The 144179-nt window shown below is 36.4% G+C and overlaps 1 protein-coding gene and 1 long non-coding RNA gene across 3 annotated transcripts; both read right to left on the bottom strand.

Annotated features, from left to right (window-relative positions):
• Positions 1 to 19881: 19881 nt before the first annotated feature.
• On the bottom strand, positions 19882 to 21609 carry LOC120219641. Its single transcript, XR_005525344.1, has 2 exons — positions 21545 to 21609; positions 19882 to 20093 (listed from the first exon to the last, which is right to left on the bottom strand). It is a non-coding gene; the product is annotated as an uncharacterized LOC120219641 (long non-coding RNA).
• Positions 21610 to 28839: 7230 nt separating this feature from the next.
• Positions 28840 to 126249, bottom strand: PLOD2 (procollagen-lysine,2-oxoglutarate 5-dioxygenase 2). Of its 2 annotated transcripts, XM_039216490.1 has the most exons (20): positions 125907 to 126133; positions 83126 to 83217; positions 79184 to 79320; positions 67234 to 67397; positions 64126 to 64238; positions 62033 to 62096; positions 60656 to 60753; positions 54045 to 54146; positions 50616 to 50741; positions 48375 to 48496; positions 44926 to 45030; positions 39795 to 39920; positions 37400 to 37541; positions 36182 to 36244; positions 35075 to 35188; positions 32217 to 32282; positions 31068 to 31172; positions 29768 to 29914; positions 29533 to 29658; positions 28840 to 29366 (listed from the first exon to the last, which is right to left on the bottom strand). In XM_039216490.1, the coding sequence occupies exons 1-20, from the start codon at positions 126016 to 126018 to the stop codon at positions 29211 to 29213; spliced, it is 2280 nt and encodes a 759-aa protein (XP_039072421.1). In that variant the 5' UTR covers positions 126019 to 126133; the 3' UTR covers positions 28840 to 29210. The 2 variants fall into 2 exon arrangements, with proteins under 2 accessions (XP_039072421.1, XP_039072422.1); XM_039216491.1 differs by lacking the exon at positions 36182 to 36244 and having other exon boundaries at positions 125907 to 126249.
• Between the last annotated feature and the right edge of the window lie 17930 nt (positions 126250 to 144179).

The raw sequence follows: 144179 nt of genomic DNA, 5'->3' as shown, positions 1-144179 counted from the left end.
TTCAGCTCAGGTCATGATCTCACGGTTCATGGGTTCGAGCCCCACATCAGGCTCTGTGCTGACAGCTAGCTCAGAGCCTGGAGCCTGCTTCAGATTCTGTATCTCCCTCTGTCTCTGACCCTTTCCTGCTCACGCTTCCCCTCTCTCTCTCTCTCTCTCTCTCAGAAATAAATAAAACATTAAAAAAATAAATAAAAATTAAAAAAAAAAACTTGAACAGAAGGAACAAGATTTCCCCTATAGTCCCACATGTGTATAGCTTCAAACAATGTTCGTCTGATTCTGAATGCTGTGTTATTTCCAATGTGCCACATGGCTTCTCAATTCCAAATGCCCACCAACATTTTTTTAAATGTTTATTTATTTTTGAGAGAGAGAGAGAGAGAGAACAAGGGAGGGACAGAGAAAGAGGGAGACAGGATCCTAAGTGGGGTCTGCACTGACAGCAGAGAGCCTGGTGGAGGGCTTGACCTCACAAACCACAAGATCATGATCTGAGTCAAAATCAGATGCTTAACCAACTGAGCCACCCAGGTGCCCTGCTCACCAACAAATTTTTTAATTACCAAGGTTTATTTTTTGGGGCAATCTTAGATAAATGGAAGCTAAGCAGCAACGGAGTGGAAAGTACAGCGTTGCTGTGTATTTTCTTCCCCCAGACATGCCTAGCCTTCCCCACTACCATCCTCGCCCACCGAGTGCTACATTTGTTACAATTGACAAACCTTCATTAACTCATCATTATCCTCCAGCATGGATAGTTTACACAAAAGTTAACTCTTGGTGTTGTGCATTCTATGGGTCTGGACAAATGTATAATGACATATTGTTCCCTCCCTCTAATCCTGATAACCGCCGATCCTTTTATTGTCTTCTAGAGTTGTACCTTTTCCAGAAAGCCATTGGGGTCCATAACCACACAGTAGGTAGCCTTTTCAGATTAGCTTCTTTCATTTAGTAATATGTGTTTAAGATTCCTCCATATCTTTTCATGGCTTCATAGCTCATTTTCTCTTTAGCACAGAATAATATTTTGTTGTCTAGATGTACAGCAGTCTGTTTATCCATTCACCCACTGAAGGACATCTTGGTTGCTTCCAAATTTGAGCAATCGTAAATAAAGCTGCTGAAACATTTGTGTGCAGGTTTTTGTGTGGACATAAGTCCTCACTCTTTTGAGTAAATACCAAGGAATCCAATTGGTGGGTGGTATGGTATGAGTATATTAGGTTTTGTAAGAAACCACCAAACTGTCCTCCAAATTGGCTGTACAATTTTGCATTCCTACAGGCAAGGAATGACAGTTCCTGCTACTCCACATGCTCACCAGCATTTGTTGTTTTCAGTGTTCTGGAGTTTGGCTCTTCTTGCAGGTGAGTAGAGCTATCTCCTTGCTGTTAAGAGGAGTTTTTAAATGCTCAAGAATCTTTGATTAAAAGCAAGAGGAAAGAGTGGGAGGGAGGGAGAGAGGAAGAAGACTGTGTGAATCAAATAAATCACATCTCTGGCCTACCAGGATTCTGATCTGATGCAATATTTCAGAGACAAGGAGATAAAGAGCTTCACCCATGAGAAGGAAAGGGCTCAGTCAAGGTCACACAGCTAGTTGTCAGAAGAGCAGAGATCATTTTAGGATACTGGTTTCCTTTTTCCCAACTCAGGGCTTGCCTGGTTTGTGCAGATTCAGATATTTTCACAAATTCACACTGAAATTTTTATGTTTCTTCAGAGCTTGGCAGTGGCCTTGCTTGTATGCTTCCCTCGACTTAACAGCTTGGTTGACAAGTTTCCAGATAAACTCCATCTCCACAGCCAATGTTGCTCTGGTCCATCAAGTAAGTCTTCTTTCAATCTGGGAGGCAAATTGGAAAAGAAGGTTAAACACTGATGTTTTATGGAGGATCTAAAAGTCAGAGTCAGTGCAGTCGAAACCTTCACTTCATGCTGGGCCTAATGTTTTGGAATCTATGTCTTTTCTTTCTACTAAGCATTTCCAATGTGTTGGTGCTGAGGTGAATATAAAAGCTGTTCCAGGAATAAGGATTTAATAAAGCTTTTAGTTTAGTTTTTTATTTTTTTAAAGTATTCTGCCTTAACTTATGCAAGTAAACCTTGGAGCCAAAGATTCCGTGAAAGAAACTAAGTTCTTAGTAGTCAGAAGCATACAGATGGTGCATAAAATGATGACAATAAAAGGCCAAAGGGGCAGAAAGGTGACAAAAGATGAGAGGGAGAAGTTGTGTGCTCAGAATGAAAAGGAAGTTAACACTACAAAGAAGTGATATTAGTTTATTAATTTATAAAGATGGCTCAAATGGTATTTTTTAGGAAAGGGACTCTTCAATACACCTTTAATGATAAACAGGAAAATGAAGCTTTATGGCAGTATTTGAAAAGTAATTATGAAGGGCTTATAGCCCCTTCAATGTCAAAACTCACTCTTACAATCACTAAGCACCGCATATGGTTGATTTTTTTATTCTAAAATTGGCTCCTGCACAGAAACCTAGTAGATTTCTAGAGATTCTCACATAATCATGATTATTTTAGGAATCACGAGTACAGCAAGTTATAAATATTTATTTCATGTCTTCTTTTATACCAAAGATGTTTACTATTTTAATGTGTGAGAGATTTGGGGAGGGCAATATTTTATAATACTGGAAAAGACTTAGTGATCCCTGGAACCCAGAGCACTATTTTCCTCTGGTGAATTGATGTGATTATTGTCATTAGAAGTCATCTTCAAAGACCTGGAGATTTTGATGAAAGCAATATAAAGCTATGCGTAAAAGAGAAATTCCTTCATGTGCTTCCAACCAACAGAATTTAATAAGACATGGTTCATATGTTTTGTATCCAAGTCTCCAGAATTGTCTGCTATTGTTGATAGCTTCGGTCAACAAAACAAACATTTTGGGTGGAAGGAGATGTATACCATTAATATTTACCACTAAAATTGCGAGAGGAAAATAAAGGTCAAGGTAATTTGGGTTTCAATTATTTTTCTCTACCAGTGTTAATAAAGACACAACTTTCCAATAATCAGATTCATTTCCAGAAATGTCATTACAAAATTCAGGATACCTTTATCACACCTCTATAGCAAAGTCTTTTCCTTCTGTCTTGCTTTCCTATTGAGGGGGCCGGTGGTCAGCCTGTGTGGGAGGGATGGAACATCCTAGGATAACTATAAACATCGGGTCCTCTCCTCAGTTGGTACATCATCAAGAAACTTGACGCCCCCATCCTACAATTCCTCAAGTTGTGTCATTAGCCCTGAACCCATGGAAACCGCTTTATCTTACAGTCTTAACAATCTTCTTGGGGTCAGGAGGGGGTGGTTCTCATCTAACACAGTGTTGAGAAATACTACCTTTACATTGAAGATTCCCACATTCATCTCCTTTTAGGCCTCTCTCCTGAACTTAAGCTCTTATGTCTAACTGCCTTAAAGTTACCTCAAATACAGCATATCCAAATGAGCTCATTATCTTCCTCTGAATACGAACATGCCTTTGTCCCAGTGGACAGAACCATCCACCCAATTGCCCAAGACATAAATCTGTTGCAAGTATTGGCCCTTCTCTCTCATTCTTTTCCCTGTATCCAATTAATTACTCATTTCTGTTTATTCAGCAGTCTCATTTGCCTATAATTTGCCAAATTTTCTACTACTCACAATGAAGGATTCCATGATATGTTTCCTGGATTATTGCCATATCTTCTTAAATGGGATATGCTCCTTCATTTTTTGAAACCCCCTACAACTAATTCATTTCTATAGGCAGACTGACCTTTAAAAAAGTAATTCCGACCATACTCATCTGCTAAAACACCTCAGTAGTTCCTCATTGCTCTTAAGGTAAAGTTTAAGACACACGTGGCTTACATGGTCTCTGTGACTACCCCTAGAGAGTCTTTAGTATCCCTAGTTTTCCCCATTTCCACTTTATTCGGTTTCTTCTCCTGACCTAAATCATCTAATTTGTCACTCTTCAGAATTCTGCTTAGATATTATTTCTCTTGAAAGCTTCCCCTGAGATTTCCTACACACTTTACTCACATACTGGACTTCCCTTATCTCCAACCTATAACACTGTAATGCAATTATATATTTCTTTATTCAAATGAAGTTTATTGAGTGTCCACTATATGCCATATGCCAAGGGCTACTCTAGTTATGCTCAGTATAGTAGAGAACAAAACAAACACATTCCCATTCTCATGGGTTATACTTCAATGGGAGCTGTTAAGTTCACTAAATAAATAGATGTCAGAGAATAGCAAGTGCCATGAAAAAGAACAAGGCAAGGTGACGAGATATAGTGTAACTGGAGCAAGAAGAAATTTATAGTTCATGGTAATTAGGGAAGGCTTCTCTGATAAGCCAGCAGAGTAGCAGAGTCATGAGAATGAGGGAGCAAGGCATGTGGATTTCCGAGGAAGAGGATCCCAGGTAACAGAAACGTATGCACAGACACTAAGACAGGAATGAGTGGAGCATAATCTAGGACAAGGAAAGGTCCAGGGAGGTTAGGGCCGACAAGGACAACAATTAGGGTGAGACCAGAGCAGGGGGAGTGAGGGACAGATGACATAATCATTCGGCCATTGATAGCCTTCTTGTACACTTTGGGTTTTATTTTGTGTGGACTGAAAACCACAGAGTTTTTAATGTCACCTGACTGAGAAGGATTACTGACTGCTGTTTGGATAAATGGCTAAGAGACAAGTGTGGGGAAAAGACAGTATTTGGAAGATTATTGCAGCCAGTAGTCTTGGCAACAGCTGATAGTAGCTTAGACGGCTATGGAGTGTTGGAGAGAGTAGGATGTGATGCTCTTGGAACATGTTTTGAAGGTAAAGTCAAAAGTATTTGCAGATGTTTTGGACACAAGAGGTGAGAGAAAGAGAGGAACCAAGGATTATATCACAGTTTTTACCTAGACAAGGAAGACTATAGTTACCATTACATGGAGATGAAGAAGTCTATAGTAGGACCAAAGTTAGTCAGTGGAAATCAAGAACTTAGTGTTGAGTGTGGTAGGTTTGAGATGCCCATGAGAGATCTAAGTGGAGATGTAGAGAACAAGTTGGATATATCAGTCAGAATAGATATAGTTGCCCTGGCTTAATCACAGCCCTGAAATTAAATATCGTGAGGAGGGAGGCCTGGTTTTTGTTTTTTGTTTTCTATTTGTTAGATTTCTTTCCTTAAGATGTGCTTGGTATAGGTAGGCACTCCATAAGGAACTGATATTAGATTTAAAAATGTACAAATGCATTTCTAGGTTCATGATTTGAAAAGGGCCTCAGGTATTTTTAGTGATTTCTGACCCATGACCAATGATTCTATGATTTCGCTTGTTAAGAAACTATATGAATAGGGAATGAGGAATTGCTCACTCCAGCAAAGTGTACTCTGAAACAATATCAACAAGACAAAACAATTCTTTTTCACTGGACAAACCAATCAGAGGATTGTTTACTTGACAAATTTCACCTGTTCAAGTCTTAAGTGTCTGTGACGTTGTAGTCAAGAGATACTTAATGGGCTTTGTTGGCACAGTCCACCATATGAGTGCCTAATCACTTCCTCTTTGTACCAATAATGAAGTAGGGACAATTGCCTTCAGTCAGCAGTCACTGCAAAGTCCAGACTGGAGCTTGCAAACTGCCCTCACAGTCTCAATCTGAGTTCAGTGTTGGCCTATAGATGGATAAAAGAAAATTAATTGCCAACAAATAAGAAATGAGAGAATTTTACTTATATTTGGATTTCTGATTTTTTATTCTTATTTTATTATATATTTTTTAAAATATTTTTACTTATTTCTAGGAGAGAGAGAGAGAGACAGCTTGAGCAGGGGAGGGTCAGAAAGAGAGGGAGTCACAGCCTGAAACAGGCTCCAGGCTCCGAGCTGGCAGTCAGCACATAGCCCGATGTGGGGCTCGAACCCACGAACCACGAGATCATGACCTGAGCGAAAGTCGGATGCTTAACCGACTAAACCACCCAGGCGCCTCTCTGATTTTTTAAAAGTAACAGAAATGATAACATTGAGCCACACTGGGCCAGCTTTCTGGCAATGCATTAACTGGCTGACACTGAGTGGCTTCTTGAGGACGGCTGTGTGCACATCTGCGACCCCGTTTCAGCAAGTGATATAATTAGCATTATATTAGGCAAAGGCTGTAGACGACCCAGAAATTCTCTTTCTCAAAAATTAGTAGTTAATGGGCCACCTGGGTGGCTCAGTTGGTTAAGCATCTGACTTCAACTCAGGTCATGATCTCGTAATTTGTGTGTTCGAGCCCTGCATCGGGCTCTGGGCTGACAGCTCAGAACCTGGAGCCTGCTTCAGATTCTGTGTCTCCCTTTCTCTCTGCCCCTCCCCTGCTCATGCTCTGTCTCTGTTTCTCAATAATAAACAAATGTTTAAAAATTTATAAAAATTAGTAGTTAAAAAAAAGAATGAATATTGTCTGGGGGAGGAAATGCACCTCAACCCATCTCTCACACCATACAGAAAAATTACTTTGAGATGGATCACAGACCTAAATGTAAAAACTAAAAGTGCAGTTTCTAGAATATTTATTAGAGTATAAGAATATTTTCATAAATTAGGGGTAGGCAAGAATATTCTAGACAGACTCTAAAATTTACTATTCTAAGCTATTTAAATTAGACTATTTTTAACTATCAACTATTAAAGTATTAAAAATGCAACAGACTTTATCAAAATTTTGAATTTCTGTTCTTTAAAAGATATTATTAAGAAATTGAATAGGAAGATCACAGACTGAGAGAAAATATTTACTATACATATAAACAACTCTAACTCAATAAGAAGAAAAAAATAACGTAATTTAAAAATGGGCAAAAGGCTTACACAGGCAGGTCACAAAGGAAGAAATACAAATGGCCAACGAACACATGAAAGATGTTCAACATCCTTGGTCATTGGAGAAATGCAAATTAAAGTCAGATTACATGGCCACCAGAATGGCTAAAATAAAAAAAAAACACCTAATATCGCCAAGTGTGAGTAAGGATACAGAACAACTGGAACTCTCATACATTGCTGGAGTATAAATTGGTAAATTAGTTTGAAAGTTAGTCTGGCAAGTTCTTACACTCTTGAACATGAACCTATTGTGTGAAAATTCCATTCCTAGGTATTTACCCAAGAAAAATGAAAAATATATTTCCACAAAACAATGTACACAAGGATGTGTACAGCAGTTTTATTCTTAGTTGCTAAAAACTGAAAGTAATCAAATGTCCATCAGCTATGAATAAAGAAATGGCAGTGTATTCGTTCTAGTAGTATCACTGCTACAAAGCTAGTAGTACTCTGCAATTGACTGGGAAGAATTTCTAGGGTGATGAAAATGTTTTACATCTTGATTGTTTGGTATATGCCAATATCCAACCTCTACACATTTTATATTTAAATCTATGTATTTCACCTTATATTGATTTTACCTCAATTAAATGTTTTTCTTTTTTATTATCAAAAAAGCATTCTATTCAATTAACTAAATGCAATTATCTCTACCAAGAACCAAATTAAACACAAATGCCCACTGAGCAAATGTTTAAAGAAAACAATATAGTTGCTTTTTTTCATTTAGTATCACTTCCTCAGATATCAGTTTAACAAATATACCTCTGAGTGAATTTTGAATAATCTATTATGTTGTTTTAATAAGCTTATAGAGGCACCTGGGTGGCTCAGTTGGTTAAGCGTCTGACTCTTGATTTTGGCTCAGGTCGTGATCTCACCGGGTTCATAGGATGGAGGCCTCTGTTGAGCTCTGTGCTGACAGCATGGAGCATCCTTGGGATTCTCCCTCTCCCTGCCTCTGCCCCTTTCTCGCTTGTCCTCTCTAAATAAATAAATAAACAAACTTTTTTTGAAAAAAGTAAGCTTATACTTTGTACATGAGAAAACCAATTTCTGTGTAAGAAAACCAAATTCTGACAGGTCTGGGGGTTACTGCAGCTGAACACGGCTTCCATAAAGCTCCAGCAGAATTCCTCCTTTTGGCGACAGAGACCCAGAGGAATAAGTGGAAGCACATACTTTTGCTAAACATAAGTTCTGCCTCCATCAGGATATGTAATCCACAACTTCCCACCCTTCCCTTCCCAACTGACAGAAAATAATTAGAATTACTTAGTTACTCTCTGTGTAAAAAAAACCCCAAAATAAACGTGCCGCCCCAAACCAGCATCTGAGTCCATTTGAGCTAATCTAATAAAATACTAATGTGGTTTATACACAACAAAATCTCTTTCTCCCAGTTCTGGAACCCGGGAACCCGAGATCAGGGTGCCGTTAGAGCCCACTTCCTGGTTCCTCACTGGCTATAGCTGTCATTTGTCCTCCCCGGGCGGTAGGGGAGAAAGGTTGTCTCCTCAGCCCCTTACTGACCCAATCACTTTCCAAAGTCCCCACCTCTTAGTACCATTACATTGGGGGTTCGATTTTAACATTTGAATTTGGGGGACATACAAATATTTATTCCTAGGACCCAGTTAAAGATCCCCTTGAGATTGTCCTACTGTTTTTTAGAAAAAAGTCCTAATCTACTCCAGCCTTGCATTTCTGATTCCTCAGGAAGCCTCTGAAATAAATGAAACTTGAAGTGCAATCACACTTTTCATCTGCTGTCCTGAGGAGTGGATTTAACAACCTGCAACTCTTAACAGCTTGCTTTCTGATACAGGTGCTTTCTGAGAGTTTGTATCTCTTATCATAGATGATTACCTTTGGAACAACGGTCTCAAACTGAAAGTAAATGAGATTTTAAAAACAGATATGAAATGATTTTGTTGTAAAAAATTGCTATATTGACTACCCAAAGAAAATACAACCTTTTTCTTGCTAACTTTAATCCTCAGAGACTAAAACCCCATACATTTTGCTCTATAATAAATGGAGGTACAATTTCACTGAAATCCAGGGTATCTCCACAATCTTTTAAAATTCCATTTTTCCAAAATATAAGTTTTGATCCAGAGGCCACTAGCCCTGGGTCGATGTGATGTCCCATGCAGGGAGGGTTGAGAAATTGAATATTTCCACTTTCCAGCTTTGATAGCAGAAGGAGATGAGAAATTTGAATTGCTCATAGGCAGCCAAAGTTTATATCTGCCCATCAACTGACATTCTGGGTGACTTGATGAAACAAATGAGGCACCAAAATTTACAGTCTGGAAATGAAATTCTTCCATACAAGGATGAAGTACATTCGCCTTTTGTAATGCAGACTTTCACAAAAGTCTTGACTCTTCCAAGAAAAAGGTAAGCTATATAAATTGCTTAAATAAACATACACTGGAGTGTTTGGAAAGTGCCTTAAGATAGTGCCCATCAAATGTTTTTCTTTAGAGAGTACAGTTGATCTCTCAATAACACACGTCAGATGTTGGTTAGATGCTAGATATAGCTAGACTTGACCCTAAATGTGACTTTGCTATTACTGTGGGTAAGTTTGAATTACTGCTTTCTATGCTTTATTTATCCTAGGCTTGTAAATTAGCAAGTAATGGTAGTTTGTGCTCTCAAAACGTATGCATGGAAAACTCCAGCATCATCTGCGTGGCATGGCCTACAAGCATATGGGACTGATAAATTTCTCTAGGGAGAAGTAGTGGTGAACTAGGGCCATAATTAGAACTGGATTATCATGTGATAAAATGCATAATGATTACTTTTTATAAGAGATAATTCCTTTTTTTAAAGTTTATTTATTTTGAGAGAAAGAGAGAGAGCAGGGGAGGGGCAGAGAGAGAGGGAGAGAGAGAATCCCAAGCAGGCTCCACACAGTCAGTGCAGAGCCCAACACAGGGCTAGATCCCCATGAAGCATGAGATCATGACCTGGGCTGAAATCAAGTGTCTTACACTTAACCTAACTGAGCCATCCAGGCACCCCTTAAAAAGATGATTCTTGATCAAAGTTCAGATCTTTAGTAAATATAAGTTCTTCTACTTATTACCTTTTAATGTAAAAATACAGATCAATCGATTGGCATTTTAATGACCCTTTTCTAGAATTAGGTCTCTTTGTAGTGAATTTGAGATACTAAACATTCATAAATGAACATCCATGCTTTACCTTCAAAATATCAAATTCCTTTGTCTAAAGTTATACTGTCTTCATTTTCTTTCTTTTTTTTTTTAAATATTTTATTTATTTCTAGCAGAGAGAGAGAGAGACAGCGTGAGCAGGGGAGGGTCAGAGAGAGAGGGAGTCACAGACTGAAACAGGCTCCAGGCTCTGAGCTGGCAGTCAGCACAGAGCCCGACGCGGGGCTCGAACCCACGAACCGTGAGATCATGACCTAAGCGAAAGTCGGACGCTTAACCGACTAAGCCACCCAGGCGCCCCTTCATTTTCTTTCTTAATAAATATCTATTCTGCTTGCATATTTTGCTTACATAAACTTATTTATACAAAAATCAAAAGTGGAAGAGAGATATGATTTTGAATTATGTCCGGTTTGACCATTAAGGATAGGAAACAAGTAGAAGTCCAACAAGAAAAATAATACATAATATGTATTATTGTGTTACATTCCTAAGTCCTTAAAATATTTTTTTAACTGAAAGAAGCAGGAGTTGTAAATAAGGATTCAGATAACACTTTCCTAAACACCTGGGCTGTATCTCTAGTACAAAAAAAAATTGTGTAAGTACACAGCCTGGATTTTCACCATAGTACCAACCAAGTTCTAAGAAGGCCATCTGATTACTCTCACGTAATAGAACATGGCTTGAAAAATAAAGCCTTGAATGAAACTTCAGAAAGATATCCAAGTATTCATTATTTTGTTTTGTGACTGTGTTTCTTTAAAGCCTCATGTTCCCCCAAAATCACACACGTCGATCGCTGAGCAAGGCTTTCAGTTTGTCAGGTAATTTTAAGGTTTTGCCAAAGCACACAACACTCTTATTCGTGTTAAAGATACCACAGAGAAAAGTTTTCTAGAATGGGCTTATAATATATAATTCCTCATCTTTTTCTGTTGAAAAGACCTGCAGCAAAATAACTGACAGATAAGTCCCTAGGTCTATTCAATTATTTCTCAGGAGTTCAAAATATACAGTAACCTCTCAGAGACTCTAAGAAGCCCTGCTGTAGGGAGACTTGTTTAGCTTTGTTTAATGTGGGTGCCCAGCTTTTCAGGCGCTGTAATATTAATTAACCTGACAGTGTATGTTTAGTGAATTGCCAAAAGCAATAAAGTTGAAATGTGATAAAATGTTTTCAAAGTACATCTAAGTATTCAAAGGTCGATATATCACTATCATCACAATCATAAGGTACTTTACTGTTTACAAAACACCTTCCAATATGCCATTTCATTTTATTTCTATAAATATCTAAGGAGTTAGAAAGAGCGAGTATCCACTTTGAAGATGAAATAACTGAAGTTTAACACAAGTGAAGTTTCCAGTTCTGGTAACAATGAAGCGAGCCACTCCACCCTCTCTCTCCAACTGAATACAACCAGAACTCTTCACAGACTGCGTGGAGGGAATGCTCTATGAGAACTCTAAGTAAATGGTAGCAGGTGACTTGGGGAAGAAAACCAGAACTCAAGGTACAAGAAATCAGTGGAAAGTTTCCTTGTTTTCTTCTTTTTCCACCCATATCTTTTAGTTTTTGAGTCAGCACAAATCCCAGAGTAGTGTGGCAGGCATGGACAAAAAGAGCTCCAAGAGAAATTGTTTTCTGTTGTTTTTGTTTTTTTCTTTTTTGGTCTTAAGTACTGGGAAGTGGAGCTTTAAAAGGAGGAGAGAGTGTGGGGAAATCCATGCTCTTTGTTTATTTCTCTCTCAGCTTGATCTCTAGCAAGCCTCACTCCTGAACCTGCACCCAGGTGGTGGGCGGCAGTGGCAATGAGGTGGATATTGATGGAGTTGGGGGAGGGAGCGGGAAAGGGAATCCTTTTCTCTAATCAAAGAAACTGTGTGATCCAAGGACCATGGAGGAAAATCTTCAGTTTTACTTTCCATCCTCCTGCCACTAGCATCTGGAAGCAAAAGCAGCCTGGGGACATGTATGCTGTGTAAGGAGACTAGCAGGGGGACCAGAAAGGAGGGACCTTGGAGGCAGACAGTCTAGGGGAGACAGTGGAGAAAGTAAAGGATGCCAAAACATTTTAAATTTTCTTTAATGTTTATTTATTTTTGAAAGAGAGACAGAGAGCAAGTGGGGGAGGGGCAGAGAGAGAGAGGGAGACACAGAATCCGAAGTAAGATCCAGGCTCTGAGCTGTCAGCACAGAGCCCGACATGGGGCTCAAACTCAGGAACCATGAGATCATGACCTGGGCTGAAGTCGGGCACTTAACTGACAGAGCTACCCAGGCACCCCAACCACAAAACATTTTTAAATGAACCCTTTGGCCCAACCCTGAACTGAGTATCTGTTCTGACCCTAGACAGTATACCAAAAGCCTTGAGCACTAAAGTATGAGGTAGACAACAAATACCCAAGGCCACAGCCTGGTCCCCAGGACAGACACATGCAGAACACTGAACAACATAGCAGAAGCTTAAAAAGTATATGGACATTTGAAGCACAGTCCTTGTAGTCATTTCAGGCATTGCAGCCAGTACCTAACCATCTCAACTGGCTACTAAAATAAAACAAAAAGACAACAACAAAACATTCTCCATAGGATTTAATCAAGATCCAGACCCTCATAACTTCATATTTAAAATGCCTACCGTCCAATCCAAATTATTCAACATATTAAAAAAAAACAGGAAAATCTGACAAATTACCAATGGAAAAGAAATCAACAAACATCCGTTAATATGAGCCAGGTGGTAAATTATTAAAGACTTTAAAGAAGCTATCACAAAATGCTCAAAAACATAAGGACATTCTAAAACCAATGGAAAGATAGAAAGTTTCATCAGAGAGATAGAAGTTTTAAAGGAGAACCAAACAGAAATTTTAGAGCTGACAAATGCAATCACTAAAATTAAAAAAAAAAAAAAAATCACTGAATGAGGTACAAAGCAAAACAGGGACAATAGAGCAAAAAGATGATATACCCACAGAGAGATCAATAGAAATTATCCAATTTGAACAGGGAAGAAAACGTTTAAGGAAAAAGACCTGAGGTCAATGTCAAAAAGTCTAACATTTGTGTCATTGGAGTTCCTGAAAAAGAAGAGAAAGGTAATTGTTCAGAAAAAAATATATCTGGAGAAATCATGCCTGAAAACATTCCAAATTTATGTAAAGACATAAACTTAACAGACTTAAGAAGTTTAGCAAACCCCAAACAGGAAAACGCAAAAAAAATCCATGCCCATACATATCATACTCAAACTAATAAAAATTAAAGATAAAGATCTTGAAAACAAAGAGAAAAATAATGTGTTACATATAAAAGAATGACTATTTAAATGATTATAGATTTGTCATTAGGAAAAAAGGAGTGGAACAAAAATGATATTGTACTAAAAGAAAAGAACTGTCAACCTAGACTTCTCTAGCCAGTAAAAATAACTTTCATTCAGAAAATAACGTGAAATAAAGACATTACCAAATGAATGAAAACTAAGGGGATTCATCTCCAACAAACCTGTTATAAAAGAATTGCAAAGGGGGTTTCTTTAGGTGTAAGGGAAAAGATTTGAGGGAAACAGAACTTTGGGAATAAGGGAAGAGCTACAAAAATGCTAAAAATCAGCATAAAGAGACAACTACTTTTCTTTGAAGTTCTTTAAAACGGTAAGTTCTTTAATTAGTTGAAAGCAAAGATTATAACATTGTCTGGGGAGTTGTTCAATAAACATAAGGTTAATATTGCAATTGAAACATAAAGGAAGATATGGTGGTAAGGTTTCTACACTCAGCTGAAAAGAGTTAAATATTAATTCTAAGTAGATCTGAAAACTTATGTATGTTTATTGTAACACTTGGAAAATATTCAAAGGGATATATTCAAAACTTAATTGATAAATTAAAATGGGATAACTAAAATATTTAATTAACCCAAAAGAAGGCACAAACAGTAGAATGAAAACCAAAGGGAACAAACATAAAACAAAAAATAAAACGGCATAAATGTATTGATAACTACTTTAAAGATAAATGGTTTAAACATACCAATTAAAAGACAGTGTTGTCAGATGATGAGAAGAGGGAAACAAATATATGTGGTCTATAAGAAACCCACTTTAGGGGCACCTGGGTGGCTCAGTCAGTTAAGTGTTCGACTTCGGCTCAGGTCATGATCTCACAGTTTGTGGGTTCGAGCCCTGCGTCCGGCTCTGTGCTGACTGCCAGCTCAGAGCCTGGAACCTACTTCGGATTCTGTGTCTCCCTCTCTCTCTGACCCTCCCCTGCTCACGCTGCCTCTCTCTCCCTCTTTCTCCCTCTCTCTCTCTCTCATTCTCAGAAATAAATAAAACATTAAAAAAATTAAAAAAGAAACCCACTTTAATAATGATCTAATTAGGTAAAAAAGGAAAAGCATGGTTAAAGTTATAATATACTAATATACTAATCAGAGAAACACTGGAATGGTGATAGTATTATCAAAGTAAACTTCAAAGCCAGCCAAATTACCAGAAATGAGAGACATTGCATCATGATAAAAGAGTCAGTCCTTTAGGAAAATATAACAATGCTAAATGTCTGCAACTAACAACAGAGCTTCAAAATATATGAAGCAAAAATGGATATAACTGACAAAAGAAACATTTACATCCACAGTTGTATGTGGAGATTTTAACACTCCTTTCTCAACAATAAATAGAACTAGTAGATAAAACACCGTTAGGTATAGAAATGAAGGACATCATCAAATAATTAGGCCAATAGACTACTTGAGCCACCAGCAGGAGAATTCACATTCTTTTCATGTATCCATGGAACATTCACTTTGAGAGACCACACCATGGGTCATGGCACAAACATTAACAGATTTAAAAGAATGATAAGCACACAAATCATGTACTGACCATAAACTTATTGTATACTTACCACATAATATAGACATCTCACACTTAGCTATTACTCTAGAGAAATGGAACCTTGTGGTTATAAACAAGTACGTAAATATTTAGAAGTTGTATTCACAGTCACCTAAAGCAGGAAAAAACCCAAATGACCTTCAATAAGTAAATGAATTTAACAAATGTAATTCATCTACACAGATTACTACTCAGCAATACAAAGGAACTATTTATATATACAACACTATTGATGAATTCCAAAGCATTACACTGAGGAAAAGAAGGCAATATCCAAAGATTACATGCTGTGTGACGCCACTTACCTAACAATCTAGAAAAAGCAAAACCGATGTGGAAGGAGAAGACAGTCATTAGAAGACGTTCTAATGTCAGCCATTAGAAGCAGGCAGAGGTATGGGGCGCCTGGGTGGCTTAGTCGGTTAAGCGTCCGACTTTCGCTTAGGTCATGATCTCGCAGTTCGTGGGTTCGAGCCCCGCGTCGGGCTCTGTGCTGACTGCCAGCTCAGAGCCTGGAGCCTGTTTCAGTCTGTGACTCCCTCTCTCTCTGACCCTCCCCTGCTCACATTAAAAAAAAATTAAAAGAAGCAGGCAGAGGTTTTAAGTACAAAAGGGCAGCTGAAAGGAATTGTTTGGTGTCACGCCGCTATTCTAGATTCTGATTGTGGTAGTGGTTACAGGAATTCAGACACATGTTAAAACTTACAGAAGTATACATCAAAAACATAAAAGGTTAAAAAAAAAACTTGAGTGAGTTGCTCAAGATTTTGTGACTTTGATATGATGAGTCAGAAGAAAGAGTATTTGTACTGGGCCCTCAAATATTTGTTGAAATAAATGAATTGATGATTGGAACAGTCTCTACTGTCAAAATAGTAACTTGGCAATAAATTAATTAATTGTAAAAATTCAAATCACAATTTTTTAAATGTATTTAAATAACACCAATACCTTTCAACAAGTCTTCCTGCTTCAATAGTCTCTGCCATGTGACACTGCAGTCTTTCCTTCTAAAGGTTCCACGTGTACTTCTCCAGCCCTCAGTTTGGTTTCAGCTACGTGACTTGCTTTGGCAAAAGTATACGGTAGAAGCGATGATGTGCCAGTTCCAAACCTAGACCCTGAAAGGCCTTCTATGTTTTCATTTGTGCCGTTAAACCTCTATCAATGCCATGAGGAACACCTGCTGGGATTAGTCCACCAGGCCTGAAGGAAAAGAAGATATTTGTGGAGAAAATCCCATGAAACTGAGCCCGGGAGACTCACAGATCCATGAGTCTTTCATGTGGCAAAGGCTAATGGGTATCTTTCCAAAGAACAAAATGACCTCTAGTCTCTGACAGGATCCCAGTCTTAGGGTGATAGCAAAGAGAATCAAGGTATCTAGGAAAGTATTCAAACAAAAGGAACAAGACAAATCTAGTTCTAGCAAATGGAGTGTATGATTTCTCCACAGGCTCAAAATAAAACCTGGTTAACAGATCTGAACGGAAAAAATCAAAGCAAAATAAGCATCAGTGTTAACTTGTTACTTGATCTAAGCGCAGACAGGATTAGAACTCAGTTAAAAGTAAGCAAGACTGAATCTCTAGGTGAAGGTCTAATAAATACAGAAATAGGAATAAAAGATGAGTAGTTGCGGGGGGGGGAGGAATGCCTTTATGGAAATATAAAGAGGCCACTATATAGATAAGCATTGTGTTTCTTCTTTCCACTTGGCTATCAAGGGAGCTTAATGATAAGTTTTATGTGCAGTTACAGCAAACTTCTCTTCCTCCAAATGTTTCTGACCTTTCTTATCTTCATTTTAATAGTATTAACACTATTCCTTCAAAGGAAAAAAAAACATTATTCCTTAGGACTGTCTGTAATTCATTTTAGAGATGGGTATGACAGATATTATAAATATCAATGTGTGATTTCTTAGCTTATGAACTAATACTTTCAAAATTGTGCACTATGGGGGTGCCTAGGTGCCTCAGTCAGTTGACCTTCCAACTTTTGATTTCAGTTCAGGTCATGATCTGAGTCATGAGATCAAACCCCTCGTCAGGCTCTGTTCTGGGTGTGGACCCTGCTTACGATTCTCTCTTTCCCTCTGCCTGTCCCCTGCTCACATGGGTGTGCTCCCCCCCTTAAAAAAAAAAAGTACATTATGATCATCGTACAATGTACTCAATATACCAAGAATAATGGGGGACACTACATGAGGGCTGCTCCTTGTCTTTTAAATAAAGGGCCCAAAACACTGACTTTTGTAAAATTCTCATTCGGTACTCTGCAATATTCAGGCAGTCTTAAGAACTTGAAAAAAATGTCTTGCCAAATGCCTCAGAGATGCAAAGTTAAGTTAATACAGTTGTTTCTCTTAACTCTTATTACTCAATACTGTGATTAACTTCAGATGTCCAGGCTGAAAGTTTTCTGTTGCCAAACTTTCTAAGAGAACACTCCTTTTAACAGCTGAAAGATATCAAAAGTCAAAAGAATAAAAAGTAGCTTAGTTTGGATATGCCTTAAAACCCAGTGTTTTAAATAAAAAGAGCCAAGTACTATAGCATTAATGCTTGTTTTATTTGGGAAGACCTTGAATTTGGAAAAGCATCCTTTTATCCCATGCTTACTGGGCCATGTCATTTGCTATCGGTGATCATCCAAGTTTATTCATAGTATGATCGTAAGATGCTTTTATATAGAGTACAAATTATGTTGTGCATAAATTTAGTAAGATAAGAAATATTAAATTGAAATGAATTAATATTTATACTTTTTCAAAATCCTTCCTAAAATTTTCTAAATATTTTATGGATATCAATAGCAATTTTAATATTCTAATTTACTTGAAAATTGACCTTATAACATTGCATTTGGAAATCCTGGCAATCCCATTATTAGAGATAATTACACTGGAACAGAATAAAATCTGATATTTACATTCAAATAAAAAATTTCATTTACATACAGGTTGAGAGAAACCTCATTTAAGAGCAAAACTCATTGTGTTACATATTAGAACAATTGCAACTCCTTACAAAAATACCTGCACCTGGGCTTTACCTCCAGAGATTCTGGTTTGTTTCATTAGGGCCAGAACATTGGGCATCAGTACTTTTTAACAGCTCCACCAGGTGATTTTAATGTGCAGCCTGGGTTGAAAACCACTGATTTAGTATTTTAGGTCATTGTGGTATGATCCCTATAAAAACTGATAAAATCTTAGGCATTCTTTTAGAAGCACTGTGACCAGACCGAGGGAGGCGATCAGAACCACTGCAATAGTCTATGTCCCACTCGGAGGACACACTGGGAAGTGTGATGTTGACAAAGGGGAAAGAAGCAGGGAGTTACAGAGGACAGGATGATGACATGGTTGTTAAAACCTAAAATGTTTACTTTGGAGAGTGCACTTAAGAAGATTATAGTCCATCTGCATTGCTAACTCATGAAAAAGGCATTCAACTTGGTCTATGTTCCTCCAGAAAGCAGAGCCAACAAGAAGTTAAGAGGGCAACTGGTATCAGCTCCATATAAGGAGAATTCTGATAACTAAAGTGTTTCATCCACAGAAGAGCAACCTGCAAAACTCTCAAGAGGCCAAGTGGTCTGTCATCTACATGGGAAAGAGGTTGAACTGAATGATCTTCTTTCTCTCTCAGCCTGAGAGAACGTCTTGAGACTTCATGAAATTTCTCAAACTGCATTCTAGTGTTTTGGGACCTAAAGCAGCAGAAGAAACAATTGACTGTGGGAACTTGGCTGGACCAAGGCTGTCTCTAATCATGAACTGTTTCTTTGTGTGACCACATTAGGTCCAACGTGGCTGCCTTAGCACTGGCCAAGTCTCTGGATGTACTAACCTAGGGAAAAGTTGGTTATTTTTGTCTCCCAATATAGAACTTTTTAGGTTTCGTTTAAATTGTCATGTAATGATTGATTAGACATCTGTTATTCACCATGGTTCCACTAATTAGCTGGAAATCCTCATTCAGTAAGCTAACCACAGGTTATAAATATTGTGTGGTGATAGAAATAACATCTTTGGTAAAGAAAAATTATTTAATGATACCTATTAAAGCACAGTAAGGCAAACTTTATTCAGGACCCTTGCAATAGGTATAGGGACCAATGAAGTAGGATGTTGCATTAAGGGGGAGAAATTGAGCTCATCTTAGACTATAGCACGGCATGGGCAGTGGGAATTTATGGCTCAGGAGCAGGGTGGAAGTCAGCTGATGGAAAATTCCCAAAAGGGAACATCAGGGAAAGGGGGGATTCTGGCTAAACCAACTTAACAGGATTCTTGCTGAAGGCTGGCCAGTGATCAAATATCACCTGAGGGATGGTGGAAAATGAGGATTTCAGTCAGAAATCAAGGGTGATCAGATATCAGGTGTCGGGAGGAGAGGAAAGGGGGGCTTCCTCTTAAACTGCATTTTATTTTTCTTAAGTTTATTTTTTATTTTGGGGGTGTAGAGAGAGAGGGAGAGAAAATCCCAATCCCAAGCAGGCTCTGCACCGGCAGCACAGAGCCTGATACAGGGTTCGTGAGGCCATGACCTGAGCTGAAATCAAGAGACGAAAGCTTAACTGACTGAGCCACCTAGGAACCCCTAAACTGCATTTTACATGGAAGGGCACAGAGTGGCCTAGGAGAAGTTTCAGGAGCCTGATTAAAGTTTCGCCAAGCAAAGAATCTTTGTCACTTTCAAGGGTTAAGCTAGATTGTGTCTTCCCAATCTTTGATGCATATTAGATGTATTTAGGTAGCTCACTCCCTACCAAAGGTAATTTGATATTAAATTATATTAACAAAAATCTAACATGAGTAGTCTTCACTTTGCTTCTATAACACTAATACTTTACCTATTAAATTGAGATCTGGGCACCACCATGGGTATATGGACACATCTCCATGGACATATTGACAAATCATTCCAAGAGGAAAGGAGAGTACATGCAGTGATATTAATACTTTGTAAGATCAGGAAGCCACACTGAGCAGGAAGGAGATCCAAAAGTGGTCATTTATACAAGGACTGTGAAGAATCTGACACTCTAAATGCGGAAAAGATAATCTGGTGAGGCAAAAGGGGTGGCGGGGAGAGAGGGAATGTTTGTGATTCTTATTTTAAATATTTGAAAGATAAGCCTGTATTAAAAGACATTAATTTTTTTCACATAATCCCCAATGTACAGATATAAACTTTAAGTAGAAATTACAAAAGACAGACTTTCACACAGTTAAGATAAAGCTTTGCTGTCTCTGTCTCAGGATTCAGTGGCGAGCCCATCACTGGATTGTAATGGAAGGATATCATCTAAGTTCTTTCAGGTACAAAAACGGGAATGTAACAGACACCCAACAAACATTCATTAAATGAAATTGCCAAGTGTAGTCTGGACAATCATCAACCAAGGAAGGTTGGAAGGGATTTGTTTTGGGTGGGAACAATGCAGAGATTGGATTACCTAGCTTATAAGGCCACTTCCAATCCTGAGAGGTGAACAAATTAAATTACAAAACCCTACAATGACTCTAGTTTTTAAATTATTTTAAAATCAATACATACCTAAGTCTACCATCTCCAAACAAATATGTATCATTTTCTCAAATATATGATTGATTTTATTAGTCAGGTAAAAATAAGTTATCTTGCAAGGCTTGAGCCTTTAACATATAAAGCTTCATTTCTTTTTCACACACATCTATGGTGGGCCTGGCACCTGTTAAGGCAAACCCCCTTCCAAATAGTGACACAGGACCCAGACATCTCAATATGTATGCTTCAAGGGTCACTACTCTGGACTTTTAAATGGGAGTGCTCTTAAATGGGCCCTTAAATTGGCCTTGGGAGTGATCCACATTACTTCTGCTCATAAGCCACTGGCCAAAAGCAGTCACATGACTCCACCTAACTATGAGTGAGAAATCTGGGAAGCATATGGATGTTTCATGAAAAGCACATGAAACTGTCACAAAAGTAAATTGTCACTGAAGATTTATGCTCTGAGCTACAAGCATCTGAGAGTGGATACCAATTAATCACGTCACATAGACAATTACATATTCTGTACTTCTTGTTCTGTCCTCAATTTAGACGTTAAAAAAAAATAGTGCAACATTGGACTGAATATTTGCAAGAAAGCCTGTTGAGGATGAAACTGAAAAACAGTTCAGGGCACACAACATACTTTCCAAAAATAACAGAACAATCTGAAATCTTAACGTCAAAACAAATGTCCTAAATTAGTAGATATAACCCCTCTAACCAACAGCAAATTAGATGTGGGTTCATGCCCACTTGTCACATTCTTATTTTGAAATATAATTAGATTGATTATAACTCCTGAATCTCATTGATCTCTCTCAAGTTTTTACATACTTGAATTTACTGTTTGTTACCTTTCAGATGTCTCAGATCTGCCAAATCCTTTACCAATTTTAAGCAGTTAAAAATATCTCCTCCATATTTGTATAAAAATACTGGTTGTTACTGAAGTCTGTTTTATTCAAACTATTACTTACATACAGTCAGGAAGTTTCTAAGTTCTGGACTTTTCTTACATAAACCCCATTACAGCTCTCCTAAATCATTCATTTTTTTTTTCAGATTTATACAGGTCCATACTTCTGAAATTATAGTTTTAATTCCATTATCCATTACATTTCTAGGATCACAGTGAATAGATGTTAAAATCGTGCTTGGTTAAAATCAACAAGCCACACCCAACAGCAGTGTAATCTGTAACCATGGTAATAGCAGTAGTTCCAATGAAAATACACATCAAGGCCACACTCTCCTTGGAGTTTAAAAATCCACTGTTTTCACAGTTTCCTATTTTATAACTATTGTTTAGTTTAAAAGAGGATGATAAAATATAGAGATTTTGGTCACTATATAAGCACAATGCTTTTAAAAGCATTTTATCAAAACTGTTTTAAGATAGGTAAAACCAAATTCATGCAATTCAAAATACTTTTTGAAAGTCTAATACACATGTGACCTCTAAGCAGGTTACTCCAAAATTGATCACTCCCTGTCTCAGTCCTTCAGCACAGAACACTGCAGATAATGGTGATATCAGTTTATTATTACAACACAGTAGTAGATCATTCTATCCAACTCAAAGCCACCTACATATCCATTTATTCAAGAACCAACTGTACAATCTTTCTCAAGTCTTTACTTCACATATCATAACCAAAGTACGCATTATTAAAAGGACAGATTTATTTTTATTTTTGGTCTATCTTTTAACTTTAAACTCCTATTACCTTCAGCGATCATTTTGATTCAACTACAATAAAATCTCAGACATAAAACCAAGTCTCCATTACTCACTCACACATAAGTACATACTGTATGCTAGGCCATATGCTAGGGTCTAAAATGGAAAAGATTAAATAAGGGCCAATCCCTTTCCTCAAAGAGCTTATGGGCTTATTGAGGAAAATGAAAGGTAAATAAACAATCCAGTGTGTTAAGTGCTCAGAAAAGCAGGTCAACTTAGATAGTATAGACAATTTTCCCTGGTTCAGTTATCTACACTGCTGTGTAACAAACGACATAGAACTTAGTGACTTAAAACAATGTTAACTTTGTTTCTCGTGGCTCTGTGGGTTGACTGGGCTCAGCAGGTGGATTTTGCTTGGGGACTCACATGTGGTAGCAATAGGAAGTCAACCATGGAGACAGTAGCAACTGAAGGTTCGACTGGGTTCCTTATATCCAAATAACTACCCACATGGTGCCAACTGATACTGGAGCTCCTCTTCAGCTCTTGGCCAGAATACTTGTACATGTCCTCTCCTGGTGGCATAGGCTTCCCACAGCATGGCACCTGGATTCTAGAGGGGGTGTCCAAAGAATGAATGCATCAGGAGAACAAAGCCACAAGGTCTCCCATGCCTTAGCTTGGAATATCCAGAGCTGCTTCCCAGGAGACCCGCCCAGGTTCAACGTGGGAGGGAACAGGACAAAAGTATGAATCCTGGGAGTCATGGCTCATTGAGGACCATCTTTAGTGACTTGCTATCACAGGTGCCAAATCATTTAGGTTTCAGTAATCTATATTTACTTTAATTTCCTCTACTTTTAGCTCACAGAAGATCAATAGGGAAGCCATTTTGCGACAATGTGAAAAGCAATGAAGTCACTCTAGAGTCAGTTAGTTCCTGAGCACCTGAATTCAGCCAAGCAGGCAGAGCACAAAGTGATCCACTAGGAGGAAAGGCCATCAAGAAGGTTATGTGATCAACATTTGAATACACGAGAGCTGGAGTAAATTAGCACTATGGCAGTACACCTCTCTTCAACAACTTAAGCAAGAACAAATTGAGCTAATCCTCAAAGAATCAAAAAAGAGATTACTAACTTTCACAGTTTGTCTGAATCAGCCAGTTTTTGTACCACAGGAATCTTGTCCTCATTGCTGCACTTACTGGCCCTTTGCTGATTATGAAGAAAAATATTATTACTTCTCTTTCCCTCCCACAAACACATTTTTAAGAATATACTTATTTTTACAATTAAACTCTCTGGAACTGTTTGAATGTAAGTTATTTTGTCTACTCAAAACCAACTACTATATCACTTGTTATGGGGTCTGACCACTTCTATACTGATTTTATTATTAGTTCAGGCCCATGTCCCCTAGAGAACATGGATGACCAGTTTACAAAGTAGGTAAAGAATAGAAAACAAATTATTTCCTCAGTACTAACTGGAAATTATGCTAGCTATCCTTTATTTCAGAAATGAGGTATCCAAGTCCTTCTTTTAAAATATTACACCATGTTATCAAAATAAAAAAAGAAATTCCTGAAAAAACATTCAACGTTATTATTATTAATCATATGAGCCTTTAAGAAAAAATTTGAAAGCACGGATTTTTTAAAAGAATTAAAATTCCTGCTTTTTGCTTAAAATTTACACCCTATTAGTTATCTACATTGACCACAAGATGGGGCTGTGATGTCACAATTTGGTGAGATTTATAAACTATATAAACTGTGTAAATACAGATGAAAATAATTTAATGAAGCAAAGTTTAATAGGATCATCCCATTTTAAATATGCATATATTTTAAATTAATCAATTATCTAATCATTAATGTTCAGCAAAAGAAAATCATGCATTAATTTGTCCATTTCTCACTTGAAATCGTTGAGCTTTTTTCAAACACAAAATTCTGTGTAGGTGCAAAATTACAGATCACAATGTGATTTCTTTAAGGACTCTTTCTACCATTTCACATTGGGTTTTTAAAAGAAAAGTTACTGAACTTAAATCAGTGTTAAGAAAAATGTCTTTTAAAAGTATGTTTAAAATTGTTTTATAATTAAGCACAAAGAAATTCATTCCTCATCACAAATCTTCATGAAATTTGTTTCTTCTTTTCCATCTCTTAATTTTTTTTAACAATCTAATATAGTTGACCCTTGAACAACACAGGTTTGAACTGCACATGTTCACTTATATGTGATGTTTCTTATTTACAGTACAGTATGGAAAATGCATTTTCTTTTCCTTATGAATCTCTTAATAACATCTTTTATTTTCTCTAGTTTACTTTATTATAAGAATACAGTATATAATACATAGAACATTTTTTAAAAAGTGTTAAATTTTATATTGTCAGTAAGGCTTCCAATCCACAGTATGTTATTAGTAAATTTTGAGTGGAGTCAAAAGTTATACAGGGATTTTCAACTGGGTGGGGGATGAGAGTCGGAGGGTGGTCTTGGCATCCCTAACCCCTGCATTGTTCAGGGATCAACTGTATTTACTTTGAGATGAGGATAATTTGAAAGAAACAGTATATTCTTTGTTATTTATGGCATTTGTGATCTTTCCATTTCATGTGTTGAAATTTCTTTAAGTTGATTATTTCTGTATTTTGTTTTATTAGATGAGCAAAAATTCCTTTCTAATTTTCAAAAGATTATAAAGATTCAGATTTCTTAGTCAACCATTTCTCAGTAGAGACACAACAGTATGCCAAAATAATCACTGTTAGCTGATTTATTAAAACAAACACCACCACTTCAAAAATCAGCAAAGAAGCTACTTTTCATATGAGTATATTCTAATGTATTTTAATATGTTAACAATGAAACATAAGTGTAATTTAATCCTTAAAATTAAATTTTTTTTTAATATTTATTTATTTTTGAGAGGGACAGAGACAGAGTGTGAGCAGTGGAGGGGCAGAGAGAGAGAGGGAGACACAGAATACAAAGCAGGCTCTAGGCTAAGCTGTCAGCACAGAGTCCAAGCCAGGGCTCAAACTCACAAACCATGAGATCATGACCTGAGCTGAAGTCGGAGGCCCAACGGACTGAGCCACCTAGGTGCTCCTATTTTATCCTTAAAACAACAACAACAACAAAAACTGTCTTGAAGAGTTAAGATTTATAAAGTGTACACATCTCTCATGTCTCCTCTTTCCAGTTGTTCTAATTCCTTTTATTAGAATAGTTTAGCTATGTTGCATTTTTAAAGCATGTCTACATGCAGTTTTCTGTTCTTTTCATTACTTATTTCTTAATGTATGTCTTCAAATTTAATGCAAAATTTGTTGCTTTCATTAGAGTTTTAAACATTTTTCCTCTTCTTTTCCCCAAGCGCGTTTTCTTAATAAAGAGTTATTCTAAAATAAATCTGTAGCTTGCTATTCTGAAAGACCACAGATACACAGTGCTGTTTGACAAAGGCTGCTTTCATGAAGGCTTAAAGACTTTAATTTTCTAAAATAGTCAACATCTAGTCAAAGAGAGCTATTTGCAGAGACTGACTCTCAACTGTGACTAAAAATTGTATTTGGCTTTCCTGCAACTTGAAGAGATCTGTTGAATAGGCCACTCCATCTTCCAAGTGAATGACAGACCCCAAAATGTCATACAAGATAGACTTAGCAAGCAGGTAAATTAATAAGTGCAGATGACAGACAGGAAAATAGGAGTGAAGGAATATATAGATTCTGTCATTAGGATGGACAGAATGGACTCAATTCATATGTTAATTGTTTTCCATACTTTTATCCTGTAAAGGGGTATTTGATCTTTTAGTTGACTTAACAACACAAGTACACTATTAGTGTTTTCCAAAAATGAAGCAAAATAAAGAAAACTAATATGCTGGACAACTATTAAAGTATCTGTATTAAAGGGCGCCTGGGTGACTCAGTCGGTTAAGTGTCCTACTTCAGGTCAGGTCATGATCTTACGGTTCATGGGTTCGAGACCCACATTAGGCTCTGTGCTGACAGCTCAGAGCCTGGTGCCTGCTTCAGATTCTGTGTGTCTCTCTCTCTCTCTGACCCTCCTCTGCTCCTGCTGTCTCTCTCTCTCTCTCTCAGAAATAAACATTAAAATTTTTTTTAAAAAAATAAATAAAGTATCTGTAGTAAGCGAAAACATTCACATGGATTCCTATGCACATTAAGAATTATAAAGAAAGCCACCATGATGAGCATTTAAAGCTCTTTGGGAATATATGTCTCTCTCTCTCACACACACACTCATACACACACACACAACTGTAAACACAAATAGTTACTATTGACATCAATATACTTCCATTTATTCAAATTAAATTAGTTAGGAGAATTCTCCCCTTTTCTTCCTTCTGTTTTTTTCTTTATATTAAACAATTAATACACAAATATATATCTACAGTATAAGATTTCAGTTCCACAAAACAGTAAAAATAGAAGTGATATGATCTAGCAATTCCACTTCTGGGAGTATATTTGAAAGAAAATCATTATCTCAAAAAGCAATCTGTACCCGCATGTTCACTGCAGCAGCAGGATTTATAAATGCCAAGACATGAAAACAACCTAACTGTTCACTGGTGGATGAATGGATTAAAAAATGCAGTATATATGCGATGGAATATTATTCAATCTTAAAAAAGAAGGAAATATTACCATTGTGATATGAGACTTGAGGGTATTACGGTGAGTGAAATAAGTTAGAGAAATACAAACACTGTATGATATCACTTACATGTGCAATTTAAAAATATGAACTCACAGAAACAGAGAACAGATCGGTAGTTGCCAGAGGTGAGTGTGTGTCAAGTGAGTTTTCTCGATCCATCCAATCCTGCCTATTTTCTGTATCTTTTCAAAGTTTCTGATCTGCTTATGAGAATTTTTCACACCTTTCCTGATTACGAATTGTTCATTTAAAAAGTACATTTCATATCATTTCATGAAACCTGAGATAAGAGGGAAGTTAGAAAATGCTCAGTTGACTGCCTTGATCCAATTTCTGAAAACATGGCATGAAATTAAAAGTTACTATAGGTTGCCACTTGTGTATACCACAACTAAAAAGAAACAGGATCTCCTAGATGTCTTTCTTCTGAAGTGTATCATAAGGGATATTAAGCTGGTTTGCACTGGTAGACTCTGTTTTTTTTAACCAGAATCTGCTCTGATTGGCTGGCACCCGTGATGGACTGTAGTACTTAAGAGTATTAAGTGCCACTAAAGAAAAGAGGTAGAACCCAACTTCCTTATTTCCTAAGTCTATCTTCTGTATTTATATTTATATTATCTTGATCGTCACTATTTCCTCAGTGCCTGGAACAGAGCGTGGCCCATAGTAGAGATTTAAAGACACCACAACACAGATAAATATATGTTGAAAAGATATTTTGTCTCTATTTCCTCTCTTGAAATATCACTAGATCAATCCCTAGGCATTTTCAGATTGATAATTCATAATTATACATTTCAATTCATAATTCAATAAGGAGAGTTTTCACTAAGTTATAATATCAGTAAATGTACCAAGCAAAACTTAAAAAGATCATAGTCTATTATATCCAGATATCTGGATACCCCATCATACCCTATTCTCTTCTAAAGATAAATCACCAATAATAAAGAGACCAACAGAAAGTTAGTTTAAATTACTTTATTTTTCATAAGTTTCTAACACATGGTGTTAGAAAAATGAATTTTGGCACCATGACTCAGAACATTTTTCAAGTTTAACCTTTAAATTAAAAACAGTAGCTACAATAAGTATATTTAAACTGTACTCAGAAAAATGGTGAAAAATCAAGTCACAATTTTTTTTTTTTGGCTGGGGAATTTTTGTAAAGTGGGGTCAAGAAAAGGTAATCAAAAGAGTAAGAAGGGTAAATGGGAACTACACTGGGAAGATACAAAAGCAAATAACTCTCTCTGAAAAAGAAAAAGAATAAGGAGGGAGACAAAGGGCAAAGAGAAGAAGAAAGGCTCACCAACTTTATATTCCTGATATAAAATTCAAGTACTTAACAAAGTTTTTTAAAAATCATAAAATGCTACTACTAATCTCATGAAATTTTCTTTTCCTCACTGTTTTCTAGAATTAAAATTAAATGTCTGTTTTGACTTAAGGACACTTGCGGATTTTAAATTGATACTTGATATACTTTCAGAAATGGAAAGCCTTGAAAGCTTTCCTAAATCTAATACCTACTCAATATAATCCACCTTGGAAAATTCATCTGAAGGAATATAGGGTTTGATTTGTAATACAAATGTAACCAAAAAAACCTGTCCAACAATCTAAACAGAAATGTTTTCAACTGGCTCTGCACCTCAATTGTGTTTTGTACTAAGATTCTTGAGGAAAACCATTGCATAATATTTACTGTTCTTTGTATTCCTTCAGTAACTACTAGAAGAGGTACCTGCATAGATCATCAAAAAAGTACTCACACAATTACTTGTATACAAATTCAGTTATAACTCCAGTTTTCCAATGATTCAAAAATTGTCAATATTCATGCATATTCATTTTGTCTACATGTTGATAAACATTCTTCCCAAACTTTTATTAATAATAAAATATTATTGGTCTCAATTTTCACTTGTACATTTGTAGCTGAATATTTTATCAAATGAAACATGAATTCAGTAAGTTGTCATTATTCTCAGAGACAATAGGCATAGAAATAAATATTTGCTTTTATTTTTTTTCTTCTTCAATCTGTGTTTTAAGGCTCAGAGCAGACCATTATGAAATATCAAACAATTTTTTACAAAAAGTTTTTCAAACGTTTGGCCAAAGTGAAGTTGTTCTGTTGAAGGTACTTAAATATTCCTCTCATCTTCTCAAGCACAACTCCAAAGACATGTTCATCCATTCCGAAAGAAAAATTCATTTTCCTGAAAAGTACATAACTTAGGGGTCTATAAATGACACTGCAATGTATCTCGTTCCATTTTTAACAGGAAGTCCTTCGTGCAAATGTGTGAGTCTCCCTGGATGCATGAAGCTCCAGCCTTTTCTGGGTGATTCAATAGAGCAGTTATACCTCAGAAATTTGCATCCACCTCCCTAGAAGAGATGGAACAAATAAATGTATCAGCTTATTGTTTGATTTTTAATTGGTGGCAAAATTTAAGTCATGCCATCTAAACAGATCTAAAAAATAAAAGGTAAGAGCCTTATCGTAATGACATATTTCTTTTAAAAAAATGGAAAAAATCAAAGCCACAATTACTTGAAAATCTTCTCCCACGTTATTGAGTGCAATGTTGATGGTAAATGTAGAAGCATCATGATGAGGGCGAAGAGAGCGCTGCCTTTCAGGGGAGTATTTTACTACAAAATTCAATAGTGCAAACCCCTAAAAAAAGCAAAGAAAACCAATGAATTTGTTTATAATAAAAATATAAAATAGCACATTTGTGTAAAAACTAGTAGGAGGTAGACAGGAGGAATGGGAGCATAACTACCTTTGTATAATAACCTGCGAAGACCTTCAGTGTAACGGGTGCAATAAACTCCCGGATAAAATGAAGCCATACATTCTCCAGATCAATTTGCTTCATGTGGATATCATCAGTTGGGACATTTTCATAACCACCAGATATACGGCTATCCTGGAAACAGCATTAATGATGTCATAAAGTGTAGTCCACATGCAATTCACATTTATATTACCTTGGAATTTTTTTCAACCACAAGATCATAATAGACAATAAAAATAGCAGTTGTTCACTTATGGTGTACCATCTGCTTTAATTGCAAAACCATCAAAATAACTTAGATAACGTGGCTTTGCAAATGTATCACGAGGAAGCAAAGTACTGTAGAGTGAGTGGACTCCTTTCTTATTAATATACATGTGAGGTCTGACTATAAAGTAAATAAAACTTACTTCCAAAGCCCTCCAATGCCCCCTAAAAAAATTAAGATTTTTACAGTACCCTTCAGGCAGTCTTAGTTACTTGATGAATAAAGATTCTTGCTTGTCTGCACTTTGGATCCCCTATCACTGAAAACAGGCTTTCCCTGCTATGTTCCCCACTTCAATTTTATGATACCTAAAATCCTTCTATGATTGCTTTTTATTATCCTACAACCAGATGACTTCTAATTCTTCCTCATACTTTGAACTTCCGTCTCTCTGGTCGGCTAACTAGCTGGGGTATGAAGTTGAACAGAGGCAGTAATATTAGAGTATTTTCCTAGAAATCCTTGGTATTGTTAAGGAACAGGCATCTGTGGATTCTCAGAGGAAAAGAAACACACTGAACCACCAACAGTAATGCTTCCTGCTAAGTCTTTGACATTGAATGTAAATTCAAAACTGAATTACACCAATGGCATTCAAACAGATTTCTTCTTCCAACGTTTACACACGAGAAAAAGCTTTGGCAGTCAACCTAATAAACTTTGTCTTGGTATTTTCACTACAGCTCACTGAAAATTCAGAGAAGAAAAACTGGCCTTGGAAAAGAGGAATACCATACAATAGACATATATTTCCTTACCCTTCCAGCCTGTAGACACTGACCTTTAGAAACCAGCTAGTGTAACTGCATATATACATGAGAAACTGAGGCCAGATAGATTAAATGCTACCAGAGTTCTCTTAACAGCCTTGGCTAGCCCCTGCATAATTTTAGGTCCAGAAGTCAGAGATACCTGACGAAACAGACAAATCTCCTCTACCTTCTCTAAATCTAAATATCTACCCTTGCTCTTATCCAACATACAGATTGTAGTTCTTTGCGTGAAATTACAACTTACATGATGTTTCCCCCCAGACCACTGGCCATAATGCTCCATTTCTTCCACCAATTCATCACAGGCTTTTTCAGAAAAGATGGGAAACCAAAAGACATCGGGACAAGGCTATAAAGCAAGGCATCATCATTAACAGAATAACACTGTGTCTTTTAACTAATAAATGGCACTGCAAAAGTAACTGGATGGAATAGTCAATATTCATCTCACTTAGATGCCTTTTTAAGAGGTTTGTCCAATATCACTGACACTAATGTTACAAATAATAGTTTTTTTAACACTAAGACTTTTTTTGTCTTGCATTTTAACATCTGTAAAATCAAGACATATCTTAGACTCACATTTGATCAGGCAGCCACTGTGATGTAGTTGTAATGTTACAGTGTATGTACACTTGATCAAATTTTCAGTTTCACCTTGTGTGTATGTTTATAGCTGTGTGTGTTCATGTACACGTGTGTACTTAGCTGATGTTGCACTTGAGTTGACTTGCGCTTTCAAATGTTTTTTTTAAATAATTTACACTACGATTTGCCACTGAAAAGAAAGTTATTATGTATACAGTGCTCTACAACATATGATAACATCTATACCTTAGTAAGTCTAAAATAGCTCTTTCAATATGTATAAAATTAAAAATTCTAAATGAATAGAAAAAATTGTGTCATAGTTGAATTGGCAGTATTCTGATCTTTTCTTATAATACACAAAATAACAGCATCTCAGAATCAAAGATGCCCTACTTTCTCTGAAATAAGGTATTAACAACAGTTTGGAACACTAATCTAAAAAGGAGTTCATTTTTTAAAAGATGTCTTTGAGAAGAGACTCTTAAAGATCAATTTCCTTCAAAGATACACTTTTATTGAATGAGGCCTACACCAGAGAGTTGCCAAAGGTTCCTTATTTTGGGGGACTGGGATAGCTATAACATTTGGAAGTATGCCCAAAAAAGGGAATGGTCTTAAAATTATGGTTGGTCTCCATGTTCTACATTTTTACAACTATATGACCCTTAAAGTTAATTTTAGCCACAGGATGGCTTCTCCACTTTCATAACATCCTCTGATAAAGCAATATTGTATTAAATTGTTCCCTTCTGGAAAACATAGTAAAAGTACTCTACACATCATCGAAATTATTAATACAAACCTGTTCAACTATATTTTCAGTGAAAATCTTTGAATAATCCCGGTTTATATACTTTTCCTTCCAGTCCTACCAAAAAAAATCATTTGCATGGATTAAAGCAAATACTTTTTAATAATAGAAATTTAATAAATAATACACATTTTAGAAATTGTCAATTTATAAGTGACTATGTGTACTGGACAAAAAAGGAATTTTCATAAACCACAGTGTATGCTTTTTAAACTCTGACTCTGTACATGTTCACATCATTCAATATAACATGACATTTTTATGTTTTAGAACTCAAGATTTTAAAATTTGAATAATCTTATAACAATTAGATTTGCATGCTGCATTCTATGCATAAACATAGGGATAGGTAAATATGGGCTTAAAAGTTAATGATAAAGAGCAAAATCCTAACAAATACTAGTAAAAATAAGCAAATTAATCAACTAGGGTCTTATTCATCTATACAGGACTTTAATAGTAAATTACTCCAAAATAGTTTTGATATTTTAAAATGTATTTAAATTTTCTTCACTTCAGTTTTTACTATGTAGTAACAAAGAATGATCATGGGTTACTAATTCTTTCATTTCTTCTAGTTACTGAAATTAAGGTATAGAACCATACATTAAGAAATAGCTCGTCTCTATGCTAATTCATGAAACCTAATTTTTCTTTGACTAATCTCTGATACGTAAACCACATACTAAGATATCTCAATTTTTGTCAATATCGGCTAAGGAATTCTCTTACTGAGTCAAGTGTTTTATTTAAAAATCACATATTTAAAGGGTATAAATGAAAATGTGGAGTGATTTAGTATCAAAAAAAATCTCTTCTAAAATGTATTTAGACAAGTTTAACAAAATTCTTAATTTTCTCTTTACAAAGTATAAATATAGGGAACCAGAAAAGAAGACTTGCGGTATAGACTCAAAATAATTCCAATCAAAATATGTTTCAACAAATATTTGTCTGGAAATATCCTTTGAGGCCACATTTCAGAGAAGCCCTGATAATGTGTATGTCATTCTTAGATTTTGCACATCTCTGCTTATATATAGATACGAAAGAACCAGCTATCTTCAAATCCTTTAATAAATTTCATTTATACATAGTATATAATTATAAGAATCAAATTACTCTATCATCTCATTAATCCCTTCAATATTGATTAGTTCTCTGATTTCAAAATATGGAGGAAATTAGAAAGAAATAATTATATTTTTTCAAAATCTTTACATATTTTTATGCATCAATACTAAATTTTAAAGAAAAATATCCCTAAGATCTTACATTAAGGCATTAATGTCTCATTTTAGGTAACCTTTCAATTATCATTTAACAAATTCTTACTTTAGTAATTTCTTAGAAATTCTGAAAATGGGACAGTGGTCAAATATTCTGCTATGGGACATCCCTCATGAGGCTAATTTATCTAAAACAAAACAAAGCCATGGAAAGAAAAGCAGTTCCAACTTACTTCTGATGTTTCCATTTCATATTCTCCAGTTATGAATTCTGACACAAATGTCTACAATTCAGGATATAATTTGGGACATTTTTTTCAGGAGCTAATATTACCTAACAAATAAAATAATTCTATTCCTCAAAATAACCAAGAGACTCAGTGCCAAAGTAAAATGTATGATTCCACTCTCACTGTTTAAAAAGCCTCTCTTTAATTATACTCTTGTGAAAGATGAAGAGATGTAGCTTAAATGTAACAAAAATACTTTTAAAATACAAAAATGTGAAAAGATATTCTTTTTCTATTCCACAAAATCTTCAGAGACTTTGAATTTACTCTCCCTGGATGTCAACTACTCCTACAAAATAAAAGACAATTCTGATCAGGTAGATTCAGTCTTTTAATTTAAAACTTTTACCATTGGCAAGAGGAAAGCTGTAAACAGTAGCATTTCAGAGATGAATGCTAAAGAGGGTATTTTTCCTAGAACAAATGTTCCAATTAGACTGAATAGACTCCAGCAAGACAAAAAAAGGAATGAATTCCTTTATGATTCAAATCTTGAAGCTAAGAAATAATTTTAGAGTTTAGAAGGAAATAGTTTCCTCAACTTAAGACTTTCTAGATACGCTGAATCCACTTACTCTGCAGTTTTCTCTGGCTGTCTTTGGTGTACATTCAAAAAATTGTTATAAAAAATAAGTAAGATAATATAAAATGTATTTTCCCAATCTAACTTCTTGAATTATCTTCTTTAAAAAATTTTTTTTTATGTTTTATTTATTTCTGAGAGAGAGACACACAGCATGAGCAGGAGAGGGTCAGAGAGAGAGGGAGAGACAGAATCCGAAACAGGCTCCTGGCTCGGAGCTAGCGGTCAGCACAGAGCATGACATGGGGCTCGAACCCACCAACCTTGAGATCATGACCTAAGCCGAAGTCGGACGTTTAACTGACTGAGCCACCCAGGCACCCCTTGAATTCTCTTCTTAAAAATCAAAATATAACATTGTCATAAGGGAGCTACTTGTAAACAGTTTTTCTGAAATTACAATAAAAAATTTGATGATGCTTTTGAATATATAAAAGAGAAACATTAAGAGAAACTGATAATTCCTTTCTCCATACCTAATATATGTCTATATTTTTAAAATTCTTGGTAAGGAAATATAATCAATTGTAGCTTTTAAAAAAATACTTAATATTATATTAAATTATTATAATTAATATACCAATTATAATTAATATTGTTATAATATTTTTAAAAGGTAAAACCGATATATTTTTAAACTTTTTTAACTTTAACTTTTTAAAAGCCTCATCACATTTTCTTGTTATTAACCCAACTGATTTACATCCAAAAATAAGAAATAAATGAAGTTGAGCATGAAATACATACCACAGGATTTTCAAAAATCTGCCAGAGGTCATTGTTATAATGGGAAGTATTGTAATTAGCAGTTGATAAAAGTCTTCCAAATTCATGTCTATTAGAAATGTACATAAACACACCCTATGTGCCAAAGAATAACACTATTAACAATCATAGAGGAAAGTACAAGAAAATAAACTTAACCATAGGAAATATATATGAGATATTAATTTCAACTTTTATATCTCATTCCTGAACATGCATTTTATTTTTCACGTAAAACATGCATGATTTAAAGTAAAAGAAATAAAATGTTTATTAATTATGAATTCAGGCACCACACAAAACTAATTGATAGCACTGACACTCAACTGAAAAAAAGAAGAGGAAGAATGACTGTTTTTGTCCCTTTCTCATTGATCCTAGATGTAGACATCAGGGGAAAAAAGTCCTGTTTGAAAGCAGAAATATTTTTGAGACACCAAGTGCAATGAATTGTACCTCTTTTGGCTTCTTTCCCTTTCAAAGAAGACGTCACATTTTAAACAAGAATTCAAATGTCAATATTTTTACATCAGACTATGTCATTCTCTTTCATCCTGATGTTTAAAAACTGAACACAGAAATTACTTATTCATTAAAGGCAGTTAAAGAAAATCAGTCTCGTTTCCTTGCCTTAAACCAAATAAATGTGGCAAAAACCACTATGGTAAGGCTGTTTCTTTTTGTACCTGTTTTAATGGTAAAAAGGTTAGTTATTAATAAAAAAAATAATGAAGGGTACCCAGATCTCATTTTAATCAAAATGTACTTCTTACTTACTCCTACTTCTTCTCTCCCTTTAAAAAAACAAAACTAGAAAAACCAGTGAAAGAGATTTCGGTTTAACTTTCTCATCTGTCAACCATAAAATGTATATCAGCCTAAAGAACTAAGAGTTGAATATCATACAATGCCCATCCTCAACACACAAAACATATACACACACACACCAATTAAGAACCAATGAATACCAACATTTTACCATGCTAAATGGAAAGAAGACTGTTAAAGAAAGTCTTACTGTTAGGCAATATACCATATCTAGTATTAATTAAATAAACAAAAATAAATAAAAATAAATAAAAATAACACCTTTGGGGGGCTGAGCATTTGGAATGTTTCCGGAGTAGGGGAGTCTTTTTCCCTTTGTAAAGTCTAAAATGAAGAGAAGCATTGCGTAAGTTGACCCGCACACCCATACTCTCTCAGGTATTCTTAGGTAAATAAAATTAGCAGCCCTTGATCAAAAGCTGACATTCAGAAATGTCCTTCATAGACAACATGCATAACAAGCAAAGCTTAGAGTGCACACAAAGAAACAACTCCAGCCCTTTCTTTTTTTTTTTTTTTTGGTCAAACATAAATCCAAGCTCATTCCTTAGTAGAATTTTCATTAGACACAAAATTAAGACAAAGGAAAAAATGTGTAAGACAGGCCATTCCAGGATGCGCTGTTGAGTCAAATTAGCAGAAGATGAGCACAAATTACAATCACAAGTACTGAAGATACATACTCAATATAACAATGCACATAGGTCTGTAGGAAAAACAAATACACTCCAACAATACATGCCTTATTAAACTAGAAAAAAATACTTGCCAACTTTTCTGATTTTTCCCCAAATCACATTTGTATATATAAATTTGAATAAAATAACCCAATCATTTCTAAAACAAAACTATACAGATACGTTTGTTTTAAAACATTTACACATTTTGAAAAACAAACTGTTTTCTATGATCATTGAAATTTTACAGTGAACGTATACCTGTAGAACAGCAATGTATCATTATTCTTCACATAGATTAAATACACTTCATATCCCAATCCTTCTCCCAGTTTAGTGGTGAGGAATGGCTTTTGAGCAGTGTGCAGGTTATAACAATAGAGAGAATAATGGAGACATTGATTTCAGGACAAAAACAAAAGTGTGTTCTTCTTAAATGTGTAAATGATGTTTCATCCAGACTTTATCTAATCAATTTAATTAGATCAGGTCTCCACTATAAAATTTCAAATGAAAGTAAACACGAGTTCTTAAAAATGCAAAGCTAATTTGTAACAAGTCAGCTGAAATCTTTCTAAGTTAGCCTAAGCACCAAACCGAACATTTTTCAAACTGTTTCTACAGATAAATGTTCACTAATTATGCTTTATAACTGCTCCCCATTTTTCAATACAGAACCAAAAAAATTGGCTAGTACTTACAAATTAGAAAGAAAAGGAGCATCAAAACACATTGACACATGAACTGGTAAAGCAAGCCATTTTATAAGAACATTCGAGCACGCCAACATTGCATACCCTACCATTTCTCTAGCGTTCCGGCACAGAGCCATATCAGGATCCAATTTATCACGAACAAAGTAGTTCCTTTCATTCATCTCTGATCGAAGCGTCTTTCCCTTAATTAAGTACACATTAGCCATGTATGGGACATTCCATATCCCTCTGAAAGTAAAGACAAGACATTCCAAAATACCAGAAATAAAAAAAATACTTAAAGGTTTATTTTTATGTTTTTAAAATAAATGCCCTGTATGCTTTTAAATTTTGTGTATATAAATTATTGAATCAAATTACATGCAAATGCAAACACATTTTATGATATTTAAAATACTTTTACACACATCTATGATATTACTTGTGACACACTACAATTTTTATATGATAAATCATCATTTCCCTATATAAACTACATTTTAAGGCCTGTTATCTGTTAAGCATTTTGACTATAATCCTTCACTTCATTATTCTAGTTGGAGTATAACACAGAAAGTATTTCCAGTTAGGATCAAGCAGATTGATGGCAAAAATAATCACATACACCCTGTGATATACTACAACTAGCTCACACTGGCTCCCAGAGCACATAGCTTCACTTCCCAAGTCTGTACTCAGTGACTTCATGTTGGAAGCTTGAAATGAGCCATAGCAGGGACATTTACACCACAGAAATTGTTGAACACTGCAAATCAGAGCATCCCTCAACCCCCAAGATGCAATTGTTAGACATCTACCTGCACACCCCTGAATACAACCTATAAGTTTCCTAAAAATTTCCTTGAAATTCACTAAGTCATCTCAAATTTCTATAAAGAGAGAAGACATAATAAAAATATAGCTAGAAGTACATGAGTGTTGAGAGACACTATTTTGTCCTTTATTCTTCCTCACATTTGTCTTTTCATTCTGAACATGACTCATTTCCTAAGAACAGCAAGTAAGGTTTCACCTGAAGGCATATTTCTGTTGCTTTTAGAGAACAAAAAAAAAGATCTTTACCAAGGAAATGTAGTTAGGTATTAAAAGGAATATGATTTCATTTTGTCTTGCTCGATGAGCCTCAAAGGAAATAGCCATAAAAATATACAATGTGTCATCTGATTTCAGAAATTTATCACTGGCAGAGTAGGCAGTGTCTCAGTTTTGAAGAAATACACACACACACACACACACACACACCCTTACACGTGTGCATGTCATAAGATGTCATTCCTTCATGTAGCTTTTGGACATGAAGTACATTCTTGTATTAACTAGATCAAAAGCCTCTCCCATATTCCTTTCCTTACATTTTAAACAGTGACAGGAAGCTGCACAAAATATCACCAGTGCCTAAAGCAACTTAAATGAAACAAATTCTCTATTCTGCTTCTGAGAACCCTTATTTCTGCTAACCGACAGATAGTATCAGGCATTTGGCCTATACAAATCATCACAGAGACCAGATAAGTACTTTGAAACAACAATATATGATCTGAATAGTGTTTTTTTCAGCTATCATGCTCCTTAACTGCAGCTAACAAAATCTTTGATCACATTTATATCATTCAAATTTACTATTACTATTTTTGTAAGCAAAACATCTTTTTTAATACTCAACTGTTCAACAGTAAGTGTGTGAGGGCTCTTTACTCTAAATTTAGGAGCACATATCTTTAGTCATGAAAGAATGGTTTCCCTTTTAATTGGGCTGATGCATCTAAGAAATTAGGCAAAGACCTTAACTTCTCAGTTAATATGGACTTTGGTCCATCATCTGTAGAAAAAATAAAGGATAACATCCCTCTGTATATTACCTTAGCAAAAACACACTATTCCAATTGTAATAACTTTTTAGTCTAAAAAATACCAACTGTTGTCCCTGAAACAAATATCAATCAGGCACACACTTCATAGCAAGCATATTCTTTTCAAACTCTAGAAATGGAAATCAGGTGTTGGTGAAGAAAGTGATCAGTAAAGCAGAATATTACCTATTTCACACAAAACTCTTGCCATAGGAAATGTTGGGAAGTTATGGCCTTTGGTATTGTTTTTGTTGGTTTACTTGTAAATTTGAAAAGCTATCAAAAAAACTTTCATCCTGGCTGCTAGAAAAATTAGCTAAACTACATTCCTTTTCTAAACTTCTAACTAAATCATACTACTCCTCTGACAGTCATCTTCTGGTTTCCCCTGCCAGCCATGTAGTATCTCCAATATTTCCCACAGCAGTAACTTTGTTCCTGTAAAAATTTAGAACTTCAAAAACAGAATCTTTTAATATTAGTTTTACCGTAGTGTTTCAGGATCCCAAGTGGTCTCTAGGTTTTCAATTTCCCATTAATCATAAAGAAAAGAGGAATAAAAATTCCGGTGATGGTAACAAGATCACATTTTGAGATCATGGCACTTTACAGAGTAGATCAAGTAACTTACACTCTATTCCCTTGCACAATATCCACATAATCTTCTGATCGAGCATAGTATCCATCAGGACTCAAAGCTCCCCAGAAGTTGGACCACAGCTTTCCATGGCGAGTTACAAGAGGAGCAATTATCTTTCTAAAGACAGTGAGAGAGAAAAGCAAATCCAAGAAATTATTTATACTTAAGTTACCACGAAATTGTGTCTTGGGCTTAGCATGACACCTAAAATACTAAAGTTCATTTAATACACACGTAGTTAGTCCAAAACACCGAATTCTACTCCTGAAGCCAATTGCACTGTATGTTAACTAAAAATTAAATAAAAATAAATACATAAGAAGTGAAGAAAAAAGTAAAATAAAAGAAAAACAAGAATTTCTTTCCACTTTTTCTTAAACACACTGATTTTCAATGTTTCTTAAAATGAGTAACAAAAAAAAGAAAAATTGAAAATGCTAATGAAAGTATAAAGATGACTTTTAAAATAAGTCAAACTACTTCAATTATTTATCTATGTTAATTATTTCAGAAACTATGCTAAATGAAATCAAATATTTTCACTGTCATTGAGAAGACATAATAGTCCTTGGTGCATTGAATTATTCCATAAATATTTGTTGACCAAAAAAATGAATAAAGATGAGCTGAGATTTTTATAAATATGCCAGTTTTCCCAATGTTAAGTCCTGAATCACTTTAAAGTATGTTTCCTTTTTTTTTTTTCTTTTTTTTTTTGCAATTTTTAAAATGGGTTGTGCTAGCCCTGGCAACACTGAACATTCTTCTGGTCCTTCAACTACTGTAAAAAACAAAATAGATGGTAATTGCCATAGCACTCTATCTGACTACCTACCAGGAAAGTAGTCCTTCTGAGAAAACCACATGTTACAAATTCAAAATATGTCATATTTTTCTTAGGAAAATCTAATTTATGATGTGTCAACACTTTCCAAATGAGGTAACAAAATCCAAAGTTCCTCTAGAATTACTTTGAAAATGAAATGAACTAGAGTAGTATAAATTCTTTTAAGTTTATTTATTTTGAGAGATAGAGAGATTATGCACAAATGGGAAGGGCAGAGAGAAATAGAGAGAGAATCCCAAACAGGCTTTGCACCATCAGTCCAGAGCCCAATGTGGGGCTCTGTTTCAAGAAATGTGAGATCGTGACCTGAGCCAAAAAACCAAGGGTCAGTTGGATGCTTAACTGACAGAGATACCCAGGCACCTCTGGTGGTGTCAGTTTTTAAGAAAATCTTATACATCTTTATCCATTCAACAGGTAATGAATATTTGGATTCTCTCCATAATTTGGCTATTGTTGATAATGCTGCTCTAAACATTGTGCTGCATGTACCCCTTCAAATCTGTATTTTTGTGTCCTTTGGTTAAATAACTAATAGTGCAATTGCTTGATCATAGAGTAGTTTTACTTTTAGTTTATTTAGGAATCTCCATACTGTTCTCCAGAGTGGCTGTACCAGTTTGCATTCCCACCAACAGTGTAAGAGGGTTCCCTTTTCTCCACATCCTTGCCAACACCTATTATTTCTTGTGTTACTGATTTTAGTCATTCTGACAGGTGAGAGGTGATTTTGATTTGTTTTTGTGGTTTTGATTTGTATTTCCCTGATGATGAATGATGCTGAGTATCTTCCTCTGTCTGTTAGCCATCTGGATGTCTTCTTTGGAAAAGTGTCTATTCATGTCTCCTGCCCATTTCTTAACTGGGTTGTTTGTTACTTGGGTCCTTAGTTTGATAAGTTCTTTATAGATTTTGGACACTAACCCTTTATCAGGTTTGTCATTTGCAAATATCTTCTTCCATTCCATAGGCGACCTTTTAGTTTTGGTGGTTGTTTCCTTTACTGTGCAGAAGCTTTTTATCATGATGAGGTTCCAATAGGTCATGTTTGCTTTTGTTTGTCTCACCTTTGGCAACATGTCTAGTAAGAAGTTACTGTGGCCAAGGTCAAAGAAGTTGCCAGCTGTGTTCTCCTCTAGGATTTGATGGTTTCCTGTCTCACATTTAGGTCTTTCATAATGCATTTTGCATTTATTTTTGTGTATGGTGTGAGAATGGAATATTACTGGGGCACCTGTGTGTCTCAGTTGGCTAAGCATCTGACTCTTGATTCCAGCTCAGGTCATGATTTCACACTTCGTGAGATCGAGCCCTGTGTCAGGCTCTGAGTTGACAGCAAGGAACCTACTTGAAATTGTCTCCCTCTCTCTCTACCTCTCCCCTGCTTATGCTTTCTCTCCCTCTCAAAATAAATAAACTTAAAATATATTTAAAATTTAAAAAAAAGATTGGAATATTACTCAACCATCAAATAATGAAACCTTGGCATTTGCAATGATAGGGACAGAGCTAGAATGTATTGTGCTCAGTGAAGAGTCATAGAAAGACAAATAACATATGATTTCACTCATATGTAGAATTTAAGAAACAAAACAGATAAACATATGGGAAGGTAGGAGTAAAAGAAGACAGAAGCTACCAACCATTTAATGATGGAGAACCACTGATGGGCTGACAGAGTGAAGTGGCTGGGAAATGGGCTACATGGGTGATGGGTACCAAGGAGGGCACTTGTTGGGATAAGCACTGGGTGTTGTGTGTGAGTGATGAATCACTAAATTCTACACCTGAAACCAATATTGCACTTTATGTTAACTAACTAAAATTTAAATTAAAAAAAAAAAAACCTCACACAACTCCTCCATGAGGAAGTTTATGAACCAGGTATTCTCAACAAAAAATCTACTTCATAACACTCCAGTCTTGAGAAGATTAGATGTGCCCTTTCTCTTACCCACAGAAAAGTGAAACACAGTCTGTAAATATCATGCAAAACGGTTATTTTGGTTTATTTTTTCTGGTTCCTTTTAAAATGAAATGTTACCCAGAAACACTTATATTCTGTTTTGTTTAGAATATCTACAATATTAGAAATGAAAATATAAATTAGCATCTATATATTATGTTGATTTAAGAAATAATTCGATGTTAAAAAAAGAAATAATTCAACGGTAATATCTGACAAGATCAAATATATACTAAAAAAGAAATCTTACAATTTATAATCCCAGCTGCCTTCCAAAGAAGGCTGGGCAAAGAAATGGAAATCAAACTCAGTCTGCAGTGTCCCTCAAAATTTTTGAGTACTGAAATATAGTAGGACCCCTTATCCGTGGTTTCAACTACTCGGAGTCAACCATAGTCAAGAAGCATATGATGCTCCTTATAATGAGTCATCATTCACCTCACTTCATCTTATCCACCAGCATTTTACCATCTCACACCAGGGTGAGTGCAGAACAGGAAGATATTTTGAGAGCAAGACCACATTCACATATTTTATTTTTATTTTATTACAGTATTCTGTTATAATTATTCTATTTTATGACTGTCATTAATCTCTTACTGTGACTAATTTAGAAATTAAACTTTAACATAGGCATGTATATATAGGAAAAAACCACAGTGTGTATAGTGTCCATCACTATCGGTGGTTTCAGGCATCCACTGGGTGTCCTGGAACATCTCCCCTGTGGATAAGGGGGACTCTGGTATCAGGACAGACAGCAGATGGGGGAATTTGGAGCAAGGCAGTAAACAGCAGAGATAGGACGAGGAGAGGGAAAAGAGAGCTGATGAGATAATAGAAAGCCACATGTCCTAAGATGTGACCCATCCCCTGTCCCTCTAACCTTCAGTCAAGTCTACTAAATCACACTTTTGTTATACATAAATTCTTTCTGAAAATTACATGTTTGGATACAGGAGCAAGAACCATAAATATCATACAAACCAAAACCTTTGATCACTAACAGAAATTTATGGAATTGGAGAAATATCCTGAGTTTTACTAGCACTTCAAAAATAATGACCCCAGATGGCAGTTGAATTACTTATGAGGCAATTTTATTTATTACAGCTTGAAAACATTAGATTAATATTAAAGAGGATATATGTTAAATCCATAGTATGAATTCATTAAATAGTTCACTAAAAGAATAGTAAGTACCTGCAAAAGTGTCATATAGTAAAAACACACAAAGATTATTTTTAAAATGTGCATTCAAGAGAACATTACTAAATTCCACTAGGTTTTAAGAGTTACAAATTACAACTCTACCTCTTATCTCTAGGATAGTCTAAATGTTTTTCCTTGCCTAATGATCAAATCCTTATTCATATGTTTTGAAAAATTACTTGTAACTTACAGATTCCAGTCTTAAATAGATAAGCATCTATTGCTAGATATATAGAGGGATGTATATACAATAAATACTAAGAGGTCTTGGATTTTGAAGTAATAACTAAATTCTCAAATTGCCAAATTATATTACATATAGAGTAGGTTAGAATAGCACAAAAGATTTCTCATATATTTTACTCAGCAAAATAAAAACAGTAATTCTAACATTTCACTGTTATTATTCTCTTATCTATTTGCTAAGAGAAATAATTGTGTTGATATATATAAAAATACTTAGAAACAATACTGGTCACTTCATAAGCACTTATTAAAGGTATGCTATTAGTAGGAGGATTAATAAACTACTAATAGCAATAGGAGTAATATAACAAATAACTATTAATATCATTATAAGCTGGTATAGATGGTGTCTTCTTCACACTTCAATTCAGTTAAATAAAAACAGGTACTGCTAAGTAATAATTATTAGTTCAGTACTAAATAAAATCTTAGATCTCTGAATTTATTTTTTCAAATTCTAAGAAATTAGATATCTGCAATAGCTTTTTTAAAAGGTTATAAGTTTTATGAAATTCTAATTTAAAAATTCCTACAGAGAAATTAAAAATGCCAAATTTCACAGATATATCATAATTCCATCTAGTTTTAAGCAGAAACATAGAACTATAACTGATAAACATTGCATTTGTGATCTTAACTAATACTAAATACTTCCAATTTTCATCAGGTTGTTTTCTTTTTTACTCCTTTAAAAGAAAACTAAATCAGAACTGAAAGTTTGTAAGGTGTAGAAAAGAACTTCATGTGACTCCCTTCAATTCATTAAACACAGATAAGTAAGTATAGTGTGTCCACATAGACATAGAAAATGATTATCATTTTAAAAGCAAATTGACAATCTTATGTAGTACCTGTTTTGTTCAATCAAAATTTTTAAGGTCCTTGGATTTGTCAAAACAACATCTGCATCCATACTGAAATAATAATCACAGTTTTCATCCTGACGGCAAAAATCCCTGACATTGGAAAAGAAATAATAATTAGATAAAACATATTTGCTGGCTGAAAATGTCAACATAACGCTTATTTATAAAATAACCTTTCACATATTTTTCTAATGAAAATAGTAGAAAATATCCAAAGGGATAAATATTGTCTTAAATTTCAAAATACTCAGTTTGTCAACATAGATATTCATATGGAAATCAACACCAAAAATATTAGGTTGAGTGAAATACATTTTCAAGCCACTAAAATATTCAAAACATAAAATACCCAGTCAGAATGGCAGTTTAGAATTTAGTATTTACATCTCTCTGAAAAGGAAACATAATTTATCTCCACATATTTATCAACAACTTTTTTCACACATCAAAATGTTTTTTGCACGTGCACACACACACAACACAGTGCAAAATCTTGCTTATCCAACAAGTTAATTTTAAGTAAATTTGGAGATACAAAGATATAACTCTTCAGGTATTAATACTTTTAAAATTTGATTTCCATGGAATTCTAAGATATCTACTCCCCTGCTTCTTATCAGGAATCACAGACTATGAAACATGTTCTTTTTGGTCAAGTCTATAGCATTATCATCCGGAACAAAGAAGGAGCTACCTGTGATATATGTGAAATGCTCCCAAGTATTTATTATGGTTTCTACATTTGGGGCTCTCTGCTTTTGAGCACCCCTCCCTCCCTGCTGATCCTAGCCCTCACTTTCTGCTATTGTCAGTATGTATCCCTATACCACATTTGTTTCTAAGCACCTGTCATACAGGGCAGCAGACTTTTGAAACTTTGCTACCATTGTGCAAAAAATTAGAGGAAATTTTCTTTAAATTTTATAACTATGTATAGTGACAGATGGTAACTACAGACCTATTGTGGTGATCATTTCACAATATGTACAAATATTGAATCATTGTATAGTATATCTAATGCTAATATATGTGAATTATATCTCAATTAAATAAATGAAACAAATAAAAATAAAATAACTAAAATTATTTTGGAAAAGAAGTGAAGGAATTATACTACTTGATTTCAAGATTAATATAAATCCCTGGTAATAAAGCATGGCATTCGTCTAAGATCAATGAAACGGAATAAAGGGTTCACAATCACTCATAAATATTCGGCTAATCAATTTTTGACCAAAGCCAAGTCAATTGAATAGGAAAGGAAAAGTCTTAAACTAAAAAAGAGTGCTGAAACAACTGGACTTCCATTTGTAAAGAGTAAAATTTGACCCCTACCTCACTCCACACACAAAATATATTCAGGATGAACTATAGATTGAAACATCTTAAACATAAATGCTAGAGCAACAAAGCTTATAAAAGAAAAATTCCAAAGAGTATTTTCATGATATTGGAACAAGAAAGACTTCTTAAATAGAAAATAAACTCAATAAGCACAAAGCATAAAAGAAAAAAAGAGAGAAATGGAATTTTATTAAAATTCACATTTCTTCTATTCAAAAGACAGCATTAAGAAAGTAAAAGATCAAGCCACAAAATGAAACACATTCACAAAAATCACACATACACACACACACACACACACACACCCTTCCTTTACACAGATTATATAATAAACTCCTACAAATCAACAACAAAAAAGACAACCCAATATAAATGAAAATGCACAAAAGACTTAAATAGATAAGCCACAAATGAAAACATGAATTAGTGGTTAGGGAATTAAATTACAATTACAATAAGATATACAATAAAGTATACACAAAAAAGTGGCTAAAATAAAAAAGATGGGCAACATCACCTGTTGGCAAACGTGGAGCAGCCAGAGGTCTGTTGCACTGCTGCCAGGTGTGTATGATGGTACAACTGTCTTGGAGGTTTGGCAGTATCTTATAAAATTAAACATACATCTACTCTAACCCTATGCCCAAGTTAGTCTATGCCTTCATATTTTCCTCAAATATACTCCAGCAAAATATGTCCACAGACATACATATACACTTCTAATAAGGAATCTTCATTAACAATCTTATTCATGGGGCACCTGGGTGGCTCAGTCGGTTAAGCATCCGACTTCAGCTCAGGTCATGATCTCACTACTCATGGGTTCAAGCCCCGCATCAGGCTCTGTGCTGACAGCTTGCTCAGAGCCTGGAGCCTGCTCTGGATTCTGTGTCTCCCTCTCTTCCTGACCGTCCTCTGCTCACGCTGTCTCTATCTCTGTCTCTCAAAAGTAAATAAAAACATTTTAAAAAATTAAAAAAAAAAAAAAAACCAGTCTTATTCAAACAGCTCTAAACTGGACATGACCTATGTCTATCAGCAAGCAAGTGTAAAATGCACTTGTGGTATATTCATATGATAGAGTATTAGTCAGTGATGAAAAGGAATGAACTGTTGATAACTACAATGACATGAGTGAATGAGAAAACACCGTGTCTTAGCCAAAGATACCAGACTCAAAAGAGTATATTAAAAAAAAATAGAAGAAATAAGTTCTGAATGTGGATCCAAGGTGTTCTCCAATGAATAAATTATGGAACCATTAGTTTGGTCCTTCTGAGGCCTGTCTGCCTGCCTAACCCTTTACTCTGACATCAGGCACTGCCTAGCACTCTGAGCCCTGAGCTGCCACAACATAAGATGAGAAATCACCAGGACTTACTGACCTTTTTCTCAGCAGCACTTAACCCACTGCTGGCACATCCAATTAACATTCATGGAGAAATAACTGTTTTTATTATTATCAGAATTTTACTAGTAATCTATCTGCAGTATTAAAGGGGCTAAACACAGGACTGAAAAAACTTCCTCTGAGGGTTATAGTATTATCTAGATCAGTCAATGACTAGAAAGGAGGAATTCCCTTTGCACAGTCTGAAACACATTTTCACCACGCACAACCTTCACAGTCAACATCTAAATCACTGCGGTATCAGTCATACTATTCACTTGTCTGAATAGTTTATTTCTTATTTTAAGTAATCTCTACCCCCAAAGTGGGGCTCTAATTTATGACCCAGAGATCAGGAGTCACATACTCTTCTGACTGATACAGCCCCTGTCTGAGTATTTTTCAATAAATTTTAAAAATCTTGAGCTAAAGTTCGGATAATAGCCTAACTAAATATGTTGACCCTTATCCATAACATATATTTCCATCTCTATATATATAATTTCCATTGGCTTTTACATGTAAATACAAACACAGATATAGTCTAACAGTTGAGGTGTGCTCATACGCATACCCAGACAGACATGCACACATATACAGTCGAGACAATCCAAGTTTAGGGTACTAGTTTTGAAGAAAAGTTGTTTTTCCTTAAATTCCTTTAGTAGAAATTGTTTAATTTAAATTGATTAAAACATACATTCCCATGTTTCTTGCTTCGGCTTGACTTAGATTTTCTTCTGGTCCTACTATTTTTATAGTACTGATTTCATGTTTAGCTTTATCAAAAAATACTTTGATGTCCTTTTCATGATAAACTTCCTGTAACATATTTTAAAAATACAAAATTAGTGCCAAAATGATGACAGGATGATGCAAGTGTTCATACATAGGGTTACATCACATTCAAAGTTCTGAATTCCACAATTCACATATTACCTCAATTATAGATGAAACGATAACCTATATTAAACATATTCAATTTAAATGTCACATGAAAAATCTAAAATAGATACATATCAAAATTTTTTCAATAGAAGATACTTCAAAATTCTTCTGACATCTACTCCTAGACTTGAATAAATAATTAAATGCTTTCTGCTATAAAATGCTTTCACTTGAAGGAATATCGTTTGTGGTCTCAGAATCTTAGACATGTGCTTTAAAATATCTATAAAAATGTCTATTAAACTTACTAGATTTTAATCTAGGTTATAAATACAATCATATTTTATAATATAAATATTATAGTACTCTTCAAAGCAGAGAGAAAAACTAATGGTCACATATAAAATTGTGTTTTTACAAAAAGAAAGTAAAGTTTAGCAAAATTATATCAATAAGGAAATATAGTAGGAAAATCATTAACATATAAGTCATAAAATTAGTGTGATTCAACTGTGCTAAAATTTAGATAAGATTATTTAACATAGATAATCCAATATTAGTACATTTCAGAGCTTTTTATGTCTCAAGTCGAAGTATTTTTTTTTTAAATGTTTTTTATTTATTTCTAGGAGAGAGAGAGAGAGAGAGCGTAAGCAGGGGAGGGTCAGAGAGAGAGGGAGCCACAGACTGAAACAGGCTCCAGGCTCTGAGCTGGCAGGCAGCACAGAGCCCGACGTGGGGCCCGAACCCACGAACCGCGAGATCATGACCCAAGCGAAAGTCGGACGCCCAACCGACCAAGCCACCCAGGCGCCCCTCAAGTCGAAGTATTCTTGAAAGCTTTTCACAGCTTATTAAAACTACTTATAAAGCATAAAAGCTACAGAGTTCATTTTATATATAAAAAAAAAAGGGAGAGGGACAAAATCCCCTGCCATCAAGGAGGTTCTACAAAAGGAAGAAGACCTAAATAAAAGACACAATATATAAAACTGAAACTATTTAATGTAAATAAATATTTTACAATGCACTTTACAGAGCAAATGCTCAATGATTCACCCTTTTAAACTTTTTTTCAGCTGGTTTTCTATGAATTTAAAATATTCCATGGAAAAGGCAAGTGATAAGCTGACATGAACATTAGAAAGAAAGAACAATTTTATACACCAAAAGCATTTGGACAAAAGGGAGCAAAAAATATACTTCGCAGCTATTGCATTTTTCTAGAAGATGTTAAGTGTCAATTGTTTTAATATGAAAGAGACAGATATATGGGAAAATTCTGAGAAAAAATGTCTTTAAGTTTAGATTACACGTGGGAGGTTTGGGGGAGGTTCTGTATATTTTTGGAGGAAATGACAGTATCAAAATCCTTTGGGGAAAAGCATGCCATTGTGGGATTAATCAAAACAATAATATATCTGGAAACTATATCAAGTTCTGATGCTATGGTATTAGCTTAAGCTGCAAACAATTTAATGACCATTTCCATAAAAAAATTGATTAAAACCCAAAGACAAGGAATACAAGGACCTTTGACATTTCTTTATGTGTATATTAAGTTGAGCCATATGAAAATAGCTGATATTCAACCATTTTTGATCTACAAAATTGAATTTCACATGGCTCATTCCAATATTATGATACTAGTTTCCAAATTCTAAAATCCTTAGGTTCAGGGCGCCTGGGTGGCTTACTCGGTAAAGCGTCTGACTTTGGCTCAGGTTATGATCTTAAGGTTCGTAGGTTTGAGCCCCGTGTCGGGCTCTGTGCTGACCGCTAACTCAGAACCTGGAGCCTGCTTCAGATTCTGTGTCTCCCTCTCTTTCCGACCCTCCCCTGCTCACTCTCTCTCTCTCTTTCTCTCTCTCTGAAATAAAAAAACATTTAAAAAAATAAAAAATTAAAAAAAATAAACTCCTTAGTGTCTACAAAAGCAGGACAGTAAATTACTTCAAAAATCTCCCGCTGAATTTATATAAATAATAACACATATTTTCAATGAAGATAAAGAATAATTTTCACATGAAATATTCATTGCTCAAATACTTACTTTGTTATGAATAAAGAGTTTAAGTGCTTCTTTTGGGTAATCCAGTGTCAACAATATGTCCAGAAATCGAGGTAGGAAAGGGGTTGGTTGTTCAATAAAAACTCCTATTGTTACATTTGGTTGGACCTTTGTTTTATGGCAAACATAAAAACAAATTTTTATTATTTTGGATTTATTCTTAATTCTATTTCAGTCTTAATACAACATAAAATATACTGGAAATATTTCAACATAATCTGCTAAATTTGAATTGATGATAATTCTCTAACACATAAAATACAATCTTATGGCCTCCATCAAAGTGAATTTACTCAATCATGTACTGACATTATGACTTAGGTTTGAAGAGGAAACTCACTATCCTATTTATTACATGGATGTAATAAAGGATATTGCCTACTCTCTTATTCAATGCGTCCTTTATGGTAGTCTTTAAATAAATGTCCTTCAGTTCTGAATCTGTTTTGACATCTTCATCTAAGGAGCCAGAATGCTGTGTTTCCCTTTTGGTTTCCATGGCTTGGAAGTCCCGCATCTAATTTGTAGCTCAAATAAAGCAACCATGGAGTTCTTCAGCCTTTATTTCTATCCTTGAATTTATTTCCTTTAATCTCATTTTATGGATAGTACTTTATTTTGCTTTGTTATCATACATAAGAAACCTACAGTTTACCTTGTTCTATTTTTATAGGTTTTCAAAAATCCTGTTTGGGTATGTATTATAGGATAGTTTATCTTTCATTCATTGAATGAAAACTTTTGAAACACTCATTATATTTGTCAGTTCTGGTGATAAACAACATTTAAGACAAAGAGTGAAAGTTCCTGTCTTGAAAAAGTTACAAATGGTTGGGGAAGACAGAAACATAAGTAAATGACCATATAATGATGTTACTACCAAACCTGTATGAAAGATTTCTTTGTAATGCCTTTTTTAAACATGTCTTGAAGAGCCTGGGTGGCTCAGTCTGTTGGGCATCTGACTTCGGCTCAGGTCATGATCTTACAGCTCATGAGTTCGAGCCCCATGTTGGGCTCTCTGCTGAAAGCTCAAAGCCTGGAGCATACTTTTGATTGGGTCTTCCTGTCTCTCTGCCCCTCCCCTGCTTGTGCTCTGTTTCTCTCTCTCTCTCCCTCTCTCTCTCAAAATATAAATAAGAATTTTAAAAAATTAAAAAATAAACGTGTCTTAAAACCTGAATTTGAGGATTAAAGATTTTTAGAAATATTATATATGTTAAGTGCTGAATGATGTACCTCCTTTCCCATCTTTTCACATATGATGCCTTGTATATTTCTATTATCTGGATTTTAACTTAGTATTTGTTTGCATTGAAATATACCTTGACCACTGTTGTACTTCTTTATCAATTCATTCACTCACCCAAATATTTATTATTGAATAAAAAAATCCAAACATCTAAAGACAAACTATCTACCCTCTGGGAGTTTTCAGTTTAATAGGGGAAATAAGTGAAAAGTAGATCACAATTCTCCATTATCAAATGAGATAATACATTACATTTACATTTCATAGTCACCTTAGAAGTTATTTATTATTCCAAATTTATATGTGGAAAATGGGATTTCAAGAAGTTAAGCAACTCAGAACACATAATTAGTAGGTAAAGAGCTGGGTTTCAACATGCTACAATTTCATTATCCATTTAAGTTTGCTTTATATACTAATGATAATACAACACTGACTGAAGGCTTAGCTCTGCATATGTATATATAATTTATACATATACATATCATTTATATATATGCATAAGGTTTCATTTAACCCTCCTTTTCTTTATATAGAAAAGAACTTGCCTATGGCCCATATCTAAGAATATGGTAGGCCTGAGATCTTAACTACCCACATAATTTTAAGTTTTATATCCTTATTGCATAATAACTATATACGTAAAACACATAAAAACTCTGTTTTGCAAAATATAATAGCTTTCCTTTCTGGCATTTTTTATCAGGCTATAAGACAAAACAGTTTAAGAAATAAGTGATTTACTCCTATATGCAAAAATAATAGTAATAAGAGAAAAAATCTTAAAGTAAATATTTTTCTATATTTACACCAGAAAGTTTATGTAAAAGGAGACCAAACAGATAAAAAGCATTAACCTTCCCTCCAAAGGACAACAGTACTTTCTGCAAAAAAGATCAGGTTGAATTTTTAAACATCATGATGCAGCTTCATTCAAAAATATTCTGGCATTCTTTCTAGATAGGAAACATTCAGTTTGTTATTTGAGAGACTGGCCAAAAAGTCTTATTTTCAAGGAAAGTAGGGCCCTATTCAGAAGCTCCTAAATGTGCACAAGTTACTCTTTGTCCTCCTTTCAGACAGTGATAAGCATAGAAACTATTTAAATTCAGGAGCTTTGGTTCTATACAGTGAAGAGTATTTTATATTTGCATAGATCCAGAAGTTGCCAGGACTCTATCACTGGGAATTTTAGTTTTGCTTATATTGGTTCTACTTATCTGGCATATTGTAGAGACTCAATAAACCTATGAGGAACAAAGGAAAGAGTCAGCCTTAATGACAAAATCATCTCAAGAATCCAACTGTTCATATATGTAATAACAGTCTTCCAAGTTACAAGAGCAGTTTTTGGAAGAAATATGTTACTATGGAATATACTAAAACTTTTCTGGTAGATGACAGAAGAAAGATGCATGAAAATGTTCTATAGATAAATATTATGTCTAATTGTTCCTTCTCCCTCAAACTATAAAAGAAACTACAGTTATAATTCTCTATGAAATATACCTATAAGTAGCACCATGTCTGGCATATAATATGTACATGACACCCAGGCAAAACTGCAGTGGTCAAGAATACAGGGTCTAGGGCCAGACGGCCTAAATTCAAATCCCATCTCCAATGCCTAAAAATATTGTGTGCCCTTAAGCAAGTTACTTAATCTGTATGTACCTCAGTTTTTCATTTGTAAAACTGAGTCAATAGTAATACCTACTTAAGAGTTTTTGTGAAGTTTAGTTGAATTATTTCATGCAAAATGCTTAATTCTTAATCATATAATCATGTCATTTTTTAAATCATCAAATTTGAAAATCAAGCGCAGATAATATTAGTCAACACAAATGCTGAAGCATTTCTTTCCTCAGTGCTTTAAGTTAGCAGACTAAAAACAAGAGCAGCCAATCATAACAAGCTTAATATTAAATATTAACAACCAAGTACCTTTTACTGGGATCAATTACTAGCCAGTTTTACTCTTAAAAACAGTTCACAAATATAAAAATGTAGTAATTTTCTGTGTCATCATGTTTTAGCCTTATAAATCCATTACCTACCATATTACCAAACTATAAAGTAATGTATTTTGGACAAATCAGTGCACTTCCTGACACTGTACTTTTTGTTTCTACATCTCACACATAGTAAATTCCACTCACATCTACTGTAGACAAGTCAATTGTATCCAAGTCACAAAGTGTGCAGCCATTATCCTGTGTCCATGCATTAGGTACATAGTTTCCAAAATAATTCAGGAGAATCTAGTAAATGAAGGAAAACTGTATTAAGGAAAGTAAGTCACTCTCATCAATGTGCTTTCATTCTATAAACATCTAACTTCGAAGTGGGTTTTCTGCATTAGGTATATTCTTTAATGATTCTACTAACATGTAAGACCTAGAGGTATACACTGAACTAAATTCTTTCCAGACAATGAGTCATAAAATCAGGGCAAACTTTGTGTAGAAATGCCAAAAAATGCATTATAAATCATAAAGGTCATTTTATTTCATTATGTAAGAAATAATACCAGATGAGACATGATTAAGAAATATGTAAATAATGAAAGAAAGTGATTTAATTGAGCTAATGAGACTTAGCAAAAACAACACTAATGAGAGCAGGCACATGAATAGTAACTTAGTAATAAGATAAATATGTTTAAAGGCCCAGTGCAGACACCTACGGTGAATGGGGCAGTGCCAGCCCCCATCGCCACTCAAAATATGTTTTATATATACTTTATCACCAAAAGCACTAACCTCTTCCAGGAAACTATGCCACCTACCATAAACTAGGCTTCTGGGCAGTGCTTCAGGAGCACTGACTTTGGGAAAAGAAAGTCTAAATTTAAAACAGATCTACAACAAGGGCCTAATTACTGCCACCCCACAAATCCTATTAGCAATAAATGAAGTACAATACTGCTTCCCTACTGCTACTCATTTCAGATCACTCAGAGCGTCTCCTTTGTAACTTATCTCCCTTGGTCCTTAGGCATCATTGGAGATCATTTCACCTGTAAAATCTGAGTCCCTTGTGTGTGTTTTGGGTGAAGAAGAAAGTGAGAGAAGGTAGATGGAGGAGACGCATAAACACATTAAAATATGTTCTGAGTCCTTGAACAAATCTTGAGTATCTCCAGAGTGTAAACATTTTAGGGAAAATTCTGCTGATTTACTTTAAAACTCAGCACACTTTTCTACTGCAATTGTAATTGTACCTGTAGTGGTATGAACATTTGTAGTTTTTATTTCTTTACTTCTTTTCACAAACTATTTCACCTCAAGACCGTGAAACTGTAGCAAACTAGTTTTAGGTGTGATTTTATACTACTATAAAAAGGAAGCACCTAAAACCCTCACTATGCTTTTATAATCATTAATTTTTCATTGGAAAAGGAGGCGAACTCAAAAGGGAAATGTGTCAATACATTAAATACAATGGTCAAAAATGTACAGAAGTGCCTACTGGATTTTTCTAGCTTCCTAAGTCCCTAAAAGATTTTATGGTACAGAAAAGATAGGTCATTAGTCTGGTACCATTTTACCAGATTTCTCTCAATTATTTGGGATGCCATCCAAAAATCTCTATTATACTAAAACAAATGTTGTTGAAACAATACAGTATTAATTGCAATGGAAAAATCTATGTATTATGCAGATATTGTAGATATAGTTACATTCAATTTGTGAATTACTATCTTAAGACTTGGGAAAGTAATTTATTCATGTCTCTTTTGAATTACATGATAATTCAGGAAACAAATTACAAGGCAGGAAACATGTACTTATGAAATCCATTAATGACATTTCAAGAGTCAATGTGGTCATTTTTATGTGCCTCTATGGCAAAAATTTTTTTTTTACTGTTGTCAAATTACAAATGCAAACATTAAGCATTCATATTCCATACAATAATGTGGTTTTGAAGGAAGAAAACAGATTCATGTGAAAATAGATCTTGTCCTAAGCATTATTTCTGAGAAAATTTTTAAAAACTGAAGGCTAGAGGAAAACATAACTTATTTAAAATGTCCCGGAAAAGAGTTTTTCTGTAAAGGGAGAAAAAAAATCCCTCACATAGTGGGCCATATTTAAAATTCCCATCTACGTGTAAAGACTGGCACTTTCCGCATCTCAGAAATCTCATAGAAATTAAATATTTATTTCATGAATTATTGATCAGTCTGTTAGAACCCTTATGTGAATATGAAAATGATCAATATCTTTTAAAAGGTTAGAGCATAAAAGGTATTACTTTTAGTTTTCAGAATTAAAACTTTTATTTTGTAACCTTTCCACTTTCTACTCCTTATCTCAATTTAATTTTCAGAGATAATTAAGATAATTTTAAAACATTACTCTTGACTGGAAACCTTTCTCTTTTGGATTGCTTACTACACAGGCAAAAATTATCCACCACCACCACCACCCTCCATTTACATCTGTTTTCTTCATTAAAATCTGCAGACATTTATGCTGGCAGCTTTGGAAAGTGCAGAAAACTGTTTCTGTAGTTAGGCTGTTCCAGGCAGTCCCCAGCTACTAGGTGGTAGTACTTTCCTGATCCTTCTTTCACAATATCAAAATGTTTCCAGAGATGATGTCATTTCATTGGCAGAGAAACTTTTCCAACCAAATCCTTTCTTTCTTTCATTTTCCCAAATCAACCAATTATTCAAGGTCATAGTGACCCAAGCATTTGTGTTTATATGTACAAAATTAACGTCCCTATTTTTATTGTAAATCAAATTAGTTTCAAAAATGCTTGTTTTCATGTGCAAATTAGGTGATCTGATCTTCTGTTCAAGTTTAGTTTGTATAAAACTACCACCAGTTTCATGATTACCTTAACAGGTATATTATTTGACATGTAAAAGAAAAGGTTAGGTGTTAAAGTAAGCATCGTTTAATGTGTTGCTAACAATAAATGAGCTTCAAGAATAAAAAGTATAGCTTCAAGCCAGAAATCATAGTTTCTGTCTAAAATCTTATTTATATTAGATTGTGCGTATCTAGCCAAGTGAGAAAATAATTATGTAGAATACAGAAATATATTTTAAATAAAATGTTACTTAAAAAACACAAAATTGTTTACATATCATTATGAAAATAAATGAAAAGTACAAATGCTCATAGATATAGATTGAAAGGACAAAAAAAAAAACCCCTGAAAGCAATCATGAATAAAACTATATCAAAGGATATAGAGATTATAATTGATTTTTTAAACTGCTTATAATTTAAAAATTATTCTTACTAAGAGCATGAGATTTAGAGAAAGTTTAATAACTTTGGTCTATAAACAAATTAAAAATAATTTATCATTTCCAGATTACGTGTACATTTTGAAATGAAAAAAATGGCTTAAACATTATCAGTTAGGTCATTATCATGGTTCAAAGCCACTGGCATTATAATCACTCCCTTAACTAAATAAAATAGTAACTAAAACAACCTTATAAAAATTCATACAAAATATCCTTTTGCCTGTTGTGACGGCTTAAAAAAAGTTTGTATCTAGAGAATAATCTGCTTTCTTTCCCCATTAGCCTGGACACAGGGAAAAATGTAACACATTCATGTGTCTCTAACTTTAACATAATATTATTAAATTAGGTATTAGCACTAACTAAATGCTTATTTATATAATCTTTTCTCAAATGTTTATGTTATCACAAGTATAATTTTTATAATAAAAAACTTGCTTCATTCTTTGTTGCCAAATAGAATTACAGGAAGGTAGACTAGACAGGATCATGTTAGAGAAAATATAATAGGATCATCACACTACTTGAAATGCCAGAAACTGTGACAGCCTGAACTGAGAATATTTCTTAGAAGACCTAAAACAGGTCTTTCTAAATGGACTAAGGATTAGGGCTCCTTTCTTATGAGAGGTCCTAAATTAGTCACTCTGTGAACCTTAGGCGGTACTACCCTGGGAATTCAGGAGAAACTGGTGATGACATCACAATCACTAAACATCAGGACTTGCCCACAAGAGCTGAATGCTTAGTGCCACTCCCCTCTTTAAAGACATTTACATTTGACTAAGAAAATTACCAAGAAGAAACAGCACCCTAAGTGGTTCTAAGAGATGTCTGGCTATATAAGCCCATGCCTAAACGGCACCAAGAATATCAGACAGAGGGCTAAAACAGACACTGTGAATATACACGTGTTACATAGGGCTTCATAGACAAAACTTGTCCATTTATCTGCTTAGGGAAAAGCTACAGGGACCCACATCAGTTTTATGACTTTTTTGCCCTGACAAAAAATAATCTGCCTTACCACTCCCAAGAATAATGCTAGGTCATTACACTGTAAACTCTGACATTTACTGAAAGGTTATTATATGCTAGACATGTGCTGGAGCCTGGGGAAACAAGAAGTTAACAGGATAGGTATGGTTTCTATAATACCTAGGCCAAAGGCCCAGTAAGTAAGAAAGACCAGGGGAAAAAAAGAGTAAATCCATCCCTGTCCAGCGTGTGGTATTAGATTGTGATGGACAAAGTTCCAAATATTATAGAAAGCATGCAGGAGACCTGAGGGGTAAAGACTAAGCTGACATCTAGAGGATGAAGAGGATTTAGTAGGTGGCTACAACAAGTGAGATTAGGGGCAAAGGATTCCAGGGTAAGTGAAATGTGGGTACAGAAGACATGCAGAAAGAGGAACTTACAAAGCTCAAAGGAATTCAGTATGGTAGGAGTGGGGGGGAGAGAAAGAGGGAGAGAATGAGTGAGTATGAGAAATGTTTGTGTGGATATTTGTAGTGTCAGGAGTAGGGGAGCAGATGAGACAATGGACTGGCGATCACTAAACCAGTAGTGAAATTTTAAAAGGAGCTTTACAAGGCAAGGTGAGAATTTGGATCTTCACACCTAAGTCCACATAGGGCATTATACAGGTGAGTGATGTGACTGGCTTTCTGCTTCAGCACAATGCCCTAGTTCTGGGCTCCTGGTGGGTGACTGCTAGGGGTGGCAATGTGCAGGTGGCCAGAACTAAGGAAGCTGTCATTGGCACTGAGATAATTAGACAACCACCATGCACAGGAGTCAGAAAAAACAGCTCTTTGATTGGGAGTGGGAAGCATCTAGAGCCAAAACAAAACCCATCTTCCCCTTAACCAGCTGGATAAAAGAGGAGGCAGAGCTGAAGAGCTTGAGCTCCAGGTCTTCATGACACACAAAGTTATCAATTGGTATTCAGATCTGGAACTTGAGAAAGATTCAGACAGGAGCTAGAGCAAGGATTTGAAAATCATCAGCATCACAAAAGGATTTGCTGACATAGGAATGAAGCCAATTACCCAAGAATTTCTGTAGAAGAGAAAAGAAAGGTGTCTCAGGGAGATATCTGTGGAACACTTAATTAAAACAAGAAAGGAAAAGGATCTCTCCCACCACCCCTGAGCCACCTCACACACACAATGTGTTAGATTTTTTAATGTATATTAAAAATTAAAAGACAGAAAAAGAGAGAGATTTAAGAGGCCAGAAAATCAGTAGACAAATCAGCAGAGAATGGTGCAAACAAAGGGAAAGAGTATTTCAAGTAGGGCCAAATGGGATCAACATGATCAAATGTCACCTCTGAGTCAAGTAAAAAGGAGGGCTGAAGAGGATGTCACAACGGACCTCGGCAGGAGCATTTCCCCGTGTGGTGGGTAAAGGAACAGAGGTGGCAGTACGTTGTTTCTACTTTAAAAAGTGTGGCTGTGAAGGGGAGGAAAAAAGTCAAACAGGCTGGAAGACAAGGTGATTGAGGAGGATGTTTTAGTGTGCCCGCTTGGCTTTGTTTTAAGATGGGAAAGTCTTGAGGGTCTTTACATTGCTAATGAGTAGGAAAGGACAGATCTGGGAAAGTGAAAGTGATAGAAGACTGAGAAAGGAGTGCCCCCAGTCAGACTGTAGGAGGGCTGGAATGGGACAGTAAGCGGTGGAAAGATTAACTAGAGGGGAAGAGGAATCTACTACTTCCGTTCTGATGGTGAAAAGCTGCCAGTGTGGGCTTTCCCTTGCCTTTCTTCCCATGCATATAGGTCTTACTGGAATTCAGACTACTCAATGCTCTGAAACAGCAGAGGACTTCTCCCCATCTTCCTTCCCATCGTGCACATCTATTCATCTCTTTTCTAGGTACGTACAAGTAAATTAGGCATCTCGGTTTCTCAGAACATTGTTTTAAGCACACATCTATATCCCAAACTTATCTAGAAATTTTGCAGTCGATAACATTTTCAGCAAGCTCGGATATATATATTTGAAAAGCATCCAAAACTTCATTAGTCGCAATATGTCTTTCTCAACTATAACCCATCAACCTTGGTACAAAATAAATGCAAGAAGAAGCTTCCAGCCACATAGTTACACCTCAATCATAACAGAGTTGTTAACTCAGAAATGTTGACTTAGTAACCTCAGCATCTCCTATTCAGATAAGATATCCTATATGAGGAAAATATGGCTCATTCTCAAGGTCGCTGTTATTATTAAACAGTAATGTGTCAAAATAGAATGAAAAAGTATCACTTTGCTCAGGAAAGATCCTCAGTTTGATTAATCTGAAGGAAAGCACATAATACACAGTGTAAAGATGAAGCCAGTAGGTTGCTAGCACTAAAATAGAGACTCTTCAAGATATGAAAAAAGAGAAGTAGAAGGAGGAGGAGAAGGTGAAGGAGGGGAAGGAGAAGATGACACTCTCCATATTGCTCTTTAGAATAGAAACAGGGAAAAGTCGCTGTGACTCACCTTGGTTGGTCCATTTCCATTAACTGCCACTGGTAATGTTTCATAAAATACATTCTTAGCTCTGGCTTTGCCATTTTCAAATTTTAAAACAACTTCATCTGGGTTAAAAAGAAAAAAAACAGATTTTAGTCATTTAAAATGTGTGTATTCATATACATATATACATGTCTACATCTATCTATACCTTCTTGTTATAAAATTTCTCATGAATACTATTCCATGTGCTACAACACTTTTAGAAATTTTGCCTACTTTAGGTCAGCAGAGCACCTCAGTCATTCCAACCCAGTACCAGCAAACTGAGGTGCTAAGACACTGACTGGGGTGTCTAGCAGAAGAAAAGCATCTTTGCCATCCTGCTTCCAAGGACTCTTGATAGTAATGTGATCCCATATGAACTAAATTATTGTCTCGATTTAGTCAACTATCAAATGGGATCTTTGCCTGCCTTTCAAAGTCATGAGGATAATAACAATGTAAATATGGCGAATAGAACACTGCCGGACGTAAGCAAGGTTTCCGCAGTTGGCCATTGCTGAGCGTATTTCCAGTTCTTGAAAATCAGGCCTAATGAAAATTCCAGGAATACACAAGTCAGATGGGAGCAGGAACAGCTGGTTTTTCTTGTTGTTTCCAGTTCCTTTCCTCACAATTTCCAAAGCACTTCAAACTAAATGCTTTCCATTCTGAAACTTTTTAGTGCATAAACTGCCTTGAAGAGTTGTACCGAATTACAATGTATTTTTAATGTTTAAAATATTAGTACATTAACGAATTAATGTATTTTTATTTTTAGTATATTGGGGATATTTAGTATATTATTTTAGTATATTTTAGTATATTGATTAATTTAATGGAGTAATGTAATTTTACCAAGAAATATGTCTCTCTGGGAAAACACACAAAGGCATACACACACACACACACACACACACATACACACACACACACACACACACACACACACACACATACAGACATTCCACAGTATATGTGCCTGGTTAGCAGTTACCATTTAAGCTAGGTAAGGTACTCCAATACCCTAATATTCCTGATTAATTAACAATACAAAGAACTTACATGGAAAACTGTGTAATATCATTAAATTCAAAATATATCTCCAGATGCTGAGACACTAAATTCTAAATTACCTAAAGCTAGAAGCTTATCTTTTTTACACTAATCTTAGGAAACGATTTTAAGGAAATGTATTTCACTATGTCAAATTAAGTTCAAGTCCATTGTTTTTTAAAAGTTGTAGTATCTACACAGTAAAACTTTAATCACAGCCCCAAAATGGATACAATACAGGACAGACAGTTGAAAACACAGGTGTTCATTTGTATATATAAACAATTCCATATTTAGGAAGCATACCTACAGCTCCATTTAAAGTCTGGAAAATTTTGCATTTGTGATCCAATGTGATGTTAATAGCTTCCTAAAAATGAGAATATAGATACTATTGAAAATGACAAAAAAAACAGCAAACAACTATCATTTTAACAGCTATCATGTTAATATAGCTTATTCTTCAGGGGAATTTAAGATCCTATTTGTAAATTATTCCAGCAATATTCTTCAGAAAGACAGAAAGACTATATAGTTGACTGAATTAAAGGATAAAGGGTATGCCAAAGCATTTAGGCTGCTCTCCTAATATTTCACTTCTCCACATTGTGACTAATTCTGTCAAGTGGATTTTTAGCAGAAGTAAAATAAATCACTTCTAACCTGACGCAGGGAGCCCCAGTGGCACACAAACTGGTAAGGTCTATGATGACTGCTCCATTAGCCAGTGTCCCCAAGTATCTACAATAAGCTGAAACCCTCTGCTGACCTATCATGGACATGTAGCAGGAGATACGAACCTCTGCCAGGGCAAACTTTTGAGGTTGGGTTATTATTGCGGCATAATCCCCTACCTGACTGCTACAACGGGTATGTAATTAATCAACACAATCATAAAGATTAATCTGCTTTACAGACTTTATGATTCTCAATGTACCCGTTTTCCAGCTACATTTCCCTGTCATAATAAAAATCCTAATACCATCTTTGTGTATTATTATAGACTGAATCTTTGTGCCTCATCAAAATTCATATAAAGTGCTAACCCACAATGTATTGGAGGTATTTGGAGACAGGGTCTTTGGTAGAAAATGAGGGTTAAACTGAGGTCATGAGAGCAGGGCCCTCATGACAGAATTAGTACCTATATCAGAAGAGACACCAGCGTGGTTGTGCATTCTCTGTGTATGTGTGTGTGTGTCTCTCATCACCACATGAGGACACAGCAAGGAGGTGGCTACTGTCTACAACCCAGAAAGAGAGCCTTTGCCAGAAACCGACCATGCCGGCGCCCTGATCTAGGGTAAAGGTTATGTCAAAGCACTCCTGCTCTTCTCCTAATATTTCCACTTCCCCGCCATATGACTAATTCTCCGTTCTTCCAGAACTCTGAGAAAATACATTTCTCTTGTTTAAGCCACCCAGTCTAGAGTACTTTGTCATGACAAACCAAGCAAACGAGGACATGTGTTAACCAGATAAAATCTTACGCTTAGAGAGAATCTTAACCAGGATTTATACAACTACAATTATTACAAACTCAGTAGTGAGATTTCAGGGAAACCACCCTGAAGCAGAGACAACTAAGGAAGACCCAAAGTACTTTCACAGTTGAATTACACGAAGGCAGACACGCATTGTGCTACACAGGCTGGCACTCGGGCCAAGAGCAGGCGTCTCCTCCTAGATGAAGGAGAAAGTCCTCAGGCTTGCTATGTCATACACTTAAGAAGGAAAGCAAAAAAAATGGAGACGAAGAAAAACAAACATTTTAAGAATAAAGTTTCTTAAGGATTAAGTGTCTAATGAAAATATTTAGATGAGTGAAATATTTATCTAAGAAACAGAAACAGCTGTAGTTGCAAACTCACTGTAAACTATTCTTCAAAAAACTGGTTTCCAATAACAGCACCCACAAATTATACAAATTCAGGACATTTTAGAAAGGTATCAGTTGCCTATGGTGAATTTCTGAAACATTAACTTACATTATGTAAATATACTAAACATATTCTAAAGTTAGAGAACTTTGGTTTTATTTTTCTTCAAAGTTTCATTTAAATCAATCTCAGGAATATTCTCTCTAGGGCCTACACCAGACAGCTATTGTTCCCTACATTCTTCTCCTTAATAATAGAAATCAGATTTTTTAATAGAACACTTATGCTTGAAACAAAGGACATTTGTATATTATGTGTAGCCACATAAATATGTTCTAGTCAAAGAAAAAATAAGAGGAAAGTTTTTTTCTAGCAAAATTATTTAAATAGAGGTAACATAACTGAGATCAGAACTGAGATGGCCTCTTATTTACCATTCTGTCCATTAACTGCCTATGCCATGGATACAATGGCTGGAGCTCCGGTAAACACCTTAAGTAAGGAGGTTATATTACATACCCTCTTCAGTGGATCAATGTAAATTTTAGTGTAAAAGAGCTGATCATCATCATTATCCTGGAGATTCCACTGCTGAACTATACGGTTGATATATGGAGCATAGCCAATAAATCCTGCAATATAACCGAGGGGGATTAGAGAATTTAGTAATCAAAGACCAAAACTTGTTTTCTATTAATTCCATTCAGCAGTTGCACAGAGTTGTAAATCCATTAGGTCTAATCCTTAAGTTAGAATTTTACAGCTTACCATGGAAGAAATGAGTTATTGAGCATCCTTTGTTTTATACATAAACTATGAGTTTTTACCACCAACTACAAATCAAAGACTCTTAGTGAATAAATACATCCCCAAAATTAATTGACACAACAGAGGGAATAATGTTTTCCAAGGCTCCTCAGGGAAAAAGTTACTGGGAAAAGAACAGAAGAAGACAGATGAACTTTCTTCCTGACCTTCTAAAATGCTCTTTCTTGGATCCTTTGGAGACGATTCACTGTTTCTAAAAAAAAAAGAAAAAAATCTCCACTACAGTGGTTTTAACGTCAGTGCAGAGATGCTAACAAAATCAGAGGAATGTTGGAAATGTCACTGACTGCAAACATCTCAAAGAAATTTTATATCTAGGACATATTGGGAATTTTTCCTTTACTTGAACTGGTCATAATTGTACCTGCTAAACCATTTTCTGGCTAGATTTTTTATGCCACAGTCTGGAGAAAGGAAGTCTAAAATTGGATTGTTCCCCTTGGCCTTCGAACATAAGCATTAAATCTGCCAGTAACAGTTGTCTATAAAAGACACAGACAACAGTATCATTTTTCCCCTGTTTGAATCTTCCTCTGAATTTCAGAAATGCAGCCAAGCTGCTATGTTTCATTGACATACAATACTTTTAAAAAGGGACCAATGTTACTCCTGTGAATTGAAAGGAAACCTAACTTTTTACCCTCAAAATTAAAATTGCTCATAGGAATAAAGGAATGAAAAGAAATAGGTCCAGAAATTTAGTTACTTAGAGAAATCAAGAGAAAATAAAAACATGCTTAAGCCAATCACTGGCCGCTCATTTTTGTTATTTTTATCAAATTAAAAAAATTCCTAGAACACTGAAAAACAGTGAATTTTTAAATTCCTATTATCAATATACTATAATGAAAAATATGTCCAAGTAGTGGCATATGACATTTTCCAAAGGTTTATATTACCCCTTTTCAAAAATTATGCTTCCTTATGCTTTTTATAAATCTACTTCAAAAATGAAAAGAAATTCCATCTATTTTCATAGTATGTGATATATTTTATATACATATATATTTCTATTAAATAACTCTTACCAGACCATTCATGAAATTGTATAATCTTGTATTGAATATATTTAGATTTTCTAGCATCTCTTTAACTATTATTACTATAGAAAACATAGGAATCATATTTTGATGTCCTTATATAATCTCTTTCCCACTTAAAAACACCTTTTCCTTAGTTAAACTTGCACACAAAGGCACTCACTTGAGGGGTTTTTGCTGTTTCCACAGCACTGTGCATCTGTTTGAAATTTATACTCTTGAACACATATATCTCCATCTAGAAGAATGTCACCATCTCGATGAATCATTACATAATTTGTATATGAATTATATCTAGATGTTTTAATATACATATCATGTTTAGAAAAATTAATAAATATAAAATAAAACTCCCAGAGTCCCCCAGCTAACTGGTTTCTAAATTATATAGGACTTAGGATAAGTTAAAATCTAGCCATGTGCTATTGACAGGCTGACGTTTGGCAGTAGAAGCAGCATCAATCCATAATTGAGGATTTAGACAGAGAAGTCAAAAGTGGGCAATAATCTTAGGGAGAGGCTTTGTCAGTACATAAACCGTAAATCTAAGAAGGAAAGATTACTAAGGCAATGAGGTCAAGTGACCAACACGAGGAAACCTAGGTTGTGACTGGTGATAGATAGGTTAGGAGAAAAATAAAATAGTCAAGAAATCCCCCAAACTATCAATTGCAGTTGTATTGAGATGAAGAGAAAAAGTGAGCTGAAACTAGGCAGTACAAACTGGAATTTAAGGCTTCAGAAGTACACTATTTATATGGCCTGACAAAATTCCAAGGTACAACTATGGGAATATATTGCATAAAATATATTGCAGGTAAACAGAGCTGGAATTGAGGCATTCTAGAGAAAGTAAATTACTTGCAAAAGGTTTCATTGCCATAAATGCCTTGAGCAGAGCCTAGAATCCAAAAATGCTGCTATGTCAAGTAGTAGTTACTTGAACTAAACTAAACAGTATCAGTTATGTGTATGTGAATCACCCAAAAAACATTTGTTTTCCCAACATGGCTTGTAACTTTCATCCAACTAATTTCTCTAATATGTCCCCCATCCTATTTGGTTATATCTTCTGGTCATATGTTTATATTAACCTTGGTCTAAGGAAAACATTTTGGAGTCATCATAATGTCCAAAGTCAAGTTTATTTTATTTTTTGAAAGGAAAGGGAAAATGTGATAATTTGTTACTTTAATTCATGGTGGAGTAGCTAATGCAGTACTTTATACTCAGACACTCAAAACTGAACCTTTTTGACTACTGATTTAAAGACAAATCACTCATTTACTCTGATACATTTAAAATATAGACAAAATTAAGTAATGCCTATATTTTATAGCTAAGTGACTGTAGCTTGCACTTTTTCCTAAGTAAGGGAACTTACTAAATCCATTATCCTATAGCCAGAAAACTGTCAGTGAAACTATAATCAGACCAGAATCCATGCTGTTTTTCCTTGAACAACTGAATGTCTTTAGGAGAAATCACTTAAATTTGGGGAACAGAGGTTTTCCCACTTATGTTCTGGAAATAATAACATTTACACTGCTTAGTTTTGTTAGGGGCATCATATGATATGATATATGGAAAATGTTTTGTCTACTAAAATACACCATGGATTCTAAGCTGATATAATTTTTCATAGTAATAAGAAGCTAATGGTTCATGTCTATTTACATATACAAAAAAAAGGTTGTTTCATCAATATTTATAATTTTCTATGACTAGCATTAAACTTCTCTGCCAGTATCTTACCCACCTCCCGAATTCAGGTAGCGTTTCCCAAAGTGCACAATGGGATACTTGTCTGCTAGTCTTTTATCTGGCCACAGAATTCCATCTGCTGCAAAGACCACTTTGTGGTTTGACTTTTGGAACTTTTTTAGAACTTCTTCTGGACCACCAGCAAATATGACATTAAAGCTGTTTAATGAGGGGGGAAAAAGAAGTTTTAAAATACACTTGTCAATTTAGGCACATAAACCAAGATATAGTCATGAATAAAACTGAGAATTTAGAATCCAACATAAGATTAATACCAACTATTTACAGAATACTCCAATTTTCCTTCAATTTAAATTATATGGGTTGTACTAAATTATTAATGTTTACATTACATTGGCAGATGAAGTCCAAATAAAGATGTTTTTTAGTACCAGTCTTAATGCATTTTTTCAATAACTACATATTCACCAAAATCAAACTGCTCAATCAGTGTTCAATGCTCAAAAGTCAATAACTTGGGGCGCCTGAATGGCTCAGCTGGTTAAGCGTCCAACTCTTGATTTTGGCTCAGGTCATGATCTCATGGTTCATGAATTCGAGCCCTGTATTGGGCTCTGTGCTCTGTCTCCTCCTCTCTCTGCCCCTTCCCTGTTCATTTTCTCTCTCAAAATAAAAAAACATAAGCATTTTAAAAAAGTCAATAACTAAATATATAACTTAATAATATAGACATAGTCATTGACAGAAGCTGCCATTATAACTGCCTACTTTGTACCCAATTTAATTTGTACAATTTACAATTTAATTTGTACCCAACCATTATCATTTCTGAAGCTTTCATGATCTTTGAGAAATGTGTTCAACTACTAAAAAATGACCATTATAAATTTATATTTAAATTACTATTTAGCCTGAAATCCTAAAAGTGTTAGACAAGTGCATCTTTCTAAAGCTCAATAAAATTGGAAAAAATTATCCAAAAATTGACACTATAGGGGCACCTGGGTGGCTCAGTTGGTTAAGCATTTGACTTTGGCTCAGTTCATGATCTCACAGTTCACGGGTTCGAGCCCCACATCAGGCTGTGCTGATAGCTCGGAGCTGAGAGCCTGCTTCTGATTCTGTCTCCCCCTCTCTCTCTGCCCATAATGTGCTAACGCTCTATCTCCCCCTCTCTCTCAAAAACAAATAAACATTAAAAATCTTTTTTTAGTTGACACTCTAATGTCAATGGTTTCATTAACTTTTCTGGAGACATTATTGCTCATTGTTGATTCACGGAAATGACTAACCAAATATGAAGTAGAAAAGCCACAACCTGATATGCTTCCACTCTGCAATAAATTCTTTATTCTTGTTACAGCCATAAATTCTTCTGCATCTTTTTTTTTCACATCAGAGTACCTCAGGACCAAAAGCTTCCAAAGATGCTAACTTAATGACCTCATATCCCAGGTAGTAAACAATCAGAACAAACTAATGCTCCTGAATTCAGCAATAAAGGCCAATTCCAGATACACGGCTGTGATATCTGAATGGAGGAGTAAGGATACTATTCTACATGCCTTTCCCAGCCAGACTTGCTCTCAAAGAGCGTGGTAACATGCTAAGACAGTAGTCATGCATCAGGCAACATTTAATAATTTTTTATATGTGAGTTATTTTGTCAACATAAAACACACGACTGTTCATCTCTATAAAAATAAAAACCCTGTGAAGCTTTAAAAATTATTTTAGTGGGGTACCTAGATGGCTCAGTTAAGCAGCCAACTCTTGATTTTGGCTCAAGTCATGATCTCAAAGTTTGTGGCTTCAAGCCCCATGCTGAGCTCTGAGCTGACACTGCAGAGCCTGCTTGGGATTCTCTGTCTCTCCATCTCTCTCTGCCTCTCCCCTGCTTGTGCTCTGTCTCTCTCAAAATAAATAAGTGAACTTTACAAAAATTTACTTTAGCAAGAATAGTGTAAGTTTATACTTGTGGCAGAGGTGCTAACTGACCCCCATATACATTCCCAAGCCTTTATTTTAATAATGGAATGCCCTTGTGTTAACTGGGCACATGGTCATCGTACTAAAGACTTCTCTGAAGCTAGATACGGGCACATGTCTAAGTCTGTCTAGTGGAATGTGAGTGGAACTGATGTGCTTCTGTAATCTCCTTTAAAAGGAAGTTGCTTTCCCTCTGTTCCTTTCCTCTTTTTCCCCTTCATGGTGAACTACACTTTACAAGTAAAAACTACTTGACATACACAATCTTCACCAGATAGTACACTCTGAGTCTTAAACAAAACTAAACACATGTGAATTAAAATGTTAGGAATGTGCAACTACAATTAGTAATTATGCCCAGCCAATTTTTTTTAAAAGAAAAAATAAGGTTGGGATCAGAAAGGTAGACTACTTCTTTTCATTTTATATCATTCTAGATGATTTAAATTTTATGATTTGTTTTTCTTTCAATTACAGAAAATATCATCTCAAAACTTATCTACATATACACCTTCCCATACAGAGCTTTTTCTTTCTTCCAGTATCAATAGGCAAGCTTCTGTTAATACTATTAATAACATAATCATAAGGGGACTCAGAGCATACAATTTGAAGTCTTCTAGTTGGGTTTCTAATTTCAGCTCTGCCATGTGCTGAGTAACCTTAGGCAAGTTACTTAAATTCTTTATGCTTTAGTTTCTTTATGTATAAAAAGGGGGAGGAGGGTAGTACCTAGCTCATCAAGTTATTGAATAAAAAGTTAAGAACAACACATGGTATGTTATACACACTCAATAAAGTTAAAAATTAACATTACTGTTACTAGATGAAAGGGACTATAACAATGGGAGAGGCAGGAGGAAAAGTCACTTTTACGTTTATACCAATCTATAGTTTATAGTGATTTTATTTTTATATACACATATGTGTTAAGATAAATTTTAAATCAGAATAAATGTGTTCTAAGTTGATTTAAAAACTGAATTAATCTGACTGTACAAAATAATATTTATAAAAATGCATCTATTTTTTTTCTTAAGAATAAGAACTTAGTTTCTCAGGATGACCACTTGAGATCTCTGACCACTAAGATAATACTTTCTTACTTTCCAAAGACTACTAGTTGTTGATACATATCAGATTAAACATTAGGAAGGAAGACCAATGTCATGGGTAATTAAGCCATGAGAGGCAAGACAAAAAAATCAAACCTTCTGAGATAGCGACTGCCCTATAAGCTGCAGATGGCTCCCAGCACATTGTTTGGAAATGGAAAAAAGGGCTTATTATGTCAGAGAATCACATGATTGGGAGACTTGGGCCAACTGATTCAGAAATTGTATAGGTAGCATCACATCTTCAGAGGCATAAATGCACATTTGGAAAGTGAATGTTTTCTGTCTTTACAAACCTGAGGAAGACTATAGAATCTACACCATCTATCTGAAACTACTGGCAGAATCCAGTAGCTTGAAAGGGAGTCAGAGCAACTTCTACTTAAACAATTTAGTAGTTTATAAGCAAGCATTACCTTTATAACACAAAATTATTATTTTCAGTTTATATATTTGAGAGAGACAGACACAGCCCACGTGGTGGAGGGGCAGAGAGAGGGAAAGAGAGAGACTCCCAAACAGGTTCCACAATGGTGGCACAGAGCCCAATGTGAAGCTCAAACTTACTAACCATGAGATCACGACTTAAGCTGAAACCAAGAGTTGGACACAACTGATTGAGCCACTCAGGCAGTCCCCAAAAATAATTATTTTAAAGTAAAATGTAAAGGCAAAGATTATGTTCACATAACTGAAGTGAGAATTTAACTCTGAATAAAAATTTAAGGTTGCTAAAACTTTCCCATTTCCTTTTAGTGGCATTGTTATTTCCATGTTTAAGTATTTTAGAACAGTTCTCTGAATTGATTTAAAACTTTCAAACGGCAAGAAAGTTTTTCTACTTAAAATTACTTTGGCCACAACAACCCAAATAATCAAATTTTTAAAAAATGCACAACAGTCATAAAAATAATTCTCATAGGAATTTGGTCCATTTAAAGATGAAGAATAAAATTTTCCATAGTTAACTGTAGTAAATATTCCTGGGTCCTGCAAAAACCATAAGGTCCCACCTTATGTGGTCATATTGAGTTCTCTAACAGACATGTCAGCATTCTATCTCCAACAGGTCATTCAAACTTTTACAAGCGTTTGCCCTTCTGTGTGTGTTCCCTGTTTCTGTGGCACCATCAACCACACAGTCTCCCAAGCTGAAAATCTTTCATCCAGCCTTATCTCGCCCTTTCTATGGCCTCTCTCATCAAATATTTCACCAAATCCTATCGATTCCATCTACTTAATCCATTTAGCATTCAAATCTTCTCCACCCTTTCTAGAAGACACTGGACTTCAAAAGCCAATTCAAAAGCCCCACAAGCCTCCACATTACCTATCTCCTCACTTCTGATAAAGACTGACTGACAAACTCTCCTAAAAATCATTCTGTGCTAGTCCCCAGGCTGGCTGAATAGTTCTCAACTAGGTCTAAAGTAGGACTCTGCAAATATTTGCTATCTAACCTTTTACAGAAAATAATTTTGGCTTCGAGGGCAATATGGTCTCCACTGCAAGGGCTCAATTCTGCCATTGCGGTGCAAAAGCAGCCAGAAACAAGGACCATAACTGTGTTCCAATAAAACTATTTATAAAAATAACCAGTGAGCTGGCCTCTGGTTTACCAGCCCCTGGCCTACAAAGTCTAAAAGAATCAGCATCACAATAACTTTCCATTTAGTAACCTGTTCTGAAACCAAACTGAATTATTTGATCTGTCACCCACGTGTTTTCTCAAGATGTTCTATCTGCTTAGCACATCTTCTCCCAATAGGGTACAAACCATTCCTCTGTGAGGCCCATTTCAAATTTCACCTCCTCTAAAAACTTCTACTTGATTAGCCGAAATGGAAGAGACCGTTTCCTTCCTTTTAACTCCCACAGATCTTTTCCCCTCTCATTTCATGAAACATTTTATTTCTTGTTTTTCACACTGGAACTGCCTATCTTATACTAGACTCCCTGTTCTTCCTTCACATGCCAGATCCACATCGTTATTCATCTATGTATTCCACTAGCCTTGTATTTGGAAGACAGTTAGTAAATATTTGTTGAACAAATAAATGAAAAGTTGAATGAATGAGTCATCCCAAGTCTTAACAAGAAGCAAAAGCTACTGGGTAGCCAGAAAAGAAAGCAACCGAAGTGTTCCCTAATTTTATTTGTTCCTCCCCAATACAACACTTTCTTCATCATCATGGACATGCATGGAAGCCAAAGTTATAAGCACTCAAGCTATTAGTAGCTAAAGTCGAATGACACTGAAGCACACAAGGAGCAACACACCTGATACTTCTGTCTTTAATCATGTCCTCACCTTAAATCCTTAAATACATATCTATATTTTCATAGATAATATTGCAAACCTATGATACAAAATCACTCCCTCTCTCCCCTCGCCCACCAAAAAGTTAAAATATCAACCAGGGATGTCTGGCTGACTCAGTTGGTACAGCTTATGACTCCTGATCTCAGGGTCATGAGTTGGAACTCCACTTTGGGTATGGAGCTTACTTAAGAATAAATTTAAAAAATATATATATTTTTTAAAATGTCCACCCTGTTGAACTTGCAAAATAAATTACAATAAAATCATAGTATAAAATGGTAAATACATTTACTATAGGAATTTTGAAGGAAAGGGTAGGAATTAGCTCTTCTTAAAAAGCAGGTACTATTTTAAAAACTAAATAATTCTGGGTGGATCTTCTTCCAAATGGTATCTACTCTCGTTTCTCGTACAGTATTCCTACTGAGGCTGGGTAGAGGTAGGAGCCAATCAAGACACTGCTTAGCTAGAGAGTCATTTTCTCCAGACTGTTTCCTGAGAGCGGCTAGCGCGGGGCTAACACCTAACAGAGAAGGCAGCCAAGGTAGGGACGCTGGCAAGCGGTCAAAGTAGCTGAAGCTGCCACAGCTGCCTGTGCAGCCACGAGTTATCCCTCTCTTGCTGTTTCTGCGTCAGTCTCCTTCCTGGTAAAATTAGTAGTTAAAAGATGATTAAGTAAAGAAAATTTTCCCTCTCCTTTTAAATAATGGTTAAATTTATCTCTGCAACATTAGAACTTTCAAGTCTGACACATATTTAGTACACAGCAAATATTCACTAAATTAATGAGCAGGGAAAAAGCTTCTATAAATCCCCAACGTTTATTATGCAGCTACAACATGCCAGATACAACATATACAGAGCGATGGATAGAAAACTGTACCCAGGGGGCATTTCTGTCCTACTCAGCCCTTGACCCCTCAACTCTAGTTCCAATCACACAGCCAGCACTGTATTTTGCATATAACAGACACATGTTTACTCAAAAGAACAAACTTCAAGGAGCAGGCAATCTGGTTTGGGAAAAATTTATATATATGTATGTTATATGTTATATATTATAGACACACAGTCAAGCAAATTAATGCATTCAAGAGTATATATCTCAATCAATAGATAATATATACATACATATAAACATCCAATGCTTCTCTTGTATATAATTTATTTCTTCCTCATTCCAACACACCCATTGATATACTCAGTAAAAATTAACAACATGTGAACAATTTGAAAAACAAAAGTCACTCATTTCCTACATAATTTCTAAACATATTTCAGCCTATTCTGGGTAAGCCAGAGACAGTGTCACATTTATGTGACAGCTAATGATTTTAATCTTTCCTTCTAAAAAGGGAAAAAAGAAAAAAGCAATACTCAAACCAAGAACTCTGATGTATTTTGGCTTTCCTTCATACTAATATAATGAAATGTTGTCCATTGCTAATGACTAGGTTCTTTGTGTCCGCACACTTAAATTATCACCACTGCCAGAAAGGAGGAGTCCATCAAATAAATCTGCCGTAGTTGGTTAAAATTATAGCCATCATACTTGAAAAGCTTTGCTTTCAGAAAATTTTTATTCTGTCAACTGTGCAAACTATGTAAGACAATATAAAATGCAAGTATTTTACACATACTGCATATGTATTGACCTATGGAATGTATAAAATATTCATTTCATAGAATAAAATAAGATAGGATCTGGTCATCTATAGAACTAATACACATAAATCATACTTATGACAATAACAATAAAATCATAAAAATAATTTTATAAACAATTAGCAAAATGATCCAATAAAACATAATCTTTGACAATTTTCTAAAAGTAAATGATTCTAAGAAGATTGTGTCAATACGCAAGTTTTTCTGAAAACATATTATTTCTTCCAAATTAGATTTGTTCAGTTTTGTTTGCAGAATTAGCATAATATGAGAATTCTTTGAGTATTCTCAAAGAATCGGGATCTGTGTTTCTCTCTTTGTTTGCAGTGTTAAGTTTAGTGCATAGATCATAGTTTATACTCAATAGAAACTTTTTGTGTGCTAAATACAAAGTGAAAACTCTGTCCACTTATCTTACTTTTTCAGCAAAATAATATTTAACTAGGAACCAAAGAAACAAACATTAGCTTACATCTGAAAGGTCAGCAGCAACGTCATCATTTTCATGGCTTCTGACAATCAAAATTCATTTTTTTAATAATCGCAATCGTTGAGATTTAGAAAATCTGGATGCTTTTTGGCCTTTACAAATCATTTTAGTTTCTCCAAATAAATGAAGAAAATCCAACTTTAAAAGCAGTTTCAAAGCATCCACCATATTTCTCAGATCTTGTAAGATCTGTTTCTTGCTCTTTTGATGCAAGTTTCTTTTACCTAATATTTATTGATACCTTGCTATTTACCCAGACAGTATTTAAATCAGGTACACTGTCTGGAAAAAAGGACAATTACAATTCAACATTCTAGGCACATGGAAGCTGGCAATATACAAGTGGTAAGGCATACTATGTTAACAGAGAAGAATTTGTGACTAAGATTATTCCTGGGTTTTCAGTCAATGTTCTTTATCCTGGATCAATTTCCCAGGCCAGAGGCACCTAGATAAATACCATAATAATGGCTTTACTTTATATTCATTTTAATTCTATATCAGCTTTTGTATTGTAACATTAACTATTATTCCAGTTTTTTCAGTTTAATCTTCTTTACTGCTATCCTTAGTTACCAAGAGCTTATAAACTGCAAAGTCAATTCCTTTATCTTACCTCAAAGTCATAGAGTTAATCATCTTTAAAAAAATACTTTAATGAACCAAGCAGTTTCTATATATCAAAGTCCTTGGGTAGTTATTTTCATAGAGCAAATTTTCATTTTGGTAAGGCCAATAACCACTACTGAATATGTCTTTTAAATATTTCATATATTAGGAGTCTTTCAAAATGTAACCCATCTCAATTCTGATGAATGACATTATATTCAACATCACCAAAAAATAGAAATTTCTGTTCAGTCCAAATTCAAAAACACCACCTTTATTTATAACAACTTTTCTTCTAACGAATATTCTTAAATCTATACAAAAAGAATAAAACAAATAACTAAAGTTTTATTAGACACTAACACCCCAAAATAAAGTCTTCCACCACATGCTTATTCTGGAATCTGGATTTTGGCTGGTTTATATTTTACTATATCTAGTAAAGAATAAGATTGTTGGGAATATTCAATTTGTATCAATCACAATAAAACACTTTTTGTTACTTAATGGCCTACATATTATTTTTTAAAAATACTCTTTACTATATAATAATAATTAGGCCTGATCATCTGTCTTCAATGTGACTGAAGTAAAATAAATACATAATTTACAAGGTAATTCTAAAAGTAATTCAATGTACCTTGTAATAAAATTCAAAGTGCTCAGTTACTCTGATTAAGGTGAATTATAAAATCTTTATGGAATAATTTTTCTCCATAAGAGAATATGCAGCTACCAAGTAACAATATTTGTCCTCAAAATCTTTATGAGCCTATTCCAAAAGAACCCATTCTTATTGCACTCCATCCATTAAAAATCATCAAATTTAGGGGAACCTGGGTGGCTCAGTCAGTTGAGTATTCGACTTCAGCTCTCTCAAGTCATGATCTCACAGCTTGTGAGTTCAAGCCCCACATCAGGCTCTGTGCTGACAGCTCAGAGCCTGGAGATGGCTTCCAATTCTGTGCACCCCTCTCCATCTGTCCCTCTCCTGCTCACCCTCTCTCTCTCAAAGATAAATAAAAACTAAAAAAATTTTAAGTCATCAAATTCATTGCTATTGGAATTATTCATTAGAATTCTATTAAATAAAGTCATCTAATCAAGGAGAGATGGTCAGCTTTATAAACCATCTAAGTTACATTAACACACATATACATACACATCAGCATAAAATAACTTGAAAAAAAGTTTGTGTTACTTTCTCATATGGATAGTTTCAGTTTTCATTTTATGAACCCAAACCCTTGCCAAATATTTGTTTTTATCTAAATATAATAAATCTTACTCTACAGAGTATATTTATAAATATCTACTCTCTAATTTTAAATGATCATCCAAAAGTCAGTTTAGAATACATATTCCCATGGAAGCAGTGTTATAAAATTGTTACCAAGTTAATTCACAAAAGCCAGTCTAAATGAACACAAGAGATTATTTGAAGGTATTAGAAATGTTCTAAAGTTGAGAAGTGATGATAATTGCACAACTCTAAAATGACTAAAAATTATTGAATTTTACACTTAAAAGGAGTATATGTAATGGTATATAATTTATACCTCAAGAAAGCTTTTTTTTGAAAAAGACTATCCAAACTATCCAATCCATTAAGTACACAAGTGTTTGCATTTTTTTTTTTCATACAGTGGTGACCTATGCTTCCATAAAGCAAATCACTGCAGTTGAGTTGTCCTAAGAAAACCACATTAGGGGCACCTGAGTGGTTCAGTTGGTTAACCACCTGACTCTTGATTTCAGCTCAGGTCAGGGTCCCCAGATTATGGGATGGAGCCCTGCTTCAGACTAGGCACTGAGCGTGAAGCCTGCTTAAGATTCTCTCCTTCTCTAATAATAAAAAAAATTAAAATAAAGAAAGCCTCATAGATATAGGGATTTGATTTATAAAAAATTAATAATTCTACTTTTCTGAATTCTACCTTTGACCAGAGGTAAATTTAATTAGGAGATTAGCAATTTTGTTACAGGATGGGTATCCTAGTTCAAGTAATTTATAAATAGGCTTATCCATTTCTCTCAGACCTTAGGTTACGCATAATTTTCAACTGGATTTATCACTCTGTACATGACACTATTTTAAAGGGTGTTGTTTAAACAAGTAAATAAATAAGGGGAGAAAGAAAGCTCTAGAATGGAAGCAATTGCCTATCCTTCTTTACCTCGGTCAGTTTCTCATGATCCCTAGGCTTTTCCAGCAGAACAGACACAGCAGGTAAAGATAGAGAACATGTTAACAATTCTTCTCAGACAGTGGCTTGGCTGAGTTGGGCCTGGATATTTTCAGTTACCTGACTGTTTTCACAGAGGAAACTGTCAGAAATTTTGTCTGTTTGGTTCACTGATATATTCCAAACACTAACAGTGCCTGACACACACTAGCCTTCCATTTAAAATTTTACTGTTGTCTCTTTGTCACGCTGGGTCTTAAAATATCATCTAAATGAATAAATGCAACTGCAAGCAGCTTTCAGATATCTCGAGGTATCCCTTTACTTAAGAAAAACAAACTGGCACCTTATTAAACCAATTTTTCCCAAGGCTAAGTCCTGGACTGGGGTTGGGGGAAGTGGAATGGGACAGGAAGGTATAGGTGGAAGGAAAGAGGTTCTTCCAAAACACAAAAGGAGGCTTAAGAATCTAAAACCATTACTAGCTCATATGTGGTCACTTTTACAAGAAAAATTTGCCCCAAAATGAAAATCAAAATGTACATGTGGCAAGTTCAAGCTGACCAAACTGGCTATTTCAAATCTACCATTTTTAAAAAATTTTTTAAATGTTTATTCATTTTTAAGAGATGGAGAAAGAGTGCATATGGGGGAGAGGCAGAGAGAGAAGACGATAAAGAATCCGAAGCAGGCTCCAGGCTCTGAGCTGTCAGCACAGAGCCTGACACTGGGCTCAAACTTGCAGACCAAGAGATCATGACCTGAGCCGAAGTCAGATGCTTAACCAACTGAACCACCCAGCTGCGCCTCCACCCTATTTTTAAACCAAAACATACTCAATATTTATTCTAACTAGTTATTGTGAGCTTCCTACTCTTTTTCCAAAGGTAAATATATATATAATAATAGATTCTGTATAAAAATTCTCTGTATACAAGCTGACACCAGCTATTCTACATCTCATGTTGTAAGAACAGGTTAGCTACAGGCAGAACTTTGTTTTTTTCATGCAAGATATTAGGGAAATTCTAAGGAAGCAAATATATAGACTATCAAAACTTTTACTGGTTGATGACAGTGGGACTTCATTGTCTATTTTCATTTCAAAATTTATGCCTTTCTTATATGCTAGATCATGTTGTATTTTCTCATTGTTGCTTATGGTAACCCATTAGACTTGATCCATTACATAATTATGTTAGATGACAGGGTTTTTTTTTTTTAATGTTTTTTTATTTATTTCTGAAAGAGAGAGAGACAGCAGAGAGAGAGCGGGGGGTGGGGGGTGGTGGTCAGAGGTCAGAGAGAGAAGGAGATAGAGAATCTAAAGCAGACTCCAGGTTCTGAGCTAGCCGTCAGCATAGAGCCCGAAGCAGGGCTCAAAGCCACAAACTGTGAGATCATGAGCCAAAGTCAGGTACTTAACCAACTGAGCCACCCAGGTGCCCTGATGATAGTTTTATAATTATGAGTAAAATCTACTTTTTAAAATAATTATTCCTTGTGAATAAAATAATTTAATATATAATCTGCAAATATGAATTTCAACTCTTTTTAATGATAATTCAGTGTAGACTTAAAAATCCATAAGTTCTTTCTCTTACCATTCAGTAAATAAAACAACCAAATCCTCTTGACTGGCATAATGTTCCATGACTTCTTTCATTAATCTCACTTTTTGGCCCCCTCCAATACTATTAATTCCAGTACCACCTCTCCACTCTTCTCCTTGACCAAGGACCTATGAATGAAATCAACAATTCATCACTGAGCAAAACTCAAGTTATAGCAGTATCACAGAACTCATTAGCAACGTGTACCATATTACATAGTATCCAGTCTTCAAACATTTTACTAAATCACTAAATCATGATGCTACCAAGAAAAACACTTGATGCTTAGTTTAGGTCATGATTCTTCAGTGTTAACCATCCCCTAAAATGTCATTCCCAATTTTACCATTTCAAGAGTAGACTCTAATCCAAGGAGGTCAAGGGGGTGAGGAGCACAGAAAATATTTCTCCTGTCTTATTTCTACTTGTTCAGACTAAAATTAAAAAGAAAATTCAGAAACTTTCTGTAAAGCTTTTCAGTCTGGCAGGAAATTTGCATGAGGAACAGCAAAAGCCAAGCCCAGAAGGGTTTTGGGCAGGGTCCTTAAGTGATTTTCCTAATCACTGAACCAAATCAGTTGTTAAGGAAACACAGAGGGCATCAAGTCAGATGTCACCTTCATTCTAAATTTTAAACTTACTTTACCCTCAGAAGCTTAATAACAACTCATCATGCAAGGAAGTGCCTAAGCACAGTTAATCGAAGCTACACTTGTAGCCTCAGCCCGTCTGCCTCAGCCCCAGCAGCTGTGTCATAGTGGAAGTACACGGTGACACACCAGCTGTGAGGGAGCGGCAAGTGTATGCCCCCCCTCTGCCACACACACACCTTGGATTTTAATTTCATCACAACAAAGTCTGATGTTCCCAAGATAATGATGTTACTGGGAGATTTGTGAAATTAAGGGAGAGTGAAATTAAACACAAAAGGTAAAATAAATTTAGAAAATATTTTTTTATATTAAAATAGGCAATAGACCAAATAAACTTTACTTTTTATTTTTTTAGAGTTTACTTTTTAATTTATTATCTTATTTATTTTCGCCATAAGTATACTCTTTTATCTCTATTCCCTATTTCCCCCGACTCCCCCCCCCCCACTTGCCCTCAGGTAACCATAAGTTTGTTCTCTATGCTTAAGAGTCTAATTCTTGGTTTATCTTTCTCTCTTTTTTATTTTCCCTTTGCTTATTTGTTTTGTTTCTTAAATTCTACATATGAGTAAGATCGTATGGTATTTGTCTTTCTCCAACTGACTTATTTCTCTTAGCATTATATTCTCTAGTTCTATCTATGCTGTTGCCAATGGCAAGATTTCATTCTTCTTTATGGATGAATAATATTCCATTACATATAACCACTACTACATCTTATTTATCCATTTATCTGTCAATGGACACTGGGCTGTTTGGCTACTGTAAATAATGCTGCTATAAACACAGAAGAGCATGTATCCCCTTGAATTAGTGGTTTTGTATTTTGAGGGTAAATACCCAGTAGTGCAATTACTGGGTCATAAAGCAGTTCCATTTTTAATTTTTGAGGAACCTCCATACTGGTTTTCACAGTGGCTACACCAATTTACATTCCAAGTTTACATTATAGTTTACCATGTAAGAGGTTTCCTTTTTCTCCACATCATCCCCAACACTTAATGTTTCTTATGTTTTTGAATTTAGCCATTCTGACTGGTGTCAGGTGGTATCTCACTGTGGTTTTGATTTGCAAAATTCTGCAAAATTTGCAAAAAAAAAAAAACTTTCATGATTAGTGATGTTGAGCATCTTTAAACGTGTCTGTTGGTCATCTTATGTCTTCTTTGGGGAAATGTCTGTTCATGACTTCTGTCCATTTTTTAATTACATTATCTGTTTTTGGGGTATTAAGCTGTATCACTTCTTCATATTTTGGATACTAACCCTTTATCAGATATATCATTTGCAAACATATTCTCCTATTCAGTAGGTTGCCTTTTAGTTTTGTTGTTTGTTAGAAAAAAACATTATTAGCTCCAATATCAATAAACATTGAACCAATATAAACCTGGCTGGCAAAGCCCACCGGGCTGCCAGCCTCAGATTTCTAGTTATCACTTCATCACTACACTACCTCTATTGCAGATTGGGGATAATTGCTAACAAGAAAACTCAAAACTGATGTGTATCTGGATTCATACTGGGGCTAGTCTAGGAGAAGTATTGGTCTAATAGAACTATTAGTTTTTACCCTAAAAACTGGCCTCCTCTGGCCCGTGATTTGTTACACTTCCATTCCAAAACCCTCTGGACTTCTCCAATACTGCACTAATACCAGGCCCAGCCACATCCAAGAGCCCAGTCTGTGCCATGCACTCTGCTAAGCTCTATTCTCTATTTTCTTTCCACTCAGTCAGTATGTCAAACTTTAGTGTGTATCAGAATCATGTAGAGGGGCTGTTAAAACACAGACTCCAGATTTTGTGACTCAGTAGATCTGAAGTCAGGTCTGAGAATCTCCTTTCTAACAATTTCCCAGATGATGCTGATGCTGGTTGTCTGGGGTTCATGCTTTGAGAACTATTGCATTTCATAATGGGAAAACAGCAAGAATCACTCAAATGGGCTGGGGTCCAAGATTTAACATTTTATAGCTATACACCCTGGGGCAAGTTTTCCTCATCCATAAACAAAGTAATATCTAACATACATGGTTTGAATGGCACACCATATATAAAGTTCCAAACAGTGCCTCATGCATAAGGAACATCCCACACCCTCCCAGCACAAAGTCTAACAATCTTTCCTTTTGGGATTTCAGCATTATTCAGCATTATTTTACCCTGATTTCTTTGTTATTCCAGAATGCCTCCTATTAGTACATATTACTATATTTCTCCTCCATCCCTAACAAATGTCTAACATACTTCTCATTTATCCTGCATTAAGTATCTGGTTATTAACACTAGATCTCTTTCCCAGCAGAGTTTAGCTTCTTCAATAGCTGTTACATATTAACATTCATACCTAGTCTCCTAGGGGTTATGTAAGTAAATACTACCTTATTTCTATATTACATACTAGAATAGCTCAATTTTTCCTAGGCAAAACAATCTTTCCTTCTTTTTTTTTTAAGTTGTTTTTTGTTTCTTTGGTTGTTTTTTGTTTGTTTGTTTCTTTGTGTGTGTGTTGGTTTTTGTTTTTTTTATAAATGTCTTCAGTTTGTCGGTCTGTTTGTTTTCCTACCTGGGATACCTCCCCATCAGCCTCTTATTTGTGGAAAAGACCTGGCTGACAGAGCCTCATTCCTATAAAAAAATAAATAAGTAAATAAAAAAGGCAGGCCTTTCACAGCTCAGTTTACTAGTTCTACCAAATTTCCCAGGTTTCCTCTGATCATTTATCAATAAGATATTCCCCTGGAGATCACTCTTCTAAAAAAAACTTTTATGCTTTTATAATGTTCTCAAATTCCTCTAAAACAAACAACAGGAAAGGCAACTCTCAATAATGGAACAGAAAAGGGTCCCCTTCACAGACATGTCTCTACTTCTCTGTAAACAAACATACTATGACAGACATACCCATTATAGAAAAAAAAAATTCTTCCCAGTAATGAAAAAAATTACTATTAAATCTGTTAAGCTGTTCTTGTACTTCACCCCTCAAAAGAAACATAAATATAACATAAACATATTTTCTGTTGTTTTATAGAACATGTTGATAAAAAGCATTAGCAAATATGAAGAAACCATTGTCTAAGTGGCAGAGTATTAATAAGGCCAAAATGTATCCTTAAAACAATCAATTATATATACAAATTCAGTAATTATGTAACCAAATTTCAATTTCCTTGTGTGGACTGTAGATTGTGGTGGTAGGACTATTGGTATTTTTATGAAAAACGTACTTCAGTCACATATTCTAACATGTTCGTGAATTAAAAGATATACTGTACCTTCACAGTATAATTGAAGTATTTGGCTGACTGCATAAATCGATGGAATCCATCACTTTCTTTTGTTGCTACAGTTATGACTAATAATTTATCTGTAAAGACAGAAGGGACTAACATAAGATGGTTTACCAAGAGATTAAATGCTCCCACTTCACAACCCACTACAGTGATTAATCATCAAACCTACCCACCTACCTCTTATTCATTTTTGTGATGAAAAGTCTTAGTAGCCACAAAAACATATATTTGGCATTCAGTGCTTTGTTGTTTATTTAACAAATAAAGGAAACAAAATCAGTGCTGCCCTAGTAAATACACAGCTTTTAGGCACCATTCTATAATGGAGAATGATTTTCAATCCAACACAAAACCACTCATTAGTAGAAGGAGACAGATTTAAGGAATCATTCAAAAGATCCATAATAGCTATTAAGGAAAATGTTTATCAGGAAAAAGCATGTAGAAAATTGTATAAAAAACAAAGTACATTAGCAAATATCAAAAGTGCTGGGACATTTCTTTTAAACGGAGGACATAGGAGGACCCATGGACTAAGAAAGCAAAAGTCAACATCTTTATATCATTCTATGCACTGAGCTGTACCGTTTGATTGTTACTCGCCTGTTTCCAATAACACAAAATTCACAAGGTGTTAACTGTCTGCTAAGCAATAGGCAATTATTGGAAATAGCATTAATCCATTACAGAATTCAATTAGAAACAATTTCATATAAAACAAAGTAATTTTCCATCAAATTTTAAAAATAAGTAAAGCAATAAAATATAAATAGGTGCAATACACATGAAGAAATAATAAATTCAAACATTCACTTGTCAACTAAAGAAAGGAAAATGTTTCCATAAAGATAAATATCAATGTTCTTAGATTTTTTTCTTGAAAAAGGTATTTCTCACATAATTTTCACCACTATGAGAAATAAATATTCAAGGAAAAATAAGTTATTTTCATAAAGTTGTTTGGCCCCAAGTAAATATATTTTAAGAGTACTTTTTCAATTAACTATTCTTTTTTTTTTAAAGAACCACATTGTCTTTTTTTCAGACAGAGAGAGCAAGCACTTGTGCAAGCACACACACATACACACGCACATGCATGACCTGGCAAGGAGCAGAGGGGAATGGAGAATCTGAAGTGGGCTCCATGATGACAGCACGGAGTCTGATGCGGGGCTCCAATTCACAAACCAAGAGATCATGACCTGAGCCGAAATCAAGAGTCAAACACCTAACTAACTGACTGAACCACCCAGGTACCTAATTAACTATTATTTTTTTTAATACACAAAATTTAATTTGTGAAGTTTCAAACAGGGGTTATCTGATTAAGAAAATTTGACATGTTACCATTCACAATAAATTTTAAAATGGAGACTACCAGATTTTATAAGAGTAAAAATGAGTACTTAAAGTCTCTTTTCCCTGTAATAAAATTACTGTATTTAAAGATAGCTTTCTTACCTTAAACTTTTATACATAAATCGTAAGAATTATCTACATGTTTAGATTTTAGTTAGATGAATTTTTACACTTATCATTTTCAGTATAAAATTAACAGCAAGGATTTCATCATCCTTAATAGGAAAAGTAATGTTGGCCAGACCACTCAGTAGACAGAAATGTTACCTAATCCAATGACTCAGAAGGCAAAGTTAAAAATAGGTAGTCTATGTCTGGCAATCTTATGCCAAATAAGGACTCCTGTTGTTTCATTATTGTTGCTAATTACAAAAAAACAAATAGTGAATTAGTAACTTTGTTAAAAAAATTCATGATTAATAGCATTACATATAACTTTCTGTTTCCTCTTGTCTGCTATTCAGGATAACTACTGTGATAAGAAATAAATCTTATTTGTTATATTATATATTATTATAAATAAGATTTATTTCTTATTAGCTCAGCTCAAGAGTCTAACTTGTTCACCATTTATGACATTTTCTTGTCAAAAATGTTAACCTAAATTTGACATAAACTTAGATTTCATAATTGACCTATAGAATCAGCGGCAAAGGGGAAAAAGAATGGAAGGGAAATTGATACAGTATATTAACAGAATTAAGAGATAATTCAACCACATGTAAACCATGAATTTTAGTTGGGTCCTGATTTTTAAAACCAACTGCAGAAGGGTACTTCTGAGAAAATTAGGAAAATCTGAACATAATTGGATATTTGTTGACATTAGACATTACTGTTAATTTTTCATCATGTTAATGGTCCTTATAATTAGAGACATATTCTTATAATTTAGAGACATATACTTAAAGTATTTACCCAATGAAATAACATACAGTATTTACAACTTGTTTTAAAACTATCTGAGGTTGATGGGAGGCAATGGAGAAGAAGGATAAAGATTAAACAAGACTGGCCACATCGAAGGACTATTAAAAGTGGATTATTTTGTGTATTTTTGGAGACTCCTACAATTAAAAGAGTTCAATTTCATGTACAATCCTTCAATTTCCAATCAAAAACTCATAGAAAAATATGCAGTAGAATACTTTTAACATAAGAGGAAGGATGAAAAAGTAGAAATATTCTAACCAAAGCAGGAAACAACCTCCTTGACCTCCACCGCAGCAACTTCTTACTTGACACATCCCCAAAAGCAAGGGAATCAAGAGCAAAAATAAATGATTGGGACCTCATCAAGATTAAAAGCTTCTGCACGGCAAAGGAAACAACCCACAAAACTAATAGGCAACCTACGGAATGGGAAAAGATAGTTGAAAATGATATATCATATAAAGGGTTAATATCCAGAATTATAAGGAACTCACCAAACTTCACACCCAAAAAACAAATAACCCAGTGAAGAAATGGGCAGAAGATATGAACAGACACTTCTCCAAAGAGGACATCCCAATGGCCAACAGATACATGAAACGATGCTCAGCATCCCTCCTCATCAGGGAAATACAAATCAAAACCACACTGAGATACCACCTCACGCCATTCAGAGTGGCTAAAATGAGCAAATCAGAGAACTCTAGATGCTGGCGAGGATGTGGAGAAACGGGCACCTTCCTGCACTGTTGGTGGGAATGCAAACTGGTACAGCCCCTCTGGAAGACAGTGTGGAGGTTCCTAAGGAAACTAACAATAGAACTCCCCTATGACTCAGCAATAGCACTGCTAGGAATTTACCCAAGGGATACAGAAATGCTGATGCATAGGAGCACATGGACCCCAATGTTCATAGCAGCAGTCTCCACAATAGCTAAAACATGGAAAGAGCCTAAGTGTCTATCAACAGATGAATGGATCAAGAAGATGTGGTTTATCTATACCATGGAATACTACATGGCAATGAGAAACAATGAAATCTGGCCATGTGTAGCAACATGGATGGACCTTGAGGGTGTTATGCTGAGCGAAATAAGTCAAGCAGAGAAGGACAAATATCGTATGTTTGAATGTATAGGAGGATTAGGAGGAACTTGACGGAGGAACAAGGGGGAGAAGAAGGGGGGAAATGGTGGGGGAAAGGGAGAGAGGCAAACCATGAGAGACTCTTGAATGTTGACAAAAACTGAGGACTGATGGATGTGGTGGGGAGGAGGGATGGGCATGGAGGAGGGCACTTAGGGGGATGAGCACTGAGTGTTATGTGGAAACTAATTTGACAATAAACTATTTGTAAAAAAAAAATATTCTAACCAAACAATACTGTAATTTAAGCAACTATCATGAGTACTTTACTGACTCCACCTACCACAACCAAAATGATAATGTGAGATGACTGAGCAAGGAAATGGGTTTGAATAAAAGGCATCCATCAATAATTATCAAATCAATCTACAATGGTGTCAAAGAAAAGGCAAATGGAACCTCAACTGTGACCAAATGGAACCTATATGGCCACTGTCTGACCCTATTAAAATAGGTTAATACAGTTTGCATGAGCAAGAAACATGTAACACATCTATAGTGTGTGGTAGATTAGATAGCCATATATCAATGAAAATCACATCATGGCAAAAAACAAACAAAGACTTCTATCATTATCTTTATAATCCCCCAAAATGTTTATCATTATATTAACATTTAATAAATAGTAAAATGGCTAAATAAACAGCTCTCTATAAAAACTCAGGTGAATATCAGAAATTCTCCCAAAATCAAGTTGTCAATTTATTTAGAAAGGCCAAAACATGCTATATTCTCTTTTAATAATACAGTTCTGGGGGTTGGGGGAATGCATTGTTAAAGAGCCATCTTTTTTCTCCAAATAGTTGTTTATAAAGAGCAGAATTTATTAATATGTAGTGCTGATGTAATTTTTATTTTCAAAAACAAAGCATGAGTTTAAAATAGAAAGTGTTTTGTTAATATATCCTGTCTCCAAATACTAAAGCAGTATATAAAATTCATCCAAAATTCATTATCTTAATGAGAGACATCACATTAAGGAAGTCAGCACCAGCCCAGCTGCTTTTGATCCCAAACAATACTGAAGGCTAAATCTCCTATCTTTCCAAGAAACTTTCCCTACACAAAGTCAAACCAGTCTTTAACTGTAAATCAGAAGATATCAAGAAAAATAATTCTACAATGGCACCTTCATAGGTGTTCATACTGTTCTCACTCTGCAACTAACTCGTTTTATGACCAGCTATGTCTTTCATCTATAAAGATCAGTAACTCTCACTGATCTACTGAAGGAACGTATGCATCTTCTTAGTAATGGTTAGCATAGTGCAGGGGCCAGCAAACTCTCACTGTAAAAGGCCAAATTATAAATATTTTAGACTTTGTGGATCATATATAATCTTTGTTATGAGTCTTTTGTTCTTTTTTCTTTTTCAAAAATACTTTTTAAATGTCATATATATGAGATATATATATTTCATATATATATAAAACATACATATTTGTATGTATGGCTGCCTTTACAAAAACAATGGGCCAGATTTGGCCTAAGAGTCATAGTTTGCCACTGTAGTTGGCCATATGAATCTGAGGACAAATACCTGGGTTCAAATCCCAGCTCTACCATTTATTTATTAGAAATTAATCACCTATGTGTGTCTCATTTGTATCTCATCTACAATATGTGTGTAATAATATCTCCTGCCTAAGAGGTTTGCTGTGGTAATTAAATTAGTTAATATATGCAAACTGGCTGACACAGTGTAAAGTCTACATATGTGTACATATATAGTATCTCCTTATTCCTACTCAATAGATACATGGATAAGGTAGGCTGTATTATGCAAACCTTGGCAGGTTATAACTCCATTTATTTCTCTACCAGAGTTATACACTCAAGAATCTGATATCTCTTCCAACTCTAGATCTTATGATGCTAGTAATGACTGAAACACACACCCAACCTATTTAAAACAATTCTGCTCAGGGGCGCCTGGGTGGCTTAGTCGGTTAAGCGTCCAACTTTCACTTAGGTCATGATCTCGCAGTTCGTGGGTTCGAGCCCCGTGTCGGGCTCTGTGCTGACTGCCAGCTCAGAGCCTGGAGCCTGTTTCAGGCTGTGACTCCCTCTCTCTCTGACCCTCCCCTTCTCACTCTGTCTCTCTCTCTCATAGAAATAAATAAAACATTAAAAAAAAAATAAAACAATTCTGCTCTTAAGTATTCAATCCAATGTTTTAACAAGAAAATGCAGATATGCCTTCTCAAATGTCTACATTTTTCTCCACCTCCAAGCCAGCTACAACACTAACTCAAATTATGGTCATCACTAGCTCAAGCTCCTAGAATAGCCTCCTTAAACCCACTTAACCCACTCCAGTCATATCTCTACAAAGTAGCCAGAGTGATCTTTTCAAAACACCTAGATATCCAATCATGTTATTCCACTGCTAAACACCCTTAAATGGCTTTCCGTTGCTCTTAGTATTGTGGCCAAGCTCTATCACCTCAGTGTTGTCCTTTGACTGTGGCCCTCTCCAATATCATCCATTACCTCTCCCTTGTTTGTTCTCTCTGCTCCAATTGCCCCAGGCCATTTTTGATTCTCCAACAATGCCTGCTCCTTCCCATCCAAAGAGAAGAGCCTATGCAACATCATTATCTAATCTCTTGATGGAGTAACTGCCTATTGAAATCTGAGGTTCTTACACATAGGCTATTTCCTTAGGGAGACCATCCCTGACCACTGCACTGTCTACCTCTGTTTCAGAGAGCTTAGCACAAATTGTATATTAATATTCATATTGTTATTTGAGATTAAAGCTCCCCCCCCACACAACTAGACTATAAATGTCTAACAGGATGTCTTTTTCTCAACACTATACTCCAGGGTCTCTCACTGTTTACCATATAGTAGGTTCTTAATAAACATTTGCTGAATGAATAGATTCAGGGATAAGTAATGCTATGCTTCATGTAGATGTGTGTATAAAGTAATTTTTTTCAAAAAAATCCCTACATTGTTAGCTTTATTATCTCCAATTCACAAGTAAAGAAAACAAGTTAAACAATTTGAGGTGCCTGGGTGGCTCAGTCGGTTAAACTTCTGACTTTGGTTCAGGTCACGATCTCACAGTTTGTTGAGTTTGAGCCCTGTATCAGGCTCTGTGCTGACAGCATGGAGCCTGCTTGGAATCCTCTGTCTCCCTCTCTCTGCCCCTCCCCAACTGGGTCTCTCTCTCTTTCTCTCTCAAAAGTAAATAAACTTTAATAAATAAGTAAAGTTAAACAACTTCATTGAAGTCACCCAACAAGTTAGTAGTAAAGCCAGGAGTAGAACTTCTGTTATTCTTCAAAGTCCATTTCTTTCCAACACTTCATGTGGATTTACTTCCTAGAGAGAAGTCAAGAGGCTAGAAGCAAACTTTGAGTTTTATTACACTTGTAGAAATTAGATAACATAGCAAGCCTGAAACTTCTATCCTTAGAAAGACCTGCTTGCATGGTTGGTCCTTGGCTGCCATCTGGAAAACTGGACTTGGGGAGGTTCCTACCATTCCCAGTAAGAATGGTTCACTGTGCCTAAACTGTACTAACAATGTACTTATGCTGAACACCTGCTATCTTTCTAGGAGTTTGGAATTTTGGTACAGCACTTGCCTGTATGACCAGTCCCCACTAAAAACCTTGGATAGTGAGTCCCTAATGAGCTTTCCTAATAAGTAACATTTCACATGTGTTGTCACAGCTAGCTGCTGCAGAATTAAGCAAATCCTGTGTGACTCCGCTGAGAAAGGACCGTTGGAAGCCGTGTCTGGTTCCACTGGATTGGCCTATGTGCCTTTTTCCTCTGCTGATTTTGCTTAATATTCTTTTACTGTAATAAGTCACAGCTACAAGTATAACTTATATGCTGAATCCTAGGAGTCCTCCTAATGGATGGTTGCTTCTGGGGAAGTGTGGCCTTGAGGGTGCCAGACCTAATATGCTTCTAGCTATAGGCAACAAGTCTTCATCTGAAAAGGACAATAGGGACCTAATTTGTTCTATGTCTGATAAAAGGCTAGGTATTAGATTCGGGGTTCAGAGGCCAGGCTAGAGAAATACAGAAAAGACTCCACAAACAGACTCCAGAGAAGTATTTGGTACATAAAGCAATCACATTCTGCTCCCCCACTGACAGTTATTTTAATTTAATGTAAATTGTGATCTCATGAACAATCTGGCAAAGTCCAATTCCCTTACAAAGGAGGGAACCAAGACCTCAAGAGAAAACAAGGCTTGTCCAGGATCTTGCAGCTCAGGTAGGTGGTAACCAATCTAGGGCTGGAACTCAAGATTCCCAATTACTAAAAACATGGTGTATGGTGTTGCTCAGTCCTATTGAAAATTTTGTTGCTAAGCACTGGGTCACCTAAACACTATGACAATTAAACCAAAGCCACGGTGTATAGGTAGCAAGGACATGAATTTTATTTTGTGGAACTGTTGGAAAAAATTCAAATCAAAGATTCTTCAAGAACAATTAATGCCAAAATTTCAACAAAGGAAAAAATACATAGGATGTGTCAAAGAGACATCAAAGGATTCCATGAGGGTTTTGTAGGAAATGGGGGAGAAAAGAGAATACTTACAAAAAAACCCCACAAAACAACAACAACAACAACCCTACCTCCAACCACTAATGCTACATATGGAACAGTGTCACACATTAGCCTTCTGATGGATGCCTGAGCTTCCACAGCCCACTCTGGACAATGCACGGATACAGAGAAAATCAGGAAATATGCCATGAGGTGCTGGGAGAAAGGCCAGTATATTGAGTGACCAACCACTCCAGTCTGCCCAGGCCTAAGGCAGTTCCCAGAACATAAGGATTTCAGTTTTAAAACCTGGAAAGTCCTAAGCCACAAAGCACAATTTGGTCACCCTAACAGTATGTGCAGTGGGATTAGAGAAGGTGAGTATTGCCAGTTATGTATATGGCAAATGGCCCAGGAGTCAAAGAGGAGGAGGGCATTAGGTTAAGGATAAACTCTTCTAGAACCAGAAGGCCAATTAACACAAGATATCAAGTGAAGCAGGACGAGATTAGGACCTCCAGAGGCATCAGACACCCAAAAGGACAAGCCACTGTACCCCGTGCAGTCCACGCATAGAAAATTATGAGATGTTTGGCATGCTGCAATGAGGAAAATTTTGACAAACATGGAGTTTGACCAGCATGACATAGAGGTCTGGCAATTATTTCATATGTTGAATAATTGAGGGATTGAGAATTTTTTTACCTGAAAAAAAGATTCAACACCTCTACACCTTATCACATTTGTGGAGAAAAAAAGATTTCTCCTATCTTATCTTAAAGAAGATAACTGGCTGGGGAAGAATTAATGGAGAGAATTCATATTTTATATCAATATTGTCTTAGTCCATTCATGCTGCTATCACCAAATAACATGGACCCGGAATCCGATGAACAACAGAAATTTATTTCTCACACTTCTGGAAGCTGAAAATCCAAGATTACCCCACCAGCATGGCCACACTGTGGTGAGGGCCCTCCTCCCAATTCACAGCAAGCAATTCCCTTGTGTCCTCTCTTGGTGAAAGGAGCTGGGATCTTCTTGGAGCCTTTCTTATTAGAGCACTAACCATATTCATGAGGTCTCTACCCCCATGAATTAACCACCTCCCAAAGGTCCCACCTTCTAATAATACCATCATGTTTGGGGCTAAGTCTTCCACATAGTTAAGATGGGGGTGGGGGTGGGACACAAACATTCAGACCACAGCAAATACAAAGTATGATTAAAAACATCCAGAATGAATGGACATCCTGGAAAAGCAGTGTTTCCTGTCTTCACAAACATTAATACAAGGAGTATAAGTCCACTTGCCAGGACTTGGAGGACACACTTAATCCATTCAGAATATGGCATTTATACCTTCAATAGAATTTTTTTAATGTTTTTTTTTCTTTTATTTATATCTAGGAGAGAGAGAAACAGCGTGAGCAGGGGAGGGTCAGAGAGAGAGGGAGTCACAGCCTGAAACAGGCTCTAGGCTCTGAGCTGGCAGTCAGCACAGAGCCCGACGCGGGGCTCGAACACACGAACCGTGAGATCATGACCTAAGCGAAAGTCGGACGCTTAACCGACTAAGCCACCCAGGCGCCCCTATACCTTGAATATAATTTTAATGTCAAAGGGAAAAGGTACTATCCCCTTCACAGACAGAACAGAATTTAATCTGTAGAATCCCAAAGACTCAAAGGTTACAGCAACCTCTAAAATAGAAAGATGTACCAGTAATTAAAACCTCCTTTGAGGAGGATGGGATAACCCATCTGCTAGCCAAATGCTTTTACAGAGACTCTAAATTGCCTGCCAGGAATCTGGTCCCAAGGTTATGTAGTTGGTTCAGACAAATTTGATTTATTGATGTTTATTCCATATCTTACATAGGCACTAAAAATATTTCCCAGACTTATAAGCAAAGGGAATCAATAGTAAAGTTAACAACCAGAACAAAACAGCAGAAACAGAGATAATATATTCCTGCTAACTGACCTACAAATGAAAAGAAGAGTTACCCTAGGGCAGAGACCAACTTGAGATGAACTTGCAGCTAAGCAAGCCCTGTGCTAAGAGAAAGCTGTAAGGATGAAATGCCTGAACCAAAATGTCTTTACTCCTCCATAATGGAAAGAGTCTTTATGAAGTCTGCCTAACCTAAAGGAATAAAAATAAATGAATCTGAAATCCAAAATTAAAAGCAAGCCTGATAAAGTGTAGAAATGGAAAGTCATAACTTTCATTCATCATCTTCAAGTATAAACATTTGCTCCTTCTACTCCACATTGCCATGAACATATTATAAGTACACTTTTTAAAAGAGGGTATTTTCCATTGTATCCATCTTGCACAAATGAGTACATTTAATCCGAGCAGCAGTCCATTCTCACACTGTCTGGAAAGTTTTATGGCATGTATTTTGTCAGCTCAGATTCCTCCCCCAACAACACGCTAGTTCTCCACATTGTTCAACAAATTGAACTTGCCGTGTCAGAGGTTATTAAAAAATTGAATCAGCATATGTGGTACTTGGGGAACAGAAAATTAAGTGTAGATGATTTGATTTCTACAACTATGGATATCTTCTTCTATGGAAAGAGACTCCAAATTTAAAAAAAAAAAAAAAAGGAGATTCATTATTTAATTTGTGTTGTAAACTGTCATAAACTTTCATCTTTATGTAAGATAACTGTCCTAATTTTTTGGAAAGCATGTCCCAGAAAATGTAAAAAACATTCTAGCATTCACCATGCCAAGTTAGAGTTTTCAAACATAAACCCATGCCTGATTTTTCCCTCCCCAGCTACTCGAATTAGTAATTTAATTTTTTTGGACTAGGTGATAAAGTAGGAAGTGATATGCCTTCCCAGACTTTTCTCCCAGACCTCTAGGGAACTTACCCTCAGGAGGTATCAATAATGTTATTCTTATGGATGTTTCAAAAGATATCTATGTATGTTAGCAAATACTTTATATCTCATACTTTAACTTTGCATACCTTAAATTTTTATTATTCAATCTGTTTAAAATTTTAAAAAAGTAAAAAAAAAAAAAAACTTCACCCATTTCTCCTACCCCTCCATCCCTGATGTCTGGCAATCACCAATTTGTCTGTATCTATAAGTCTGGTTTATATATATTTAGTATGTTGCCTTTTAATTTTGTTGATGGTTTCCTTTGCCATAAAGAAGCGTTTTTTAATTTGATATAGTAAAATATGTTTATTGCTTTTGATGCTTTTCTCTTTGCTTTTGTTTATTTTTGTTTTTGATGCTTTTACTTTTGGTGTCAGGTTCAAAAAATCATTGCCAAAACCTATGTCAGGGGCTTACCACCTACGTTTTCCTCTAGGGAGTTCTACAGTTCAAGTCTTACTTTCAAGTCTTTTAATCCATTTTGAGTCAGACTTTGGTAATATGGTACAAGACGGTGGTCCAGTTTCATTCTTTTGTATGTGGATGCCTAGTTTTCCCACATCAATTGATTGAAGAAACCATCCTTTCCTCACTGTATATTCTTGGCTCCTTTATGATAAATTAATTTACCGTACGTATACAAGTTTATTTCTGGGCTCTCTATTCTGTTCCACTGATCTATGCATCTGTGTTTATGCCAAGATCATACTATTTTAATTACTACAGCTTTATAATATAATTTGAAATCATGAAGCATGATACCTCTAGCCTTCTTCTTTCTCAAGTTTGCTTTGGCTGTTCAGGGTCTTTTCTGGTTCCATACAAATTCTAGGATTGTCTCTTCTATTTCTGTGAAAAATGCCACTGGAATTTTGATTGGGATTGGACTGAATTTGTAGATTGCTTTGGGTGGTATGAACACTTTAACAACATTAATTCTTCCACTCCATGAGCATAGAATATCTTTCCATTTATCTGGTCTTCTTTAATTTTCATTAATGTCTTACAGTTTTCAATTTACAAATCTTTCACTCCCTTAAAATTATTCCTAGGTATTTTATTATTTTTGATGCAACTGTTAATGGGATTTTCTTAATTTCTCATTCTGATAGTTTATTAGTGTATAGAAACAAAACAGAATCAGTATGGAGCTGTTAGTTCTAACAGTTTTTTCATGGTATCTTGGTTTTCTATATATATCATGTCATCTGCAAATAGTGACAGTTTTACTCCTTCCTTTCCAATTTGAATGCTACAGTGGACATGGGGGTGCATATATACCTGTTTGAATTAGTGTTTTTGTTTCTCTTGCTAGGACTACCAATACTATATTGAACAAAAATGGCAAGAGAGGGCATCTTTGTCTTACCCCAGATCTTAGAGCAATAGCTTTCAGCATTTTACACCGACTATGATGTTAGCTGTGGGCTTATCATATGTAGCCTTTATTATGCTGAGGCATGTTCCCTCTATACCCACACTGTTGTGTGCTTTTATAATATGGATAAAATGGATATTGAATTTTGTCAAATCTTTTCTGCATTTATTGAGATGATATATGACTATTACCCTTCACTTTCTAAATATGGTATATAACATTGATTTCTGGATGTTGAACATTCCTTCATCTCCGGAATAAATCTTACTTGATCATGGTATATGATACTTTCAATGTATTCCTGAATTAGATTTGCTAATATTCCACCGATGATTTTTGCATCTATGTTCACTAGGGGTATCGGCCTGTAATTTTCTTTTCTTGAGGCATCCTTCTCTGGTTTTGCTAGAAGGGTAATGCTGGGCCTTGTACAGTTCGTTAGGAAGAGTTTCCTCCTCTTCTATTCTTTGGGAAAGTGTGAGGATTGATATTAATTCTTTGGATGTTTGGTACAACTGACCAGTGAAGCCTGGTCCTGGATGTGGTTTTTGATTCCTGATTCAGTCTCCAAACTAGTAATCGGTCTGTTCAAATTTTCTATTTCTTCATAACCTAGTGGTAGTAGCCTGTATGTTTCAAAGAATTTAGTCATTTTTCCATTTGTCCAATTTGTTAAGAAATAATTGTACACAATAGCATTTATGATCCTTTGTGTTTCTGTGATATCAGTTGTCACTTTGATTTCTGATTTTATTAAAACCCTCATTTTTATCATTTTCTTTTATTTTTTTTATAACTCTAGCTAAAAGTTTGTTGATTTTATCTTTTCAAAGAACTAGCTCTTTGTTTCACTGATCTTTTCTATTATCTTTTTAGTCTTCATTTCACTTATTTCTGCTCTAATCTTTTTTACTTCTTTTCTTCCACTAACTTTAGGTTTCATTTCTTCTTCTTTTTCTAGTTGCTTGAGGTATAAAATTAGTTGCTTGAGACTCTTCCTGTTTCTTGAGGCAGGCATTTACTACTATGAACTTCTCTTAGGGCTGCTTAGGCTGCGTCTTATAAATTTTGGTATGTTACACTTTCATTTTCATTGTCTTGAGATATTTTTTTAATTTCTCTTTTGATTTCTTCTTTGATCCACTGGTTGTTTAGTAGTATGTTGTTTAATCTCCACAGACTTCTGAATTTTCCAGTTTCCTTCATGTAAATACTTTCTAGATTCATACTGCTGGAGTCAAAAAAATGTGCTTGATATATTTCAATTCTCTTAAATTTATTAACATTTGTTCTGTGGCCTAACATATGACCTGATCTATCTTGGAAAAGGTTCCAAGTGCTGTTGAGAGGAATATATACCCTGTTGTTTTCAGGTGAAATGTTCTGTTAAGCCTATCTGATCTAATGTGACATTTAAAGTTGATGGGTGTTTTTTTTAATTGATTTTCTGTTTGTATGATCTATCCATTGATGTAAGTGGGATATTAACATCACCCACTATTATTTATTGCTGTCTATTTCTCCCTTTAGATCCATTAATATTAGCTTTATAGATTTATTTGTATATGCTGGGTGCGTATTTACAAATGCTATTTCTTCTTCTTGGAGAGCCCTTTAACATTATGTAGTGCCCTTCTTTGTCCCTTACTAAAGTCTTTGTTATAAAGTCCATTTTGTCTGATATAAGCTGCCCCAGCTTTCCTTTGGGTTCCATTTGCATGGAAAATCTTTTTCCGTCTCTTCACTTCCAATCGTGTGTGTCCTTACATCTAAAGTGAGTCTCTTATACGCAGCACATAAATTGGGTCTTGTCTTTTATCCATTCAGCCCACTCCATGTCTTCCAATTGGAAAACTTAATTCATTGACATTTAAGGTAATTATTGATAGGTATGTGTTTATTGACATTTTGCTAACAGTTTTCTGGCTATGTTGTAGTTCAAAAAATTTCTGCATCTCGAGCAACAAGAACGCCCTAAACCCAGTAGAAGAAGAGAAATAGTAAAAATTAGAGCAGAAATAAACAACATAGAGACCAAAGAAACAATTGAACAGATCAATGAAACCAAGAGTTGGTTTTTTGAAAAAGTAAACAAAATTGACAAACCTCTAGCCAGGCTTATCAAAAAGAAAAGAGAGAGCACCCAAATAGACAAAATTATGAATGAAAATGGACTTATTACAACCAACCCCTCAGAAATACAAGCAATTATCAGGGAATACTATGAAAAATTATATGCCAACAAATTGGACAACTTAGAAGAAATGGACAAATTCCTAAACACACACTCACTACCAAAATTCACACGGGAAGAAATAGAAAACCTGAACAGACCCATAACGAGTGAAGAAATCGAATCAGTGATCAAAAATCTCCCAACAAATAAGAGCCCTGGACCTGATGGTTTCCCTGGGGAATTCTACCAGACATTTAAAACAGAATTAATCCCAATTCTTCTCAAGCTATTCCAAAAAATAGAAGTCGAAGGAAAACTCCCGGACTCATTTTATGAAGCCAGCATCACTCTGATTCCCAAGCCAGACAGAGATCCAACAAAAAAAGAGAACTATAGGCCAATATCCTTGATGAATACGGATGCAAAAATTCTCAACAAGATCCTTGCAAATCGAATCCAGCAGCATATCAAAAGAATCATCCACCAAGATCAAGTGGGATTCATTCCTGGGTTACAGGGCTGGTTCAACATTCGCAAATCAATCAATGTGATCCATCATATCAATAAAAGAAAAGATAAAAACCATATGATCCTGTCAATAGATGCAGAAAAAGCATTTGACAAAATACAGCATCCCTTCTTAATAAAGACTCTCGAGAAAGTTGGGATAGAAGGAACCTACTTAAACATCATCAAAGCCATCTATGAGAAGCCTTCAGCTAACATCATCCTCAACGGGGAAAAACTGAGAGCTTTCCCCCTGAGATCAGGAACACGACAGGGATGTCCACTCTCACCACTGTTGTTTAACATAGTGCTGGAAGTCCTAGCATCAGCCATCAGACAACAAAAGGAAATCAAAGGCATCAGAATTGGCAAAGAGGAAGTCAAACTTTCACTCTTCGCAGATGACATGATACTCTACATAGAAAACCCGACAGACTCCACCAGAAGCCTACTAGAACTGATCCAAGAATTCAGCCAAGTTGCAGGGTACAAAATCAACGTACAGAAATCGGTTGCATTTTTATACACCAATAATGAAGCAACAGAAAGAGAAATCAAGAAACTGATCCCATTCACAATTGCACAAAAAACCATAAAATACCTCGGAATAAACCTAACCAAGGATACAAGAGATCTGTATGATGAAAACTATAGAAAACTTATGAAGGAAATTGAAGAAGACACAAAGAAATGGAAAAACATTCCATGCTCATGGATAGGAAGAATAAATATAGTTAAGATGTCATTACTACCTAAAGCACTCTACACATTCAATGCAATTCCAATCAAAATTGCACCAGCATACTTCTCAAAACTAGAACAAACTATCCAAAAATTTGTATGGAACCACAAAAGACCCCGAATAGCCAAAGTAATACTGAAAAATAAAACCAAAACGGGAGGTATCACCATCCCAGACTTCAGCCTCTACTACAAAGCTGTCATCCTCAAGACAGTATGGTATTGGCACAAAAACAGACACATAGACCAATGGAACAGAATTGAGAACTCAGAAGTGGACCCAAAAGTATACAGCCAACTGATCTTTGACAAAGCAGGAAAGAATATCCAATGGAAAAAAGACAGCCTTTTTAACAGATGGTGTTGGGAGAACTGGACAGCAACATGCAGAAGAATGAAACTAGATCATTTTCTCACACCATGCACAAAAATCAACTCAAAATGGATAAAGGACCTGAACGTGAGACAGGAAACTATCAACACCCTAGAGGAGAAAGCAGGAAACAACCTCCTTGACCTCCACCGCAGCAACTTCTTACTTGACACATCCCCAAAAGCAAGGGAATCAAGAGCAAAAATAAACTGTTGGGACCTCATCAAGATTAAAAGCTTCTGCACAGCCAAGGAAACAACCCAGAAAATTAATAGGCAACCAACGGAATGGGAAAAGATAGTTGCAAATGACATATCAGATAAAGGGTTAATATCCAGAATCTATAAGGAACTCACCAAACTACACGCCCGAAAAACAAACAACCCAGTGAAGAAATGGGCAGAAGACATGAACAGACACTTCTCCAAAGAGGACATCCAGATGGCCAACAGACACATGAAACGATGCTCAGCATCCCTCCTCATCAGGGAAATACAAATCAAAACCACACTGAGATACCACCTCACGCCAGTCAGAGTGGCTAAAATGAGCAAATCAGAGAACTCTAGATGCTGGCGAGGATGTGGAGAAACGGGCACCCTCCTACACTGTTGGTGGGAATGTAAACTGGTACAGCCCCTCTGGAAAACAGTGTGGAGGTTCCTCAGGAAACTAACAATAGAACTCCCCTATGACCCAGCAATAGCACTGCTAGGAATTTACCCAAGGGATACAGAAATGCTGAGGCATAGGAGCACATGTACCCCAATGTTCATAGCAGCACTCTCCACAATAGCTAAAACATGGAAAGAGCCTAAGTGTCCATCAACAGATGAATGGATCAAGAAGATGTGGTTTATCTATACCATGGAATACTACATGGCAATGAGAAACAATGAAATCTGGCCATGTGTAGCAACATGGATGGACCTTGAGGGTGTTATGCTGAGCGAAATAAGTCAGGCAGAGAAGGACAAATATCATATGTTTGCACGTATAGGAGGATTAGGAGGAACTTGACGGAGGAACAAGGGGGAGAAGAACGGGGGAAATGGTGGGGGAAAGGGAGAGAGGCAAACCATGAGAGACTCTTGAATGCTGACAAAAACTGAGGACTGATGGATGTGGGTGGGGAGGGGGGACGGGCATGGAGGAGGACACTTGTAGGGATGAGCACTGAGTGTTATGTGGAAACTAATTTGACAATTAACTATTTGTAAAAAAAGTATATATATCCTTTATATACACCTTGAGTTACAGCATTATAAAAATGGGCATTTACAGACAAAAAAAAAATTTCTGCATCTCTTTCTAAAATCCACATATCTGTGAGATATTTTCTTTTAATTTTTTAATGTTTATTTTTGAGAGAGACAGAGCAGGAGCAGGGGAGGGGCAGAGAGAGGGAGACACAGAATCCAAAGCAGCCTCCACGCTCTAAGCTGTCAGCACAAGGCCCCATAATAGAGCTTGAACCCATGAATTGCAAGATTATGACCTGAGCCGAAGTCAGTGCTTAACTGACTGAGCCACTCAGGCAAGCACCCTTGTGAGATGTTTTCGAATGTAATCCAGCTACACCGAATTCCATCATATAGATAAACCACATTTGACTAAATTTAACTACACACCATGCTACTGACAGGTATTTACACTGTGTACAATCCAATGATGTACTAAAAAATAATCTGTAATAGATAATGATGTATATGAGTATTTCTTACAAATAAAATTGTATCTTTAGAATAAATCCAAAGTAGAATTTCTGGATCAAACATTTTCCTCCCATTTACCATTTACCTTTTGACTTTGTTTTGATTGCATGAGTTTTGCCAGGCAGAATTTCCTTTTTTATAACACTATTTTCATTACCTATTAACTCCTATGTCTTCTAGGATTTAGAAAGGCCTTCTGCCTGCTACAGTTATACAATTCTTCCATATTTTCTTCTAGTACTTTCACAGTTTAGTTTTTTTCACATTTCTTTCTTTTATCATATGGCTGATGTTGAACAAATGAAATGGTGAGCCTGCTGAGATTTTCTCTCATATCGTTCCAAACAAGGAAGTCTTTAGGTTCCATTCTGAATTATTAAAACTTACGATGAACTAAGACAATTATGTTTTAGGGAAAATATCACCTGTTTCAACTGTGACAGGACAATGTCCTGTGATTGCTTTGAAGACAGAATAAGCCAAAAACCAGTTTATATGTCTCCAAATAAACAAATGCCAAAAACACTAAAATAACAGGAAGATAACTGTTCCCTAAACATTTTTTCTAAGTAAAATTGGCTTTCCAACACTATTTCGATTGGATACGAAGCTCCATATAGAAGGTTGTCTATGTGCTCCCATCTGCCACACTGACAAAAATTCACCTAAGGTGTAACTATCTCTGTCCCAATCAGCTCCCTATTGCCTAAGTGACTGATTTTCCTTCCTTCTTACTTCTGCTCTCAATTTTGAATAGTGATTTACCTGAATTTTGAACCAAGCCATATGTTAAAAGACACACATGGATGATTCAGACAAGTCATTGTTGGATAAGTCTGGCCTGTGTCTGATTATGACCTTTAGTCATAATCAATTAGTAAGAAATATGTTATGATCATGACCTTGCGAAAGCCATCCTCCCAGTATGGCCTCAGTCACACCAGCCACAGCGCATCAGAACCTCTGTACTATATTCCCAGACCTAAGCAAATTCCCTGGGGTGGGGATGGTGTGCTGTGGGTAAGCATGCACCTCATCATGGGGCTTAGAAAGCTTGAAGGGTAACTGCAAAGAAAATCTACCCAATTGAATTTTTACCTTATTTCATGCAAAACAATATAAAATCCCAAACATAATCCCTTTTCTAAGTTTTGTGTCCATGGTAATATATATGATAAGTCAGTTTTAGCAGGGAGCCAAGTGCCTTTCTGAGTATGTGCTTATATTCTCTCCCAGGAATTGAAGCACTGTTTTATTCAAGTTCAAAATTGGGGGAAAAAGTCAAAGAGATTGATATCACATTGTAAATACATATATATGATTAAAATAACCCCTCATAAGCAGTAAGCTATTAAAGTCTTTGACTTCAATCCATTATCATTTAGACAATGAAAAGCCAAAAAGATGTATAATGTATAAATCACCTGTCTTCAAGTAAAATATTTACTTTGATATATAACACACAGTAGACACCTTTGTTGACCTTAATGATTTGTGTGATAACCAACCCCTCTATACACCGCCCCTGAGGCTATTTAACCTTGTTCCAGGAACTCACAATAACCTATTCTCAGTCTCAGTTCTAGTTCCAAACTCTTTTGTAGAGATGTATTCCTTTCTGAATAACTAGGTTTCCTGTCCTTTTTCCATCAGTGCTCTGATTCCTATCATGACATATTATTTGAATAGATGATCAGAATTTGGTTTTGTAACCTCTTCTTTAATTTTAGCTCCTGTCAAAATATTCCAGTCTCAGAGCTGGTATCCCAAATGCTCACCCCCAAGAAAAGGCCCTATGTACTGCTGTAATCTTCGCATGGCTTACCATTCTCAAGATCTGCCTGATGCTAACATTCAACTTCCAAGTTCTCTGCTAACTTGGAAAATGATAAATATATCTTAATGCCATATTCCCTATCCTGAAGGGGATACAGTCCCTATAACTTCTCTGATACTTGTTTGCTTGTGGAGGAGTTATAGACACCAACTATCAGACAATCTAAATGTAGACTGAGTGTTCAATTATAATGCATAGAACAGGATAATGACTGAGTTCATCCGAAAATGTGAAGCTTTTCTGTACTCCGTAAGATTTTATTTAGATTTTCATTGGTTTCAGGCAGAAATCAGTATGTAGAGGCATTCTTTAAAAAAAACAAAACCCTATTTGTAAAATAAGCAAGGTATAATTGCACATTCTTGCATAAATGTCATCACTTTGAGTCATTAGTAAGAAATGTGTTATAAGGATTAGAACATGTACATTGAAAAGCAACTCAGGAAAAGAAGTATCAACTGTTGGCAAAGAGGATTGTTAGAGGATGGTCACTGTGAAAAAGTGGATCTCTCCTTCCCTCTCCTTCCCTCTCTCTTGTACAGTCATATTCTATTAATACCTAGCTGCAGCATATCAGAAATGAATGGTTCACCAACTGTTTCTTCAGAAAGAACAAAAACATAGCAAGGCATTAAGCAGTCATAAACAAAATGCATATTTAAAGCAGATGTTTATAAAAGAGCTCTTCTTTGAAAGCAGTCTAATCTTAGTAGTATCAGTCCCTACAGAGGCAGGATGGTCCTGTGTACTGGGTCAGGATGTACCTGAACGAGTCAACTTTTCAGTCAAAGAACTTGTGTAATAGGAAAGAACACATCCCAGTTGGAAAGCTTGGCCAGCATCCATGAGAACCACTGATGTGAGGAATCCCCCAAATTCCAAGCTCTCAAGATGCCTTTACACTCCAGAGTTAAACAAGGAGACATTCCCATTGCTAAAGGGGTTCCTGGCATTATGCATCAGAGAACGGTTCCCTAGGGAAGTCCGATTTCACTGGAACCTAGAAGCAGTGGTAAGCATTCAGTATTTCTTAGGATGGATGACTTCTCCAGCACTCCTCACTCGCTCTTAATTCCAGAATTTCTCAAAGTAGAGAAAACTCACTACACTACTGAGGTGTCATTTTTCAGAAATATATAATATGGCTTAAAATGAGACCAGAAAACATTTCTCAAATTCACAAATTACTCTGTTAGCATTTTTAATCATTGAGCATTCCAGTCAGTTAAACCATGGAGCCTTTGATCTTCCTCTAAACACTTAACAGAAATCATTCTATAAAACACTGTAATTAAGCAGAGAATACCAAATATAATCTCTTGTTGATGTTTCATGATCATTCCTCATTATACTTTACAGTGACACAGTAATTCCCCAAAACACATCTAATTCTATAGAGCTATTTATCCCCATAAAAAGTTTTTCACATGCTGTTTCTTACCTTAACTTCTTGATCTCCATTTTGATGTCTGAATGTCAATATGCCTGCCTCTATCAACAACACAATTTGTTTCTCTGGTAACTGCCCTCTTATAATTTTTATAATGTATTATGTACTGAGAGGTAGAAAACTCATCTGTTCATATTGTGTATTGAATAAAGTCACTAAATGGTTTTCCTATCTTTAATTGTAAGTAATATTAAGAGACAACTGAGTGTGTTTAGATTATGTCCAAAAAGAAAAGTACAAAGTTAACGATATTAAAACTAAAATTTCTATATTTCACAAATGTTCATCAAGTCATCAGCATTACACGAAGTCTTTAGAGATGTATTTTGCATCTTAGTTCATATAAATTCCTCAAATGCAGTTTACAAAATAAAATCTAACATTAGGGAGGTTCTAGTTTTTATTGAAAAAGAAAAAAAGCTATCCTGACCTAAAACATATTCGGGCTGAGGCAGTGAAAAATCTCTCAGGCTTCCATGGTATTTGTTGAAAATTTGTGATGTTCTGATAATTATTAGAATGGCATGGAAAAAATTCAAAACTCCTTCTAGAGAAAAAATGCACAACCATACATGCACACACCCTACCTAAAAACTCCTCTGCCAAGATAAAACAAGCAGTGTTGGAAGAGAGGAAAATCCTCTAGATATAAACTCCATACTCCTTTTCCTTTGGGATAGTAACTTTGGACCCTGCATGCATACCTCTCACCTAAAGGAACAAAAACAAAATTCTGATGCCCTAGACCCACCTCAGACCAATTAAATTATTCAGAATCTCTGGATTATCCTTACGTGCCTTTTCAGAGAGGTAGATCACTGTGGTCAGAGAGAAACCCTTGTACACCAAAGGAGTAGTACTAGACAGGCAGGGCACTTGGAAATTTCAGCCTGTGATGGGGGAAAGGAGTCCTGGCCTAAGCAGAAGTTTATATTCCTGATTGACTCCACTGTACGTGTGAGCCCTGCAAATCCTCCTCACTGGCTTTCATCTTCATTCTCTCAACAAATAGTTATTGATGGTTCTCTATGAACCAGGCACTATGTGCTGAATCTTAGAGATATAAGCAAACACCAGAATTTAGGACAATGTAAACTTTAGGAGCTGTGTCCCTAACTTCTAGTGGACATATAGCAGTTGCTCAGTAAATATTCTTGGGAGAATCAAGCACTGCCTTAATGAATTTTAAAATATAAATGGGAGTTGGGTGACAGATAGTAAGTAAATAATTGCACAACGAAGTACAAGTAGATATTGTGGTAAATGCTAAGAATTAATTCAAAGCAAGAATGAGTGGAGAGATTTTAACAGAGGAAACTGTTATAAACTGGGGGGTTAGGGAAGAACTCTGAGGAATTCACACTAAAACTGAGACATGTGGTAAAGATGAGATTAGGTGAAAAAATGTGCTGTTTGTTTAGGGAGTGGAATTGAATATAATCCAGCAATGCTGACATCCCAGCGACCCCCTCTTTGCCAGCTATTTGGGATTTCTTCATTTCTGTCCCTGGACAGAGGATTTGTAACAGTGTCTCTTACTGGATGGTTTATCAACTGCTCCTCTTGGAAAATCAACTACCACATTACAATTTAACACAATAAGAAAACAGCTCTTTGAAGGTAACTATAAACAAACCACAACCGATGCTACTACCTACTACTATTCAATTTCCTTCATTAAAAGAAACTAATTTTTTTCTAACCAGATTTTTGTCACCTAAATCAATGTGTGTACAGTATTTCAGTAAATGGAAAATTATGTAATCCAACAAGTTTCCTTGTTTGATTCAATTAGCAAAAAAGTTTAGTGCCAACTTCACTGTCCAGCTGTATCAAACTATTCCCTCCAGATATTTCTCAACTGTTTTTTTTTTTTTTCTCCTCTTTTTGCTTATTCATTTTTGGTTTCTTTTTTCCAGTTTTTCTTCCTCCATCTCCTCCTGAAAAGTAACAGTGGCACACATCAGAAGCACCAGGGTGGGGGAAAGGGGACTTTTTCCAACTACAGGGAAGCTGTATGTTTTATGCAAAGGATGGTCAGTGAAAATACTACAAAACTCAAACCTCTCATATTACACAATTAATTTTCCCATTGAACTAAATGGAAAGCAGGAGAGGGAAGTATTTTCCAGGTACATAAATCTCCCAGTACTTGCTTTTAAACATATTAAGCATGATAAATAACAAACAACTGAGAGATGAATTCAAATAAAGCTTTTTAATTAATACATTGCATCAAACCATAAGAGAAAGGAATCATCAGCACATTCCAATCTCTTGTCAAACCAAATACACTGATGCCTCGGTGCAAACCACAGCTGACTCCAGAACGCTGCAGGAGCACTGCCTGATCTTGCAGTCCCGAAGCCAGAGGCCCCCCCATCCCCAGATGTGTTCCCATCTTCCTTGCTTCAGTTATACGGCAACTTCTATAAACTTAAAAATCTGCTTCAAGCTGCTCTGCAATTTTTCAGCCCTTTAACTATCATTTTTGCGGAATGCTCCCTCCCAAACTCACAGTTCAGTGAATCACAGCAGCTGTTTTGGACTTCTTCCTAGAGTTTAACACTCTGGCTTCCCTTGCAAAATTTCTGTAGTAGCAGGCCTGTTTTTCAGTACCAGCACTTTACTGGATAAACATTTGGATAGCAACATCAGAGACACAAAAAAGATTGTAAATTTTAATAACAGTGATTATTAAAACAACTATATAAAATAGTTACCAAAGTCCCTTCAGAAGTTCTAACCCATGCAAATGAAAGTGAGAAGCAAATGGCACCTAAACTATACTACTAACTTAAATTCAGGGAAATTTAAACTTTTTGCTCTAGTCTTATTGAGAAATAATTAACATATATCATTGTGTACGTCTAAGGTATATAGCATGACAGTTTGATTTACATACACAGTAGTCGCCCCTTATTGGTGGGGGATAAGTTCCAAGACTCCCAAAAGATAACCTGAACCTGGGGACAAATTTAAATTTTTGACATGAAAAACTTTAGCTTCTCTGCTCTGCTCACATTCCCCACCTAATCTATCTGCAAATTCTATCAACACTGCAGAATTCAGCCTTACCTAACCACCATCTGTGACTGGCCTAAATCTGGACACCATCATCTCTTCCCTGGACTACTGAAATGGCACCAAAAGGATCTCCCTGAAATCTTTCCTGCCCACTTCACCTATTCCTTACACCGCCCTTGAATGACACGTCTACAACTCTGTCAGCCGAGGGCTTCAGTGTATAGCTGAGCAGTTGTAATCCACATAGCCATACAGCGAAGGGCTTGTTCTCAATAAAATCCAAACTCCTCCTCATCGTCTCCAAGCCCCTAAGGGATCTGATCCTGTCATTCTGATCTCCTCTTCCACCACTAACACCTCTGGCCCTCCCCGCCACTCCTGTAGGCACACGGGAAAACTCACTGTTCCAAGGACAGACACATCAAGCACATTCTAAGATATTGGCCCTTGGGACTCCTGCTGCCTGTAATGTTCTTCTCTCAGTGACAATTCCTCCCTTCGTGTCTGTTCAGATGTAACCAATGTGAAAAGTCCTCCCTGAAAACAGTACCTAAAATGGCACTGTCAACCTCAACAGTCTTAGCCCTAATCCCATTTTATGTTTCTTTGTGGTACTTACCTCTACCTGATACAACTATTTGTTGTCCTTTCTCACTCCACTAGAATGTATCCTTCATTGAGATGAACAGGTAACCCACAGAAGAAATAGCAGGGGCAAACAAATGCTTTCATTTTGGCAGGTTAAGAAATAAGTCACTATAAATTGGAGAATCAAATTTGATTTCCCATAAAAACTAGAAGAAATTCTTTTAGAACTAGTGCAGCTGAGAATTCCATGCAACAGACCATTTGGGTACCCTGCTGGTGGCGATGACAAACCATATAACCTCTAAGAAGCAACTCGACAATATGGAACAAGAGTGGAAGAGTTCATTTCTCTGATTTCGATACTTTGCTTCTTGGACCTATCTTATAAAAATAGAAACCAAAACTCATTTTCAAGAATATCCCCATAATATTATTTCCATTAGTAAAAAAGTAGAAAAGAAACCATATATCTAGTAATAGAATGGTTAATTATAGCATTATTGGGGTGCCTCGGTAGCTCAGTCAGTTAACCATCTGACTCCTGATTTCATCTCACAGCTTCATTGGGTTTGGGCCCTGCATCTGTGCAGGTAGATAGAGCCTGCTTGGGATTCTCTGTCTCCCTCTCTCTCTGCCCCATCCCCACTCACACTGTCTCTGCCTCTCTCAAAATGAATAAATAAAACTTCAAAAATTTAAAGAAATTATAGCATTACCCCACATCACATATGAAAATGTTACTTAAAATCATGACTTCAGCAGTATTTAGAGCCATGAGAAAATACAATGTAGTGTTTTGGGAATATGGTAGAATATAAAACTATCTCTTTATGCTTGTCAATATGTATATGTATTCTGATTCTGTAAAGAAAATGTATGAAGAAATGTGAACAAAAAAGGAAAAAAGACTATCAAAATGTTTTACTTTACTAATGATAGTGGGATTATGGAAAAATTTATTCTATTCTTATTAAATGCCTTCATTTTCATTTATATGCAGGTATTTTCCTATTTATTTATTTATTAATTATTTATTTATGAGAGAGAAAGAGAGAGAGACACAGTGTGAGGAGGGGAGGGTCAGAGATAGAGGGAGACACAGAATCGTAAACAGACTCTAGGCTCTGAACTGGCTGTCAGCACAGAGCCTGAGGCGGGGCTAGAACCCACGAATCGTGAGACCAAGACCTGAGCTGAAGTCAGACACTTAACCGACTGAGCCACCCAGGTGCCCCAATATGCAGGTATTTTCACTGTAACTAAAATATAATTTTTCAATGAGGTTATACCATCTTCATGAAGTCTGTTGTATCTTAATTCTTACTGATTCCTACTAGTGCTCTAACATGTCTTACAAAAGATGTGTCACTTCTTATTAGCTTTCAGAATGATTTACAGCTGAAAAACATCATTAGAAAGGACTAAACTGACGACATACTGGGCATGTGTCATCAAAATAAATCCAGATTCACGAAAGATTTATTTTTATCTTCATCAAAATAAAAGCAAAAATTTTTGAGATGTCATTTTAAACACACACACATAAAACCCAAAAGCTAAAATTTCCATGGAAGGATACTAAACCTATAATGCCATTTATTTATTTATCTAATCCATCCATTTCCAACCTAGTTTTGTTTGATCATTTTAACATTGAAGTATATGTACTTAACATCTGGGGTTGTCAAAAATTTAATGTAAACAGATGTAATTTAATAATAAATAAATGCCATGGTAGTTAGGGAAGAGCTTAGAGCCTAGAAAAGTCAAGTAAAATGAAATATTTGTATATCTCAACTCCAAATAATTTTGAGGAAGCCCAACATTCTAATTATGATGCAAGATACTCACATAGATTTGCTCAGCAGAAGTTTCAGCCACAGGCTTATTTACAGTTTCTGCTATGAGCAAAGAAACTATAAAAGTAAAGAAAAAAATTACATGAAAACCAAACTTTCAAATAAAAACCATTAAAAATAAGTCTATACTTGTGAAGTGTAGTTATGGTAATTCACAAAGTTTTCTCTTGTACTTTTGCTTTCATGAATACTTAAGAAGTGGAGTCAAATTAAATCCTTCCTTCCTAAATGAGCCAGAATTTTTTCCATTATCTCTTGACCTTCTCAAATTCCAGAAGACTTAAATAAGCCCCAGTTGTTTCATCTCAGAAAAGTGACTTTAGTCAGCTAAGTATTGACTGAAGGCTTAAGGTCTTGTGTAAGATGAAAGTACTAGAAAGTAAGAAAATGAAGAAATAGCTGAAAGCCAAACAAACACTGTAAAACTGTAATTAGAGATAAATTGCACTACACTGTTCTCCATGTGAGTTAGGATCCAAAAAAAAAAAAGGGTCTAAAAAAAGAGGATAAGGACAGATAAATTCCTACTACTTAGCTGCCTTTTATAGTTTTATTTCATTTTTCCCATGACTTTCCTCAGCAGTTGTTCTTGAGACATGAAAAAGCTTTCAAAAATCTTTGAACTTTATGATAGACTTTCGTGTTAGTAAGTAGACCACGTGTTTCATATAATGCTGACCTCACACTTGCATCCCTACTGTCAAAAAGCCATAAAATTCTGAAATTATTGAATGATTTGTCAAGCTTCAAAAACAATTACTGAAAAAAGTCATAAAAAATAAATGTTAAAGCTATATGTCTCCAACTCCTTTGGAGCTAAGCTTCTAGTTGAAAATTATGCCCCATCATGCAGATTCATTTCTATGAGATGTGGAAGACGAATGGTCTTCTCCCCACAACTTCTGTCTGTTTCTGTGGGTAAGCATGGTTGAGAATATGTGGAGTTACTCAGTGTTCCAGTCTTCCATTTTGTATAGTTAGAGAGGAAGAAAGAAGAGATGGAAGGAGACAGACACACAGACAGATAGACGTACCAGAGAGGCAGTAGCTGAATCCTGCTTTCCAGAGTCTAGCTACTAGTTTCATGTAAGTAAGGAGTCAGGGGAGACAGCTTCCTGATCTCTGAATTATATTTACAGAGCATAGTCTCATCTACCCCTCATTTGTAACTGAGGTAGTAACTTCCTACTTTGGTCAGCTGCTCTGCTGTTCTAGGAGTCAAGGCTAAAGGGTCAGCCTAACGCCTGCTCTTCCACTTCCAGCCTTTCCTTTAATTGTGTAAGTCCGTACTTACTTCTGTTAAACCCCCTTCTGCTGCAGATATCTAAAATGGCTTCTCTTTTCTGAAAGGAACTCTGACAGACATAGTTACCCACTCCTCTCATTAGCTGTAACTGAAGTGAACCATGGGTTACCAGACTACCCTTCTGTAGAGCCCGTAGGCAAAAACACTTTCAGAGGCTTACAGTTGATAGGCATAGTAATTCACAGACATGGTACCCACAGCAAGAGATACTGTCAATGTTCTCCTCCAGGTAAATCCAGCTGAGGCTATGAAGCTAATTTATATGAAAAGATTTAGAATAATATATTAAATACCTAATTAAGTAACATATATTAGCATGGGGTCGGGGGGCAGCAGGCAAAGAACCAGGAGACACCTTGGATATATCACTTCAGTTTCTTGGATTAGAGAAGCAGGGATGGTAGTAAGGGAACATGTTAAAATAGGTCATCTTTTAAAAATTTTTCCAGTTCTAATGAAATGATTTTTGGAGAATACTGTGAAAAGGTGTTGTCAAAGACAGCTTCATGAATGGGAAGGATGGAGGTCTTAAAAAGGACAAGAGGGATTCTGACAATGAAAAGGAACTGGAAAAAGAGATAGGACTTAAGAAAGGGAAAAGCATGTTTCGGCTGGACACTGAGGAGTCCAGTATGAATACAGAGTGAAAACTGGGAAATAATGCATACATTTGAAAATAGGGAAGGCACAGTAAACTTCTGAGCAAGGCAGTGAAGTCTGAAACTGGAAACATTTGGAGCCAGGTAATCCTTCCTTGTAGGGGATGTGTGTTTTAGCAGCATCCCTGGCCTCCACCCACAGGATGCCATCGCACCCACCACTCATGGCAGTCAAAAATGTCTCCACACATTACCAAATATCCCCTGTGTCGGGAGCAAAGTCACTCCTGGTTAAGAACCACTGGACTCAAGAATGATTAGTATGGAAAGATGAGACAAGTGTAATAACTTAAGAAGCAATTATAACTATTTCATTCTGTTGACGTGTGCCCAGATCAGGAGCTGCAAGCACATATTCATGAAGAGGCCGGGTGGCGGTTGCGGTGGACACAGGTGCACAGGCACCAGCCACCAGCAAGGAACCCTCAGGGTCAGCCAGCTGTCATTGCCACGTGGGAAAGCAAATCCAGGCTGCCGGGTCTCCTTCCCCACCCCACTTCAAGAGAAATACATTCTAGGCTTTTAGGTAAAATTTCCCGACTTTAAAAATCTAGAACTTGTTCAAGTTTTCGGAAAACAATAAGCAGGGTGGATTTAACCCTTAAGCTGCCCAAGATCTACAGCCTGGACTGAGGTGGTGATAGCGTGGAAAGTGCTTAGGAGGAGAAACTCATGGATCCTGATCAAACAAACCAACTGTAAAAACACAGATTTTTTTTAATGTTTGTTTTTGAGTGAGAGAGAGACAGGGTGTGAGTGGGGGACAGCAGAGAGCGAGACGGAGACACAAAATCTGAAGCAGGATCCAGGCTCTAAGCTGTCAGCACAAAACCTGACATGGGGTTTGGACTCACAAACGGTGAGATCATGACCTGAGCTAAAGTCAGACACTTAACCAACTGAGCCACCTGGGTGACCCAAGATTTTTTTTTAAAGACAGTTTTTAGAAAAGGTGGAAAAGTGAACTTGAATAAGCATTAGATGACATGAAGGAATTACTATTGAGTGTGATAACAGTATTATGATTACGTTAAAAAAAGTTTTATCTTTTTGAGATAATTATATATTATATATAGATATGCTTTCTACTATAAATGAAACAAAAAAAAAAACAAAGAGAAAATAACGAGTGAAACTCAACTCACTTCAATATCAAGAATAAATCAGAGGAATGAGAAAAAGTAACTTCAAAGATTTGAATTTGAGTAAATAAAAAACATCACCAAGGAGATTGTGCCACTAAATGTATTATTTATTTCCTTTGGGTTCCTCTGGAAAGAAAAATTGTCTTTATACCTTAACCTTTTAAAATATATTTTCTAGAATTCATTGACAGCCTATTATATACTTTTATCTCATTACCATCAGAATACATGAATTAATTCTATACATTCTAGGTTCTACTTTACAATAATGTTAATCAGAATTATACTGTGTAAAATAATGTTAGTAGCACTTAGCGTTTTCTGTTTGCAGACCCTGTGCTAAGCCTTTTACTGGCATTATGCCATTTAATCCTCAAATCAACTTTAGGGGACAATTAACATTACAAAGAAACTATGATTCAGAAAGGTTAAATGACTTGTTCCAAGGATAATCAGCAAAAAAAGTGGTAGAGAGATTTAAATTCAGGCTGTGTGATTCTAAAACTCTATCCCCTTAACCATTACTCTACAGTGTCTCACACCATAGGACATCTTTCCTAATTAGCATGTAAGCAGTTTATTAGCATCAGACTGTATCCCAGTAAGCCAGGAGAGCTCATACATACCTTAGTTAATTCAGTTAGAGGTGTCCAACCCCCTTGCCGTACAGTGAAGCCCCTTTGGCTATATCTAGAAAGCAAATATTCTCTCCTGCATTGCCTAATGTTTGAAGACCAAAGTAGTATCGTCCTCAAATTCTTAGTAAAATATTCAAGATGAAAGTGGGACCAATATAGCTTTCCAGGTAATTAAAGTCACAACAGACTTATACCACAGTATATACCACTTAAATTTATATACACATAAATACCACTTAGTATTTATGAGAAATACTAAGAGATGTGAAGTACCCTCTTCTGCTATGAACATATACATTCTTGTCTTCACAGAGTCACAATGTCTATGTTTCTGAACCTCTGCTGATCCCCAAGGCAACCAAATGAAAAACAAATCCAGTGCTGCACACTGTCTCAGTGTGCATGCTCTACCACGGTCCCTGTACATAGGACTGCAGGCTGGGAGTCATGCATGGCAAGAATGGCTGCGATATGCATTTGTTATGAATAATATGAATGCTATGCCATCAATTAGCATAATCCAGAAAAACAAATCCCTATGTATTAAAACACTCAAACCAAATATGTTTAGTGCATATCCAATTTCACATAAGCAAAGTTCCCTTTTGCCAGCATTGGGGCAGTGGCTTCTAGTACAGATTTTTTGAATTAATTGTCTGAACACATTCGATCATATATTTTATAATTGTCTAACATGCTTGCAACCAATTTCACTTCCCCTTCTCCACTCACCCTCTACCTCCCACCACCTCTTCACAATGAATAGGATTCATTTTCAAAAGAATATACTATAATTCAAATATGCTTGAAACTAATTTGAGTGTGGGCTATTCTGACATGTATTAAGAAAAATTCATATCTTGCATCCAGTTACAGAAAAGAAGATGTAACTATGAATTGTAGTCATTTCTTAAGTTTGCATGTTTGATATAAAGTAAACTTTTTAGTTTATCTTTTATGCTCAACCTGAAAAATCTTCCCTATCCATGATCCATAAATGATAGCCCACAATGGTACTGCTGGTACCATTCAATAGAGCCATTCAGTGACTGGCTCTGGAGAAGAGGGGCTTGGCTGTTTAAGATTTTATACTCTATGAAAAAAACTTATGCTTATACATATGGAATATAAAAATACTAATCACTTTATATTAAATAATATAAAAGTTAGTTTATCAGTTTTAAAAACAGCTCTTTCTTTAACTCTACCTTCTCTATAGGAAAAACATCTGCTAATGCTTACTTGCTTATTCAATAAATCAGAGTTCATTTCCAAAAACAACATCCAGGCTAAATGGCTCTGTGATATTTGGTAATGTTACACTTGAAAAGTAACAACTGTAAATATTTTCAAAATTAAGCCACCCTTTTCGCCCTCCAATTGTTTTATTTGAACTGCTTCCTTCAATTTACATAAAATTTCTCTGTAAACAGTAAAGGTAAAAGCCAAGAAAAGAGAAAAAGCACAGGGCACCATCTCCTCCAAAACTAGGTCTAAGACACTACCACTTACAAGATATACTCCATCCCAGAGGTGCAAACACATGTAGAATAAATGCAACTGTGACAGTGACTGAGCAGTATACCAAAGAAAAGTCCAGATCAGAAGGCATTCCAACTTTATACTCCGTTCTTAAGGCTTAACTCATCTCCATGGCTAGAGACACAAGCCTACACACAGAGACATATACGCACACAAACACTTTTATCCCATAGATTGAGTTTCTTTTTATTTACCATGTTTCCAGTTTACTGAATACAAGCATATTTTAAAGGTATTTAGTGAATCTAAAAATGGGATAGGTGATTTGATGACTGTTTCAGGAACAATTTGGAAGAGGGCCTCCAATTGTTTAAATTAGCACATTTCATTAATTTTTTTTTCTATTTTAAAGAGTTACCAGCATCATTTTTATTAACCAGAAGGGCTTAAACAGTCAAGACTGAAGCAGAGGAAGATAAAGCCATTTTTGAAAACAGCTTGGAGTATTTAAATGTACTGAAGAGTACATGATTTCTCTCAGAAGACAGAAAACAGCTTCATATGAAACACCAGACCAGTTTCTTCTTGCACATAAAAACACTTGGAATATTTTTAAATGTAAATTCAGTTCTAGTTATTCTTGGACTTATTTTCTTACCTCTAAATCAAAAGTTAATTAGAAAAAAAAAAGCAATATCAAGTCCAGCTCCTGAGAGAACTAGAATATTAAAAGACAAAGCAACTTTGTATCTATGCTTCCTTTGGCATAACGAATGTATTAATAGTAAGTTTCCATCAGATCTGTTTTCTGGTTCCTGCAGCCTTTGTCTCCACTCCACTTCCTGACACTTACAATTCAAGAGACATCAAATAACAAAGCTATAAGGATCATAAATTACAAAGGAAGCCTGGAGAAGCAAGTTAATTGGCTCAACGTTGGTGAATGGAAAGGTTAGAACGTAGATCAAGGTTTCCTGATACTCAGATGTCAGTGCTATTCCCCACAGGCCACGCTGTCCCACCTTAAGCGCTTCTTTGATTTGTTCAGTTTTACATATGCATTATTTCTCCTGTAAGAATCTCAGAATTTCCATGTGGAGCAGGAACTGAGTCTGGTGTGGGTTTTTTTTGTTTGCCTTGTTTTGTTTTTCTGTTTTTGCTTCACAGAAGGCAACACAGAACACAGACTAGCCAATGAATAAATATTCGAATTAAATTTTGAAAAACTGTCATGCTTCAGGATATTACACATTGGGAATTATTCGTAGCATGCATTTGTATCTATGAAGCTACAATAGGTTAGTTACCTTTACAAAAATTGTATTCTGGGAGAAATTTTAAAATTTAGTTAATTAAACAAAATAGATTTATTAAAGTATGTAGACTCATAGGGGCACCTGGGTGGCTCAGTTAGTTAAGCATCTGACTTCGGCTCAGGTTGTGATCTCACACTCCGTGGGTTTGAGCCCCGTGTCAGGCTCTCTGACAGCTCAGAGTCTGAAGCCTGCTTCAGATTCTGTGTCTCCTTCTCTCTCTGCCCCTCCGCCTCTCATGCTCTGTCTCTGTCTCTCTCAAAAATAAATAAACATTTAAAAAAAATTTTTTAAGTATGTAGACTCATAAAACCTAATGTAAAGTATTATTCAAATCCAAGAATTAAAGCAATACCAAAAGAGTTATAGGCAAAAATGCATTAAAACTTTAACTTACAGAAGAAAATAGATTGGCCACTGACTAGGGTTATGCTGAAAGGACCCATGAAACTATAAAAATATCTAGTGAACTTATGTCGAGGGAAATATAGGCTTGTTTCTCCTCCAGTACTCCACACAGTACTTATCACCCCAAATGTGCGGATTTTTTCCCACAGTGGCCAATTTTCCCAGACCAAATGAGTGTCCCGTTATTCAACTCAATTGGACCAGAGTTAGCACAGATCCTAAAGGTTAAGGGCTCATTCCCATAAGACTGTTCCACTTCAGATGCCAATCACAAGTAGCAGGTCCCCAGGAAACCTACAGCTTCTGTCTGACTTGACTACAAATAAGAAGTTCCCAAGACCTCCTCCTCAGGTTTGATAATTCGCTAGAACAGCACACATAACTCAGGAAAACAGTTTACTAACTACTACACATTTATTACAAAGGATATTTTAGAAGATACAAGTGAACAGTCCTACGAAAATACATAGGGTGAGATCTGAAAGGATCCCATGTGGCCCACAGAGTTGGGGTGCACCAGACTCCTTGCCTACAAATGTAATCACAAACCCAGAAGCTCTCCAAAATCCATACCTTAGGGATTGTTACAGACACTTTACCATGTAGGTATAATCAATCACTAACTTATTTTCTAAACCCTCTCCCTCCTCAGAAGATGAAGGTTAGGGCTGAGAGTTTTAAAGCTTCTAATCATGGCTTGATTTTTTTGGTGAAGAACTCCCATTCAAGAGCCCATCAAGAGTCACCTCATTAGAACAAAAGACACTCTTATCACCCAGGGAATTCTAAGGAATTTAGTGGTTCTATGACAGATACTTCTATCACTCAAAAATTACAAGGGTCTTAGAAGCTCTGTGTCAGGAACCAGGATCAAAGACCAAATATTAGCAGGAATCAGGAGCAGAGACCAAAATATATTTTTCTTATTATCTCACAATCTACCAACACTTTTAAACTTATAAAGTCTATGGACTTTATGGACTCCAACCCTGAAGAAGAAAGAGCTGCATGTATAAAACAAAATGACGAGAAAAAGTAGAAATAGGATTGAAGAGTGAAGAAAGAAAAGCGGAGCAAGGACCCAAACTAGAAACTCCCCCAAAAAATGCCAGGTATGCAGGCCTCTAACTATACTTAAGTCAGAGTAGAGGAAGAACTCTGAGTCTCTACTTTGTAAGTCCATTCATTTCTTTGCTTTGGTGGTTTTCCAGTTCGGAGTTTTGTTTTGTTTTGCCCTTGGTTACCTAGTAAAGTCACTGTTTAAAAAATTCCAACCTTATTTAAACTAAACTAAGAAGAAAAGGAGAATTGTCCTTCTCTAGATGTGGCCGACAAGAATTTTAGAGGGTCTGGACAAGCGCAGCACTCTGGTCACACTTGTGGTGCCAGCTGGAGGCCAGGAAAGACCTAACGTGGGGAGAGCAGGAGAAGGGGGGGGCCTCCAAAGACAAGGGGCCTCATTGCAGGCTTGGGCATGACTGGAAAATCCCATCAAAGGACCAGTTTGCTTCCTGCATAACAGCTCTGTGAGACTTCCCTAGGTGATTGAATGAGGGAGGTCATTTTAGTCTCTGCCTGCAAACTGTTTGCCAGGTGTTTTTTGTTTTTTTGTTTTTTTTGAGAAATGATTTAAATTCTGTAGTTTTTGGTTTTGAGATGTTGAAATGGCTGCTGGCATTTATCATGCTGATAGAACCAGGAAGAGAAGGAGTAAATGTTTAAAGAACCAGTTGGAGAATATATTTAAAATATCTAAAAGTAACTGGCTCCCTTCTTAGCCCTGTGTGTAGGTAGTACCTGTAAGTAATCAGCACCCTAAGGCCCCATAAATTTGTGGCTTCAAACCAGTGAAACAGACTACTCAATGTCAGAGCCTTGCTAATAGGACAGTGGCTCTGTGCTGAGACTTTGTGGCCACGGGAATTGAGGAGTGCTGCTTCTGGAGTTTGTCCTGAACAATGCCCAGAGTCAAGAACATAAGCCTGCCAGGATTCCATGTACCCTTCCACTTCCTGCTGTGCCTGCATGAGGGTGAAGCCGTGTGGCACGATGCATATTAAATTTGGTGTCCTTGAGCGTCTGGGGTTGACTGGGGATGGTAATGAGAGAGAAAAAAATTGCATGTGCTTGGCGCACCTACGTGGCTCAATCCGTTAAGTATCCGACTTCAACTCAAGTCATGATCTCATGGTTTTAGGTTCAAGCCCCACGTCAGGCTCTGTGCTGACAGCTCAGAGCCTGGAGCCTGTTTCAGATTCTGTGTCTCCCTTTCTCTCTGTCACTCCCCTGCTCATGCTCTGTCTCTCTCTTTCTCTCAAAAATAAACATTAAAAACATTTTTTAATAAAAAATAAATTGCATGTGCTTGAAAGTTCCTTCATGCCATATGAACATTTACCTTATAATGTCCACAGCATAGAGGAACAGAACCACATTAGCATTTAAATCAGAGGAAAACCCTCTCTCTTTCTCTTTGGAAGGAACTTTAAAAAAGATTAGCTATAACTAGAAAATAAATAAAAGAATTCATAACTAGAAAATAAACAAAAGAATTCCTTCTAAAAGCTTGAGACTGTAATCCTAAAGAAAATGAACAGAGGATCAGTAAATGTAATACACACTGTGATGTCTTAGGCACCCACAAATAATGAAAGAAATTATTAAAATCAACATAATAATCAATATAACAAATGAAATTTAATTCTAACTCTTACCCATTTCCCCCATTTTAGTCCCTCATTTTAATTCCATGTTCACCAAAACCCTTATTTGTACTAAAAGTTTTACATAGTATATTTGTATACTTACTATAGAGTATATGTACAGAATATAATTTTACATGTTCCTTCAGTGTATTAAAATTAAAATGTGGGTTTTTGAAAGTCTTTCTAGTGAAGATTTTGATTATAAAAACAATCATTCTCCAGAAATATGAACCTTCAGCCTAAAGGGTGAAGATCCTCAGATATAGTAGATCCTGTCACTTCATCTTAATGGAGTGCTCCCATTATTCAGAAACTTGCATAGAAACTGATACTCCCTTGTAGGAAGAATAAAATTTGAAAGAACAGTAAAAGAAAAGGTATCACTGTTGATCTTAAAATGAAAGCAAAGACTGTCTACTACTCACTCTTTGTTTAAAGTTTTTCCTTTGTTAGACAAAATTTAATTGTAAACCTATACATACAACAAATTTTAAAAGAGATTTCTTACGGAATAGAAATAGTAAATAAGGTATATTTCCGCATTAACACATTAAACATTTTTCCTCAGTCACATCTCTTTTAAGATATAAACTTAAGAGAGAAAATATAAACACATTTCAATAGGAATAAAAAAAGATTGTTATTTTCCCAAAACTGCTACAGAATGCTACTATTACAGTTGAAGGCCTGAAAAATACTTGAGTCAATGCAGTAACTCAGCATATAAATACACTGCCCTGAATTACCTTTTTAATAAAGAGATTTATATTTAAAATTAAAGTAAACTTATTAACAGAAATCTATTTCCCTCTTCTAACATGCAAAAGGAAATATATAATGGAAATATTTCCTCTGTGTATAAAAATAACATACCTCCACTCTTTGAATTGTGTTTTAAAGTTATCCTGTGTGGGAGATATTGAAAGTTATTTTTTAATTATAAACAATAGTTTTTGAAGGGACATTCTTGTGACATCGTTAATAGGGTAGTAATAAATTCAGTACTGCTTGACCATCCTCAGTAACATCATTTCCAAACACAGGCTGCATCACCGTAGACCTTAAGGTAGTAAATGGTATAATGATAACAAATTATAACACACTGTCTATAATTCTACAACTCAGGGTAACTATGTCTTGGCTAACTATACTCTCAAAAAATTAGTTCTGTTTTTTAAGTTTAATTTAGTGAGGCAAGCACACCACTGCAAATGCAAACTAGTCAAGTGTCAAAGAAAAATACCTGTCACTTTAAAGGCCACCAGTTTCTCAGTTCAGCCTAATTCATAGCAATTGTTGAAGAAAAATAAAAGTACTCATTGATAAATGTGGGAATCATTTCCCCCCAGGAACTGAGCCACAAATTCATAACCAAGTTTCTAGACCAATATACTAGAACACACACAAGCTCTGAAGAAGAAATATGCATCTCCTTTCCAATTAGTCATCAGGGTTTTATTCCTTTTTGATCATAAGTACACTATTTATAACAAAGTACATGTCTAGTTAACAACAATGCCATGTTTATGAAGAATTAACAGAGCAGCTCTATATCTGAATTAAAAACACCACAGAAATCACTGGAAAGTCTAAAATGAAAAACAGGCCTTTCAAATGCCCAGAATCAGCTGCTACCGTCCAGAATCTGGCTCATGCCAAGAGAGCAGCAGATCTGCACGAGCCACAGCTTAAACGGGAATGTCATCTCCTAAGACGAGGATCCGCAAAGTTTTTCTGTACAAGGCCAGACAGTAAATAATCTATACTTTGCAAGCCATACAGTCTCTATGGCAACTACTCAACTCTGCCTGATAGTGTACCAAAGCAGCCACAGACCACTTATAAGTAAATAAAGGTGGCTGTCTGCCAATAAAACTTTATGGACCCTGACTACTGAATTTCAAATAACTTTCACATGTCACGATATTCTATTTTTCATTTGATATTTTTCAACCATTTAAAAGGTAAACATGATTGTTAAGTCACCAGCCATACAAAAACAGGTAGCTGCGGCCCGACCAGATTTGGACCATGGACCATAGTTTGCCACCCTGGCCTAGGGCCCATGCCATTTCCTTTCCCTTCCATTTATATAAACCTACAAATATATGTGTCCCTTTTAGCAAAACATTCCTTTTGTTTCTTTGGCCTCTGATGTCTGGTCTCTATTTCTTTTCCATAGGTCCCGAAAGTCCAACAGAGCAATCAGGAGGTCAGGAAAGACACAGAGCACAGCCTGGAGAAAGGACACCAGTTCCTCCTGTGTTGCTTTCCAGCTACGTGGTCTTCTGCAAGTTACATAACCATTCCAAGTCTCCATTTCACCATCCATAAATCTTTTTTGAAAAAAATCATGGTACCCAATCACCTGAAAGTATTCCTGAAGGTGTGACTTTATACTGAGTAAGGTAAGTAGAACAGAAAAATATAACCTGTGGAGAAGAGCTGCAACCACATTTCAGAAACAAGGCCTTGCCAGATATTTCATTGATAAATTGACAGATCATGTTAGCGTATGGGTCCCTGGGTAGAGAAAGGGAGCTCAGTGAATTTAGTTAAAATCCTGGGGAAATGAGCAGCTAGCAATCTCACTGACTGCATACCACTTTTCAAAATTCTACAAGTGGACCAGAAACTCAACATATACACATTGAGAATCTTTGTTATAGAACAGGGAAGATACTGTAAGGAGCACAAAAATGAGTAACTTAGTCCCTCACTTCAAAGAATTTACAGCTTGTTAAACATAAAAATCACTCACAGGGACACCTGGGTGGCTCAGTCAGTTAAGCATCCAACTTCAGCTCAGGCCATGATCTCACGGTTCGCGAGTTTGAGCCTTGCATCCAGCTCTGTGTTGACAGCTCAGAGCCTGGAGCTGCTTGGGATTCTGTGTCTCCTTCTCTTTCTGCCCCTCCCCCGCTTGTACTCTGTTTCTCTCTTTCTCAAAAATAAACATTACAAAAATCAATCATACAAAGTAGGTATTATTTATATAAACCAACTGCGTTAAAAAGAGAAAGTAAGCCAAACAAAAGATAGTTAAGGGGTGGATTTCCTAGGAGCTAGACTTAACAATGACAAGAATTTCAAAGAGAACAGACACAGAAATTTGAGAGTACGGCACATGCAGAATTGTGGGGTATGCGAATTATCAACTCCACTAGACATTACTCTACTGTTCTCCAAAGATGATGTACTTCTACCAATAGCTTGCAGGTTCCCATCCTCAAAACAGTTGTTACGATCAGAGTTTATTCTTAAAATGCTTTAGTCAGTGTGATGGGGAGAAAAGGGAATTTCAATTTAATTTTCATTTCTCCAGAGCTGCTTTCTATGTCCCTTTTTATATTATTAAATAAAAGGCATAGTCTGTTTAGGCATGCTGAGTCGTTCTGTGTGGCTGGAGCCCAGTACACAGAAAATGTACAGAAGGACAAGCCTCTCTCTCTCCACCCCATTCCAGACGTTTCTCCAGGACCTTGGTCTTCCCTCCTCCACCCCCAAAATTGCCAGTTTGCATCAGTAGATTGGACAAACCTTTCCTTTCCTCCTTGAATGTGCCAGAGTAAATTAAAGAGTTTATAAATGAACATGGTTGAAAAATACTGGTCTTGACAGAAACATCTGAAACCATTTCCTCCATTTTTGCCCAAAACTTGGTTTCTGCCCAAATTTAGATCAGGGAATAGTCAAGGTACCTTAGAAATACACACAAAAATTTTGATCCTGGCCTGGAGACCTGTTTGTAAATGCTTGGCGGAAATACATCCATACCTCTCCTTCTCTCATCTGGAAGGCAGAAAAGTATAGGAAAGATAAATGAGAGTTTTAACCTGACTTATGGAAACTCATTAGGAGAGTTTTACCTCAAAAGCTCCCACAGGGAAAATACTTATGGTAAAATCTCTATAAGTAATTCTAGGAGAAAATAATTGTTTTCAACTAAATTCTTTAGATTCTTTCCATGCTAAAAGCAAAGTGGCAACCAAAAAGGAATGAACATTACACAACAGAACTCTCAGTAGGTATACCTAAAAAAAGTGTTCTCAACTCTGGTCAACACACAGCAACACAGAGCTAGGAAAAACTATATTCCAAAACTTGATTTATGTGATTCAAATAGCACATTCCTTACTACAGGGGAAAATTGGAAAATCACTATAAACATTTGCTTTCAAAAAGGAGTTGCTATTATCATTCCAGTAACACTATAATGCCACACGGACTCAGACATGCGTAGATTTTTCTAATCCAAGTGTTTTCAACCTTGGGCAATTTTCCCCCTCTGGAGACTTTTGATCCCTTTTCAGAAAGTTTGAAACATTTTCCATTCTCACTCTTGGAGGACAGTGCTCCTGGTATCTAGTGGGTGGGGGTCCAAGATGTTGCTAAACATAGAACAATGTGCAGAACAGCCCTTTTCAATAAATAATTATCTGGCTCAAAATTTCAATTGAACCAAGAAAGCCTGGTCTAATCTATATCTTCATCACCAACTGGGACATGGTGACAAATACAGGTCGATAGAAATGATAAGCACTTTTCTTAAAGACCTCCTATTAAGCTAGACAAGTTAGAGTTCTAAAATACACTTGATGTTTAGGCAAATAAGCCTCCAATTTAGCAACTTTCAGTTGTAATATTTTAGGGAGAAAATGGAACATAGTCCGACTCCGGCCATATTATCAAGCAGTGTACCGTCTATGTTTATCAACTGCATTTTAATATGTTTAAACTATGTTTATCAACTACACAAAAGTTCAAACTGCTTTCTGCCACCTCCATGTATTACAAATTAATATTTCCCTGCATGTAGGAGCTAACTGAATTCCCCATGCCTAAAATTAACCAGACCTCAGATTTCAGCAGTAGGTTTTATGTGGTCAGTTTCTGAGGAAAACATTTGTATCTAAAACTCCCTTTCTCTTACGTTACAATCCACTAAAATTTATCTGTCCAGCTCCATGAAACTTAAAAGCCAGAGTGGGAAAGCAAGATGATTTTGACTGTAAACCTAAAGGAAGCTACAAAGATATACCTTCTATTAAAAAGAGGGACTGGGAGGAGACCGTGTTTGTAATTCCAGTGAACTAAAACATACACACGTAAGTCCTTCGAGGTTCATTTATTTCCCAGCAATAAAGTCATTTTTCTGGGGATTTTTTTTTATATCTCTATTTCGAAGTCTGAATCTATAGAGGCATTTACTTGTCTATTTTCTAGGTGTCATACTAAAAGAAAAAAATTAAGTTATGAAAAAACTTAGTTCAAATTTAAAAGAACCACATAGGGTTCAGAAATCCATTGTGAAACCAACACATTCATCTAGGAGAAAGAAAAGCATCATGTAACTGACAAAAAAAAATCCATCTAAATGCTGAAGTTTCTCAAGCTAACAAAGCAAGTACTGTTTGGCAGGAATGTAGAAAGATAGGCAACGTAGCCCATTGAAGCCTTCTGAGACACATAAAGATAAAGGCAAAACTACTGCTTAAAGGGACGAGCTGGGTTCTACACCAAATGTCATTTTCTGACTGTAATCCTGAAATAGAAATTTCGGTCCTTGTGCTTAAAGTTCAAGCAGAAAAACGCCCTATGTGCTTACCAAAAAAAAAAAAAAAAAAAAAAATGAGAAAATGATCTTAACTTTAAAAAAGGAACAGTACAGCACAAGGACTTTTAAATGCAAGATCTAATTTCAGAGAGTTGACCATAGAGCCAGAGCACAGAAGTGGAAAACTCCAAGGATTCTCCTGCACAGCAAATGGCACCAGAGTATGTTTAGACGAACATGTGGTGAGGCTCTTTAATGACGCTAAATGTAAAAAGTTTTGTTGTACATGAACTTGACCGGACTCTTCGCTGCAGTTCCAGCTTCTGAAAACAAGAAACGGCACCAGGCTTACGAAAAGGGTGGTTAAGGGGAGACGTGTGTCCACCGCTTCCCCTCCAAATCCCCCAGGAGGAAAGCTGCTGCCTGGAGGTACTGGGTAGCCAGTCAGCCTTACAGAAAACAGCCAAGGTTTGGAGCGTTGTTTTTGGCAAGAGGTAGGTGTTACCGGCTGCTTCCTGGGGCGCTGGAAGGAATGTGTCACCATCAATCAGAAAGTACACTGAGCCCCGTGTTTAGGTCACACAGGGAGTACTGCCTCTTCAAACACGAATAAATCATGCCAATTCCAGGAAAGGAGGAGAAAGAAGAGTTGCCCGAAAGGTGTTGGCGCCCCGTGACCTGCAAGACGAAAAGGAAACCCCAACTTGTGCTGAAGGGAACTCGGTGCGCTCTCGGGTTACGCAGAACTCCGAAAACCCACGAGGGCGGGTGCTTCCCCGGGGACCAGCGCCGCCCTAGCGCCGTTCGCGGGAAGACCTCGGCGGTCCTGAGGGGGGCGGACAGTCCCTCCCCTCGGCCGTCCTGGCGAAGCGCGGGCTCCCACCTACTCACCTCTGCAGTCCTGGGGAGGGACGCCCCCCCCCACTCACCTGGCCAGACCCGCGCGAAGGGCCAGTGGATGAATGAACTGCCCCTCCCCACCCCACCCCGGGCGATCCTCCCGGGACACCGGCAGACCGCGGGAGGGCTCACCTGTGGGGATGCTGGAAGGCCTCTCCGGGTCTGCACCCAGGCATGGGATCCGGAGCCGCAAGACGAGCGCCAGCAACAGCAGCAGCTGCGACTTCACGCCACAGTACCCCATCTTCGGCCTCTCGAGGGCCGGCGCCGGCCCGGGCGCCCCCACCGCCCTGCAGCGACGCACTTCTCGCGAGAGCGCGGGGACCCCGGTCCGCCGAGGGCCGACGACTGCGGGCGAGAGGCGGCCGGCAGGCGGAGCGGCGGGCGGGAGGCCGGGTTCGGGCGGCGCGGAGGCGCGGAGGAGCGGGCGCCCCCCGGCGCCGCGGGCCACTTATAGGCTCCCCGAGGGGGAGGCGACAGGGCGGGCCGCACCCCGGCTATTGGCCGCCGGCTGACCCGCCGCGCCGGTGCGGTCGCCTCCGTTCGCCTTCCCCGTCCCCACGTCTGGGATTGTTTGCTCAACTCCGACCTATTTAAGGAGCCGTCTGCGGCTACGTGTAGAGACTCACGCAGGGCCTCTGGCTGGGACAGGGAGCGTGCGCTTAAGTTCGGGAGTGGGCCTGGGAGAGCCGGGAGGGGCCGCGGGGAGGCTGGCGCGCGGGCGGCGCTCCCCGCTCTGCTGCCTCAGCACCAGGAGCCTCCGAGGGTGCGATTCTGCCCCTCTCCGAAGTGGGAGACACCCTCTCATCAGAAGCGACTGCGAATCCTCAGCAACCTCCCCAGACGCTAAGTCATGGAAATATATTGTTCCCCCACCACCCACCCTTAATCCCTACCCCCGGGGGCAAGCTCCTTCCCTCTGTGGAAGGAGGGCCCTGGTTTTAGTTTGCTCCGTAACCCGAAGTTTTTTAATTGTCCGGCGAACATTTCTTCCTCCCCCGCCTGTGCCGGGAGAGCCGGAGACGCTCTCCAGTAACGGCTTGGAAATCCTGCGGGATGGGAGTCCAGCGTGTGTAACCTGAGGCTGTGCCTTACAAGATCTTCCTTCAGTGCACATGGAAAATTACTCCCGGCGTTGTCTGGACGATCTCTCCGGTCCCTGGCGCGTCCTCCTCTGCTTCCAGTTTTGACTCCTGTCTAAGCAAATTCACCTTTTCTGTGCTCCGTTTCATCACATCTTAGCTCGACCGCTGTTCAATCTGTTAGGATGAGCGGGGGCAAAAGCACAAGCGTTGACAGTTTTGCTCATATACTTGATGACATGAGCTATCTTATGGGAGAAAAAGAATCAGACTGGTAATACGGAGGTATTCTGTAATCTTCTACCCCTCTTTAAAATGAAAACAAAAAAAAAAGATTTGAGCCAATGCCCTTTCCAACTCTGAGCCTTTGAAGTCAAAACAAAATGATTGGGGGCGGGGGGGCCCCTGGGTGGCTTAACGGGTTAGGCGGTGGACTCTTGGTTTCCGCTCTGGTCATGATCTAAGGCTTGGTGGGTTCCAGCCCCTCCATGAGCTCTGTGCTGGCCGCGGGGACCCTCCTTGGAATTCTCGTTCCCTCTCTCTCTAGACCTACCCAAGTCGCACTGTCTCACTCAAAATAAATAATCTTAAAATGATTGAAAAAGATAAACCATTATTATCAATTTTTCATAATATATAGACAACTCACATCTATACAGATACAGTCGCATATCAATTTAATGGTCGCGTTAAAAACAGGTGGAAAAACCTGCAAAGAAATGTTGCCTGGGTGTGACATTTTAGAAAGCCATTTCCTGTGCCCAGAACTAAGCCAGTTGTTACTGTGTTTTGAAGGTTTGGTCTCAGTATTTTAAGAGGAACATTGGAGAAAGTTCAGAGAAGAGTAATAACAAATAATTAGAGATGGAAAGTATGACCTGTGAGAAGAATGAAATAAGGTTTATTCGGCCTGAAGAAGAAAGAGCTAGGGAATGGAGTCCTTAATAACATCCCTCAGTGTGTGGCCAGTGCCACTCCTTAAACCAGGCAGAAAACAAACAACATCAATCCTCTGAATCTGAGAACCCAGAGAAATGGCCGGTCTTCCGGTCAAATCTCAGTCTCCAGAATTCCAAAACCTGGCTACTTGACCTGAACTCTGCCAAACTTTTTGAACAGGACTCTTTCCTTCTCTGGTCATCCAATATCTTCAAAAATTCACCTGGTTAGCGCGAAGCTTTCTGCCCTGCCACAAAAGCCTAGCTTTTGCCCCCATGCACACTTAAACAGCCTCTCCATCTCCCAAGTGTGCGTGTATTTCAATTGCAAAGTCCACCAATGACTGCAGGTTATGATGACATTTCTCCTCTATTGAGAGTCACAAGGTCAGGGTTATAAGGCTTCTATAAAGCAAGTGTTTCTGGGGGGTTTTCAAATAGCCAGGCACATTTATCGCTGTCTGAAAGAGCCCCAATTCTGAAACCAAATCTTTCCTGCCTTCTTATATTTCCAGCTGTCTGCTGAACATTTCTGCTTGGACATTCCACTGGCACAAACCCCAAATGTCTTTAACTCATCAACTCCAGATGCCACTCACAGCTTCTTCAGCTCTGTTAATGATACTTCTGCTCTCTAACTCACATAGCCTCAGACATTTTCTACTTCTCTCCTTTCACCCTCGCAACACACGGAACTAGATTCCAAATCCTGTCATTTTTTCCCTTGGACCTTTTCACTCCATCTATTCCTTTCCACTCTCACTGCCACCTCACTAATACACTCCTGAATGTATCCTAACTGTGCTGCCTGAGCTGTTTCCTAACTGATCACTCACCCTGAGGACCCTCCCTGCCCCAGCACAATACCACTATGGACTGTGCACAGGTGGATTCATCATACTCAGATTTTTTTTGGATTACTTTATCCCCAAACTCAGAGATTTCATAAGGAATTTGGAAACAATCCAAATCCCTTAACATAGAATTCACATTCCTTTACTATCAAACCTAATCATCTTTCCCTATCCCCTGTACACAACCAATATGGTTTGCTTTATTATCTCCCACAGCAAAGCAAAGATTTGTCATTTTCATTCCTTAGAGTTTGGGTAAAAATCAGTGTATTCATTTCGGTTTTTCCAGAGGCCAACCCTGAGCCAAGATTCAAGGATCAACAGTTTGCTGGGAGTTTCAAGGGAAAGGGGTAGTTGAGGGTGAAGTGACAGAGAAAAGGGAATTTAGTCAATAACGGGCACATTATTAAATCTACAACAGTATATGACTGGAGTTCAGTCCCCCAGAATTGATGTGCTTACCCTTCAGAAATATCCTGGCCAAGGCGGGAGAGAACTGGGATATATATACCCTAACACTCATTACTCATTAGGAACTGAGGGGGAACTTGTTAATTCTGAAGCGTTCCCAGCCTGCTTATGGTTGTAGGCATAGCAGTCCCCCAGTAATGATGCAGCTCTTGGCCATAAGTCACGTTGGCATATTTGGAAGTGGTATAAAGCTTTGAGGAGAAATGAGAGAAGCACTAACAGCATCTGCTCAGCCACCGTGTCTCCGATCATGTTGTCCCTCCATCTAATAAGCGCCTCTCCAAACCTTTCCTTGGGCTAACTTTTGTCAGGCTCAGGTGCCACCTCCTATAGGAAGGCCAACTTTGGTGCCCCATCTTCCCTCAGGCTGGGTTAGGTACCCCTGTACCAAGCTTTCTAACTCCTGAAACAAACCTCTCTCATTTTGGACAGTTTTTTATTAGACTGTTTGTTTATTGAGGGCAGAATCCAATTCTTCATCATTGCATATTAAGTAACTGGCTTATAGTAGCATGTGCTCACTCACTTGTTTAGCCATTCAAAAACCATTGACTGTATACTTACTATGTGTAGGCACTGTTCTAGATGCTGGTAAAACACACATTCCCATGAGAAAACAAACATTCCTATCCATTTACTCTTATATAAAGAAGGAGATAATAGGGGCGCCTCGGTGGCTCAGTAGGTTAAGCACCCAACTTCAGCTCAGGTCATGATCTTGCCATTCAGAGTTCGAGCCCTGCTTTGGACTCTGTGCTGACAGCTAAGGGCCTGGAGCCTGTTTCAGATTCTGTGTCTCCCTCTCTCTCTCTGCCCCTACCCCACTCACACCATATCTCTCTCTCTCCCTCCTCCCTCTCTCTCTCTCTCTCTCTCAAAAATAAATATTTTAAAAAAGAAAGAGATAATAAATATATAATGGTGATAAGTGGTAGAGAGAAAATAAATCAGGAAAGGTAACTAGGAAGGACCAAGGAGGAGCGTGTATGTTGCATCTTTGAATAAGAGGTCCTAGGAAGTCCTCATGGAGAAGATGATGCTTGAGCAAAGACCCAAAAGTGGTGAGGGAAAGAGGTGATTGTACTGGAATGGAAACTGTGTTCTGGGAAGAAGAGACAGGAAGTTTAAAGATTCTGAGGCTAGAACATATCCAGAGTGGTAAAAGAAGGCAAGATAGCAATGAGCAGGAATTCAGTGACTGTGACTAGGACTAGAGGGAGATGTAGCCTGAGAGGTAACAAGGAGGGCAAAGGTAAGGAGATATGTGGGCAGAGTGAAGTCATAGAGCCTGCTAACATCTTTGGTCTTAAGCTAAGTGGCTTTGGTAATAAGCCACTTACATCTAAAATAGTCAAACTCTTAGAAGCAAAGAATACAATGGTGGTTACCAGGGGCTGGAGGAGGGGAAAATGGGAGCTGCTAATCAATGGCCTTAACATTTCAGTTATACCAGATCAATAAGTTCTAGAGATCTGCTGTACAACATTGCCTCCATAGATAACAATAATCTCCTTTACATTTAAAAGTCTGTTAAGAGGGTCGATCTCATGTTAAGTGTTCTCGCCACAAGGGATAAAAGAGAGAGATAGCATCATCTGGATTGTTGTACACATAGCAGTGACATGGTCTGGTGAAGGATTTGAGAAGGATCACAGAATCCAGATGCATGGTTAGACTAAGGAGCATGGGTGGGGAAAATGAACTGCAAAGCCTGGAGACCAGTTTGAAAGTTAATGCAGTGGTTCAGAAGATGATGGAGCTTTCAGCCTGGTTGGCAGCAATAAAAGCAAGTCAGCTCCAAAGTAGATTTTGATTGCAGAGCCAACAAAAGTTGATAGTTTGAATGTACGTATAAGAGAAAAAAAAAAAGGAGACAAGGATATTTATTCAATGAGTATTCATTAAATGAATGAAATAGCCTTTGGTGTGGAGGGAAAGGGAGAGATTAAATGAAATAGATGAGAAGGAACAACAACCTGATAGCCAAGGGATGAAACTTGGAGAAGACATACACTTTGAGGAGGAAAAGAGGAGACAGCAAAGGAGATAGATAAAGTCAGAGAAATAGCACAAATTCTACAGAAGAGAGAGCTGGGAAAAAGAAGAAAGGCTGGGGAAAAGTCAGTGCTTTAAGAACTGTGGACAGGAGTTTAAGATCAAAACCTTAGACGGGAGCAGAAACCACAATGTATACAAGATATAAACCAGAGATGAGGGAATGGAGGACATAGTGAAGCATAACTTTCATGCTGTGAGTCTTTAGTCTAAATCAGCCTCTCCTGCAGATGTCAATGGGTGATCTTTTGAAATTTAGGGGGAGTAGGTTGCCCCCAAGCTAAAGGCACCTTCTACAAATGCGAGGCTCATAGCATACTCTCTGGGCTCCAGACATCTTCTTTGTAAATTCTCTAAGCTACAATTTGAGGGGAATGATTTCCAATGTGACTTTTTCAACAGTTGGATATCCAAACAAAACCAGTATGAGGAAATAAACACAGCTTAACATATGGTAAGCAAAATATTTTCTTCACTCAGCAAAAACATTTATTTATCACAGGGGAAATGTGCATGAAATATTTTATGAAATTTTTTACTTCTCTGGTTTTTTTTTTCTTCAGGAAAAGATAGGAGTCCTTTATAAATTCTAGTTCTCATTCAGCACTTCCAGCCACTTTTTTTTAACTTGCATTATATAATTTAGGCATCTGAGCATGACTGTATAGAATCTCCCCCATATGAATTATGAACCCTCATACCTAGCAAAGTGATGCCAGACATAAAGCTAAACTCAGCCAGATTTAAAGTAAGAAGAACAGGCTAGGAGAGTAAAGAGAGCCAGGAAGCACACAAATACTCCAAAGATGATCCTAGCAGATGTTTTGTGACTTTTTGCACTGATTGGGACAGAGCTATCTGGGCCATGAGTCACCCTATAAGGTCAGCAGCAGAAATCTGTGGCTTCTGCATTCTGTCTTCCAAACTATTTTACCAAAGTTCCATACCAAAGCTATGACATATTTGCTGACATAAGTGACATCAGAATAACATTAATGATGATTAACTAAAATGTAGTGCAAAAATTTCTTGTTCAACAACAGTTTCTAATGAGACTACTTATGGTAGTTCTTCTGGTCTCGTTCTCCTGGACCTGCTTCTGCTCAGGACCATTTAACTCCTTTCGTCCTGAAGCCAATGGAGTGCAAGCATCAGTGTCCTCCCTTTCAAGAGTCTCTATATATTGGGAATGTCTGGGGGTTGTATAATATCCTGTGTTGAGAAGGAAGAAGGTTGTAATCAGGAACTATTACTAAAAAAGATTTCTCAGAAAGTACCTAAGGTGATCTTAGGGAAAATTGTAGAGATCTGACCTCTAAGGATTTCATAAATTGTTAGGTTTACTTTTCTTATCCTAAATAAGTACTCCTTTAACTTCTTTCATATTTGTAACTCTATAGTGTTTTTCATCTTTAAAATGACTAAAATGGGATATAAACTTTGGGTCCCAGTAAACCTTGACTTAACTCTTTGTCCTACCCCTAAATCTAGACCCAATCCCTTCCATAGGGATTGAGACTATCAGAAGTTTATAATCAATGATTCCTCATCAGCTTGGAGTTGGACCTTCCCAAGCCAACTCCGATCGTGTACTATGCCTTGTTTCCAAAAATGATATTGTTACCTTTTTCCTCTGTGACTGAGTTCTTCTTTGCATGGGTTAGCAAATAAATAAGTATTTAGTTATTATCTTGGATCCCTATCTGATAGCCTACTTCATCTTTCCTGGTGTCCCCGTAAATCTCTAGATAATGGAGTTCTTTAGCTTTGCCAACCTTGAATCTTCTCAAGGCCTCCTGTGGGCACTGTCTTAACTACCTGCCATTGGGTGGTTCCTTATGTATTCTGCCCCATCACTGGCTGGTCTGATTCTGGCCATCCCTGTTCTGGCAGAGCTGGTTAAGGCAGAATTGAACTTAGCATACATTGATTATCAGTGTTTGATTAAGCCAGAATACAATGAGTAAAATAATGATGATATAATTTCATTTAGTGAGATCTCCAATGATTGTTCATTGGAAATGAAACATTGCCTAAGACATACACAGATCCATTATGCAATAAAACATATATAAATAACTCTAATATTAAATGTTATAAGAAGAACAGAGAGAATAAAATTATTGAAAGCTATAAAGCTTTGGCCCCAGAGAAATGGATATCATTTAAAAATATGCCACAAAAGTACTCATACTATTTTTAATTCATCATTCCTAAAATCTGGAAAATGAATTTTGAGGCATACATTAAAGGAAATATTTTTGCAATAGAACTGAAAGAAAGAAGGATTTTCTTTAAAAGGTGTATCAGTAGAGAAAAGCATAGCATTGGTCCACATGCCACGCCACACCCATTCTGAACACAGCCCCCTGAATTATGAGTGCTGTCTTCTTTAGAGCATTTTCCATTATAGGTTTCCAACAGAGATGGTTTGCATCAGATATGTAATTACAGACACAGATCGCAATTTGTAAAGTACCTTCACTTTTTGAAGATGTGATGATCATGCAGCCTACTTGCAGACTGCTGGTGAGTCCTTTGCATCAAACGTGAAACGTTCAGGGAACTCCCTGCAGGCATCATACTTTGCAGAGCAATCTGACATTATCTCTGACACAATTCTGGTATCTGAAGGTAGCCATTTGGCGACTGCCCTTTAATTTATCTTTCACTTTAATCACAGTGTATTTCTTAATAACCACTCTCGTGTTACTTTGTTAATGTGTGATCCTCATTTTTTCCAGCTATTAATATGATCCTTAAAAACCACAATTTTTACCTACACTGGAAGGAAACACTATTTTGATGCACAGGATTATCAGCATTTTAAAAAAAAAAACTTTTCACGTATAGACTATAAAAGGCAAATAATCACTTAAAGAACAAATTTTTAAACAAGAATATGTTTTCTTAAAAATTTAAAAATCTTGGGGTGCCTGGGTGGCTCAGTCAGTTAGGCGTCCGACTTTGGCTCAGGTCATGATCTCACAGTTTGTGGGTTCCAGCCCCGCATCAGGCTCTGTGCTGACAGCTAACTCAAAGCCTGAAGCCTGTTTCAGATTCTGTGTCTCCCTCTCTCTCTGACCCTCCCCTGCTCACACTGTCTCTGTCTCTCTCTCTCAGAAAAAAAAAAGAAAAAAAAAACATTAAAAAAATTTTTTTATTTAAAAATCTTTCAAAATGAAAAATCTGATCAAATCAGTTACATTCATGCCACCTTTTGAGTTTTTCAGTTTTTCAATAATTATTATTTATTGCCTAAATCAAAACAAATGTTACAACTAGCATCCACATAGCAAAATTGTCCCCAAATCAACCACAGAAGTGGAAGATCCCTTTTTCTCTTTGTTCCACCCATGTTTACCTTAAAGGAGATTCACAGTTGTTGATTATTCGGTCAACAGTTACTCTGCAGGTCCCATATTTGAGACTACTGCTTCCTCAGGATTTCAAACTGAAGGAGACACTTCTCTCACTTTGAATATCTTCATGCATGTTTAAATCATGGTGCTAAATAGTCAATTAAATCATACTATACATTTCTTTAGTCTATAATATATCTAAATAAAAATTTATTGGAGAAAAAACATTCTGAATTTGGGGTAACAGAATATTGGGGACATACCTTAATGTCATAGATAAAATAATAATTCGAATTATCCTTTCAAGAGGATGACTTTTTGTCATTTTTTTGTTTACAAGGATAAGAATAGCATTGGTTGTTTATAAGGTGTACTGATTTTGGTGTAGCATTACATAATAGAAGTAAGTAATATTATGTACTTCCATATCTTTTTGTTGTGGTCCATGTCAATTCTCAGTATTGGTTTTTTGAAAGTGTAGTGCAGACTGAGGAAATAATTAATTTTGATACTTCAGGTACATAAAAAATACCAATAACCAAAAATATCATTTTTATTGCAAAAACAAAGCAGTGAAAAGTAAGTTATTGAAGTTTTAAGGTAATCTTTACTCATGGCCAATATGGCCTATCACCTAACTTTCATATGTCCTAATTATTTTCTCTGTCACAAAGCCAGTTTCCATTCTTAAAGTATACGCTGAAGTATTTCAGCAATGGGATCATGGCGTTGTTTATCTCAAACCTATGATTCAGGTCAACCTGGGTTCTGACCCTAGTTCTACCACTTATTACCTGTGAAATCTTGACTGGTTTCTTGACCTCTTGTACTGGCTGAAATTAAAGAAAATCTACTATTGCACAACCGACAATGTCCAGAAGTAGGAATTCTAGGTATCAACAGGTAGATAGCCTAAAAAAGAAAAGGAGCTGCCATTTTTCATGTCTTTGCCCAGCAGCAGCCCCGAAAACATGTCAAAAGACTTCCTCTGGTGTCCTTAGTCAGACTTAGATTACAGTGTCATTACTAAACCAGTCATGGTGGGGGGAAGGAACTGCCATTCACATTTAGCTGGTGAGGATCTTTCCCTAGATTTGTGAATAGTGTCACCTTTCTCTGAGCCACATGGAAGGTTTGTTTGTTTGTTTGTAACCTTAAACTAAATTAAGGTCCCATTAGGAAGAATGAATAAATGGTTGACAGCCAATGTAGCCCATTATCTATTGACTGGCTACCAAGGAAGTTGAGGATTCAGTACATTTCTCTCTCTCTCTCTCTCTCTCTCTCTCTCTCACACACACACACACACACTCCTCCAAACCTTCCAAAATATGTCATGATTTTAGCTAGATTACCAACTAAGGTTTGTATGATTATGATCATGTAAATAATATTCACTGTTAAGGTAAATAATTTTCTATGGTTTAATTTCCTTTCTTATATGTTTTCTGTTTTTCCTTTAGTTAATAATTACGTTTTTAAAAACGTAACCATCTTGTTTTCAGTGTGGGCCTTATATTCATCTAATGTGGGTCCCTGAATCCATGCCCTTTGTTCCATGTTTTGCAGAGAATAAATCTCCATGTGGGGAAAGGAAGGACAATCTAAAGGAAAGAGTAGTTCTCCGGCCATGCACATGTGACAGGGAATCTGAGGCATACAGACTTTCTGTAACAGACCTTTAACTGATCCTTTTGTTTGCACCAAACTCGCATTCCAAGGTATTTGGCAGCCCAAATTATGACCATTTTCTGGAGTAAGAACTCTTTGTTTCTTGTCTGCAGTCAATCAGCTTTCAGCTTTCTCCACTCTGCTGAAATAATTGCTAGGGATCTGTTTTACATGTTCCTATAATTTGCTGATCATTTATTCTCATTCTGTTCATATTACCTTTTAGGTTTACCCAATTAGTTTTTATTCCTTTACTTATATTTTAGCTGGATTTTTGAAGAAAGTTGACAGAAATGGGAAATGCATGTGTTTAATCCACCATATTTAGCTAGGTATCTGGTTTTTAACTATATTAAGCATCAATTTCCCCATCAAAAAATGAGGATGTTAACACTACCAATCTCATGGTATGGTTGATGAATTAAATAGGAGCAAAGTATTAAAATTGTTAGTACAGGGGCGCCTGGGTGGCTTAGTCGGTTAAGCGTCCGACTTTCGCTTAGGTCATGATCTCGCGATTCGTGGGTTCGAGCCCCGCGTCGGGCTCTGTGCTGACTACCAGCTCAGAGCCTGGATCCTGTTTCAGTCTGTGACTCCCTCTCTCTCTGACCCTCCCCTGCTCACGCTGTCTTTCTCTCTCTCTCTAGAAATAAATAAAACATTTTAAAAAAATAAAATAAGATAAAATTGTTAGTACAGTGCCTAACACAGTGTAAGCAGCAACCTAATATTTATTATCATTATTACTATTATTATAGTTATAAAACAAATATACATAAAACATTTGCATGCAACAAATAATACACAGTAAAACATGTTCAACTTTTTAAAAATTGTTTAATTCTGTCATATTAAAAATTCCATAAGAATAGGAATGTTTTCTGTGCTGTTTATTATTGATTAATACATATTTTTTCTAATTAAACTGAATTGAATTTTTCCTACTTGCGTTACAAGATCCTACTAATTAAATAAACAAAACATCTTTGTAATTACAACATGCATTTTACAGATAGAGACATGTAGGCCCACTGGGCTGAAATCAAAATGGAAACACTGGGACCCTCTTGTCATTGGCAAATATTGATGACCTCCCTCCTTCCCAGCCCAGTAAATAATTATCTCTTTGTTGTGGCTATAAATAATTATACTTTATAGTCATTTCCTATGGGGAAACTATTGGGTTTAATAAGATAATTTAAGGGAGAAGGCGCAGAGTGAGACTTAAAAATGGATTTATAAATATTTCTAATATTTCTGTCAAACTTTATCAAAAACTGAGGAACTTCCATAGTGTTCCTGATAGAAACCACCATCACTACATTGCACATAAAGTCCAGTGATCAACATATTAAAGGTATGTTCTTTAAAAACTGTGTCGCCTGCGTGGCTCAGTCGGTTAAGTATATGACTCTTGGTTTCGGCTCAGGTCATGATCTCATGGTTGCTAAGTTCGGCCCATATTGGGCTCTCTGCTGTCAGCAATGAACCTGCTTTGGATCCTCTGTCTCTGTCTCTGTCTCTCTCTCTCTCTCTCAAAAATAAACATTAAATAAATAAATAATAAAAAACTGTATCATAAGGATGGACCTAGCCATTAACAAAAAAATTTAATGGTGCCTGGACGTACTGTAAAAAAAAGAAGTTAATCATTTTATCACTAAAGGACTTTCGTGACCCCTGCAGCTGCCAGTGCCCCCTCTTCTCTGCCCTGACTGACATCTCCTCCACATCCCTTCATCACACCTGCCATCTCAGAGTGTGCTTCCTTCCTCACACATGGCTTGTATTATCCTTTGAGGCAAAGCTGTACCTGACTCATGTTTCTATTCCCCAAAGCCTTGACAGTGGCAGGCATGCCATAAATATCTGATGAATGAAGAAATGCATTTACTTTCCCCGCCTCCATCCTAGATAAAGACCCAATTCATTAGTTTCTTTTTCTAACCAGTATTTTAGTAATTGATATATGCTTATTTTACTTACTATACCGCGATCAATAAAACAGACTACTGATGCCTCTTATGTAATTTTATACCTGCCTGCATTTGCTCTCCAAACTATTATAATTATACTTCCCTGTTTTTAATTGCTTCAGTCTTTTGCATATTATACCAGAATCTCCACCTCTCCACTTTTTTTTTTTTTTTTTTTTTTTGGATTCAGATGTTAGGAAACTGATGTTCAGATTACCATCACACGCTATCAGTGTGGGAAGAGTGACTATTGAACATTGTACCTTTTCAGTCTACTGAGGGATGCTCAGCTGAGCCATAATTTTCCCCCTGTCAAATTCTAAAATTTCATTATAAGTGGAAAACATTAGTTTGCTCTCTTATATTGTGGCTTATTATGAGTCTCATTAGAATCTATCTGAAACTGGCATTTAAACATTATTTTAAAACAAGTGTGATGTTTTGCCAGGTTTGAAATAATAATATGTGCTAAGAACAAAATATCTTCTATAGGAATACCTCTCCCATCTGATAATAGAAGTCAAAAGGAAAACAAGAGACAACTTAACAGTCAGCATAAGAAAACTGTTAGTTGATAAAACCTTTTCTGATCTTAATAAAATACAGATATACCACTATTTTGTAAAGTCGGTCAGTCTTGACTGGATATCACTAATAACATGATGTCATATTGATTTCCTCAGAAAACATTCATTTTTATATCAGCTGTTTACTATAAAATATTTGTCATTTCTCCAACGTGTTTAATTATGGAACTTTTAAAGGACTTATAATAAGCGCTATGCGGGACCAAATAAAGTTTAATTTGAGGCCATGTAAATCTATTTAAACATGTGCTTTCTCTCCTGTTGTGGGAACAACTAGGTCTTGGGGGACCTCTACCAGTCTTTACATATATGCTCATCTAAATAATCGCAATTATAGGGCTAGAAATTCCAAATAATCTGCACTGTACAGTCTGTTGGATGAAATTTGAACGAATAAAACATATTTGAAGAAATAATTTTTAAATTAACAATATTTCTTGTACTTTTTAAATAACTGTTTCCCATGTCATGTTTCCAAAGCCTGAGGGCCAGCATTTGCTATACGTCCTGTTGATGGTGGGGCACTAAAGGCTGGGCATTGAAGGCTGAAGTGAAGACTTGGCCTTTGGTCCCTGTTAACACAACCCAAACTGATATTGTCCCCCTCTTGTCCACTGTTGCTGGGACTTTCAGATGTCCATCTATAAGAATAATCCATGTGTCTTTTTGGTGCATCATTTGAAGAAAGTTCGGTTTTGGTCACATGACAGCGTGAAAAGCATTGTCACTGAATTTGAGACGTAGGTTTCACATTTCACTGATCCATCTCAAGGCTCTGTTAATACAATTTCATTGCACTGATGGGGTCACTAACTAATCTCTTTGTGCAGTTAAGCAATAAAACATTTGCCTCTCAGAGGGATTATAAAAAGTAGGATAATGCCATAATGACGGACTTTTATACCATAAGATCTTTTGCTCCTGCAGTGAGCTCTCACCAGAATTGCCTTTTCTCACCTCCCAGACCTTGACACATGGCAAGCCCAGAGTTACACGGAGGCCTTCCACTTGCCTTGAAGCCTGAACCACAACCTTCCCCCATGATAACACATTTCATTATTCTGAAATGTGAATTATGTGGATGTAGCATTTCTTAACACTTAGTTTTGCTTGAGAGGTAGACATGTTATCCCTGTTTGTGAAAGAAGTAAGATAGAGCCCACTACATTTTTTAAAAATTGTATCAATGCAATTCTGTGTAAGGGAACTTTGGATGCCAGTTTCAGGAAGAGATTTTTTTTTTTTATCATGTGTGCATTTCCAAACTCACAAATGGTGTAACTCTTGCTCTATCCTTTAAAGCCACAAACTAAATCTGAAATTGTCACATCGCTCTTAACCTGTAGTGGATATGCAAGAAGAATATGGAGAGTGGCTTTTCTAAAAGAGAGAAATGAAAACATTTCATTCAATTTGCTGTTCAGTTTAGTAACAATTACCTAACATATCTTACTCCAAGTTGTTATTACTGTCGCTTTTATAAGATAAACCTTTCCTCATTTTTCATTCTTCACATGAGCTAATAAGCACAATGTGAATGAACAATATTCAATAAGAACAAAAAAATTGTTAAGTTCTTCAATGGAAAGTTTCAGGAATTCAACAATTTATCTGTGATCATTTGCCAGCTTACAACTAAATGGTCCTGGAAAGCTTTCCTATTCTTTGTAGAAGCCATAAGAGTAAATGGTTTGCACTACCTTCCCTCCCTATTCCCATTGCTGAATCTTGATCTTGGACTTCCCAGCCTTTGAAATTGAGAGAAATAAATACTTGCTGTTTAGCCACCCAGTCTAAGATATTTTGTTATGGCAACCTGAACTTCCCAGGACAGGTCCCAAAGACCTTTGGTTTACACGGGTTATATTCACTGATATTTACCATATTAAAAATTAAAACACACTTTTTCATAATATTTGTTCATTAAATGTATTAATTACATGTTAACACAAATAACATTCATTATGAAAAATGTATTTCCATAAGAAGAGTGGTAAAGTTTTTTAATAGTTTGCTTCATAAAAAACAGCTGGATTCTCACATATTCTGCATTCAGCTGGTTGTGATGTTTTGCTTTTTGGTTGAAGTATATGAAAAATACTTAGTCTCATACAAATATGAAGACAAAAGAGACAGGACTGCTGTAATAGCCTCTTTAGATAATTGTGGACATTCTTCTTTGATGCCACATCAAAATCTGCATCTGTAGGTTAGTTGCAAAGTGAATCATGTCCATAAACATTTGGTATTCTGTTACATTAAAATTCATTGGTCTATTTTGCAGTTTGAATGGATCTTATATATTATGTTGTAATGCTGTACATTAAAATTTTGAAATATAGTGGCTCACTGAGTTATGCAGATCTTCCAAGTACACACACATGAGATAACAAGAATGAAGGGAATTCAAATAACCTCTAATATTATTATGAAAATTGTTTTGACTTTCTAAACAGTACTGTCTACTGGTTAAGAGAGCAGAATCTGGTGTCAGACTCCTGGGTATGATTATCAGCCATATTGGGAAAAGTCTGTGTATCCATTTAATCTAGGACTAATAAAAATACTTTCCTCATTAGGACTGCTGTTTTGTGTTGAAACGACATGATATATGTTACAACTGGTGCACAGTCAATAAGCAAAAATGACAGCTTTTTTCATTTCCTTTATTTCCTAATTTGATCCGGTGCTTCCAATCTGTATCCATGTCCCCTGCTTTGACTTTGTTTCCTCTTCTAATCTCTGATATTCAAGGTATGTGTGACCCAGATCAAACACGAAAAAAAAATTCAGAGATTAACAATTGTCAGCTAAATCCAAACTAGAAGGCAAGGAGACAGGTGAATGCATCCTTTTTAGGAAGAGAGAAGATTTCTAGAATTTAAGAGGTAAAGAAAATGAGACCTTAAATCCTAAGGATCCAAAAGTTGCACAGGCGAAGGATACAATTTATTAAGGATGTTTCTTCATTAAGGAAGGGATATGATACATTAAGATGAGTCTCTAACTATTCCTAGGCCTCCTTGGACAATCTCTGTAACAGGAAGCAGAGCCTCTCCTTCCAGCTGCTTGAGTTGATGAAACATTTGGAGAAAGCATTATGTCAACCTAAGAAGAATGGTAGTAGTATTTGGCTCCTGGGATATGGAAAAAATAGCTGACTTCAGCTCTTTGTCAGAAGTCTGACTCAAGTTGGGTTCAAGTTTCCTGTTTTGGTTACTATTGCTGTGTAACAAATTACCCCAACTGTCAATGTAGTTTAAAATAGCCATTTTAGGGGCGCCTGGGTGACTCAATCGGTTGGGTGTCCGACTTCGGCTCAGGTCATGATCTCACGGTTCGTGGGTTCGAGCCCCACATCGGGCGCTGTGCTGACAGCTCAGAGCCTGTTTTGGATCCTGTGTTTCCCTCTCTCTCTGCCCCTCCCGTGCTCATGCTCTGTCTCTCTCTGTCTCAAAAATAAATAAATATTTAAAAAAATAACCATTTTATTAAGTTCATGGATTCTGCTGTCAGTAATTCAGAGAGGGCACAGTATGAACAGCATGATTCCACTTCTCCATGTCTGGGGCCTCAGCTGGAAAGATGTGAAAGCTAGAGGAAACCCTACAAAGCTGGAATCATCTGACGGCTCATTCCCTCTCATTGTTGGCCTCACCACCTACACGTGGGCTATCCAAGGGACTAAGGCTAGCTCATAACATGACTGCATTAAGGTAGTCACATGGTGGTTTAGGGCTCCCAGTCTGAGTATTCCAGAAAACAAGTTAGAATCTGCATTGTCTTTTATGACCCAACTTTATAAGTCACAGAGTATCATCCCCATAATACTGAATTGGTTGAAAGAGTCTGTCTTAAGATATACATGGTATGATCAAAATATTGCTTCATATGCATGCTCACACACACAGATATGCATGTGTACATATATATGTGCAAACACACACAAGTGTCACTTAAAGTGTACAATTCTCACTCACATGCATATAGACACAACACTGAAAGAAACATACAAACTGTAAACTTTGGTTACATCTGGGTGGTTGGATTATGAGTGACTTTATTTTCTATATTTCTACTTTATTTTTCCCATTTTCCTTGCCAAGCTTTCTCATTCAATCTTTTTATGCCCAGCTCTGCTACCAAAGAAACCTTGATCCTTCTCAAGCTCAATCCAGCCAAGCTCCAAACTGTCCAAGTCTGCTTCTGACTCACTGGGCTCTGAAGGCTTTGTTGTTTCTCCTATTCACTCTTTATCACTGGGTCTAAGCTCACAGGGTTGGACTGTTCTTTACCTTAAGCTCCAGAGAATAGTTTCCTTGTCTGGAACTCAGGCAGTTTAAAACATGACCACAAGATTCTTCGACACATTTTTTTTTTTTTGATTGGGTGAGGTCTTTGTCCTCTCCTCTTGATTACAGGCCTTCAACCCAAGATGTGCTTCGCATTGGCACCCTGCTCTGAATAGATTTATATTTCAACTTTATTCACTTCTGCTAAGTCAGCTAAACTAGTCTTGAGAGAGTTCCCTTATGCCCAGGTTTCTGCACCCGGTGTCAATAGCCTGGCACTGAGATTCTGTTGTTGTTTTTGTAAGTATTTACTAACTTGAAGAAGTCTTCCCATCGTAGAAATGAGTGTATTCAGTAATTAATCCTGTCTATAAATGTTAAGGTCAAATACAAGAAAGCTTCTGCCCTGAAAAAGGAGACCCTGTCATCTTTCATTAATGTGCCATTCCCGGTACAACAACAAAAAAGATGAGACAAAGTTGCTACCAATAACCATCCTTCCTTCCTTCCAGAAACTATGGACATGGTCCCATGTTCACCATTTGACCACTTGGGGTGTGTTTGTTTTCTCCTTGCAACAAATGTCCAAAACAAGGCAGTAAACGCCCATCTCCTCAACTGGCAGCTTCATTTCCTAGCAGCCGGTCGTTCTGAGATAGAACTGAGTTCAACTAACATCTTTCAGACTTCTGTGCCTACCTCTGAGGCATCTGTTGGATTCCTAACCCTACCCACTCATAGAGCCTAGCTAGAAGAGCTCTCTGTGACACAAATGGATGAGGAGAAAATTATTCCTGGACTTGTATTCCAGGAAAAAACCAATAGCCAGAAGTTAAATATCTCTTGCCAAAAGGCTTAGAAGACCATAAGAGCAGGGAGTCACGCTGAATATACATAGTATGCTGTCTTCTTAAATAAAAGTTGTCTTTTTCTTTTCTTATAGTAGATGGATATTTCTAAGTAAGTAGTGCTTCCTTCAAAGTAGCCATCTTGGCTAGAGACAGAACCTTTTTAATGATGCTATTCTTACCATACCTTTTTTAAATGCCTCTTTTGACATTTTCTTTATAGAGGCCATGTTATCTTGCTTATCTCTGTTCAATGGCATTTAGTCAAT

Source organism: Hyaena hyaena, unplaced genomic scaffold (assembly GCF_003009895.1).
Source record: "Hyaena hyaena isolate Hyena2069 unplaced genomic scaffold, ASM300989v1 scaffold_636, whole genome shotgun sequence".
NCBI lineage: Eukaryota > Metazoa > Chordata > Mammalia > Carnivora > Hyaenidae > Hyaena > Hyaena hyaena.
This window is presented reverse-complemented; position numbering and strand designations above follow the sequence as displayed.

Bases quoted from the DNA above. Each gene is read 5' to 3' on its own strand.
- PLOD2 (XM_039216490.1), bottom strand. From the start codon at position 126,018: ATGGGGTACTGTGGCGTGAAGTCGCAGCTGCTGCTGTTGCTGGCGCTC. The intron at 79,321-83,125 runs GTACAGTATATC...TTTCATTCATAG, and splicing joins ACTTCAATTATACTGTGAAG to GTCCTTGGTCAAGGAGAAGA. The intron at 50,742-54,044 runs GTGAGTGGAATT...CATAAAACAAAG, and splicing joins TTGACTTGTCTACAGTAGAT to GTCCAACCAAATGTAACAAT.